The 139,758-nt window shown below is 46.1% G+C and overlaps 1 protein-coding gene across 1 annotated transcript; it reads left to right on the top strand.

Annotated features, from left to right (window-relative positions):
• Nucleotides 1-87,301: 87,301 nt before the first annotated feature.
• LOC142588611 (cytochrome P450 2C31-like) lies at nucleotides 87,302-138,791 on the top strand. Its single transcript, XM_075700447.1, has 5 exons — nucleotides 87,302-87,500; nucleotides 92,207-92,322; nucleotides 93,446-93,704; nucleotides 128,795-128,985; nucleotides 138,585-138,791. Exons 1-5 carry the CDS (start codon nucleotides 87,337-87,339, stop codon nucleotides 138,773-138,775), a joined length of 921 nt encoding a protein of 306 aa, XP_075556562.1. The 5' UTR covers nucleotides 87,302-87,336; the 3' UTR covers nucleotides 138,776-138,791.
• Nucleotides 138,792-139,758: the final 967 nt, after the last annotated feature.

Below are 139,758 nucleotides of genomic sequence, written 5' to 3'. Positions count from 1 at the left end.
ATCTGTATTGCTCCTGCACCGGAAACCGTGCTTGTGTGTCGCTATATTAGTGAAATGCTGGGACATTTAGAGTAACGGCCAGAAGAGGCAGACCAACTTCGTGGAAAAAAAGAAAGAAGATCGACAGGGAGAGCTTTGAAGACTGTCACTTCTCAATATTGTTAGAGGTTGTTTATAATAAACGGAACATTATACTTTAACGCCGCCGCTGAGTTTCGGAATATGTGGATGTTGTTCACGACCGTCCGACGAGATGACGCCCTCGATAGGCAATGCCAGTAGTACTAATACACTGCCATCGACCTTCCAAAACAGGTGAACACACCTAATTCGGCATTCCTAGCTTGTTGCGAGCATTTTTTGCTCACGTGTTCTAATAAATGTTTCTTGTATAAAATAATTTATGCACACACACACACACACACACACACACACACACACACACACATATATATATATATGTGTGTGTGTGTGTGTGTGTGTGTATGTGTGTGTGTGCGTATGTGTGCGTGTGTGTGTATAAATTACACACACACACACACACACAGATCTGCAGCGGTGGCGCAGAGGTAGAGCATCCGCCTCGCGTGCAAGAGCACCGTGGTTGGAATCCCGGTGCTGCGCAATTTTCCACCGGATTAAAAAAATATACACGTGTTGATAAAATTGCACAAACAGGCCTCGAGTGCGGCCTCATCCCGGTGACCAAAACCGGTAACGCACTCCACCTTGGTGGAGGATTGGCCACCTTGGTGCAGTACTTGTCCACAATCTCCCATATGAACACAACAATCAAACCCCGGCCCTCTGGACCCAGCAGCTGCGAAGCAACTGACCACGGCGGCGGTAAGACCTGCAACGCAGCAGAGGGTGCTAAGAATCCCTGGATACGGACAGGCCGCCATTGGAATCTGAACCTGGCAACGTGTAACGCTAGAATGTTATCTAGTGAGGTGAGGCTAGCAGTGCTATTGGAGGAATTAGAGGGCAGTAAATGCGATATAATAGGGCTCAGTGAAGTTAGGAGGAGAAATGAAGAATATACAGTGCTAAAACAAGGGCACGTCCTGTGCTACCGGGGCTTAGTGGAAAGGCGACAACTGGGAGTCGGATTCCTGATTAATAAGAATAGTAACGTACAGGAATTCTATAGCATTAACGAAACGGTGGAAGGTCTTGTTGTGAAACTTAATAAGAGGTACAAATTGAAGGTCGTACAGGTCTACGCCCCTACATCCAGTCCTGATGACCAGGAAGTCTAAACTTCTATGAAGACGCGGAAACGGCGATGGGTAAGGTCAAAACAAAATACATTGTGCTGATGGGCGACTTCAATGTCAAGGTAGGCAAGAAGCAGGCTGGAGACAAGGCAGTGGGGGAATATGGAATAGGCACTAGGAATAGCAGGGGAGAGTTATTAGTAGACTTTGCAGAACAGAATAAAAATGCGGATAATGAATACCTTCTTCCGCAAGCAAGATAGCCTAAAGTGGACGTGGAGGAGCCCGAATGACGAGACTAGAAATGAAATGGACGCTATAATCTGCGCTAACCCTGGCTTCATACAAGATGTGGACATGCTCGGCAAGGTGCGCTGCAGTGACCATAGGATGGTAAGAACTCGAATTAACATAGACTTGAGGAGGGAACAGAAGAAACTGGTACATAAGTAGCCAAACAATGAGTTAGTGGTAAGAGGGAAAATAGAGGAATTCCGGATCAAGCTACAGAACAGGTATACGGCTTTAACTCAGGCAGAGGACCTTAGTGTTGAAGCAATGAACGTCAATCTTATGGGCATCATTAAGGAGGTTGCAATAGAATTCGGTGGTAGCTCCGTTAGACAGGATACCAGTAAGCTATCGCAGGAGACGAAAGATCTGATCAAGAAGCGCCAATGTATGAAAGCCTCTAACCCTACAGCTAAAATAGAACTGGCAGAACATTCCAAGGTAATCAACAAGCGTAAGACAGCTGACATAAGCAAGTATAATATGGATAGAATTGAACATGCTCTCAGGAACGGAGGAAGCCTAACAGCAGTCAAGAAGAAACTAGGAATGGGCGAGAATCAGATGTATGCGTTAAGAGACTAATCAGGCAGTATCATTGCTAATATGGATGAGATAGTTCAAGTGGCTGAGGATTTCTATATAGACTTATACAGTACCAGTGGCACCCACGACGATAATAGAAGAGAGAATAGTTCAGAGGAATTTGAAATCCCACAAGTAATGCCGGAAGAAGTAAACAAAGCTATGCAAAGGGGGAAGGCAGCTGGGGAGGGTCAGATAACAGCAGATTTCTTGAAGGATGGTGGGCAGATTGTTCTAGAAAAACTGTCCACCCTGTACACGCAATGCCTCATGACTTCGAGCGTACCGGAATCTTGGAAAAACACTCAGATCATCATAATCCATAAGAAAGGGGACGCCAAAGACTTGAAAAATTATAGACCGATCAGCTTACTGTCCGTTGCCTACAGAGTATTTACTAAGGTAATTGCAAATAGAATCAGGAACACCTTAGACTACCGTCAATCAAAGGACCAGGCAGGATTCCGTAAAGGTTACTCAACAATAGACCATATTCACACTATCAATCAGGTGAAAGAGAAATGTGCGGAATATAATCAACCCTTTTATATAGCTTTCACTGATTACGAGAAAGCGTTTGATTCAGTCGAAACCATCGTCATGGAGTCATGGAGGCATTGCGGAATCAGGGTGCAGACGAGCCCTAAGTAAAAATACTGAAAGATATCTTTAGCGGCTCCACAGCCACCGTAGTCATCCATAATAAAACCACAAAACTTCCATAAAGAAAGGCGTCCGGCAGCGAGATGCGATCTCTCCAATGCTATTCACAGCGTGTTTCCCGGAGGTATTCAGAGACCTGGATTGGGAAGAATTGAGGATAAGAGTTAATGAAGAATACCTTAATAACTTGAGATTCGCTGATGATGTTGTCTTGCTTAGTAACTCAGGGGACCAACTGCAATGCATGCTCACTCACCTGGAGAGGCAAAGCCGGAGGGTGGGTCTAAAAATTAATCTGCAGAAAACTAAAGTAATGTAAAACTAAAGTAACAGACTCGGAAGACAACAGCAGTTTACGATAGGTAGCGAGGCACTGGAAGTGGTAAGGGAATACCTTTACTTAGGACAGGTAGTGACTGCGGATCCAGATAATGAGACTGAAATAATCAGAAGAATAAGAATGGGCTGGGGTGCATTTGGCAGGCATTCTCAGATCATGAACAGCAGGTTGCCATTATCCCTCAAGAAAAAAGTATATAACTGTGTCTTAACGGTACTCACGTACGGGGCAGAAACCTGGAGGCTTACGAAAATGGTTCTACTTGAATTCAGGATGACGCAACGAGCTATGGAAAGAAGAATCATGGGTGTAACATTAAGGAATAAGAAAAGAACAGATTGGGTGAGGGAACAAACGCGAGGTAATGATATCTTTGTTGAAATTAAGAAAAAGAAATGGGCAAGGGTAAGACATGTAATGAGGAGGGAAGAACCGATGGTCATTAAGGGTTATGGACTGGATTCGAAGGGAAGGGAAGCGTAGCATGGGGCGGCAGAAAGTTAGGTGTGAGGATCAGATTAAGCAGGTTGCAGGGACAACATGGCCACAATTAGTACATGACCGGGGTTGTTGGAGAAGCATGGGAGAGGCGTTTGCCCTGCAGTGGGTGTAACCAGGCTGATGATGATGATGATGATGATGATGATCATGATCATGATGTGCAAAAAATGCTCGCAACTGAGATTTCGACATGTTTTGCGTTTCTTTGTATTTCTTCAGAATTAAAGGAAGATTGTGTTGTAGCATTTTTAGATTGTAAGCTGCGCGAAAACTTGGCAGAAACCGCATATCGGTGCTGCGTGTAGCTTACACAGGGCTCTGTACACATAAACTCACCGTTGTATCTAAGAACTACCTACATATTTTATTTGAATAATAGACACCAGAACACGATTGTCATACATGATTTTCATGCGAATTATGCTGAATGGTTGAAAAGTGTTCACACTAGATGAGTATACTCAAGGTTCTCAATCAGTCGTATAACTTGTTTTGCAATATTTTAACTTCTGTATGTTCGTTTTAGTTGTTAGCCAGGCCAAACAACCATAAATAACTCGAGAAACGAACAGTGCATAATATGTTTTAATTTTAATATTTAAAGGAAGCGCACGACACCGCGCATCGCACCACTGAGGGAGGCAAGATGTTTACATAGGCTGAATATGTGCGAGTCCCATGTGAGATTCGAAGATAGTGTTACGCCGAGTAAAGTGTCCTCCTCAACCATTTTAATGTCAACATTTGCACATCTAACGACGTGCTCTAACCTCATAGTCTTGTTTCTGCCTTGAAAAAAAAAACATGGTTTTTGTTTTTGAGTGAATAATTTCAAGCGAGTTTCATGAAGACCAAGGGATAAGCTTGTTAAGTATAATAATACAGTGAACTGCCAGTTTGGTCCAGTCAGGAATAAAAAGACACACCATGAAATTGTCTGCTTATATAATGATCCTTACTGTCGAATCAATGTAAATATGCTATTTATGTAAAGCATGAACAGAAGGGGTCCGAATACGCTTCCATGCGGTACGCCTGTCGTTATTGTTAGTAAGGATGATGTGTGCGTTCCCATGCATACATACTGGCTTCTCTTGGAAATGTAAGATCTAGTTAAAGATAAAGGTTTACCGCGTATTCCACAGATCGATAACTTCTGTTCTAAAATTTTGTGGTCAAGTCAATAAAACTTCTTTCTAAAGTCTATGAACAAGGCTAGAGTTATCAGTATTTCTATGTTGATTAGCACACGTTCCTTTAATTATAATAATGCTGATTCCATTGACCGTCCCTTACAAAAACAATGTGGTGATTCTGAAAAAAATATATATCCTCTGAAAAAATTTCTTGAGCGAATTATGCAAGATTTTCTCAAAGGCTTCAGCAAAGATAGCTATTGTCTATATCGGTCGGTAATTTTAGGCACAATTTTGTCTCCGCCTTTATACACAACGGACACCCTTGATCTTTTCGTTAAATCTGAGAGTTCGCCTAATTCTATCGACAAATTAGATATGTGTGCAATTACGGGCACTATGCATTCAAGGATTGTTTTGATTGGCCTAATTTGGAGGTGGTCGATATCTTGTGCACTCGTATTCTTTAGAGACTTTAAAGTCCTATATATTTCAACTTCGTCTGTGGGATGAAGGAACATGCTTTCGGAGCAGATATTGGCCAACTCATCGCCGAGGAGGGCGCTTGTAGCAGGTGTGTTATTGACAATGAAATGCTTATTAAAAGACTCTACCACTGCCTCACCAGTGTCCACTCTGTTCTTGTGTGTCATTTCTTCTTGATACGCATTTTTTTCTTTCATGGTCTAAAACTTCATTTACTACTTTCCATGCTACAGAGGAGTCCTTGTTCAAAATGTTGACAAAAATATATTCCTGATAAGTTGCTTTAGCTCGCCGTAGTTCTGAATTGAGGTTATTTCTAAGTTCGTTAACATTCTTCAGCGCAGTAGGACAACTTGTCTATAAGAAAGTGCGAAAAAGCCTATTTTTGCGATTTAAATCCCTTTCGCGGAAAACTTTTACCCCCGGGTTCGTTATCTTCCTGGGTGGTCTAAAAGTATTAAATGAAAAATGCGTCACGTAAATATTCGTACATGTCTCCAAAAATTTCAAATATGAGCCATGACATGTCTTTTATCTTATACGCAAGATAAATCTTGTAAAGAGAAATTTGAAGGCCTCTTAGGCTTCATTAGAGTCACATTTAAGAGTAACTGAATCGCACTGACCATTCCCCAAAGCATAATCACTCTTAGAAATTGGACACTGCTGGCTCATTTTCCATGCTATTGTACCAGCGTCACAAATTGTAATTTCGCAATCTGCAGTTAGCAAGTGCAGAGCAGACGAAGTTGACATCTTTACTCGAGAAGGTGCTTTGATTATAGTGACAAAGCCTGATGCAAGTAGCCGCATAGTAAGGTTACGTACACAGGCGATGTCATCAAGAAGATTTATGTTGAAGTCCCCACCACAAATTACTGTAATATTTTTCCATCCAGCCTATTCCAAAAATGCTTGAAAATAATTCATATAAACGTTAGGTTGCTCTTTGGAGGGCGATACACGAAGGTAACTAGCTCAGAGATATTTTGTACACATAAACATAAGTAGTCATTGGTAATTACCGAGTATTGTGGTAGGATTTCGTAGTTTTTCGTAGTTCGTAGTCAAAACACCGACGCCATTTGCACGCCGATGTGTGTTTCATAAAGAAATTTTTGTAGCCTCCAAGACACAAAGTACCTCAAACTTCATTATACGCCGTCTTTGTCATCAGAACTATGTGAAATTTGAAACAGAATTCGCTTTGTATTTAATAGGGTCGTGTCTCCGTTGGGCCGATAGTACATTAATATGTAACACAGAGTTTAAGGACTTACAGCAAAACGTAACCAGATTATGTAAAAAGAAACTTGGTTTTTCACCGACATTACAAAAAGCCAACACTGTTTAAATGATCTCTTCAAGGTCGTCCTCGCAAGCAATTTTTACGGCATCAGAAGTGTCTGGCGAAGATTTTTCCATTGACGTCCGAAACCGACTTCCAGTAGCTGTCATGTTTCCTCTTTAAAGCCATGCCAAGCAAGTTCTTTAGAGGCGGGCAGATGTGTTGGTTTACGTGTAGCGATGCTGTGTTATCTAACCCAACTTCAGAATTAGAAATCAGAGCCTTCCTTGCCTTCTTTATTATCGCTTTTCGTTTTGTACAGGATTTGAGTTGAACAATTATGTTCGTTTCCTGAGTCTTACGAGTCGGGACATGATGACAGCACTAAATATCAGATCCAGTTATCGGTTCACCAACAGCGTTGGCTATTTTGGGAACAGTGTCACTGACATTCTTTATGTCTTCTCTCAACGCACCCTTTATTTTTAGGCTAGAATTCCTTGAATGATACAACACTTCTCCCAAGTTCTTTATTTCGGGTTTCAACAATGCGCATCTTTCCTGCAGTCATTTATTCTATTTCTGTAATGCGGCATTTTTAGAAATTTGGCCTCAAGATTCTTCCGCAAGCTATCTAATGACTCGTGTGCAAAATCAAGGCTCTTTTTGATGCTTTGGTACTGATTTTTCAGATCATGTATTTCAGCTCTGAGCTTTACTTCAGTGCCTTCACTTAATGTCCTAATTTTTTGCCTCAAATCATCTTTAAGCAGATGCATTTCTGCATTCACCTTCTTGTCGAGCTTTGCCAATTCCTTACCCATCTCACTAGGCACCCACAGAAATGGTAGGTAAATGGCGCAGAAATTTTTTGTACCGGTCTCACAAGCAGAAACAATTGATCAACATTTCGCAGCAGCAACGGTAAACAAAAGCAAGCAAAAAAATATCGTACAGACGCTCAGGCAGTAACCTGCAGAAAAAGGCAGAGATGCGGTAAGTTTGCTGCTTGCAGTAAGCTGTCGCTGCCACGAAGTGAGCATTCCGGCGCTGAAGAGCTCCTTAGCTTGCGTACGTGACATCAGGGCCCATGCTCCAAACAGTCACTAGCTGCTGATGGCACCCCATTTCAACGCTCGTACAGGCCCGTGTACGCAGTCAGATTGGGAGATGGGTGCGTAGTGCAGAGAGTCACGAAAGCGACTTGCACCAAAAAAGGCAGAGACGCGCTAAGTTGCTGCTTCGAGTTAGGCGTCACTGCCGCCAAGAAATGTGCTCCAAGGGTTCACTTAGAGTTGGCTTTCAGGCGGCCTAGCTGGAACAGTGGGCCTTCAGTCCGTGTACCTGTGACGCAGTGAGAAGCAAGATACAAGGAGCTAGTCTAGGTATAGAATACTTTTTAGTTGTGTCAGAGTTGTAGGCAGTTTCTATCCTGGCCTGTTAGCAACGCCGAATGTGAATTGCTTTTTTTCACAGTCCCACCTGGCCAGCGTGCGTCTATCTTCAGGAAGGCTAAGCAGATAGATCAGGGCGTTATTCTTAGCTCCCGGTCACCGCACCCTCGTCAAGATAACGGCATTGGAAGTGTCACACATATTAAGGCGTAAACCTTTAGTGGTTCATGAGTGTCCGTGCACAGTCCGTGGTGGACGCAGGAAAGCGGTGATCAATCACAGCCGGTCACAGCTGTCACAGCGCATAATGGATGATCCTAGGTGAACAATGATTGATCAAAGTTACAGGTGGCCTTTGGGAAACAATCGGTGATCCATCAAACTTGACAGGTGGTTCCGAGTGAACAATGGGTAATCCATCAAAGTTTCCAGGTGGCCACATATTCAAAATTTGTTAGCGAGGCAGCAGCTGGATAGCGGATAAGAAAGAAGCAATAAAAAAATAAAATAAATGAGGAAACAAATAAACAAACATAAGAAATATATATAGCCGGGTCCGTCGGTTGCCTCCGAAGAGCGCGCGCACTGCGCTTGCATCCCATGTTCACAGCAATGGCGGCGTCCGTACGCAGAACAGTTCAGACAACAGCAACATAGGCAGCCATGGATAGATTTTCACCTATCGCAGTTTAGCTCAACAAAGTGCCCATAGATTTTTTTTTCATATTTCTGCGATAAATAGGACTGATGGAATGATATTTGACACCGCAAGAGACGCTCCGGTAAAAGTATGGTCAGCCAGGTCCGCAAGGCTGATCCTGCATGTAGCAATATCATCACCACAACCGCTACTGTTCTACAAAGTGACTAAATATTGTCACGTGGTCGTGACGCCAAAGAACACAGTAGCAATACTGTGAAAGGCAAAACTAGCTTTTATTAGGCGAACCTGTGCCCACAAAACAGGCTACACTTAAAGCACAGCGACAGCGGCGAACACAGTCGGCGATCGCCGAAAATCAGATCAGCGGGTCAAGTGCGTCGGCTTTTATACAGCAGTCGTCGAATGTTCCAGACTAATCGTTCGGACCCGCGTGCCTTCCTACAAAGTGCTACACCATTCGCGTCACGCGATGAAATCAGATAACACAAGGTTCGGCGACAACAGACAGCCGGGTAGAAGCCTCGATAACTTTCCAGAAACTTCGGATACATGCAGGCGCGTCCCGCGCTGTGCGATTACATTTGTTAGGCGGCGAAATGGGGTCGCCAGATAAAGATAAGTACACGTATCAATACCCCCCTCTTAAAAAGCATCGACCCGATGCTGCATACAAATGAAAGTAATAAAGAAAAACACCCGTAGCAAAGAAAACAAAACTAACGAAGTTCGTCAGTGTCCGTAAACGGTTTCAGACGCACCACGTGGACCACTTGAGATCGTGTGCGGCGCCGCTGTTAATGCGAAATTCCGTCTGGCACGACCTCATAGTCCAGTGCGCCAATACGTCGAATGACCTTGTAGGGTCCAAAATAGCGGCGCAATAGTTTTTCACTCAGTCCTCGTCGGCGTATCGCTGTCCAAACCCAAACACGGTCGCCGGGCTTGTATTCGACGAAGCGTCGTCGGAGTTGTAGTGTCGGCTGTCGGTCCTCTGTTGGTTCTTGATCCGTAGGCGGGCGAGCTGTCGGGCTTTTTCGGCGTGCTGGAGATAGCTAGCGACGTCAACATTCTCTTCGTCAGTGACGTGGGGCAGCATGGCGTCGAGCGTCGTCGTCGGGTTCCTGCCGTAAACCAGCTTAAATGGCGTAATCTGTGTTGTTTCTTGCACCGCTGTGTTGTAAGCGAAGGTTACATACGGCAGGACCGCATCCCACGTCTTCTGCTCGACGTCGACGTACATTGCTAGCATGTCGGCGAGGGCCTTGTTCAGGCGCTCCGTGGGACCATTCGTCTGCGGATGGAAGGCAGTTGTCCTCCTGTGACTTGTCTGGCTGTACTGCAGAATGGCTTGGGTGAGCTCTGCTCTAAAAGCCGTTCCTCTGTCGGTGATGAGGAATTCTGGGGCACCATGTCGCCGCAGGATGTTCTCGACGAGAAAGTTCGCCACTTCGGCTGCGCTGCCTTTTGGTAGAGCTTTAGTTTCAGCAAAGCGGGTGAGATAGACCGTCGCCACGACGATTCACTTATTCCCAGATGTTGACATCGGAAACAGCCCCAACAAATCCATCCCAATCTGCTGGAATGGTCAGCGAGGAGGTTCGATCGGCTGTAGTAATCCTGCTGGCCTTGTCGGTGGTGTCTTGCGTCGTTGACAGTCTCGGCATGTCTTGACGTAGCGGGCGACGTCGGCGGTCAGACGCAGCCATTAATACCTTTCCTGTATTCTCGACAGCGTCCGGGAGAATCCGAGGTGCCCAGCGGTTGCATCGTCGTGTAGGGCGTGCAGTATTTCTAGACGCAGCGCTGACGGTACAACAAGAAGGTAGCTGGCGCGGACTGGTGAGAAGTTCTTCACGAGAAGGTTGTTTTGTAGCGTGAACGAAGACAACCCGCGCTTAAATGCCCTAGGGACAACGCCGGTGTTCCCTTCCAAATACTCGACGAGGCCTTTTAGCTCCGCGTCTGCTCGTTGCTGTTTAGTTTAGTCTTCCGCGCTTATTATCACAAGGAAGGCGTCGTAATCCTCATCGTCTTGCGGCAGGGGATCGATGCGGGCGCGCGATCGGCAGTCGGCGTCGGAGTGTTTTTTTCCGGACTTGTATATTACCGTGACGTCATATTCTTGCAGTCTGAGGCTTCACCGCGCCAGCCGTCCTGAAGGGTCCTTTAAGTTCCTAGCCAACACAACGCGTGATGGTCACTGACGACTTTGAATGGCCTCCCATAGAGGTAAGGGCGGAATTCAGGTGTAGCCTAAATGATGGCGAGGCATTCCTTTTCAGTCGTAGAATAATTGCTTTCCGCTTTTAACAGCGACCGGCTAGCTTACAATATCACCCGTTCAAGTCCTTCTTTCCTCTGGACTAGGACGGCACCGAGGCCTAGGCTAGTGGCGTCAGTGTGGATTTCGGTATCGGCGTCCTCGTCGAAGTGTGCAAGTACCGTCGGCCACTGCATGCGTCGTTTGAGTTCTTGAAATGCCTTGGCCCGCGGCGTTTCCCACTTGAACTCGACATCACATTTGGTTAGATGTGTTAGCGGCTCTGCGATGCGTGAAAAGTCCTTGACAAAGCGCCTATACTAGGTACACATGCCAAGGAATCTGGCGGAGTGGTCGAGCGCTCTCTTTGGTTATTATGCGATGCTTTGTAACTGGTGTTTGTAGAATCCTCGATGACGTCGAAAAGCAGTCTTTGTATCGTCGGAGAAGACTTCTGATCTGTTGCTGTTTACTCATAGGAAGACTTGAATTCACGTCGAAACCTGGTTCGGGGAGTATGCTCATCGGGGTAGATGCGGCTGAATTCGAGAGGACAAAGGCATCCGAGAGGACAAAGGAATCCGAGAGGACAAAAGACAAAGGACAAAGTCCCGCGCTGTGCGATTACATATGTTAGGCGGCGAAACGTGGTCGCCCGATAAACATAAGTGCACAAGTCAATATCGTTATTAAGGCGACATTCCTCATTGGCTCATACACCCGATGGCCTTAAAGGAAGCGCTTCGCCCGGTCCAATGGTACAAAATGCATCATCATCACCAGTGGCTGATGCTCATAAGCCATGGCTGAGAGAGCAAAAAATGCGATGGCTTACACCTCTCGTATTGCACAGGCGACAAGCACTCAGCATACTGAGGCTTAAAGTACAAACGAGTGGTACGAAAAAAAAAAGCCCCGTCAGTTTCTCAATGCCTCATACCCCCATAAGCAATGGCTTGTACCACCGTAAGCATGCAGAAATTGCAATGGCTCATGCCCCCGTAAGACCGGCTGCAAGCACTCAGCAAAGTGAAGTGAACAGTGCATACATTAATTGAAATCACCAACACGATGCACTGAACAGCATACGTTACAAAACCTTGACGATGGGATGCAACGTAAAGTCGAAGAGAAGCGTCGTTGGCGCGAGTCTGACCCCGCTAAACGCGCGCACGAAACCGCAGCCGGCGAAGCCGAACTGTGAAAGCAGCAATGCGACGATGCGAGACGGCGCATTGCCAAGTGTGCAGCAGGCTTTGGCCTTCGCGCGTAAAAGAAGTATAAAATGCTGTGGAAATTTGTCGATGCCAACTGGGGACAGTAAAAAAAAACTGCGTAATAAACAGTTCACACGGCCTCGAAGTCAATGCCACAAGCTTGCATATGCTCATCGGTATGGCATGTGATTGCTGTGTACACGACGGCAGGTGCGCTTCAAATACCGCGCACAGGCTCAATATCCGCTCCCTCCGCACGGCGAACGCTGCCTATGAGGTGCCAGTTGACGACGTCGCCGAGCGCTAAAGACGGCAATACGAGCGCTCCCTTTGCATTGTATCCCTATAAAAGGAACCCTGAAAGAAAAATGCAGAAAGAACACGTGGCTACCAACGCTCCCAAAATTACAACAGAACATTTCGCTACGTCACATCCACACGTTCAAGTTTCCCTGCCTCTCACACTTTGAGGTCATGTCATTGTGCACAAATTGCTGGCTTCTCCTCAGCTGAACTACACGAGCATACCTCCCGCGAAGCGAAGGGGTCGTTTTGCAGTTTTTTTGACCAAATTGTTTCAAGTTGTTTATCTTGCTACACCAGCGCACTTTGTTCAGAGCCGTCACTGCGCATAGAATACGAGAACAAAGTGAGGCTGGTGGTACGCAAGGCTCGGCAGACACAATTCTGAAATCATGGAAATGCGGCCTCGCAGTATGAATCTAGCTGCGGCTAAAGAGCAACAATGCGCTAATATATCGGACGAATTTTGAATCTTGTATAACCCCATCGGAATGTTTTATGTGCACTACAGGACGAAGGCACCCAGTGATTTCTAATTACACTTGACCTGCGCTAGCTTATTCCATGTCGTGCCTGCAGATTTCCTTGTTTGGTCACCCTACCTAATTTCCTGCCGTATTCAACAAAGTTTCGTTTCCCATAGCACTGATTCTCTATTTCAGACAGACCAACGCTTTATGTTTCGCTAGGATTACCTCCAAATTGCGTTGCCTGCCTCTCTCTTAACCTTATTCCTAACATTTTTTTTCGTCCTGTTGCTTTCTCGCACTATCCTTAACAGGTTTTGAAGCTTCTTTCTTAACTCCCAATCTCTACCCCGTACATTATTAATGGTAGCTTGTAATCATTCTACACTTTCCTTTTCAACGACAGCGGTGAGATACCGTTCATGATTTAGTAATGCCTGCCCTGTAGACTCCGACCTATTTTCATTCTTCTGTAAATTTCCTCCTCGTGAGCAGGGCCCCCTATGTGCAGTTGACATACATCAACGTATTCCTGCGCAGATTCTAGAGGCTGACTACCTATCATGAATTCTCGTTCGACAGATAGGCTATTCAATATTGCCTTTTTGTTGTGGATAATAATATTCACGCTACTCTTACTCTGCCTCGGCTAAAGCCCTCAATCAGGTGTTGCAATCTGTACCCAATGCTGCGGAATAGGACAATGTCATCGGCAAGCAGAATGTTGTTTAGATATCAGTCATTTATCCTCTCTCTAAATTATTCTCAGTCTAACAACTCGAATACCTCTACGAACGCAGTGAACATCATTTCGGAGTTTGTTTCTCCTTGCCTGACACCTCTGTGATAAGCACTTTTTACTTTTCTTGTGGATAATTAAATCTTGTAAAGCCGGCGCTATCCCTGACGCAGAGTGGAAGCGAGTCTGGGGAGTTGAGGACATGTGCGCTGTGTCTGACCTTATCTCTAACAGTTCCACATAAATTAGAAAATTCTTGAGCTGTCAGCCGAACGTTGTAACACCAAGGTCTTTTTATATATTTATTCGTGTTACGCCTGAAGGCCCTGACGGCCAGGGTATTAGATAAAGGGCGAAGAGTGAATTTCATTCAGTCCTTACAGTACAACCCTACGATAAGCACCTACACCGTTAAAAACACACTAATGGCGTAGCTCCGTCCAAACACACCCAATAAAGTGATGAAACAGTGCGCCGTCGGGAGAGCACAATGGAGAGTCTAATTCGATTGACGTAAATGCTGATATTTCTGATACGAAGCGTTTTAGTGAAACGGTCAGCCTAGTGCACGCGCTGCATAGTTCACTTCGCGGTACCAGGTCACTTTGGCCGGCTTTTTCATGCCGCGTAGCTTCTAGCACACTTCTAGAATTCTCGGAAGTTTAAATATATCGGGAACTTTTGCCTATCATTTGCGCATAGCCCGCAGCGCGCGACGATCTGCCTGCCCTAAGTGTAAACACCATGGCTAAATGTAGGACAACACAGCCCTTGCCGACCACAATGATGGTCGCCAAGGGCTCTGCATACGCTGAATCTGCATTGAGGGTGATCTTGCTTTTCTTCGATTTCTTCGTGCATTATTCCAGAGGTGATAAATCGGCCTCAATTTCTGTACTAAGTGGTAATGGGACTCCGACAGCGAAAGTCTGTGTATCGAAGGCTGAAATATGTTCACGACAGTATGAATATGGAGTGCGTCGGAGGTATTGCCGCGCGACTGGCCACTCGAGGCACTTTGCGTGTATTCGCGGGCCTCTTTCACGCTCCGAAAAACTTTTATGTAGCACGTATTGAGCAGCAGAAAGCCGTATTGGGAATTTCTCAAGTTCTCTACAATTTTGTCATTGACACTTTTCAATATAATTATAATATTTTAGAAGTTGAATAATAATTAGGCCGAAGGTATGAAGCTACCTGAATATAGCCAAGCCACGGCAAATAACAAGAGCTTGGTTTTGTCCAGCTTCGTATGACTCCCCTATTTTCAACCTCCGGTAGAAGTTAGCTGCAACACCCTGTATGCTGGGTAAATTGCAGGCCTCATAAAGTTGTCATCTATGCCACCTGCAATAACCTTAGCGGTTTCTGCTGAGCCACCTTATGTAACTACGTTAAGACAGCCGCCATTTCCAGCACTTTTGTGGTTGTCATACGTCTTTCACAAAATATGTTGTTAATATTCTTTTTTGCATTCTTCAGGTCGACGTCACAGGGTTTATGTGCGTCTCATACTTGACAAAAAATTCCGGGTAACGTGATTGCACAAAAACGTGATGTAACGTGTTTTTTACTTCAATTTGTCGATGGCCTGCAGAATTTATTCGAGGCTGAGGGTACTTCTTGCACTTATTGTTGTATACCTGCTGTAGTAAAAATGCATTGCACTATTTTTTCTCCTCAGTAAAATAAGAATTAGGACATAAGTCGCATCAGCATTGCTTTGGTTCTTCATCTTCTTCCAGTCACTATCCCTTACATTACCAAGAAATATTTTTCTTGACGCATCATCCATACGTTGTTAAAATAGTGCTTGTTGTGGGGAGTGGGCTCCAAGCAGGTGATACAAAATATTCGATAATGATCGCTTATATTGTACGTAAATCATCTTTATCGTGTCATTACTAGGCTCCACGATTTAAAACGAAAATACACACAGTTGTCGACAGTAATGATATGCACAGATAAATCATATTAACCGCAAACAGCATGCAATTCTCCATTTCTCCATGTGGCACTGCAGTCTCCACAATGATTTCCGCGGAGAACGTATTACTAATTCTAACTCGGAATGTCCAATTTGATATGTAGCTCTTGTCTTTGCTGAACATTTGAAGTTTGAAGTTTGAAGTTTGAAGTTTATTTTCCTTTCTTCATTACAGAAAGAGGAACCAAGAGCTAAAGGCCATTCGGCCTGACAGGGGCTCTTGCTCCTAAGTGCGTTCGGCTTACATGATGAACCGATGTACAAACAAAAAAAGCAAATATAACAGGAAAACAAGCAAGTACGATGTACAACAAACAAATAAACAAGATAATGTGTACATTATACAGTGACTATGTGTAAAAGACATTTTATGCTTCAGTTTTTGTTTGTGCAATCACATTTCCGCGCATATTAAGGAATACATATATAGTGCATTATTAAAAAAAGAAAAAAAAATTTAGTGCGAGAGCAATTTATGTGTAATTAATTTGATAGTGTATGAGTAGGTTTTTTATACTTTGCTTAAAATTAGGTGCACAGAAATCAATTTTTTGTTCAACAATGTTTAGAAGCCTAGGTATTTGATAGTTTATATCCTGACGTCCGTAGTTAGTACGCGTGAATGGTATTTTCTTGATTTCATAACGTAATGGGTATCGAAAAGAAGTGGGTGTGCTGTCAACATGGAGCCTGTGTTTTTTTATATGTAAGAGTAATCTATAATAAAATACTTGATTTGCTCGGATCATTAAATGTTTGTCGAAGAGATTGTGTGTGGGTAAGTCACGCGGCCTACCATGGTAGTTTTCAAAAATTCGGAGTACTCGTTTTTGCATGTTTAATAACTTATCATAGTTTTTTGTTGTAGTTGTTCCCCAGATCAAGACACAATAAGATAGCTTCGAGAAAAAAAGGGCGAAGTATATTGATTTCTTTAGCCATAAAGGAATTAAATCACCTATTTTGTACATACAGCCTACTACTTTGCTAAGATCATTGCAGAGCTTATTGACATGATTATTCCAGGAGAGGTTTTCTTGGAACCATACCCCCAAAAACTTTTGCGTTGTTACTTGTTCTAGCCTCCTTGCTTGAAATAGAACAGTTATATTAACAGGCAATGGCTTGTTTATCGGTCTAAATATCATATATTTGGTTTTATTGACATTCAATTGTAGTTTGTTGATGTACAGCCATTCAGATAATAAATTTAAATAATCATTTATTTCTTTTTGTATGCATTGCAAGGAAGAATTTGCAAAGAAAAGATTAGTATCGTCTGCGTACATGATGATATTAGGTGAGGAAGAAATGTTAGGAAGGTCATTGATATATAGATTAAATAATATAGGACCAAGTGCCCTTATAGGATTTTGCCCTTATAACCATGGGAGACAAATCTTGCTGAATTCCATAGCGCAATTTATTGTAAAAAGTCTTTTCTAGGTTTACAGACACCACGTGGTAAATGTGTTTGTCTAGAAATGTATCTAATTTTCATCTGATCAAGGATGAGGTGGTATGTTGTTGACCTATCTTCCCTGTAGTTACACTGCTACGAGCCTAATTTATTGATGCGTAAGCATTATTAGGGTACATCACGCACTTTCTGCGCGCTCTTAAAAATTATGGGGTTTTACGTGCCAAACGGATAACTGGCTTCAGGTTACAGTAAACACAGGTGAAAATATTGGCGTATGCCGATGACATCGCCATATTCTGTTCAAATATAAATAGTATTTGTGAGGCCGTGGCAGTAGTTGAATCCTCCTGCAAGTGCAACGGGGCGCAAATAAACTGGGAGAAGAGTTATGGGTTTTGGCATGGCGAATGAGAAGAAACGCCAGACTGCTTCGCTCGACTTCGGTCGTCAACCACTGCGGCAACCTACCTAGGCGTGCCTCTCGACTCTTACCGCGACCCTGAGCCATACTGGAATGAACAAGTGGCGAGAGCAAAGGAAAAAGGCTAACGAGTGGCAGGGGCGACAGCTGTCAATGTTCTCGCGCGCCACGCTCTGTAACATATTTCTTACGTCCAAGACATGGTATGTCATGAATGTACTGTGTGCTTCGCGGATCAACATCCAAAAAATCCACCGTATCTTCACCGTTTTCATATGGGCATCGACTTGGTAAAGGACCAGCCGCACAAACGTGTTCTTGCCAGTAAATAAATGGGGCCTTGGGTTGGCACATTTATTTGTGCGACAAGTTGCGTCGCGCTTTATGTACCTTCTTGATCAGAATGATGCATTTCTTCGCAAAGTCATGCAAGTGCTTTTATGTCGTCACCTTCCAGGATTTGTTGTATGCTCGTGTGAAGCAACGCATGGTTCTGTTAAAGGTTACCTGCGAGAAGTCGTGCTTGGGTACAGAATGTTGCGCGTGCGGTTTTAAGTGCAGTATCTCGCCAATATTACTAGGAAAAAACTGTATAAGGACCGAATTGACACTATGCTCCCTGTACCGATTTGCCGTATGTCAAACCGTGGAGGCCCCGGAGACGTCCTCAAAAGGGTTAAAAGAATGTCAGTAAACCCATCGGGAAAAAATTTTTTTTCTTGAAACTACAAACTAACACATTATCAGTTAAAACATGGATGCATAACAGGGGTATTTTTGTCACGTGGTCCATTAACTGTTTCTTATGCAAGAAACCTGAAACGATAGAGTATGCGTTTCTAGATTGCTGGGATCCCATCTTTTTCTGGGATGTGTTACAAAGGACTTTAAAGAAAGAGTTACCTTTAAATCCCCATGGAATAAGATTCTTACTAGTAGAAATTGAGGCTTTTCCGTATGACGTTGCAATGCTACTCAGCCTCCACAGTTTGTGGAAAGCTAGAACGCAGTTCGACAATGCTGATGTCAATTCGCGACCTACACGTGATCACTTCATTCAATCTGCAGTACGGTTCAGGGATGTCCATCGGGCACTCCCTGAACAGCCAACATGGATTGACATGCTAGATAAACTTGCAGCATTGAAAAAATTTTAATATGTCGTGCCACCAAAATCCTTGTTTGCATGTTTTCTTTTTTGTGTATTTTTGTGTATGTCAAATCCGGCAATAAAAAAAGAAACTCGTGGCTGAACGGTAGTGCCTCCGTCTTACACTCCGGAGATTCTGGTTCGATTCCCACCCAGCCTATCTTGCAAGTTCTTTTTTATTTGTGAAGTGCGTCCTGGGATTTATCGCTCACGGCGAACGCTGCCGAGGCCAACACCGACGACAACAGCTTTTCTGCGACACGAGCTCATTAACGCTAGCGCGTTAAAATATGGCGATCGAGCTGGTGCCTTATCTGCTGCGCCTCGGCCGAAATAACACGTCACGTTTCGTGTCAGTCAGAAACAATCGGTGATAGCTGTTGTCGTAGCGTAGATAAAGTGCACGGATGTTTTCTTTTTTTACATAATCTATGCCCACAACAACAACTTGAAAACGTCGGTGCAAAGCTTTAAAGGTGCGTCTTGTTTCGTCTCAGTCACCATGTGTTTCTGTAATGTTCAGAAGGTAAACATGGTCCTTGCCTTGAGATCAGCAAATGGCAAGAAGAGGAAGGCCGCAAATCTATGTATCCCTCACAGAAGTGTCGCGGTAGACCAATCGCATCGACTATCATCAGAAATTTTGAAAACCTAAGACAAACCGGCAGCTTCAAGGAACAACGGCGGAGGACTCCATCTTTGAGTCCTAGGTAACGAACGGATGTTCTAGCATTGATGGCCTCAAACACTCATGCTAGCGTGCGAGGACGCGGCCGCCCAGGTACCAATTTCCAAGTCATCAGGTTGGATGATTTTAAATAATGGCCTGTCACCCGCACTGTCTAACCAGCACCAATTCTTAGAAGGGACCTGTAGAATCGTCTAGACTTCTCGAATCCAGTCCTCACAAAACCCGACGAGCCACCGGACTTTTTGAGCACCATCAACTGCACAGATGAAGCGAATTTTCGCCAGAACGCCTAGGTAAATTAGCATAATGCACACTATTGGAGGGACTCCAATCACCACTGGAGTCGGCGCATTACCAGTGGTGGCTCGATGTGTGGTTCGAATAGTACGCCGGTGTTATAATCGGCTCGATAATCTTCGATCACACACTCACCGGACAGCGTTACGTGAAATAAATCCTTCAAGTAGTGGATGAGTTTCTCAGCGAAGTCCCGCTGCCACGTCTTCCACTTCTGTGGTATCAGCAAGATTGGGCGCCAGCACTCGACAGCAGCCGAGGACGAAACTTTCTAGTTGCGACTTTTCATGCGCAATATATTCGAAGGAGCGCGCCTGCAAATTGGCCAGCTAGGTCACCTAACCTCTCTCCGTTCGATTTCTTTCTTTGGGGTTCTGTGAATGATCATGCTTACATGATCGAGACGGATGTCAGCTTAGTTCAAGGCAAGGATAACGGATGTCTGCTATCGAATTTCGGCGTCGGTCATCAAGAGAGCCACTAAAGCTGTGATAAAACGGACAGAATCCTGCATAGCTGTAAAAGGCAACCTATTCGAACACGTCCTTTAGGTTGGTGTTCAACGGAGCTTATGGATTCATTGATAATAAGTGCACGCTGAAATCGGATCGGTTTTGTTTGTTTGTTCTTTCTTTTTGTGTGCAGACATCTTGATTGCCAATTCGGCTCATTTGGAAGTGGTGTATTTACTTTTTCGAATGCATCGGTTTTCCCTTTTTTCTACACCTTAGTTGCTTCCCGTTCTGTTTATTTTACTTCTATATTTTGGCACGAACATGTTTCTTTTTCGGCACGCATGCACTTTCATGAAAAATAAAACAGGCACCTTAATTTGGCTTCGGACCGAAGCAAGTTTCTGGCACAGAATATATCTTAGCCAACACTCTTTCGATGCGGTGCGAGCAATGCACGGATTTTGAAACATTCCATGCCTCTTCCATTGCTTTCCGAATTTCGTCGGTGTTCAGAGCGGCTCTTCAGCAGCGTTATCTAGGGGTTTTTGTTATCAATGTGATGAGCGGGCCTTGAGAGACGGAAAATGAGTGTGAAGTAGAAATGGCGGAAAGAATAGCTGCGAAGCCGCGAAACCTGCTGTTGGTGCTCTTTCCGTACCATCATCAAGGTGATACGCTCTCTCTTCGGGTTTGCGACAGGCAATGAAGTTGCTTCCAGTGGGCTTATTTTAGCGCGCTGCTTTATGATGATGGTGGGAGTACACTCACGTGGTATTTTCATATCTCGTAAGGTTTTTTGGGCAGTTATGAAGAAATTGTAGGCAATTAGTACGTCGCTCAAAACTCCGCATATAGAAGTTATTGTGAGGTATCTACATATGCCTCATTGCCACTTTGGAACTTAGGACAGTACTCATCGACTTAGACACTTATTTGCATTTACTGAATTAAATCTCAAATAACGAAAAATTACTGGCGACTAATCCACTGTACTGGAAGTAATGTGCACTAGGTTTTCTTCGAATAACCCAAGTCTTGGTGCTTGATAACTTGGGAACACTGCCTAATTGACTCAGTAACCGAAATAAGGCCAAGCTGGATTCACTCGAAATCAGAATCAACAGCAGTCATGCGCAGAAGCGCTTATAATCGGACTCACACAAAAAAAAGAGAGAGAGGCTGCGGTTTTGCCGGAAAGGCGAATTATTAGTGATAATGATAAGGAAAGGCGAAATATTAGTGATAGCCAAGTACGCGACAATTACCCGAAGGAAGATGACACCACTGAGAGGATTCAGGCTGTGAAAGAGAACTCTCTCCTACTACGAGCTGTTGTATATACTCATATAACGGCGTCACTTCAGCGCTCAATTCTACGATGTCACACGAAGTCACACGAATTTATATATATATATATATATATATATATATATATATATATATATATATATATATATATATATATATATATATATATATCGGCCCCAGCTTCCCACCCCACCCCCGGACAAATGAAAACTCTCCGCCTATGAACTGATACCTCAGAAAAGTACCCGCATTCCCTTCTCCGACAAGCGATGTATCACAGCATCTCACTATTGATCTCAATGGAGAACCGCTGTTCTGTAAACGCTGAAAATATATATTGTTCATTTTTGTGTTAATAATATACAAGAGTGAATTGATTGCCCTTCTTTGCGGTAAAAAAAAGGAATTGTTTCTCTAGCAAAGTAAAACATCAGTGCCTGGTTGCCGCGGCTCACATGATTATTTTCGGAGCAGCCAAAGAAAATGAAAAAAAATATCTGAAGAGATCATAATCTTCGCATATATTTCGCTTTCACTCGTAGTGAAACAAAATGTGCACTTTGATAGAACAGGATAAACGTACACCCACTGCAAGACTCATTCCAAACAATTAAGGCAGATGTATAGTTGCTTTAACAAACGTTAGCTTTAAAGCACAAATATTAAATTGCGTTGTGCTACTGTTGCACCACAAGCATGCATGACTGATAATGTCAGGATTTCTGGTTCTTCACTTTCAAAAGTTCCACGATATTTTTCTAATTGCTTGGTGCCCCCTTGAGCATAGGTGAGTCTTCATTGTCTGTTGTAGCTGACATGGTCAGCCATAGCTTTTTCTGTCTCTACACAACTTCCAAGTATTAGAAAACGTTCTCAAAGGGCTGCAGTGAGTGGGTTTGTGATCCCTCTGCCGCTTTGTAGCTCAATACACTGTCTAGTAGTCTAACAACTGACGATGATGAACAAGCTTTTTTTTTTACAGAGCCACTGTCACATCTTCTCGCAAGCCCCTCTTCCCTTGTGCAGGTTAGTAATAAATGACTCAATGTTTCTTTTTTGTCATAGTTGATTGACAGTTAAACTTTGCTTTTTCAAGTACGACATTAGCACAGAAAACAAAGTGCTCGTAAAACTTGTCCGTTGAAATGCTCTAGATGCTCTAGAATGTGCCCAGGAGTTTCAAAGATACGAAAACATTTGCCTTTTCCCCCATGTCTTAGATCAGAAATGCGGAATTCTCTTCGGCTTCTCTGTAGGTAAAGACCAGAGACCAGTTGACAGCAATCCCAATTGGCAACGCACTGTTACTATATTGTGCATTGAACTGTTTCTACTTGCTATGGTTGCGAAACTGCAGCTTTCCCGGCAATTCAGTGGCAAACATGTGAAGAAACTATCTCTGGTAATGCATTAGTGCCGATTTTGGTTCGGAAAGAGAGCATTGTTTCTCATTGAGCGGGGCATACTGCTGTTACTTATACTTTTGCAGGCTCGTTGTTTTCACTTACGAGACCAAATGGCGACTGCCCCCATGTCGCGTAACTCATGTAGCCAAGCGATCATCTTTAATCGACATTTATCGCGGTTCGACAATTGCTATGGCGTCAGCCAGTAGCTCAATAGCGCCACTCCTGACTGCTAGTAAACCTGTTATTGTGTAGGTAAACTCCGGAGACTAGTTCTCAGCCCTAATATTGCAAAACTTTACAAACTGGACTGTTTATGTGTTGTTAGTGGCTCTCATTCATTGTTCTGCTCTCATGTTCTCATGTAGCAGCCTGAACCAGGGTCACTACCTCCTTGTTAAAATTATGAAACTACCCAAAATGTGCTCAGAGCTCTGAATTCCAACTTCTTATTAGTAAAAGCGTTTCTCTGAAAGTGCTCTCCCCTATGTGCATTCGAAAGAATCTTCTCACTGACTTACCATAGTGCACAGTATCGTCGACTCAGGAAAGTAACCGCAGAAAGCATCCCTGGTTGATTTCGCAAAATTTTATTGAGGCTTCTTAGATGGCCTTGCAACAATGTGCAAGAATCGGGGCATGAATTGAGTGACATGGCTTTTCACGGTGCTTTCTTATATTGTACACCGCGCTAGTAGAAAATCTCCTAGGGAAAATTGCCTTTGTGGAAGCCAAGCCAGGATTTTCGGAAAGAAACTTTGAATGTGAGAGAACGGGGAAAATAGAGCACAGGAAAGGTAGGGAGGTTAACCAAACGCACATCCCATTTGCTTCCATGAACTGAGGGAAGGGGGTATGGGGATGAAGAGAGAGAGAGAGAGAGGAGAGAGAGAGAGCACAGCTTCACGCACAGTAGAAGGTCCGCATTGCATCTACACACGGTTTCCAAGACGAGGTATTTCAAGAGCGCTTTCGTGCCCTTTCGTGCCACCGATGCGAAGGGCCATGGTCCAAGGATCTTCACTACGGAAAATAGCCTAGAGTCCAGCTGGTTCAGTGCTGTCCAAATAACTACGCGCTCGACGTCGTCTTGAGTACAGACACATAGGTTGTGTTCAATCGTTTCTGTGGTTCCGAAAGAGTTGCACATGGGTGTATCCCACATTCGTATGAGGAACGGGAAGGCCTTCGTTAATGCCACTCCGAGCCAGAGGCGGCACAATACTGTTGTCTCAGAGCGGGAAATTTTTGATGGCACTTGTGGCTTAAAGGATGGGTCAACTTTGAGTGAAAACACTAATTTTATTGTTTCCTCCTTCCTTGAAATAACTGTTGTATTAGCAAAGCGTATCATTAAAGTATAGTTGCGTGTCAGCGAACGACTTCTTTGGTTTGTAATAAAATGTTGCAGAAGAGTGTTTTGCACCTCTGATGTGTGCGTGACAGAAGGGTTCAATACGACAGTTTATCTCTATACCATGATTGCAGTGGGATAGCTAAGGTAGCATCTCACATGCAGCGTTTAACCCTTCTACTGTACTGAAAAGACAAAATGAAGAAATGCATATCTTCTTTGAAGCATATTTGCGGTCGTATACAATGACCAAACTTGGCAACATACCTAGCAAGTTTACCTGAGTTTACCTCCCTGATCAATCTTGACCTCCCCCCTTTCATAGCAGGAAGCCAAAATTGCAGAGTGTTATCCCTCTCCTATGCATCGCAAATCATTGTAATCATGCATCAAACACTACAAGTCATGTGTGAAGTGAATGTGTAGTCACTATGCTGGAATAATGCTGTATCCCTCCTCTCATGCGTTTTTCTTTCGAAACCCTGCGTGCATGTGTGTTCACTGGAATAAAATCTTGATCAAACATGTTTCTAAAGTGTACAATGTGCTAAGATACATTGCGAGTCATTTGTGAGATTGTACCAACGGGTTGCTCTTTGCTAATCTGCTCTCAAATTGCCAGCAATGGCACTACAGTCCTGCACTCTGAATTCACAGTACACAAGCCAGTTTCTATTGCATGATACTTGCTATTGGTGACTCCTTACTCCTAGATTGCCACGGGTATTGAGCAGTGGAAAGCTTGACCTGGTGCAATTAATGTCGCTTGCTGACCTTTAGCACAACAGCCATTTACTGTCTTGGACAGCCTCACACTGTCAAAACAAGTCATATCCAAGCATTCAGACGCAACAGCTTCAAAACAAAATATGGTAATTATCCATACGAAAGGCTTGCGCAATGAGATAGGACCTTTGCGAAAGAAAACTTTGCATTGCTATCACTCAAGAATCTTTGACGTTGCGTTTGACCGAGTCCTTTCTTGACAAGATACCAACCTGCTTGTTACTTGACATTAACAAATTTTATTGTTTTCTTTGATATCTGAAAAAGAAAAATGTCATTGCTAAAATGCAGCCGCTCTGATTTATGCGGATCACGCATACATTACGAATCAATCAAGAACAGGCAGCTACATTATAAGTTAGCTAACTGTATCGCACCATTTCTTTAATGACTAGTTCTTTTCATGTACATGCCTTTCTCTCTGCTAAAAAACGTTTCTCTGATCCCTGTGCACTACAGTAGCGTCGACGAGAATGGACTACTGGGCCAGGTGGAAGAGGCTTATGTTTTGCAGTACGAAAATATGACCGTGTCACCACTGGCTTTTCTAATAGTACTCATTTTTTACATCGTAAATTGAGCATTGCGCTTGATGGCACACTAAGAAAATGCAAGCATAGTCCTGCTCGTTAGAACAACGCTCTGCAACCTACTCTTGGATCAACCAATTTTCATTTTCCGCTCTTCGGCATCTACTTACAATGAAACGGAGCTTATTTCAGCATGTCTTGAGAATTAGGAGCAAATTAAGGACTGCTTCCCACAAAGTACACAGTTTTTTTCTTAGGTAGTTGAGTGATATCCGAGTTCTAAGACTAAGTTCAGAGACTATGTTATTATCAATTGGATAACCTCTCCAATTGATTTGTTTTGTCCGGTGATTTCTATCTGGTCTTCCATTTCATGGACACTTTTTGTATGATTTGAGATCTAGTAGGTATTCCCCCAGCCTTTATATTTGATGGAGGGGTGTGGGGTTTTTATATGCATATAATGATGGTGAATGCTTTAAAACAGCTTCTCTTTAATGCTTATGTATATTGAGGCGAAATCACATAGCAAGCGAAATTAAATATAAGACCGGCAAATGGAGGCCACATGTGAGCTCCTGAGATAATAATAAAAGCGAGAACCATGGCCCATTGAGGTTTGTAGTTCTAATAAGAACATGTTGCTTACACATAGTACGCGGGCGAATTCTCACTTCCCTTCACTGCAGTGCACTGCATGCTACCCCGCGGAGGCCTCAGGTGAGCACCCGAGATAATAATAAAGGCAAGAAGTGTGGCACAGTGAGCTTTGCAGTTTTCAAAAGAACATCTTGCTTACACTTCTTGGGCGGGCAAATTCTCCTTTCGCTTTTCTATAATGCATCCTCTACAAATGTAATTTTCTGCAATGTCCTTATGGTCCAGTTGGCTACCAGGGAAGTCCACATGCCGCTACGCACCGCTTGTTTGGTGAAAACCGTGCCTTCTTCGAAGACAGCCATGCTGGCCGGCAAGTGAGCCCATGTAGTCTACGGTCCCGTTCTCCACCTCCAGTGCGTTTTTCCTCGCTGAGCAGCTTTACTGACGTCACCAGAGGTCGCTTTCCCAGCCCTCGACGGGGAAATTGAAAGCAGCGACCTCTGGGGAAAAAGTTGTCAGTCCTCAATTTGGCGAAAATCCCACACTGTTGCCGAAAGAAGACGATGCCGACAAAACTTTGACTGTCGTCCTCGCTGTAACGATTGACGGGCACGATGTCAGGGTCTTAGTCAACACCGACGCGGACTTTTCTTTAAAGCGTGACCCGCTGGCATACACACTCAAAAAAGTCAGAAAGAAATGGGTGGGCCCTTGCATTCAAAATGCTGGAGGCCAGATAATGACACTGTGATGTTATTGGGGCCGGATCACTCCAGAAAAAGGGAGAAGCAGCACGCGAAAGCACAAACACACATCGGACTTGTATTGACGTACACGACACAGATAACGGCACACACACGTGACAATGTCTCATAGGCGACATGCACTATCTCTATGGATGGGTGGATTATGATTGGCCTACAGTTCCGGCGGAAGCGTGTGTCGCCTTGTCTGAGACCTCGTGGAACTGATGCTGGCCAGCGGGGTCGGACAGCCGTGTCGGCCGGCGGGTCGGACAGCCGTGTTGGCCGGCGGGTCGGACAGCCGTGTAGGACGGCCGGGACGGACGGCTGGGTCGGACAGCCGGGTTGGACGGCCGGGTCGGACAGCCGTGTAGGACGGCCGGGACGGACGGCTGGGTCGGACAGCCGGGTTGGACGGCCGGGTCGGACCGCCTCGCGGGGCTCAGGTAGCCGGCTGCAGTCACCGGGTCGCGTCCACAGCTGGCGGGATAGCCCTGTGGCCGCTCACCCGAACGTTCGACCGCCCCGGTTCAGGACCGCCAGCCCTCCTGGACCAGTGCCCAGCGGAAGAGCGGGGCGAGGTAACCTTCCAGCGGGCGACAGTGTTGCTTCGGGTGTGGCGTATTGGCGCGGGCGGCGATAGCTCCTCTGGGCCAGACGCCCAGCGAGGAAGCTGTTTTCTGTCGACCGCCGAACCTCGCGCACTGCTCACGCCACGGGCCACACACTCTCGCGCCACGCTTTTCGAAGCGCCACTGCCGACGCTCCCAAATCGATATCGATGATGATGATGATGATAATGATGATGATGGCTCTCTTGCGGGTATTTGCACAGAGTCGCTGTCATTTTCGCCACCGCACGGCGCACTGTCTTCGTATGTTTATACTTTCCACTCCCGCGTACCATATATTATGACAGACACCTACAGGCAAGAACATTTACGTTCGCGAACGTAGCTTTCGTCGTCACATTTGTGATTCTACCAGAGTGCTGCAAATCACACATATTAGGAATGGATTTCTTATGGGAATACGCTACCGTTGTCAACATACGCGACGGCGTGGTAAAATTTTCCCCTGAAAAAGACACGACCCATGGCACAGAGCTCCAACGCCAAGCCTTGCGTGTTCTCGACGACGACGTGTGCATTCCGCGGCTGCCATGCAGACTTGTCTCCGTCAGTTGCGGCGCACAGTATAAAGGAGTCGCACACGCTATAGTTGCTCAGTGGCTGTGGTGTTGGGCTGTTGAGCACGAGGTCGCGGGATTGAATCGCGGCCACGGCGGCCGCGTTCTGATGGGGGCAACATCACAAGTGCACGTCAAAGAACCCCAGGATGGTCGAAATTTCCGGAGTCCTCCACTATGGCGTGCATCATAATCAGAAAGTCGTTTTGGCACGTAAAAGCCCCCAAATTTTTTTAAAAGACGCAGTAGCGGTACAAGTGACTGCCCTTGTATTCCGCCAAAGTGCTGCCATCGCCAGTGGCATCGTCAGCTTAGTCGACGGGCGTGAGGAGGTGCTCTCGACAAATTTTACAAACGAACGTCGGCACATCAGTAAATGCACCACTGTCGCACACCTAGATGAGACTGACCGCGCTCAAGACTGTTTTGCATTGCAAGAAGAATCCAACGCTCGTACAACACCATGTGCACCCACTGTTGACGTTGGTCCGGGCTTAACGCCAAAACAACGACGAGGCCTTATGGAACTGCTCGAAGAGTTGGAATGCTGCTCATCTACGTTGCGCGTAGGAGAAACGCCGCTGACGAAGCACCGGAGCATCACGGAGGAGACAGCAAGACCCATTCGACAAAACCCGTATCATGTGGCTCAGAAAGAGCGAGAGGTAACACAGCAACAGGTCGCGAAAATGCTGCAGGATGATGTAATACAGCCATCAAAGAGCGCCTTGGCATCAGCTGTAGTGCATGTAAAAAAGAAAGATGGTACATTGAGGTTCTGTATCGATTATCGCAAGTTGAATCACGTTACAAACAAAGATGTTTATCCGTTGCCATGGATCGATGACTCTTCGGACAGGCATGCACGTTACTTCTCCTCTATGGACCTTAAGAGTGGACACTGGCAAATAGAGGTAGATGAGCGCGATCGGGAGAAGACTGCTTCTGTGACGCCTGATGGGTTTACGAATTGAAGGTTCTGCCTTTCGGCTTATGCTCGGCCCTAGCCGCGTTTCAAAGGCTCATGTACACTGCCCTATCCAGACTAAAGTGGAAGACTTGCCTGATGTACCTTGTCGATGTAATAGTTTTTTCTGCCTCTTTTGAAGAACACCTAAACGGCCGCTGTCAGTTCTCCAAGCCATGCCGTCCAAGGGGCTTACACTGAGACCAAAAACATGTCACTGGATTTGAAGAACTTCAATTCCTAGGTCATGTCGTCCGTCAAGGCGGTGTTAGGCTTTACCCGGATAAAATTGCAGCCGTCGGAAAGTTCCCGCGGCCAACAGATAAGAAGTCTCACGTATTACTGGCCATTTATCGCGAATTTGGCGCACCTTGCCTCTCCACTCATCCGCCTCACAAGGAAAGACGTTGCGTTTGTATGGCGAGAGGAGCAAGAAGACGCATTCAACGTTTTACGGCAACGTCTACAAACTCCACCAGTGCTCGCTCACTTTGACGAGCATGCATCAAAAGCGCTCCACACAGATTCAAGCAACGTGAGCCTTGGCGCTGTTCTTGTTCAGTGACAAGACGGTGCCGAGAAAGTTGTTGCCTATGCAAGCAGAACAATGTGACGTGCGGAATCCAACTGCTCAACTACGGAGAAGGAATGCCTGGCTGTCGCATGGGCAGTCGCGAGGTTTCGCCCGTACTTATACGGCCACGCTTTTCAAGTCGTAAGTGACCACCGTTGTTGGTTGACCAAGATGGAAGATCCTTCTGGACGTTTGGCACGCTGCCGCTTACAGCTTCAAGAACATGACATGACAATATTCTACAAGTCGGGAAGGCAGCACGTAGATACCGACTGCCTCTCGAGATCACCGATGCGCACCGCATAGCGCTGACGAGGATGAATACGGAGGCTTCTCGGTAGTTGTTGATGCGGCCGCATCTCTCGGCAACGAAAAGACGTACGGGAGCTCAACTCACTCATACAATTCTTGAAAGGGTGAGCTACGAATGTGTCGAGATTATTTTCAAGGAGTCTACCTTCATTCTGCTTGCAGTATGGCATTCTCTACAGGAAGAACTTCTCTTCAACAGGGAAGAGCTATCTGCTCGCAGTTCCCTAAAATATCCGCCATGAAATCTTACAAGCCTGCCATGATGAAGGCACCTCGAGACACCTTGTTTATACGCGAACATTGGCACGAATAAACGAAAGGTACTACTGGCCAAGGCTCGCCGCAGACGTGAAACATTACGGTCGAACTTGCCTTAAGTGCCAACGACGCAAAGTACCACTGACTAAACCTGCTGGCCCCTAGCAGCCCGTTGCCGTACCGGAAATGCCGTTTACTCAAATAAGAATAGATCTTCTTGGTCCTTTTCGAATAGCTAACTGTGGCAGCCAATGGGTCATAGCCGCGAAGGACTACCTCGCCCGTTCGCGGAGACCCAAGCGATTTCGAACTGCAGTTCTGCTGAAGCGGCACAGTTCTTTATCGAGAAGATTGTCCTAAGATACGGTGCCCCGGTGGTCGTCTTCACCGAAAAAGGAACTGCATTCACAGCTGAACTTTTGCGAATTGTGCTCACACTCAGTGGTACAGCGCATAGGAAGATGACAGCCTATCATCCACAAACGAATGGGCTCACAGAACGCCTCGATAGGACTATCGCAGACATGCTTTGCATGTACACCGATGCGGAACACGAGAATTGGGACAAAATATTGCCGTACGTCACATTCGCATATAATAAGGCACGCCCGAAAATAACCAAATTAACGCCGTTTGCTTTATTCATGATTGATAATTACTAAGATGCTTGTTGCTATGCTGTCTGATGAATACTATGATTCGCACGAAGATGCCGCAGAATTCACTGAGCACGCCGAGAAAGCACGACAGCTTGCGCGCGTCATAATAACTACACAGCAACAACGTGACGGCCGATGATATTATCTCTATGACCACTTCGTCACTTATACACCGGGGGAAAGAGTCTGGGTTTGGTATCAGGTATGACGCCGAGGCCTCTCTGAGAAACTTCTACGCCGATACTTCGGACCATACAACCTTCTGCGCCGTATTAGCGACGTGAATTGCGAGGTTGTGAGAGACGGTTCATGCAGGTCCAAACGCCGTCAACAGGTGCTTCAGATCGTGTACGTGGCGCGCATGAAGCCATATCTGTCTGAATGATGTGGGCACCTACAAGCTGTTTATCGAGTCTAGCGACTACCATTTGATGAGCATCGGGACGATGCTCGCTCTGGTGGGAGGGTAATGCCCCGTAACTATTTGTGCCAGCTACGTCCTCACGGTGACAAAGACGACGACCGGGCCGCTCAAGAGTACGAGCGCGATAAAGAGAAGAAAAATACGTTCTTTTGTGCTGACCCGCCTCCTGCACGTCCTTTTAGAGTACAACGCGTTATAGCGACATGCCGCAATAAAGCCCCGGTGCTTTGTGACCTGCGATAGTATTTTATTTATGTTGCATTCACGACTTGCACAGTTTGCTTCTATGGAGTGCAACATATTCACAATATTGCAGACAACTGATAGTTTGGCAAGAAAGAGTCCTTAGATACTTGTAAAACTGCAGGCGTAGTCTTCATGATTTGGGAACGCATACGCATGCTTTATTAATTAGGCTCTTAATTAATTAAAAAGCCAACCACATATAGTATTAAAGGTAAATACACCATACAAACACTAAGAAATGTGTACATCAAAATCATCATAATGAAAATCTCTTTGTCACTTAAGAAAAAAAAACGAGGGAAATTCTAAATACTAGAACAACTTATGGCAGACTGCATTTGAAGCACCAGGTTCCTCAATTAATAAATCGCCAAAATTTACGTGACTACTCGAAATTAACTAAGAAATATATGAAAATGCACATTATAGACCATGCACTGCAATATAGATGACATATATATATATATATATATATATATATATATATATATATATATATATATATATATATATATATATATATTAGCCTTTTTAACACATTCCTACGGTTGTTTTGGAATTTAATGGTGCAATTCATTTATGTTTGCCCTGTAAATTAATACTCTGTCACGGGAAATCATAACTACAGATTGGTATTAAGCCTGTAATGTTACCATATAAAGTACGTCTTCCTTTTATATCTCAGGCTACTAATCTGTTGAAATTGATTTCGGTAAAACGTTTAGCTGCTTCATACGGCACATGTAACATATAATATGTGTATAGCTGCGCACCATTGCTGAATGCCAAAAAAAGTGGTAGACCTTCGTTAGGCTTTTGTAACCTTTTCGGTAGGAAGGAGAAGTGATTTTTTTATAGAACAGTTCTAGTTTTGCCACTGCTTTTTTCCTTTCTCTCCTTGAATTCATGACAGCTGCAGCTCTCTGCTTGCGGCAATGGATGAAGAGAACTCCGAAGCCCTTTTTGCGCAGCCGTCAGGTCGGATTGCGTAAAGGAAAGCAGGAAGCGTGTCGAGCAATATAGACAGCGACACCGCTGAGTTATGCTGGGATCTAGCTTGCGCCCCACATAAGCCCGAGATGGTGTTCATCCAGTCTCGTAGCGGTACTTTCCGACCTCCCATTGAACTGCGCATAGGTGACAACATTATACCACAGGTAGAGCGCGCCCGCATCCTTGGCTTCTCTGTTAATTATGACGGCCGTGCGTAACATTCCGTAATACCGTATCGATATTACTCTTCAAGACTAACCAGATTTTGGGCATCATGCGCATTGTCTCCGGTCAGCGGTTTGGTCTACGCGAACGCAACTTGCTTCGGCTGGTGGACGCGTGCATCATCAGTAGAGTGAGCTATCATACACCCTCCCACTAGCTAACGCAGAATATAAGGGGACCTGATTGCCATGCTGTGAAAGGCAACTAAAATTGTGCACGTCATCCCGCAATCTACAGCTGTACACCTCCTCCTCGCACCGGCTACCCATAAGTCGCTTGAGCTGCTTTTTGGAATCAAAATGGGACAGCTAGGGTCAGCGGCTTTTGCTAACGCCCAAAGAGAGGCGACTGCTCGGCCGGTTCAATCATCCCATGCCAAACGATCTGATGGGAGGAATCGACCTCACGCCCCCGGCGCGCCAACTTCGCATACATCCGGTCTCACGCGATATGCACCCTGTGCTTGACATTGGCGTTTTAAGGCACGAGTAGGTTATCTCTGCCACCTGTTAGAGAATGTGGCAGATGAGCGCACCCTCTCCACTGATGCGGGGCATACTCCAAATGGTGTATCTCAAGTCGTTCTGGAAGTGAAGACCCTCATCATGGCAGGCTCACTCCAAAGCTCCTCTGCGGGGTGCGTGGAAATGCTCGGGGTCACTCTGGCTATCCAACACGCATGCCGAATTGAAGGCGACACACATATTGTCACCGATTCACAGTAGGCATGCCGTGCTTCATGTGCGACCAGAGTCTTCCAGATTCTATCGTGAGTATCCTTTGTGATTTGTTCTGCGTGCCTGGCCCCGCACTACATGCGCCTGGTCTGGACGCTTGGTCACGCCTGAGTGCCGGTCAACAACCGCGTTCACGTGGCTGCACGCGAGCTTATCGCCCGAGTGGCTCGGCGGCGTGGAGCTGGAACCCCAGAACAGGTGCCATTATTTTCAACTCATACATGTATCTAATACTGTTTTTGATTGCGCGAACAGGGGCACTTCTAACTGCGCTCAACGTGATCTTGCTTGTTCCGGCGCCTTCCAGTGGTCGGGCCGGGGTGGGCGTACGGTAATTCATTGGTCGAGGAGAAGCACTTTTTCGACCCTGAGAGCAGCCGGGAGCAGTTCTCGGTGCTTCGTCGCCAGCGGTGGACTAACAGAGTGTAAGGTGGAAGTCACATGACCTTTCTTCCGTCACTTCTGGTTTACCCCTGGGGATGCGAAGACGAAATGGTGGAAGGCAGCAACCGTTATGGTTTCCCTGCGCTGAAGACAGTAGCTAAGCGCCGCCGTCTGGACGAGAAATTGTTGCTGATTTTGGATGAATACAGCGGCACAGATTCAAGCACAAGCTTCTCTTCGGACAGCGGCAGCGACGACGACCATGATCTGGCATTGTGTGAGATTATGCTCGAGCAGCTGTTTAACCCTCCGAGAACCTACCAAAGGTAGGGTCGTATCGGAAAAGACGGTTGCCGCGTATTCTGATGAAAAGGTGAGTCACTGCATCCTATTTAAAATTCATAATCAATAACCGAAGTGCTTTTTTCTTGCCACGGTAGGTTGCAAATTCCTTTGCTGCTGAGTTCGCGAAATCGCCGCACTACCTTTTGAGGACTAATCACCGAAGCCTACCCTCCAAGTTGCCTGAAGAGCATGTGCTGTCGTTTCTGTGGCAAGATATTGCAATTATTTAGCAGTAAATACAAAGGCTGTGATGTAATATGAGTTTTAGCAGGGAAGAAATTTGGGCGTGTTGGTAGGATGCATTCAGACCGGGATACATAGCGCAAAAATTACACAGGGACAAGCAGAACACAGGACGAGCGCTAACTTTCAACAATTGATTTATTGCAGCTGGTGAGTATATATATACTCACTGGGACGTCACTACAATAAAACACACTGAAGGGAAGGGGGAAAAGACAGTCATGTGACGATTATGCCCAAAAATTCAAGCTCTTTCCTTGATAAAAATATAGGCGGCGTGCTAACGCACTCGTCACCTGCTCTGGCTATCTCAGCTGCTTCCACAATTTCCCTCGTAATCTTATTCTTGTGGCGATAGACAACAACAGTTCGTTCTAATAGCGGGAAGCATGAAGCCTTCGCGTCACATTTTCTACAATGGGCAGCCAGATGCCCATCTATTGGGATGCTCTCCTCTTTGTTACTATGCTCCGCCAAACGCACGTTTAAACATCGGCCCGTCTGGCCCACGTAGTACTTCCCACACGAGAGTGGGATCTTATACACAACAATTGCGAGTGCATGCAACAAAATGATCTTTGTGCGCGGTAGTGCAACCAGGCCTTGGTTTCCTCATGGGACAGCTCATCACACTCAACCTCAAGAGTTTGTTAGGTGCTGTAAACACAACGTTTACACCAGAACGTTGCCCGACCTTTTTTAGGTTGTGGGAAACCTTATGAAGGTAGGGAATTGCCGCCACTTTTCGTTTTTCCCTTTCTTGTTTCCTTCCTCTTACGTGGTCCGCTCTCTGCTCATCGCTCATGCGTGAAGTTAGTTTCTTTTGACGATGCAGGCCTTCAGCAACCGAGATAATGATATGTCTCGGATAGTCCGCTGCTTCCAGACGAGCCACCTGCCACCTAAGGCCTTCATCTAGCAAGTGAGCACATGACTTAGATAGAGCGCATGACAGGAAAGAACGTACGATGCTTCTTTTTATGAGTTTAGAGTGTGCAGAACTGTACCTTAAGGGCGGCTTATTAGCTCGGGGCTCATATACCCAACACACGTGTTCGGCTTTGAAATGCAAACGCAAGTCTAAAAACCTGATATTGCCCTGCGCTGGAAATTCAGTAGTGAACGTAAGTGGCCTATAATACTCATTGAATGAGGCAAGAATACAGCTAACAGCAGGGTTTGAACAGTTAAAACGGCAATCTACATAAGAACTTGCAGCCGGATCAAGTAGGGATCTATCTAAAAATACCAAAAAATCATCTACATATCTAAAAACCTTCACAACGCCCAAATCACCCACCCGCACAGCAAAAGCTTTGTCACAACGAGCTAAAAACAGGTCACTTAAAATGGGCGCTATGCAAGAGCCTATGCAAACACCCTGCTTTTGCAGGTAAATGTTATTGTCAAATTGAACAAAAGTGGACCTCAAATAAAATGATAAAAGCTCTAAAAACCTTGCCACACTAACACCACAAGCGTTAGAAAAAAGGACAGCGTCGTGCTCATCTATTGCCGCCTCAACACTGCACAGCAAACCCTCATGTGGCAATGAATAAAACAAATCTTTTATGTCCACAGAAAATGCAGTTAAACACTCGCCGTCAGCTCCATTTAAGAAGTTGATCACAGCTGAAGAATCTTTGGTAAGAAACAGATCCGCCACGTTGAGGAGTCTCAGGCTACTTTGCAGGAATTCTGCGTTATTAGCCCTCGTCCTGTGTTCTGCTTGTCCCTGTGTAATTCTTGCGCTATGTATCCCGGTCTGAATGTAATATGAGTGCTTGGAGAAATCTCAAGAGAATGAAAGTCACGGCACATCAAAAAAGATGCGGCGCTTGCATTTGATTGCACTAATAACCTGCCTCCAGGTTTACAAACCAATTGTTCGCTAAATGCTTACGCTGCCTGGAAATTACTTTTACATGCCACTGATCTTACGTTAGTACAAGGCTCAATTATAATCGCTTTCTTACCCCCTGCGAATTTCAGTTTGTGTGATCACACTCAATTCTGTTTGCACATGTTTTTTCGTTCAGTTCTAGCGTGCGCTGTTTTAGTACATTCTAGGGTAAAATACTGCATGGTTGAACCAAAGGAAAGATGAACACATGTGAAGCTTGTTTAGACAGCTGGGCAGTGTAGATTTTTCGATAGCTCACTGGAATGCTTGATGGTAGCATAAAATGCTAGTTGAACCATTTTGAATCATTACAGAATTATCGCATTTTTTGCAGGTATGTGGCCAAGAATACTGCATACGGGTTGTTGCAGACCGGTCTGAGGTAGGGCAAACTACGCACCACAGGATGATGTACCGCGTCATCGATTTCCTTCTCGACATTGCCCCCGCATTGTGACGTTCCCAGATGACTTGGGAAAAACTAGCCAATAAGTTTGAGCAGGTGAAAACAGCCTATTTTCAAATCCTACTAATAATAGGTTACATCAAAACAGCATGTCAGTCACTTGCCATCTGTATGACTCTTCAAAGCTGTGTTTTTCTTCCCGAAATTCGTATATATTCTGGTAAACATGGCATATACAAGGACACTCTTGGAGTTCGTTTATTAGAGTACGGTTATGACAACGAGTGATTTATCATATATGCTGGAAGCTGTATGGCGATGTTGAAGAGCTCGCAAAACCATTGTTTTGAGTTAATTATATTCAAAGAGTTGTAAGTTCTTCACACTAGGCCACAGTAAAGTTTGCAGAATATATTTGATGCTCAATCTCTGAGCTACTACGCGTAAGGATTATAGCTAAAGCTGTCGAACCTTTTCACACGCCTTATTGTGCACATAACGATGTCAATGAATATTCGTTAGTGCAGTAAAAAACCAACAGCCGAGGAAAGCGTACGAAAATAAGCTGTGTTTTAAGCTTGAAGAATCTAAGCACGACGTCACTTGCTACTTTGTTAGATCATTTTGCACTTTCTGTGAGCATTTCTAGCATTCTTTTTCCGCCTTTTATATATCAGGTTTTACAGTCACCATTGGCTGTATTGACGGGAGCTATATGCCGGTTAGGTGCGCTGCTGATAAAGTGCAGTCAGTGTATGTAAACAGGCACCACTACCCATCCTTGAGGCTTCAGGGAATATATGATAACCGGAAGAGGTTCCCTGATACCAGCACTTGTGCACCTAGTAAAATTCACGACTCCAAGATCTCCTGGCTTTCAACCATTTCGAAACCACTGCTTCAACACTGCGCTGTAAAAACCATGTTCTTGGGGATGCAGCGTACCTATCTCGCGAGTTTCTGAAGAGTCGCCTTCAAGACTATGGAAGCCTCCGTGCCTCTGACGAGGCATTTAACACCAAAGTTTAATCTAGCCCAGTGCTAATTGAAAATACATTTGCAGAGATAAAAGATAGGTTTCGGCAGCTACAGCGTTTGGACCTCACGACAAAGACAACGTGAAAAAAAATATTCTTGCATGTTCTGTCCACTACAATATCTGCATTGACATCATAATCATCATCAGCAGCAGCAGCATGGTTGCTCCCACTGCCGGGCAAAGGGCTCTCCCATACTTCTGCGGCTACCCCGGTCATGTACTAATTGTGACCACGTTGTTCCTGAAAATTTCTTAATCTCATCCGCCCACCTAACTTTCTGCCATCCACTGCTACGCTTCCCTTCCATTGGAATCCAGTTCGTAACCCTTAATGAGCATCGGTTATCTTCCCTCCTCATTACATTTCCGGCCCCTGCCCATTTCTTTTTCTTGATTTCAACTAAGATGTCATTAACTCGCGTTTGTTCCCTCACCCAATCTACTCTTTTCTCACCCCTTAACGTTTCACCTATGATTCTTCTTTCCATAGCTCGTTGCGCCGCCCTCAATTTAAGTAGAAACCATATTGTAAGCCTCCAGGTTTCTGCCACGTACGTGAGTACTGGTAAGACACAGCTATTATACACTTTTCTCTTGAGGGATAATGGCAACCGGCTGTTCATGATCTGAGAATGCCTGCCACACGCACCCCAGCCCATTCATATTCTTCTGCTTATTTCAGTCTCCCGATCCGGGTTCGCGGTCACTACCTGTCCTAAGTAGATGTATTCCCTTACCACTTTGAGTGCCTTACTACCTGTCGTAAACTACTGTTCTCTTTCGAGACTGTTAAACGTTACTAATGTTTTCTGCAGATTAATTTTTAGAACCACCCTTCTGCGTTGCCTCTCCATGTCAGTGAGCATGCATTGCAATTGGTCCCCTGTGTTACTAAGCAAGGCAATATTATCAGCGAATCGCTAGTTACTAAGGTATTCTCCATTAACATTTATCCCCAATTCTTCCCAATCTAGGTCTCTGAATACCTCCTGTAAACATTCTGTGAATAGCATTGGAGAGATCGTATCTCCCTGCCAGACGCCTTTCTTTATTAGGATTTTGTTGCTTTCCTTATGGAGCACTACCGTGGCTGTGGAGCTGCTATAGATATCTTTCAGTATTTTTACATACGGCTCGTCTACACCCTGATTCCGTAATGCCTCCATGACAGCTCAGGTTTCGACTGAATCGAACGCTTCCTCGTAATCAATGAAAGCTATATATAAGTTTTGTTTATATTCCGCACATTTCTATATCAACTGATTGAAAGTGTGAATATGGTTTATTGTTGAGTAGCCTTTATGGAATCCTGCCTGGTCCTTTGGTGGACAGAAGTCTAAGGTGTTCCTGATTCTATTTGCGATTACCTTAGTAAATACTTTGTAGGCAACAGAGTAAGCTGATCGGTCTATAATTTTTCAAATTTTTGACGTCCCCTTTCTTTTGGATTGGGATTAAGTTTGCAACGACAATGGTGACTCAACTGATAGTCCAGGTCTGTACATGCGTCGGAGCTCTCAGGCTAACAATGATCAGAACCCTGCTGCTACCGCAGTCCGCAGTAGAAGATCTAGAGAAGAGAGCCTCTTAAGGACACTTGCACAAGGTAAACGAGAAAAAGCTAAGTCCAAGATGATGCTAAAATGAAGGCAGCCACGAAATCTGTCATAATACAAGCACAAAGCACAGTGCTCAAAGATGAAATGTAAGCTAGAACCAACACTTAACCAGAACCTGTTTTTGGCCATGTAACGGAAGATTTCTGTGGTGTATGAAATAAACAGGCATGTAAAACATGTTCACCCAAAGTGCACTACATTGCTTGAACCCCAGGGTCTCACGGATAAGCTAAAGTTAATCGTCGTGCATCTCGCGGAGCTGCTGGTGTTTGTGAATGCGCTCAGCTTGGCGCTCGGCCCGCTTTTTTTTCCTTTTCGCTTTCCGGCTCTTCACAGCGTGCCGCTCGCTTTGCAATAACAGTCCGCGTTTGGTAAAAAAATATTACATCTGCTGCATGTGGCTAGTCCCAGCGCGCACATCCCTTTTCTTGACCTCTGCTGGAACATTCGTGCATTCCCCACTGTCTGAACCGTTTGCCAGAGCACTGGAGCTTTCAGGTGAAGTTGTGAAGCTTGATGAAGTTGCCTTGCAAGTCACTCCAAAAGGGCCTCCCCTTTGGACTTCAGGCTCCAGACTGTCATCATTGCTTTCAATTTCTCTCATTTCATCGTCAAATTGGACAGGGAAAGTGCGGAGCACCTAATCTTTTATTATCACATGCCTTTTTCTTCTTCCCCCTTGCCAGTTTCATGAGATTTTCACATTGCTGTGGCGTTTTGTTGCATCCAAACAAATCAGGCAGATCCTGGGAGACCTGTTTAAAAAGCATGTTCTTTTCCTTAAAGTTCATGAAAGGGCTAACCTGAGGAAAGTACTTGTGACAATAAGTTAACAACAGTTTAGTTTATCCTGGTGTCCCCTCAGGAGCTGAAATATAAATAAGGCAACCGTTTACTAAAAGTTTAACATAAGTCGGGCACTGCAGCGGGTAGAAGCTCACCTGCGCCACCTCTTTTCACTTTGGGCGCTGGGTCCACTACCGTCTTGCCGGCGTTCGACACAGTGGTGGTCCCTGTACGTGAAAAATAATTTGTGGCGGTCAAAACTCTGCTGAGTTGCCTATTCCGTGCGACGTAGCAGCCACAGATGCTGCTGTAACTAAACCGCGAATAGACATCTCTTTTATTACAAAAGTCACCGCCCGAATACTTCTTAGAGATGGTTAGCCAGCGAAGCTGAAAGGGGTGGCCCCCGTGGTTTATCACAGGGTTAAAGACAGTTCAGTAAACGACCGCTTGGCCGGCTGCCGGATCATCGGTACGCAGTTGCTGCTTGCGCTCGGCTGCACGAGCCTGTTGTTGCGCTTGGGCTGCAGCATCAGCATGGCGTAGACGAGCTCGATCCCCGTTCCGCTCGCTTAGTTGTTGATTGAAGGCTGCCTTCTCCTCAGGAGAACACATGACGCGTGGCCGACACATTTCGGAGCCGGGGTGAAACTGCTGCATGAGTGCTCGGCTACGACACAGAGCAAAGACGTCAATTCTGGCGCAGCCAATTGGGCGCCTCTCTTTCTCTTTTTTTTCTCACATGCGCGTGGCGTTACTTCGGAGTTTTCGCCGTACAGGCCAAAAACGGATGAACTAACGAATTGGCTAGCCATATCAAGTTTCTGTGTTAAAGAGAAATCCCAATCTGAAATAATTTTTATGTCTTACATAAATATAGTTCTTATTGACTAGTCTATCGTGTATATTTTCTTATATTTATAGTATGTTTCAAACAAAAGGCACTTCCAACCTCTTGTTATGAGTTGAAGGCAAGATGGCTTGTTTGCCGTGGTTAAACATTGGTAGAATTTCACTGGACGATTAAGGTCAAAGGTTTGTGGTCTGCCCTTTTGTTGAACTCTCAACCCTCCACAAAGTGTCTGAAGTGGCGTACAACCATGTACATTCCAAGGAGTTTTGCGAATGTTCTGTGGAGGGTCTCTGGGGATGACAGCCTTCGAGAAAAGAAGGCAAGGGGCTGCCAGACATTATCCACGAACTGGCGAAGCACCACTCCCACTGAAGTATCGGACGCATCGGTGATCAGGCAAAGTGGGGCTCCTGGTCTCGGATGGACGAAAAGGGTTGCCTGACACAGCTTGGTCGTGGTGGTATGAAAAGCTGATAGTGCTTCTGTGAATTAGGTTTGTTCAGTTGTTTTGGAGCATGTCCATTAGGTGCCGGAGAAAAGCGTTGCAGTGAGGGATTAGGGGTTGTTGAATTTCACGAGGCCAAGAAACTCGCACAGTTTGTGGACGGAAGGTGACTCTGGAAAGTCTTGTATGTTTTGAACTATAACTGCAACGAACGGATGCCATCTTTGTCGACACGGTGACCAATGAACTCCAGCTCGAGCGTACCGAATTCGCACTTCGCCCTAATGATGAGGCCGTATTCGGCAAGGCACTGAAAAAGTTCGCCCATATGTTGGATGTGTCGTTCTCCGTCGCGACTAAAGACAATCAAATTGTCAATGTACACGAAACAGAAAGCCAATTTACTTGTCACGGTGTCGATGAATCGTTGAAGAGTTTGTGCAGCATTGCGAAGACCTAAAGGCGTGCACACATACTCGAAGAGACCAATTCGTGTAATGATGGCTGTTTTGGTAATATCCGCTGGTTCCACAGGACTTTGATGGTAAGCCTTCAACAGGTTTATCTTGGAGAATATTGTCGCTCCGCAATCTGCAATGTGCGGAAGTTCATTGTGCATGTGCAGTGTTGAGCATACGGTAATCTGCGTACGGCCGGCAGTATCCAGGAGACGCCTTGGGTAGCATAGGCAGCGAAGATGCGTAAGGGCTTGAACAAGGCCACACGATCCTCAGTTTAAGCACGTGTTCAAATTCGCTTTGCGACCTTACATCAATCAGGTGGTAAACGACGAGCTCGAGCGTGGATGGGTGAACCCGCGGTAATTATATGGTGAGTCACGTCTTGTTTGGCCAGTAAGAGGAAGTTGGCGAGTAGAAAAAGAAAGATGGGAATCGCTCAAGCACTTTTATGTAAACTGACTTCGCTAATGCACTACTGAACGCCAGAAGTGGCACTCGTGAGGCTATACCAAGCACAGAAAGCTGTGTCCTAGCATCAAGGAGGAGTTTGCGATGCATCTCAACTGCGAGGATGTAGTGGCCCAGGACATCCGCACCCAAGACGGCGCACGCAACATCAGCAATTAGAAAAATTCATTGGAAGAAACTCCAGAGGCGGATGTCGAGGGACCGTCCTTGTTCTCCATAGGTGGCCAGAGGGGCCTTAACTGGCAGCTTGCAGGCTTGATTCGACTTGCCGGGGATTGCGAATCATAGCTGAGGCTGGGATGACGCTGTACTTCGCCCCAGCATCCACGAAGAAACTCAGGCCTCTGGTTTTGTCAGTCACCAAGAATAAGCGGCTTTCTTCAGCACTCGTACCAGTCGGCGCTTCTAGTTACGCTGCGGGGAGTTCCCTGAAAACTCTAGGGTGCCGTGTATTTTGGCGCTGCGTTACCGAACGTACGAAGGTACCAGCATGCGCCTTGCCGCAATGAGGACGGCGAGTGCATACACGATAAAGAAAGCCCGCGTGATGAAGATCGCTGGAGTCGAGAAGATAGAGGGGTAATTAGGTCTGACAGTGTGCAGTTCTCCTCACGGAATTCATCGCGCAGGCTTTGCAGGGAGGGCGATGGTGGCAGAATAGATGCGCCTGAACGTACCACAAGTGAAACCGCGGCACTGATGTATCGATGACGTAGTCGGCAAGTTGAGCTAGCTGGGACAGGGGCAAAGTGCTAGTGGTCGGCCGAACCATCTGGACGGAGCTGGGCAAACCATGTACGAGCGATTCTCAAAGAAAATCTTGATCGAAGGTGGTTGCCTTGTCTCCAAGGAGCTGTTAAAAACGACAAAAGAGCTGCAAAGATTTGCAATCCCTGAGCTCTTCAGTTTGAAAAAACTGCTGTAGCCATCGCTGAGCGGAAATTGTCGTGCGTTTGACGAGTTCGCTCCTGAGGATGTCGAATGGATCTGTCGCCGGGGTTTGAGAGATGAGGTCGCGAAGCTTGCTGGCGATCTCGGGCGTCAGCTGGTATACGAGATGGTCGAATTTTGAGTCTGCGACCTGACTCGCGTGAATGCGAGCTGGCTGGTTACTTGAGCGATCCAGAGTTGGGGATACGCTGGTCTGTACTGGGCTAAGATGAGCGAAAGAGAACCCACGTCGCACTATAGTGCAGGGGTTGTTCGATCGCTGTGATCTGTGGCAGTGGTTCTGCGCTGACCATTGGTAGCGTCGTGATTGTCGTCACCAATATCCGCTGTCCGTGGTCACCAATCTTGTGGCATGTAAATTCAGAAATGACTATGAGCCACAATAAACAGAAGCATAGTTTTGCTGTGTAGAAGGCCTCAGCTGACGGTCATTCCTCGATGGATAAATCTGCCGGGCCTCACGCCGGCCGCGCGTGATCCGAGCTACGCGTCCGCTTCGCTTCCTAGGCAATGGCCTGTTCCTAGCCAGCCGCCGTTCTCCTCATCTTCCTCGACGTCGATGCTGCTACAAATATTACTAATAAGCGTTTTTGCGTAGTGTTTGTACTCGCAGTTGTGTTTGCACATCTGACGTACCCGATATAAACGACCAAGGTGGTGGCATAGGTGACTTGTCAACCCGACCAGTGAGGCACTTTCGCTGACGCAGTCAGTCGCACGCTACACAGCGCCTTTCCTGGTAATCGCGTGTAAGCAACGAAACATACCTCAACACACCGCTTTCTTGATTTGCTCCTGACAGATCAATTCCTATCAGCCTACGAACAGCTGCGCATAATTACTGGAACCCATGGAGGCTATTCCTGTTGGCAGGAGCGAGAAAACCAGACACGCAAACCAGAAAGCCAGAAGAGGAGAAGCGGCAAGCGACAGTAATACTTTAGGCAGCGCGTTTTTAATAATTACGAAAAAGAAATGGTTAAAACGGGAAGTGTTATTAACTTGTGTTTGGTTTTATTCTACGTAGTCTACAAATGTTGACATTCGAGTACTACACCCATGAGCGTAGTAACACAATTAATGAGCTTATGCTTACTGGAATTAACACGGCGATTAAAACTACATGATTCGTATGTTTGTCTAATATTTTGTTATTGCTATCAGTGTTTACTGTTTCGGACGAAGCTGCGTCCACTTTGCTTGCGCCTGCGACGATTCGAACAGCGAAGACTGCATTGGCTTGGCCGGCAAGGGTGCAGCATGGATGCCGAAAGTCCTCCTTCCTGTCTGGTGGTGGAGTGTTTTGAAAGAGTGCACGAGAAGTTTTCTTCGGAGAAGAAATTTGCATCGCAGAGTAGTTTGTTTTCAAATATGGTAAAATTAATTATGTTTTTCTTGGCATCTAATAATAGCATTGTCGCAATGACAAATACATGACAAACAAGCAGCAAATCGGTTCAAAAGGCTTCACAAAGGATTTCTTTTTTAGTGAAATTTCGAAGTACGGTATGAAAAAGCAAGATAAAGTGACTTTTGGTAAAAATAAATGAAACACATAGGGGGGTAGTTTGCAGCGTTCGGCTTGGCTCTCGTGAAGATCCCCGAGCCTAACGAGACAGACTGACCAGATATAACGACACCACAAAGATGTACCAACAAGCTGAACAACCATTCCCACCAGCACACAAAGACCTAATAGGGGCACAAGCTGTGGCCCTACGCCAACTACAAACGAATACCTTCCCGAGCGCGTTTGACTTCTAACGGATATTCGTCGAAGTACACAAAGAAGACACATGTAAGATATGCAAGGAGAATGCAGTTACAGTCGAACACATGTTATGGGAATGTAAAGCCCAACAAAAAAACGAGTTAAATTCATGGTCCCTATAGGTGAGCTGGGCCGCCGCTCTGCGCAATTCCGACCATGGAGGCCAACTGTGTGCTGTCCAGCAGGCCCGTCAGTTGGCGCTGAGACAGCATCTCGACGTACTGACGTCGGATTACTGAGGGCGTGTCGACAATAACCTGCAGGACAATTCAATAATATTATTACCAAGCAAGGGGGTAGGATAACCCAGTTTAATGAATATGAATGGATTACCGCAATAAAGTAACATGCTTTTAATCCTTCAAATCGGAAGTTCACGCCACAGCAGCACATCAAATGTTCCTCATATTTAGGTGACGCCCGGCATGTGCATACAAAAGGCGCAGTCGATTATTTTTTTGTAATGTCACAGTAACAGCTTACTTAAAATTTAGTTTCATTTGCCATGGGCAATCCTGATCACAGAACAAACAAGAAATTTAATACAGCAATTACTGGTCGTGAGCATTAGTGACATTTGATTACCGAATCTAGTCATCTGCGTATATATGGATTCATTCATCAAACCATGTTATCTATTATCTTAATGATGTCATTTGTATGTATAAGAAACAAAAGTTGCCCCATAGGCAGCCTTGGGCTACACCTGACATCACTATAATGGCTGACGACTGAGAGGGATCATGTTAACTAATTGATATTTTAATTGTAAATAGACTGATATCCACCTATGTGTAGGTGTATCGTGATTGCCAGTAAATAATTCTGCGAGTTTGATAATGAGCTCGGCGTAACAAATTATATCGAATACTTTCGTATAGTCGATGCTAATATTGTTAGTTTGAGCACTTCATTTCAGGGGTGACCAATGGCATTACTCATTTCTGTTAGTAAAATCAGAGTAGAAATACAAATCGAAAAATTTTTAATTCCTTTGCTATGAAGTTCTTAGCAGACATGTAGGAGATGATGTGCTTGTTAATTTTGTCTTCAGATACATTATAACCTAGGCCACCTATCGTGATGTCCCTCATAACTTCATCACCTACTGTACCGTATCTGGATTTTCAACCCCACATTTCAACTCAACAGCTGCCTAAACAATTGTCTGTGCTGAAAATAGCGGAATTCCAATTAATGAAGCGATTCGATTATCAATGTAAATATTTCGAGGAAACAGGAAGTCGGGACCCATCCGGTGACGGTCCTTATTTCAACATTACCAAGAGCGAGGTCTCACAATATGGCTTAAAATCGAAGCTTAAATCTGTTGATTGGTGTTATTGTGTTCAGGGACGGCTGCATGGCCAAAAACATTTATCACAGCTCCACCGTGATCGTTTCTAAAACGCAGACCTTTGCTAATCTTGCTGGCAGAATCGCTGCATTTTTGTTCGTGTGCCGCCTTTGTAACATCGTACGTTTCAGGATATGTGAGTCATCCTGATATGATGAAGGCAACAGAGAAAATTTTCATTGACGCGAACACGAATATCCATAATTGGTCGCACTGGCGCCTCATCCGGTACTCTGTTGAAACGTACTCTGTTGAAACATACGTAAAAGCTTAAAAACCATTTGAGTACCATCGAACGGCTGCGTTTGAACAATAAATAAAATTAACTATGTTAGAAGTTATTTGTCGTTGCGCGCTATATGCTACAGCTGTGCTCAGCGCCTACAAGCAGGTAAATTCTCCTTCTGGATGTGAGACATATTGTGTACAAAACGAGAAACAGAGGTTGGACTGCATTTAACAGCAGATCTATTGGTTGGTCGAACAAGTGTGAGAAAGTATGCAGTAAATACCTATTTTTTCATGATTTCAGCATTAACGATTTCAACAATGAAGGTGTCGTTTCTAACTCCGCTGTACTGCCGCCAACGAGCTACATGAAGTGCGTCGTAATTAACTTGAGTGCATTTCCTTGAACCTTTGTGCCGGCGGTTCTTTCTTGCCATACCGCAGGAAGAACGGCTATTTTAAGTTCAATGAGAATATTTTGATAATGCAGTGGTATCGTGCATATAAAAGAGTTAGAACTGATTTTAAGAAGCTGCAATGACCACGAGGCCGGAACATTGGAGGAAGTTATTTTGCAAAAAGGGACTAAAGCCCTAGCGAATAAATCTCTCGATTTCTCGCAGTGGTCCATGAAATAAATAGGCACGCAAGTTGTCAGCTTATGCTTGGCGTACTGATGATAACACAGTGGTTACTTAAGTATAGCGTTTCATTTCCCCAAATGTTTGTGGAAATGGGCCGCCTTATGAGTATGTAAACAAATGTAATATTTCGGTTTAAGTGCCGATTTAGAAAGTGCACATACCTGTATGAAACGCGCTTCTCCGGCTACACTCTACCGGTGCCGAGGCCGTATTATAAATATATATAAAGTGATCACGTGAGAGCAAATTCTCTGTCTACTGGCATGAATTATAACGCTGTTAAAAATTATGTTACTGCATGCATCGTAGAAACACTTTGTGAGGTGTCCCAGTTGCTTGATTTTGCTGTATGCCCTTCTTGCAATACCTTCATTCCAAAGTACAAGAAAAGTTGACTTCTGATGCTGATTATTCAGAGAAACTCTTTCCCGCGTTATCCAAGGCGTTCAAAATTTGTACAGATCACATGTTCAGTTACAATCAATGGCATGGAAACATTGTGCGGCTAACTGGCTATCATGAATATTTTGCAGTTCTACTGAAGTACTAACGTGTCCCTGAAAGAAGACGAAATTTGTTTATGATGCAAGAATGCGTATGTCACCAACGGCAATATCGATTGTGATGCACATAACAAAGATCAATACTTAGGAAAACTCTAAGACTTTACATCCCTGATTTATGACCAAAATGAAACAAAAAAAGTAAAAGGCTAATTTGCTACGAAAGTATAAGTATATATAAGCAGCTACACGTCATTTGTGGCCATGAACACATAGTCAGAAATGGAATATCTGTATTGATGTTTCGTAGTAAATACTGAGAAGTAATTAGCGAAGAAAGAAAACATTTTATGGCAGTTTCAAGAGATTAGGTCAGCTCGCATGAGCCTCCAAATAGAGCCTCACACACACACACACACACACACATACGAGGTGCGACACAAAAGAAACGAGACTAAGTGTGTAGCTTGAAAAAAGAGTTGAGTTGGCAACAACTGTTTTGCTGACGTAATCCCACACACTTCCTCTATTCATGCGTCCAGTTTCAACGGAACCGATCACGCCAGTTGGGAGTGCTGCGTCATTGAGTGAACATGTGCAGCTGCATTCTGCCGGCAAAATGTCTGATGTAAAAACCGAACAGCGAATCAGCATCAAGTTTCTTGTGAAACTTAAGAAATCAGCTACGGAAATATTTACATAATAACCGAAGCTTATGGAGATGTAACTTTGTGTCGTGCACGTGTATTTGAATGGCATAAGCGGTTTTCAGAGGGAAGGGATAGTGTGCAAGATGATGAACGGTGCTGGGCGCCCAAGGTCAGTGATTACAGACCAACACATTGCCAAAGTTCGTGATGTGATCAGTGGTGACCGAAGATCAAGTGTTCGTGCAGTGGCGGAGTTGGTTCTCATGGATAAGGAAGCTGCTCGACGCATTTTACGGATGAATTACACATGAGGAATATTTGTGCGAAGGTTCTTCCAAAAGTTCTGTCCATTGACCAAAAACAGTGCCGTAAAGACGTGTGTGTGGACGTGTTAGAACGCAGTGCAAACGAGACAAATTTGTTGGAATCTGTATTAACATGTGATGAGACATGTATTTTCAACTATGACCCAGAAAGTAAGCACCAGTCAATGCAGTGGGAGTCTCCGGGATCCCCAAGACCCAAAAAGCATGCATGTCAAAATCAAAATTCAAGCCAATGTTAATTGTCTTCTTCGACATTATTGGAATTGCAATGGTTGAGTGGGTTCCCAGTGGTCAGGTTGTTAATCAACACTACTACATCGAAGTACTAAAAGTAATTCGTGAAAAAATTAGGAAAAAAAGGGTCAAAGTTGTCGAGTGATAGAGGGCTGTTGCACCAAGACAAAGCACCCGCTCACACGGCCCCATCTGTCAAGCAGTTTCTGACCAGCAAAAACATTACTGTCATGGGGCATCCTCCTAATTCACCTTATTTGGCTATATGCGACTTTGGTTTACTTCCTAAAATTAAATCTTGCTTAAAGGGAAGTCATTTTACCTTATTTGAAGAGGTTCAGGCAAAAACGGAGAATCTCCTGAAGGGCCTTCCAAAAACCTCATTCCAGAACTGTTACCTGCAATGGCAGCACCAAATGCAGAAGTGTGTGAATGCTGAGGGTGACTAATTAGAAGGTGATAATGTCACATAGAATTTATTTAGTAAGTACAATCAGTTATTGGACCAGTCTCGTTTTTTTTTGTGTCACACCTCGTACAACTAATTTTGACGCACCAATAGCAGAATACGTCTGATCCACGTCCCTCTCTCCTGCTTTTAAACACTTAGGAGGATACAGCATACAGGAAACCATCATGACTATGCAAAGCCTGAGGAAATTGGCACTGAATAGTATTTCGCTGAAATAAAAAGAAAAAGAAAGATAGTATCACATCAAAGAAAAAGAAACGCAAAGTCAAACTGATTAGAGGAGAGCTTACTGGCGATAACTCTTCGGTGAAGAGCTGCACTTCTCTGCTACGGTTAGCCAGCGTTTCTATTAAACTGTCAATCGCCCTTTGGACTTCGACATCTAAGTCATAGCGAAATCCTGCAGGAGGGATGCATTTTCACCCTTGAGTTAGGTGACCGGTAACCAAGGCACAATTGTATCACTGGTTCATTAGCGAGAAGCACACGCTGTCATAGCACCTCGTCGAGGGACACTCCATAGATTGCGTTTTGTTGTTTTAAATCGGCGCATCAACACTGTGCAAGCAGACTCGGACCGGTTGCAGCAGTGATGAGTACTCCGATCTGCACTGCTTGCGCCGACTGAGGCACGATGGACAACAGTGCACACAGAATGAGCGCATGCGCGAGAGAAGCATGCGTTTAGCTGTTGAATGTGTATTTAGTTGTATATTAGTTACGTATAATAATGGTACAGAAATAAAAAGCTACGAAATACGTCGAATGCGCTCTCATAGACCCTGTTGCTTGTAAAAAAGCTGAACGGAGTCGTCGCAATCAGCTATAGCAACACCCTAATATTCGTCCCTACCAGCCCACACTAAACTAAAGACGCCACAGCAAATTCAGAGGCATTCTAGGGAATGAGGAATTCTAAAATTTAGCATTGTGCAAATCTGATCCCTTTGACCGTCCCTAGTGCTCGTCATGGAAACACTTACAATCAGCTGTTAGAAAAAAGTTACGCATCATATTATATTCACAAGGTAACTAAGTTTTTACGTGCATGCCAAGCAACCTAGTGTAAGTTCTGGATTGCGCCACTTATAGCAAGCAAAACCTTTGCGAAACTGCACAAAAGACTCATAAAAGACACAACAGCCTAGAGCAGGTAGGAATTACAGTTTACCAAAAGTAGTAGGCAATCAGATTAATGAAGACGGTCACAACTTCGATGAGGCAACACTTATTTACCCCAAATTTTCGTTCAGCACATGATTGGAAATACGCTGAGTAATATGTCCTACGCAAGTTGAAATGCTCACACCCTCTCCGGATAGATTTTGCAGGCGACAACGTATAATCGTTAACAGCTGTGCCATAACTGCGTTTTTTATATTTTAAACAGAAGCACGTCATGGAACAAGCTAATCTCGATTCTAATTATTTTCCAACACAAATCCTACTATTCAACAATTCGTAGTTGGCTAGATTTTTCCCGCCACCGGTATCCTGCCCCCGCCACTATGTTTATATTTTCTACTTCTTTCAACGCTTTTGCATGTATATTTCATTAACGGCTGATTATACTAAGTTCGTTTCATCAGAACTTTCGCCCCCCACCACCCCGTTGTTTTTATGCAAAAAAAATATATCCTGCTTAGAATGTCGCTTTCAATTCAATTATATGATCCCACGCGCCAAAACCCCGATCTGCTTAAGAGGCACGCCGCAGTGGAGGACTCCAGAAATTTGGACAACCTGGAGTTCTTTAACGTGCACCTTAATCTAAGCACATGGGCGTTTCAGCCCTCCACCCCCATCGAAACGCGGTCGCCGTGGCCGCTAGTCGATCACACGATCTTATGCTTAGCAGCCCAACACCATAGCCTCGAAGCAACCTTAGCGGTAGTGTCGCTTTCTCGGAGTACTTAAGGGTGCGTCTGGGCACCTGGTCTTTTTTAGCGCCTGTGGACATTTGTCTGAAAACATCGACTACGCTAATGTCATTTAGCTGAAGCTGAACGCCCAGTTATGGAGATCCCCCGTATCCCGTCCATTGCTGTACTTTATGTCACAAGCTTTTATAACTTCCAATATTAGTCGCCGTAGCATTATAAGTTGCTGCAATGATATCAAAATGAGCGCTGTAACTGCTTAGTGCATGGTCAATGCTTATCTACATTCAGGAACACTATCCTCTCGTTGAGAGCAAGCCGCCTAGGTGGGCTTGCTCGCTGTACGGGGAATAAGTGCGCTGTCTGGCTGCCCTGAGAACGCCTATGCCAGTCAATTCTCGCTGTTAGCAGCATTTCTTTCGTACAAATGATGTTGAGAATGGAGTTTGGAGGGGAGATCCTTGAAACATGTACCGCATGTTACATCGCCGCATGCTGCCCTACACTTTCATCAGCGAGGCGTAGGCCTAAGCTTTATCTCTGTATACTTTCAGGCGTCCATGACAGCAGTATGTTTTGCTCGCACCAGCGTGTCAGTGTGCTGGCAACCATCACGGAGGTGTCACTACGCAAGCCTGGTGCTTCGCAACATAATGACACCTCACGTTTCAGTGACGGCATGAGGATCCAGCAATACCAAGAGTTGATAGCGATGGCCAATACGGCTTGTGACACCGTGAAGGGATGTACAAATGGCATAGTTCTAATAAATATAATAAACTAGCTTGACCAATAGACGTATCAATTTATTAGGCTTATGTGGTACTCAATTAAATTAAGAGCATTTATTCGCGCGGTTTTAGGCTACGTGCCCGAACCACGATCTAATGATGAGGCGCGCAGTAGTCAGTGGCACAGCATAATTTAAAATCACATGGGCTTCTTCAACTTCATCAAACACATGGCACACGGGCGTTGTTTGCATTTCGCTACCATGGCAATGTCATGGTAGCGTCACACATCAGACAAAAAGGATGGAATTGGGTGTATTCGGGGTATTTTAGAAATTTCGTTTATATATAAACGCGTCTGCTACGATAAAATACCGGGACTGCTATTTCAGATATGTCGCAATAATTAGCAAATATCTCTGGCTGGATGCAATGTTTTCACCAAAGCCGAATAGGTATGCCTTTTGGTAATAAATGGCAAATGCGATGTACATGTGAACATCCTCTAAAATCGTCCGTAAATCAGCAACCACTTTTTCACCAGCTGCCCTCCTGCAGCACTCTCATTAAAATAGTGCTGTAGGAGGGCGCTGACTTGTACTAATAAAATGAATGTCGGCAAAAGCGCATCCTGTATCATCCACCAAAAATATTTACAGCAGGCACGGTGTACCTGCCGTGGCGCATTATCATCCTTGATAGTTCGGAGGCCGCAAGCATCCCTTTCCGGCTGAGTGCTTTCCACAGTGTAAGTGATACGGCCGCAATTAGGCTTTTCAATATATATAGTGAAATTGGTGTGAAATTACTGACTGACTAACAATTGACCATTACGCAGTATTCACCACTGATTAATATGCATATGAAGATTTGGATTCTCTATTTTGGGAACGCACTTGGAATGACAACATAGATTAAGCCCATTACCAAGTGCAACAGAGAAATTACAAAATCAGCATCAGCCTACTCTAAAAAACGCAGTCCCGGCTTATCACCTGAGTATCTCATTCGCACTTGGTTTTCAAGAATACCTGCTAAGAAGCCAGACGCTATCTTGTCGTACAATTAGTGGAGTAAATAATTGTATTGTACCCTTGGGCAGGACGAATTACTATGTTGATTTCAGAAAACCTTAGAGCCACAAAAGCTGCAAGAACGTAAAGTGTGCCTGTTTTTTTTTATGCTTAGCGCCAAGAAACGTGGCGACATCGAAACGGTTTACCAAAGAGAAAGCGGGCGAGGCGATGAAGTAGTGGTACAGATCTAACATGCAGGTTCCACAACAAAATATAGCGCCGACTAGCTCGAGGTAGGCACGGGGAATCGTAGAAGAGTTGGTTGAAAGTACAGAAACGGGGAGAAATAAATGTGCTTAGTACTGCAATCAACATAGCGACGCAACATATTGCCGCCGTCCAAACGAGTAATATAGCACCTGTGCACTGCAGCGGCGTTCCTCTTCCACGCTTCCCTAAAAACACTCAGCGCCATCTAGCGGAGCCGCTGCGAGGCCTGCATGCCGTCTGCAAAGTGCAAGGCGCGCACGTGGCTGGCGACGCTGGGGCGCAAGTCATGCGGCATCCGGGCTTTTCCAGTCGCATTTTGGAAACGCCTGGCCATCTGGTGGCGCTGCCGTGAAGTCTGCGCGTGGCGTCCGAAACACGAAGCATGGCGCGGGCTGAGATTTGCTCCCTTGTTTGCCCCACACTCAGCGGCCCCCATTACTCACAGAGCATAGTTGGCGGTATGTTCATTGAAAAGCGGCAATTACCGAGTACATTTATGGGACAAGTCACTAAAGCGATGGCGTGAAAGGCGCTCACCGAAAAACGGCACACACGCAGCGCATTTGTAGCACAGCCCGCTACAGCCTGGACTTGCGGTTCTTGAGGAAAATTTGGCACGTGGGTTGCATTGCACCCTTGTCCTCACATAATTTTAAATATTATTTTTCGTCGTTGCAGAGTGGCTCATCCTGAGTGGCACATACCTTGTTAGCCTAGGTGCCATCACAGCCGTTAATTGAAAAGTGGCATACACCTAAGCACATACACCATCACCCAAGTAGGCATCATATACGTTTTCTGAAGGTCATCATAGTCTGGCACATAATCATTCCTCTAAGTCCGCGTCAAAGAAATTAACTGAACGGTGGTACTTACCGAGTTGCCCATCTCAATTGAGCCATGTCCGCGTGAAAGAGCTTCGTTGAAGAACTGCAAATATTGCCACATCCAGTATTCGACAAGCAGATGTAATGCGCGCTCTATGGCTGTCAATTCCTCAATAAACTTATAGAGACATAGAGACTTGACGGCGGGTTCCTCACAAGACCAGCAAACAGCTGGTCCTTTACACCGCGCATGAGTTTTCTTTTTTCTTTTTGCCTTCGACATACTGGGGCCTGCACGTCGAAAAACACCAACTGTGTACTCGAAAATGTGGCGATCGTTTCGTTCGGCTTTTGATGCCGTGTTTTGAGAACACGCTGTGCGTGGTTACGCCTGTCGGTGCTCCCGAATGTATCGAGGAACTAACGGCGCAACTCAACCCATCTTCGCCACTTTCCCGCTCGACTTATGAACCACGTGTCGGCTCCATATTTAAGAGAAAACTACACGTGAGATATCTTCTCTTAAGCGTGTCACTCAATATACTTGGGTACGCGCATGTACTCCTCGAGCCAGTCTTCTGCCTTCTTGTACACAGCGAAAGTTTTACACCCAAATGTGTGCAAAAAGGGTCTGTTCACATTTATAAAGCCTAACTTTTCCCCTGTTATACACGTTTGCCATTATATGGAAGTACTACGCCTTTTCAGTAGGCTGCTTACATCGTTAGCAGACTCCATTTGGAACAAACGATAGCTCAGGAATAACTTTACTAAAATGCTGGGAACCGACAGTTTAACGTGTCGTGACATTGTGAAGGATGTTTGCTTATGATTAAGAAGGGTGTGACAGACACACACCTACAAGGCGGTCATCTTAAGCTTAAAATTTTAAGTTTTATGGAAACATTAAAAACAATTATTGCACACTATTTTTCTCAGAAGGAGGCGGACATTAGTTACACGAGAAATCGGAACACAGATTCTACTAATTAACGGAAATTGCCAACTATATTTTAATTAAATACATTAGAGCCCATATTGGAATTTACGAATTGTAGTCGGTGAAATTGGATACTGTATCCCCTTGTAGTGAATGTTCAGAATGCCGCCAGTTTGTAGAAGTACGACATCAAACCTGCCCTATAAATGCACTGTTCCACTTACTTTTTTAAGGAAAGGCTCTTTTAGACACCGTACCACAAAAGTAACTGGAACTAGCATGTATATCTTTCCATAATTTAGATTATAATATCTGGAAACTTGTGTCTTCCTGCAAATTCATTTGAAATGGATACCCTTTGCAAGTTCGCCGATTACAATTCTTAATCCAGGATTGGAGATTTCTGAGGTAGTTGCTTCATTGCATCAACGGAAGTAATAGCGCTCGATTGACAAGGACAAAAAAGACGACAGGACGTGTGCTATCAACGGAATTTTATTTCAGAAAAGCAGGCATCCACGCACTTCTTTTAGTGGCGGAAAATGCGCTGAAAAGCAAAGGTAAACGGGTGGTAAGCGCTAGCGCAGCCACAACAGGAGAAAAAAGGTGGTTGTACCATAGAAGCATGGGATATCGCGCGGTATAAAGAAGGTGGTACGAATAGTGGAAGTGGGCGCCTTATTTTAAGCTCGACAAAAGCGATGAAGCACATGTCAGGCCACTGATCCGTTGAGAAAGACACGCCGACGATGCGCGAAGAAACACCGGCCGCCGTTTGTGCACTGCGCGCAAGGTGCCGTATATCGCTCCCCTTTCTCGTGCGGCAAGGTGTACGGCTGACAGGCAGAGGGGGCGGGAGGGGGAGCTCAGTGACAGGCTATTCAATTGATCTGAGTTCAAATTGGGCTCAGCTCCACCACCGGAGCAGCTGGTGCCACCTTCGGCGCGAGATGGTATGAGGGATCACGTGGACACAGCGGCCACGTCGACTGCTTGGGAAGCGCCGAAACGAGCTGTGAACAAAAGCTGAAGGCCCCGCTGCGCTCTGCTTTCAATTAAGTGGGGAAGCTTTCCTGATTTGGGTGACTGCTGAATAACGCTCTAAATTACTATAATAGGTAGTGGTTACCTTTGAAGGCCTCCAACACGGCAGGCTACTGTTCGGTGCCGCAGTAGCGGTCGTAAGCACGGGAGCGCAGTGTCAGCCACCACACGTACCCGCAGGACAAGAAGCTGTGTGAAGCTTGGACCGAGAAACTTAGAACCGGTGAGCAGTCATCGGTTACAAGTCGGCTGCGCAGAAAGCGCTTCCGCGAGGAAGATTTCTGCTATGAAGTCGGGGCTGCGATTTTCGGGGTGAGTAGCAGAAAACGCGCACTAAGACCCTCGCAGGCGCTCGCTGCCCGCCTAATGTTACGAAGCAATCGCGTCTATGGACATGTTGGTGCAGGACACTGACAAGTTCACTGGAATGGAAAGGAAACAGTAAGAAGCACATTAAAAAAGGCATGGCATATACTGATGTCTGTGTTGATGCAATAAATTATTGTATTGGTTTAGGAAAACGCAGCGGAGGGGAATTGCTCGTTGAGAAACCGATAAACATACAGTGTGGAGCAACTTGAGAAATGATATGGAAAGTCCAAGAATTTAGAAAGAAAAAAAAGTTGAATCGTCGCGAAGGAACATGAGAGTTCACCATCGGTGTCTGAGTCCCTAAAGTTGTAATCAAATTATTTTGCACACCTGTGATATTGTCTACGCAAGAATGGTTACTCGTGTACTATCAAATGCATATATTCCGTGGCCTCCCCTGCACTCGCGGGGTGGTGCGATAACGGGCTGGCAGTGAAGCAAAGCATTGTGCGCCGGCATGTATGCAGAAGCGCAGACAGCCGCAGCGAACCCATGTGAAACCTGCATTGAGGCTTCATTTTGTTATGATTTGTTTGCTTATACAGACAGCTTGCTATAAGCACACGCGTTACGTAGTCTGCCCTCAGCGATTTTCTACCTTTCGTTCAAGAAGCCGTTTCGGGGGACTCCATCGCGGCGAACGCGCGAAGTGGGCGTTGATTGTGCGTATTGAACGCCTGTTAACCATTCTGTGTTTCCTTCATATCCAAGATAAATATTTTCATTGCAAAAAACTTCCCTCGTTTCGAGTGTACCTAAAGAGTTGTCTAGGAGGACTCCCGCACGACGTTTTTTTTTTCGAGCGCCAGAAGCCAAACCTATTAGGAGGGCGCTGCGTTCTCCCTCATACTATGCATGCGAGGCGCTTCCAATAGATGGCGGCTCCGTAAGTCTTCGGCCCCAATATCTTGAAGCAGATCAAATGTAGAAATACACCTCAGATGAATGACACCAATGCCTATTGTCGCAGTCTTGAGTGACCACAATTTACAAAGCACGGCTCATATATACGAAGTATTATATATATATATATATATATATATATATATATATATATATATATATATATATATATATATATATATATATATATATATATATATATATATATATACCTGGTACAGGCGCTCTACACACATCTTGGCACCCTTCACAGTGGGTATTAAGTTATGAAGAATATTCTATGAATGTTTGAAGGGTGTAGGTGGCACCCTGTGGTTGGGTTCTTTTCACAACACCCTACAGTTTCTTTACACACATACCCTCGCTGTAGGCGGAATGCAAAAGACACCTTACAAAAATGGTTCTAATTCACAACCTTAGGGTGTCGTCCCGGCGACAAGCCTGTTGAGAAGCTTTCGGGTGCAAAAGCTTTTACTGTGTAGAGAAGACCGTGGAAACTCAAGAAAAATGGAGGAGTTAAGAGTCACTTGTGCAGGGCCTGAGCCTGTCACCACGAGTGTCAGTCAGCACTCGTGGTAACAGGCAGGCTTCCTGGCACGAGACCAAATTCACGGCTTAGGTCTACTAGGCAACTACTGGTGCATGAACATGCGCTACGACACGGAAATTGTCCTGGCCTGGATGTGGGCAATTGACAGGCACCCCAGACATTTATCCAGCACCTCCACTTGTGTGAAAGTGCACAAACAGCAAAAAATGGGAAAACAGGGTAGGACACTAGGCTCGCGGTAGGCGCATGGTAGGTAAAGTGAAAAATTATAAGGCAGGGACATCGGCTTCTATTCTCCACTGCGAAAGATCGTTGTCTTTCTCTACGTCCATCATATTTGATTTCTGTTGACAAATTGCATAAGGCGCAGCAGTTGCTTACCTCGATGAGATTGCGGAATTCTGCGAATATTTTGCACTGCAACAGGGAGAGCAAGACACTTGGGAGCCGTTACCTGTTCCTGATGTGCGCATCAGTTTATCGACAACGCAAAGGCAACGTCATCTGGACCTGCTCCACCAGTTTCACGATTACTTCACGTCGACATCCTGAGTGAATCAGACGCCACTGATGAAGCACCGAGCTACCATGGAGGAAACGGCGAGACCAGTCTGACTGAGCGTGTTTAGGATCATCAATGGTGCGGCGCACAACCGGAAATGATAATTGAATTTTGTTTCATATATCTAAAGTTACCGTTTAAATTCAAGAAAAATAACCTGCTAGAGATATTCTGCAGCACTCAGGTGAAAGTAGTGCTTTCAACTGCATTTTAAATAATAGAAAATCTATAACCGATTGCGAAAAAAGAAATAACAACAAGGAAATCGAAGCGTCTTCGAATTGCTGTCAAATCATTACGATCGTTTCCTCCTCATAGTAGCATCGCGCTTGAACAAAAACACACCAGCATTTCCTGCAAAATCGATGGGACCGTCCACATATTCTCCTTTGGTTTGTACGTTACAAATAATGCACTAAATGAAAAGAAGCAGTGTAATGTGCCCCGTGTTTTGATCTACAAAAGTCACAACTCTCGAAGCAGTTCGGAGCCATATCTGAAAATGCCTATGTCATAGATAATTGGATTCGAACAATCATTGTGCGTGGGGCCACCCCTGTCAACGACTGTAATTTCTTTTCCACCAACTTGTGTTTCTACCACTTCAGGTACAGTCGGTGACATTGCCACTATATTTGCTGTCTGACTAATGCCTGAATACTTACATCTTTGTGGTCTCCCCGTTGCTATAGGTTTTAGGCGGTTAAAGTCGCATGTAGGCTATAGTCGTGTGAATGTCGGTGCCTTTATGAACACCCAAACACAGGTGTTTAGATCAGAGCAACGATAACAAGTCATTGTTTCAAATAACATTACGTTTTGCGTCATTTCCACGTTGTTTATGTAACCTCGTATTTCTTTCATTGCTACTCAGTCACTGGCATTAGAATATTTATATCGATAAGCTTATTACGTATAGCCTTTTCATATACATTTTCTTATGCATGCAACATCCGCCATTGTCGTGTAGTGGCTTTGGTGTGGCCTTAATAAAAACAAGGGCGCGTGATCAAATCTCGGCTGCAGTGCCGCATTTCCATTCAAACTCAGATTTATTGGTTCCAAAAATGTAGTAACATCACTTATAGACAAGGTTTTGAATGTGAAAGAACTGTAAAAGAATCCTCGCTTTATATTACGACAAAGGTGGCAATATCTACACACAGCAAATGAACGTTATTATAAATTGCCACAGATAAATTAAACACATTATTGACATTTCATTCTACCACTGAATGATTGAATGAATGAATGAATGAATGAATGAATGAATGAATGAATGAATGAAATGTCAATAATGTGTTTAATTGATCTGTGGCAATTTATAATAACGTTCATTTGCTGTGTGTAGAGATTTTCTTTCTTCGAAAATAGTCCAATTACGGTTATTATAATTACACGAAGGTGTTTCGCCCTCGTCAGCAGCAGTCCCTGAGATAGTTATTCTGGCGGCAAGCTTCCCACGCTATGCGTGCCGCCCTCGCACCTGTTTAAGCTTTTCCTAGACGCTAGAGTTATACTAGGTCAGCGCAACCTTGAGCGATCGGAAAGCGCGTTTTCCCCTATTGGCCGGCGGAGAAGGGAGGCTTTGTTCCGGCCGCAGAGTCCTCCCCGTCTCAGTAAGGTGCCTGGTGGTGGTCTCACGAGGACGATGCCCTCTCGGTGAGCGCTTATTCCCCCTCATCTTTTAAGAGGTTCAATACTTACAAGCATTTGTCTCGCAAACCATATTTATTTCAAGGGATTTTTCCACGCCTCAATAATTTCTCTCGTCGTATTCGAGTGCTGATTGCCGTGTTATAGTTTGTTAACGAAACTTTCCCTCAAGTCTAAATATTTTAAGGCAGTTTTCCTAGTCTCTAAAGCCGCTCAAGTTCGCGCTTCTCCTCGGGCGGTCATTTTTCCAAGAAAGTATGCCTTCCAACAAAAAGCAACTATCGCGGACATCATCAGTCCCTTTCCACGTAAGTATGAGGCTCGGAGCAGTAGCTATCGCGCTTGAAAGTAACCTGGGGCCTGACGAACCAACCGACTGAGCTATCTTTCCGGGCAACATCCAAGGGTCACGAGTTCAAATCACCTCTTATGTGCCTTTGTTTCCCCCAAATTTTTTTCTTTTTAATGTCTTTTCCTTTATTTTATTGCTGTACGGGAACCTTCCTTCAAAAAAAATATATATTTATGGTCAATTATATATGGCCACACATGTGCAGGTCATAAATACCAGGTTCTCTAGCCGAGTGCCATCGGTGCGGTATAACCGAGCTCAGATTGGCCCACCTTGACTGATCAAATAGGGCACCACTGTAGGTGAAATGAGGCGCACAACTCCTGCGGGACCCGCCGTGGTTGCTCAATGGCAATGGTGTTAGACAACTGAGCACGAGGTCGCGGGATCGAATCCCGGCCACGGCGGCCGTATTTCGATGGGGGCGGAATGCGAAAACACCCGTGTACTTAGAATTAGGTGCACGTTAAAGAACCCCAGATGGTTGAAATTTCCGGAGTCCTCAACTACGGTGTGCCTCATAATCAGAAAGTGGTTTTGTCACGTAAAACCCCATAATTTAATTTTTAATTTAACTCATGCGGGGACGGTAGAGTATCCGCCTCCCGTGCAAGAGGACCGTGGTTCAAATCCCGGTGCCGCGCAATTCTCCACCGGAAAATACAAAAAATAACCGTATGTTCAGAAAATTGCACAAACAGGCCTGGAGTGCGGCCTGATCCCAGTGACCAGAACCGGTAACGCACTCTCTCACCAGAGCAGGATTGGCAACCCTGGTGCAGTACTTGGCCACAACCTCCTATATGAGTACAACAATCAAACCCCGGCCCTGAGACCCCAGCAGCCGCGAAACAACTGACCACGACGGCGGTAAGATCTGCGACGCTGCAGAGGGTGCTAAGAATACCTGGCTCCGGACAGGCCGCCTTTTGAATCTGAAGCTGGCAACGTTTAACGTTAGAACGTTATCTAGTGAGGCGAGTCTAGCAGTGTTATTGGAGGAATTAGAGGGTAGTAAATGGGATATAATAGGGCTCAGTGAGGTTAGGAGGACAAAAGAAGCATATACAGTGCTAAAAAGCGGGCACGTACTGTACTACCGGGGCTTAGCGGAGAGACGCGAACTAGGAGTCGCATTCCTGATTAATAAGGAAATAGCTGGTAACATACAGGAATTCTATAGCATTAACGAGAGGGTGGCAGGTCTTGTTGTGAAGCTTAATAAGAGGTACAAATTGAAGGTGGTACAAGTCTATGCCCCTACATGCAGTCATGATGACCAGGAAGTCGAAAGCTTTTATGAAGACGTGGAATCGGCGATGGGTAAAGTCAAAACAAAATACACTATACTGATGGGCGACTTCAATGCCAGGGTAGGCAAGAAGCAGGCTGGAGACAAGTCAGTGGGGGAATATGGCATAGGCTCTAGGAATAGCAGAGGAGAGTTATTAGTAGAGTTTGCAGAACAGAATATTATGCGGATAATGAATACCTTTTTCCGCAAGCGGGTTAGCCGAAAGTGGACGTGGAGGAGCCCGAATGGTCAGACTAGAAATGAAATGGACTTCATACTCTGCGCGAACCCTGGCATCATACAAGATGTAGACGTGCTCGGCAAGGTACGCTGCAGTGACCATAGGATGGTAAGAACTCGAATTAGCCTAGACTTGAGGAGAGAACGGAAGAAACTGGTACACAAGAAGCCAATCAATGAGTTAGCGGTAAGAGGGAAACTAGAGGAATTCCGCATCAAGCTACAGAACAGGTATTCGGCTTTAACTCAGGAAGAGGACCTTAGTGTTGAAGCAATGAATAACAATCTCATGGGCATCATTAAGGAGTGCGCAATAGAAGTCGGTGGTAACGGCGTTAGACAGGAAACCAGTAAGCTATCGCAGGAGATGAAAGATCTGATCAAGAAACGCCAATGTATGAAAGCCTCCAACCCTACAGCTAGAATAGAACTGGCAGAACTTTCTAAGTTAATCAACAAGCGTAAGACAGCGGACATCAGGAACTATAATATCGATAGAATTGAACAGGCTCTCAGGAACGGAGGAAGCCTAAAAACAGTGAAGAAGAAACTAGGAATAGGCAAGGATCAGATGTGTGCGTTAAGAGACAAAGCCGGCAATATCGTTACTAATATGGATGAGGTAGTTCAAGTGGCTGAGGAGTTCTATAGAGATTTATACAGTACCAGTGGCACCCACGACGATAGTGGAATAGAGAATAGCCTAGAGGGATTCGAAATCCCACAGGTAACGCCAGAAGAAGTAAAGAAAGCCTTAGGAGCTATTCAAAGGGGGAAGGCAGCTGGGGAGGATCAGGTAACAGCAGATTTGTTGAAGGATGGTGGTCAGATTGTTCTAGAGAAACTGGCCACCCTGTATACGCAATGCCTCATAACGTCGAGCGTACCGGAATCTTGGAAGAACGCTAACATAATCATAATCCATAAGAAAGGGGACGCCAAAGACTTGAAAAATATATAGACGGATCAGCTTACTGTCCGTTGCCTACAAAGTATTTACTAAGGCAATCGCAAATAGAATCAGGAACACCTTAGAGTTCTGTCAACCAAAGGACCAGGCAGGATTCCGTAAAGGCTACTCAACAATAGACCATATTCACACTATCAATCAAGTGATAGAGAAATGTGCAGAATATAACTAACCCTTATATATAGCTTTCATTGATTACGAGAAAGCGTTTGATTCAGTCGAAACCTCAGCAGTCATGGAGGCATTACGGAATCAGGGTGTAGATGAGCAATATGTGAAAATACTGGAAGATATGTATAGCGGCTCCACAGCCACCGTAATCCTCCACAAAGAAAGCAACAAAATCCCAATAAAAAAAGGCGTCAGACAGGGAGATACGATCTCTCCAATGCTATTCACAGCATGTTTACAGGAGGTATTCAGAGACCTGGAGTGGGGAGAATTGGGGATAAAAGTTGATGGAGAATACCTTAGCAACTTGCGATTCGCTGATGATATTGCCTTGCTTAGTAACTCAGGAGACCAATTGCAATGCATGCTCACTGACCTGGAGAGGCAAAGCAGAAGGGTGGGTCTGAAAATTAATCTGCAGAAAACTAAAGTAATATTTAACAGTCTCGGAAGAGAACAGCAGTTTACGATAGGTAGCGAGGCACTGGAAGTGGTAAGGGAATACATCTACTTAGGGCAGGTAGTGACCACGGATCCGGATCATGAGACTGAAATACCCAGAAGATTAACAATGGGCTGGGGTGCGTTTGGCACGCATTCTCAATTCATGAACAGCAGGTTGCCACTATCCCTCAAAAGGAAAGTGTATAACAGCTGTGTGTTACCAGTACTCACATATGGGGCGGAAACCTGGAGGCTTACGAAAAGGGTTCTGCTGAAATTGAGGAAGCCGCAACGAGCTATGGAAAGAAGAAAGATGGGTGTAACGTTAAGGGATAAGAGAAGAGCAAATTGGGTGAGGCAACAAACGCGGGTAAATGACATGTTAGTTGAAATCAAGAAAAAGAAATGGGCATGGGCAGGACACGTAATGATGAGGGAAGATAACCGATGGTCATTAAGGGTTACTGACTGGATTCCAAGGGAAGGGAAGCGTAGCAAGGGGCGGCAGAAAGTTAGGTGGGCGGATAACATTAAGACGTTTGCAGGGACAACATGGCCACAATTAGTACATGACCGGGGTAGTTGGAGAAGTATGGGAGAGGCCTTTGCCCTGCAGTGGGCGTAACTAGGCTGATGATGATGATGATGATGATGATGATGATGACATTTCATATCTAAGCAAGGAAAAAAGAAAGCACGGCATGAAAGACTGTAGAGAAAACGCTTGGATGAAAACAACGTGGATAAAAACAAAAAAGGGACATGTGAGAGTGAAGCCTAAGGTACACTTCCAGGATCGTAGTACTTTATCGCTGGAATTCATTGTTAAAATAATTTTTTATGACTTCAAGTGCAAGATTTTATAGTTGACGGTAATTAATTCGAAAGAGAAACTGCAGCGAATGCATATGCCTTTTTGGGGTAATTTACATGAACCATGGGTAATAGGACAGTGCTATGGACAAGAACGGCACCGAGAGCGGCGCTGCTGCGCCGGCGTTGAGAGCGCCGCATGGGAAGCAAAATTCTATTAGCGGGTGGTACCCCTCTCCCATCTCTCGTTCGCACCGCCTTGATTGCCTCCTGCACCGCGCGTGTTTGGGCACGTTTCGTGCCGCGGGCGGTGTGTGCTTGCGTGTGTGCGCGTGGACATTTCATTCGAAGGGCGATGTACAGTGTGTTTCACATTTAGGGGGAAACTCGGAGCGCATTGCATCACGATGCGGCGAGCGCTTGAGTCAGGCAGCGGCAGCAGCTCGCGCAGGTGCACGAGGGGCGGGATCTTGAACGGCGTCGTCTGCTACGGCGGCGCGCGCTGGCTGCATTGTTGGGAAACCGTCTACTGTCAGTTGCAGGGCGCCGATCTCATCGTTACCGCGTGAAATGAGCCGGTATTCTTTACTCAGAGTTGTCCGACGCCCACTGATACGCCTCCAAGGTAAGTTCATCGCTGCAGGGCAGTCATAGACGACGTACTCATTCCATACATTCTTGACGGCCTATTTCTGGAAGGCGACTATATATCCTAACGCGATAGGTCGCCGATCCACACTGCTCGTGTTGTGCAAGAACTGCTGGAAGAGCGCGCAGTCACTCTCTTGGAGTGGTCGCCTCAATCGCCGGGCGCCAACATCATTTAACATGTCTGGGGCTCGTTGAAAGTATCGCTGCCATACCATCCCCTCTATCAGTCGCCCGAGGATAGGCTTCGATCCACCATCGTCAGCGCCTGAGACGTGTTGCGAAAGAACACATCCCTGATCAAGTCATTCTACACTTCACTGCCTTCCAGGATGAGCGCTGCCATCGCTGCCGCTGGGGACATGACGAGATACTAACTGAAGTTCCGAGCGTGACGTGTCCGATTCCCCGCCGGCGGGCAGGGTCTGTCTGGTGTAGTCAATGATTGTAGAGAAAAATCACTTCCAGCTCATTGTCTTAACCTAAAGCATTCCTTTAATCGTATCCGATTGTTTTATCGCGTTCGACCCCCATAGTTATCATTGTTCAGTGCTTTGTTTTCCTTTCAAGTCAAACAAAGACTGAGCACGTTGCGCGCACATCTTGGTGCATCTTGTCGCTGCTTATTACGGTAGCACACACAGTGAAGAAATATACGTGCATGCGCTCAGTACCCCACCCTTTCGAAAGAAAAAACGAAGCATGCTGTCAAAAGAATTTGTGGAACTCCATTATCGCTAATGAAGGCTCAGACTTTGGCGCCCCACAACGTTTAGTAAAGAATATCAGCTCAGTTCCCGCAGTACCGATGAAATTGGTACACTGCCCCTCACGCTTCCCGACAATGCGGCCAGCGCGCGCCGCCGTAGCAGACGACGCAGATCACGACTCCGCCCCTCGAGCGTCTGCGCCTTCTCGAGCTGCTGCCGCCGGACGACTTCATTGCTTGCTGCATCGCGATGCAATACGTTCCGAGTTTTCCCCTAAGTGTGAAACAGACTGTAGACTCTTCTATTTCCCTTTAAGAAGATCGGCACGCTTGACGATTATTTTTATGGCTGTAATACGGCGAAAGGGCAGCGTCTGCTTAACCATGTAAGTGACGCTGAGCAGGTAATTGGAAACGACATCGTACGTGCCGGCGGAAAAATCGTCAGCACATACGATGCGGCACATGCATACGGCACATACGAGCTAAAGTCATTTTTGCAGTTTCTAACAATATGTTTGCTACAAATCTGTGTTGTCTCTGATGGCGACAACGGACTTCCATCGACACTGTGCGGAAATAAACAAAATATATCGCTGCATAGCATAAGTACGACATGCGAACACAACTTGAACTAGTACGTCCCCTACAATATGCAATAGAGACAGCAATGTAGACAGCTTGGCCATTTTTTAGCAGTGCTCAAGAGGCGGAAGTTGAAAGTATTAGTAATCATTCCTGCTTCAGCAATGCCGGCGCGACCAAGACGCGGGCGTGTATCGTCCAGTAACTCGATCGACCGGTGCAGTGGTGAAGCGGGAATGAACTCCGGTCATGTTCAATGCATCGTGCACACATTCAATTCCTCGGCACGCGTGAACTTCGGCCACTGCTAGCGCATACAACAAAAGCGGTTTCCATTCTTGAGCAGCGCACACACAAACGAAACACCGAGAAAGAAGACAGGGCAAGCGCTCGTCGAACAACTTGAAGTTTTTATATGAATAAAAGGATTATGTACCGAGTAATTCTTAAATTCATGTGGGTTACATATAAAAACCGTCATACACTCAGGAGTGATCAATGAACGAGCTCGCTTCGTTTGCCAGTTGTTTACTTCGCTCGGCGCACCACAGTAATCCATGTCTGTCATCTGCTTTTCTCGTACCATTTTCCTGTGAATCGGCAGAATTTCACTGGTGGCATCAACCCTTTCATGTTTACATTGCTGTCGTGACAGTTAACAACACAATAATAATTTCCGGTCATCCGAAGAGGCGCCGTCGAAAACAAGAGACGTTTCGCGCGCAGCGCGAACTGAACGCGGGCGCGATCGTGAAGGGAAGCGGCGGCGGAAACTTACACCCGTTGGAGGTGAAATCGTTCCGCCAGGGGAGAAACGAGCGCTGGCGTCTAGGATGAAACTTGGCGTGCGGTCGTCCATTAGTTGCAAATCTGGTTACATTTTAGTCTGCAAAAATACTACTGCAATTAACGGAAAGGTAAAGTTATTGAGAAGAATCTTGTTCTATAAGACGACTATATTAAACTGGAACAAATTGTTAACGGGCAAGATATAGTACAAGCGTAGAAAGAAAGATGCTTTGCATTGCACAGTATGAGAGCTGATATTGCGGGCTGACTGGATATTTTGCATTGATCATAAGTGACAAACGTACGTGTTGCCCGATGAAACAATAGCGTAATTAGATGTGACTAGGAATGAAAGCAAAATACAAAGCTAGCATGCTGTCGCAGAGCCTCACGAGAAAAAAAGGGGGCGAGCTTTGGTTAACCTGCGGATACCAAATGCAGTCTTCTGCGTGAGATTTTGGAAGTGACAGCGAAATGGAAGCTTACGGTCCAGATTTATGCCAAGAAAAGTAACTTCCTTGCAAGTGGGTATTGAATGAATTCCAATCTTTATTTCAAGAATAAAAGTAAAAGGCCACTGAGCACTTTTAAGCAACGTAACGTTAGTTTTTATACGCTTAAGAGCTAAGTCATTGTTGCTACAGCATTTGATATTGTAGCCTTCAACGTTGAAGTAAAACCAGTAACAGATGAATCAGATGAAGATATGGTTGTGTCGCCCGCGTATAAAGTGCAATGATCGTAGTTGTGGAAGTTAAGATAATAAGGAAGATCATTGATGCAGACCTAAAAGCAAAGCACCTAGAACTGAGTCGTCTGATACACCTTGGTTATTACATTTTGTTACGAGGAAATACTTGCAACGTAAACTGGGTACGGCCGGCCAAGTAATTAATATCTTATATTATATATTAGCACACGAGCAGTAGTACATAAGACTCAATTTTATTAACCAGGACATGATGGTTAACGTTGTCACAAGCTTTAGTGGTCTAAAAAATAGGTCCCAAATCGATACTTTTATTATGTATCAGAAACAGCCCAGCTACATTAGTGAAATTTGACGGCAGGAACCAAATTGGTTATTTTTGAGCTACTTCCGCTTTATTAGGTAGTTATTTGGACGTCTAAAAATAATTTCTCAATGAGCTTACTCTGGCAGAAAATAATTCCAATCGGTCAGTAGTTAGTAACTGTTTCTTTATCGCCCGTCTTTAAAAAAGACAGGAATAATCTTAGAATTTTCTTCTTTTAGTGTAGATAACATTACAAAGTGCGTCGGAAAGTAAATGTGCAAAGAATTTTAATTAAACGCTTTATGCAAATTTTATTAATGCTACGCCCTCTACGTTTAACATTATTAATCGTGGAAAACATTTCACTCGGTCTATCTGCAAACAGCAAGAATGATTGTGTCATTCGGCCTAATGCATTATACAAATGTGCATCAAGGTCGTTATTATAGTGAACGGAAGAAAAGTAAACCGAGGAAGCATTACCAATTTCGATGGGCTCAGAGAGAGTGATACTATTGTAATTTATTTTGGCAATGGAGGCATCAACAGATTACTTGTTAATAAATGTTTTCAGATGCTGCCGCCGCTTTTCCGGGTTATTCGTATTCTGCTGAAATATATTTTTGTAGTTCCTGTTTTTCCCGTGTTTAAGTGAAACGTTCAGTAACTTACACTACCTGTTATGTCACTTAGCCAGTCCAGTATCAGAAAGGCTGACATTTAACTTTTTGTGCATGCTTTCTATCTTCGCTGAACATTTTTAAAATGCCATTCATCACCCACGGGTTGTCCAGATGTTTATATTTTTTCCTACACTTTATAGTACCTCTGCTACTCTAGAGGGCCAACAAAAATAATGAGCACAATTTCTTTAGTGCTGCATCGTCTCTAGGCATCCCCATAACCACCAGTACTGAACGCCTATATCAAATGAGAGTACACAATTCATTGGAGGAGATTATTGAGACGCAGGAACCGGCCCATCTGTCTCAGGGGTCCTACTCTTCAGCGGGCAGAAGGACTCTGGCCATCCTGCGCCTTAGCCCAGTACTTGCTGAAGAGAGAAGACATCGAATCACTGACGAGCAAAAAAAGAAGAACCTACTTGCGCCAATCCCTCGCAATGTACACCCGTAGCAGAGTGGGGGAAGGCGTAAGGCCAGGGCGATTGCGATCCTGAAGATCAAGGACGAACTCCAATCGGTGTGCTTTGTGGATGTGGCTCAATATGGTCGCTAGTTTCACTTTGCCATAGTGACAATAGCTCACAGAGGCCATGCTGTTTCGGCAGTCTAGGTGGCTGGCACCATTTCTTCTAAAATGAAGCAGGTTTCTGTTGCTCTGGCCTTTTTACAACAGAACGCAAATTTACAAAGACTCTAGATCGGCAGTCAGGGCGTTCGCCTCGGGCTCCGTCGCGAAAGAGGGCCATAGTATTCTCAGGAACAGGGCGATGCTGACACGATTACTTGGTTTCCGGCACAGCTGGGCCTAAATCTGGACTCGCTGACCAATCTCAATGACATTGTCTACTCCCATGCGCGCGTACTAACTATTCGCGTGCGAGGAGGACCCTTGTCACAGTCCAATGTCCAAGAGATCCGGGGCAATCTATTCACCTTTAATGAATTCACAAAACATCTCTATCTGGAGAGAATAATCTTCCCTACACCTCATAAAAAGCTCACGAGACGTGAAGATATAACCCGTAGGATGCTTCAGACTAGCTCCTATCCTAGTCTGGCATGCATCCAAAGTTTATTCCCGGACGTTTTTAGCTCACACTGTCCTAGATGCGGAGGGACATGGAATTTATATCACACATCTGGCGATGTCCCTCGTTACTAGAAGATAATGACATCACTGACAAGAAGTGGAACTTGCCCATCAAGAGCTCGGAATACCTTCGTCAGCTTTCGGCTGTCCAGAGAGCCTGCGATGTGGCGGTTAAGTTAGTCCTAGCTCTCTCCGCAGCACATGCAGGGCATGGCTATGTTGCAACTTTGCATCCTGCATTAGCAAAATACGAGGAGAATCACGAGAGTTCAGTCTGTGCAATTACACATGTACACTGCAGAAAATTTGGTAAGGCAACAAACTCCTGAAAACAAAAATCTGAATTAATGTGACCAGGCACAATGCACAACTTAGGTAGCGGGGCAAGACAAGGGAAAGGTAGGAGAAATTTCTATTTTGCAAACTTATGATTTGCATGTTACCGTGAACACTAAACCACTATGTCATTGTGAATACAACACGGCACATTCAGCAGCAAAAGCAAATAAATATACAGTAGCCTTTTCACCATAGAAAATAATAGTGAGTAAAGTTTAAGGGCACTACCAACGAATCTCTCAACAGCAGACTTCTGTCCAGCAGCGTGTGAGTGAGCTTAATATAAAATTGATATTATGAAATGCAATATATCTGCGCATTACAGTTTATAAATACTGCTGCTCACAACCTTATGTGATATGGCACATTAAGACTGAGATACACAAGACATCAAAAAATAATTATTTTGACACAATAATATTACACAAGGAGACAAAAAGTACTGTTTTACAGAGAGTGCACACAAAATGAAAATGAGGGAAGCCACACTGGCATTTTCATTTGCCTGCAATTCATGCATCCAGCCCAGCGGTCTCCCACCCTCCAATGGAGTTTATTAGGCCTTTTCTGAATCCAAAAATTTATTGTATATTTCTTATTTACTAACTTAGTAAGAATTGGCATTTCGGCATACTTTGCTGGAAATTTAGCACGTGCTGTCAACTATTTTGCTTAGAGCACGCCCCCTTCTCTCAATAGGTTAGCTTGGCAATACGCTGACAAGAAGTGTTCCCATATGTAAACTTATGATCCTTCCACATGCTCCCAATTTCTACATCATGCTCTAAACTGCAATGTCCCTCCTACGCAGTTTATGTTGGTCTGCGACTATTTACAAGGTCCTTCTTTCTGTAGCCTCTGAACTAGGGCCTCAAATTTCTTCTCTCCTAAAACAATCATCATTACCGCCCAAAATATATTGCACGGTTACCTCTCACTTGGGGGGATTGTATATAAGTGTTCACATATTGAATGAACCGCAGAGCCACAACCATTTCTCATCCCGTGTTGTCAGTACCCGCATGAGTCGCAATGGTTGTAAATTGGCTCCCACCCTCTGTCGCTTAAAGTACATTTTGCCACGTGGAAATCGACCACAAGCATTGCATTTGATTGAATGAGAGTTCTCGTGCATGTTTCTTTTTCTCTGTGGATATTCAGCATATTCAGTGGATAAGCAATTACAGCTTTGATGATGCCAGCCCCTAATATATAGGCTGAGCCTTACAAACTGTGTCTGAGGATGCGCTTAGAAAGCAGATCAGTAGCTCAGTAAAGCTCTGAACAACTTAGGCAAGGTACGTGGAGGTTCGGGTTTGATAACTTCCAGCGAGAATTTGCCGCTATAAGTGCCTTCTTTATGGCTTCACCAAATAAATTCTACGTTGATACCGATGTACAGCAGAGGCTCCTTTAATAGCACCTCCCTGTTTGTTCAAGAGTGTATCCAAGCGGCTTCTTTAATTTCGCCACTTTTTGTTGTAATATTAAGGCACCAAAATACTCGTGTAGAATTGTGCAAGTTGCTCACGCGTTTTCATTCTTCTACTGCAGTTTGTCTTAGAAGTGTTTAATTGCTCGATATTACTGTGAGCACAAAATAAAATCATAATTAAATTGTAATTGAAAGTGCGTACTTTTTCTGAATGATACATTTCAGAGTGGCCGTCATGCCAGTAACATCAGAATCCTAGAAAAAATTGAGTCACTTAAGAATGCGAAAACTTCATCACTTCATGGATGCACACTTGCAATTATCACGTGACCGTGATATGCGAGTTTATACATTGTCACGTGTCCTTCACAATTCTAGCTTAATCTGGCGTATTCCACCTTGCTATAATTTGTACGAATCTTAATTCAATGTATTCCACCCTAATTCACATTATTTAGCATTATTAATCCATAATTGCTCATAACGTTTTTCCATTCACTACCTTCTGTATCACTACTGACTTCAAACAAGACGCTGATGACGTCACATTTTATTTATTTATTTATTCATTTATTATACATACTTTCAAGGCCTAGTAGGCAGAACAGGAAGAAGGGATGAAAATACTCTAGATTTGCAGTGCAGTGCAAGAATAGAAAATCAAACAATAAGACTGAAAGGCGATCGTGAATTAGTGGTGTCACAAATTGAGACTGTGGAGGCGGGAAGGCGGTTCTATACAGTGGCTCTTCTTGGCAAAAAGGAAGAATCGCACATCAATTTTGCGTTGATGGTCGATGCGAGACGAGATATAAGTTGGTGTGGTGAAAAGATTTTCGTTAAGAGAAGGGTTAAAGTAGCACATTCAATGAAAAAAATAGAAAATAAAGTAGCTGCGACGTAGCCAAAGATCAGGTAGACCTAGTCTTATTTTCATGGACGTGACGTTACAATGACATGAATAATTTGAGAGAATAAAACGGGCGGCGCGGTTCTGAATGCTTTCTGAATGCTTTCAAGGGAAATGGCAAGACTGGCATGGAGCAGGGTCCCATAAGAATTGTTGTGGAGACCGCCAGCTTTTCTACCTGAAAGGACAGAAAATGCGATTGCATTAAATATGCTATACATAAACACATTGCTGAATGCGCGGACATGCACACGTTACCAAGATTCCTCCATCAATGCCTTCAACACCCTTGACTCGTCGATTGAACACTCTTCCTTGAGCACAGTCGCACCTTATGTGTGATAGGTTGTTTTGGCCGAAAAGAGTGCTAAAAGGGTGTAGGTACGGGTGTAAATGCAGAAAGCACCCCTTTTAACATTCATAAGGGTGTTAAAATGTTTACTGTGTAACGCATGTAAGTTTCTTAATTATATCTTTTTGGCGCTCTTTGATTTGTTATCTCAAATTGCAATGAGCTCTTGCTGTGCATAATGATATTGAGCGTGAGACAGTGATACGTAAGACAGTGATACAAATGCAATGCGGTGAAATTCTGATTATTGTATGAAAGGCTCAGTTTCTGTACACAAGCAATAGCCGGAATTTTCATGCTCTTCATGAAACTGTATTTGGCATTAGCAAATAGAAGCGTAGTGCCTGTCTCTCACAACAGCCAAGTTTCTAACTTATGTGTGTTGAGCCCTTCTACCTATATCTTTTCTAGTTTGAGGTTTTGCTGGATCATAGCGCTCCGGATGATTATGTTGTCTTACGCTTTGAGGTCATAGTTCTCCATGCGGCATGAAACAACAAAGAATGACTCAATGTTTCCAGTTATCTAAGCTTGTTGCTGTCGTACAATTCATTGTCGTCTTGCGCGCGGTTATCCTTTGCCTTCTTTTACAGAGATCATAGTTTCAATTCAGCACTAAGTCTAGGCAACAAATTGTCTGTGCCCACGGTGTTGCTCATTGTGTGGCCTAGGGTATGAACCAAAGTTCCGCACGACGGATGAGAATCCTGTCTATCATATGAAGCAGTACGGCAAATACGGCGGCATAAAAAGAGAAATGGCAAAAGAAGTCACGCACCACCATTCATATGAAAATCATGTGGACAACTTGAACAACAGTGATGCTGTGAAATAAAATACACCTCACGAACGACGCTAGCGATTGTCGCAAGAGTCCACGCATACATATACACACAGACACAAACACGCACATAGATTTATATCTGTATAACCATATTGACGAGCATCACTGGAGACACTTTGCAGGTGCTAAAAAGCGCGCAGCATACCGCTCGTAAAGAGGCCACTAAATTTTCGTTTTTCATGCACGAAGCCAGTGACAGGCAACCGCCAATGGAAAGGACAGAAGACAAAGAAAAGCGACAGCAGATGAGCGCCGCGTCGTCTTATAATTGGCTTAAGATTCTTATTCTAGACCCCGGAGTAACATCGCTGCTGTGCTAAATGACGTCACTCGCGTATTTCAGTCGCTTCGTGCGATGTTCTTTGGACAGTTCACTCCTCTCGCTTAAGAAACCCTTCATAGGCGTTTGCGAATTCAGACAAGCGATGGAGCGAAAAGTATTAGGCCTAACACTAAGAGAGTGGAACAGGTCAATGCGGGTAAGAGGCCGAGCAGGTGTAGTCGAAGTTCAAATTAACAAGAAAAATAGCAGCTCGGCGTGCCGTGTGATCCATGGGGCAGGTAACCTGTGGTCCATGAGAAGTACAGAGTGAGTGCCAGGGGAGAGGATGCGCTGTCGAAGATGGCGGAACATTAGGCTGGTAAATAAATAAGGAAATTTGCAGGCATAACTTGCAGTCAGCTAGCTCAGGTCAGAGGTAATCATCGACAGGTGGGCAAGGCCTTCGTCCTCCAGTTATAAAAGTAGGCTGATGATGTCTTACAGCATCCAAAATTAGTGTGGAATTTTAGGGGCTGTTCCCCCTCCTGCCATCGTACTATACGTGCAGTGACTGCACTGAACAAAGTGTGTCAGAGTCGCATGATCGACGACTTGAACCGATTTGATCCGAAACCAGCTAGATTGTGAAACGGCTATGTGCTTGGTGTACGTTGCCATGCAGTATTCTGACGTGTGTATTCTCATGGGGCTGTTGAAATAATACAACGTTGTGCTGAGCACCGTGGTCACCTTGATTCTATGAGGTGGTACTTGGGCTATGACAGACAGAGTAGTCAGGGGTTCCAGGCTCTGACAACATCTCACTTAATACCCGTCTTCAAATTGATGTGTACGCTCTGTTGTGTATTGCGCCTGTGCGGGAATGCGGCCGCCTGAACCTACAAAAACAAACTCTTGACCTGGTGCGAGTCACCACCTTGTTTTATCTTCTGGGGAGAAGCGAAGAAGCAACGATGAAGGATGTCAAACTGTTATAGGAAGTGAAACCAAAGTATGCTGCCATAATTTGGGAGTGTCGGCAGCCACGGCTTATTTCTACATTTCATTTCTGCGGCTGCTTTCTAACCTCTTCGTGCCCTCAACAGTGATCCTATGCAAACTGCGCGCGTATTTCATCGTCGGTTGGTGGTCGCCGACATCGGTAACAAACACCTTTGGCGGTATCGGCTGCTGAGGAAGCTGATCCTGTGCCTGCGCGTGGCATTAGAACCGCACTTGCAACCAGGCGCAACGGGACAACATACCTTACAATGGCAATGTACGCATGCTCGGCCCCTCGCCCCGATGCCATACGAACTATATATTATACAGCTTTTTTTCATTTCCTTCATTAGTATAGAAATAAAAAGATTTTGTTGCATCGTGGTAAGGTGGTACTGGTGGTGGTGATGCAGACAGGTTGGGTTACCTTGGCAGATCTGGCCGGTAATGGCTCCGTATGAGCGTATCTTTCTGCTCCAAATATATCACCGTGTGTCCATCAGTGCTGTCTCGATCATAAATGTTGGAATTCGCAACGCTTCCGCTGCAGTTCCTTTGACGGCGGTGCGGTGAACGGGGGAGCGTGGTGGCGCTTGTCGGCGCTGTAGCAGACGCCCACAAATAGAAGCTGTTGGCTAAGGGTGCGCAGTGATTTTCCTTACGAATATAGGATCAACTACACATGCATGATGAGTCATCGCGCAAGCTGATGATCGCGCTTCTCTCACTTGTTGTCGTTCAATCGAGCTTTGCTTCCTCCTCGTTTTGATGCGACGGCGCACGATAAACACGCTGTCGCTCCCGTTCCGCACTTATCTCAACGTGAGAACTTTTACAGCTCAGCTGTTTATGTGGACCATCTGCCATCGTTGCTGGACTTGGCTAAAAAGGGAACACGTGATCTAGCGGGAGAGGAAAATCAAAGCTCCACAGGCGAAACAGGGTTGGAGTATCCACTTTCCCCCTGCGAAAATATCTTATACGCGAATCTTAACCGTTGTCACACAGTGCATTTTAGGCGATCGAGCCAGACGCACATTGTAGTACAAGGTGCACATGCTTGAATGCACTCGAAATGAGTGCAAGCGCACGCGGAAATTAACCCAGGGTGGCCGCAGAAGACGCAGGAACTAAGCGCGAGCAAGAACCCAGGCAACTGATCAGCCTGGTCGCTCTTCTAAGAATTGGCTTAGAAGAGGCACTTGCCGCTGGAACTGTTGCTGCCAGATTGCCGTTGTGTGCGTTGGGTGCTGCCGAGTTGCCGTTGGGGATGAAGTGCACCCATTGCGGTACCCGTGCTCTTATGAGCCCGATTCAACACTCATGCAGTGTACATTGGGTGCGCGTTACAGAACCCCCGGTTGCTAAAATTATTCAGGGGTTCCCGGAATATAAGCTACGAGACCAAAGGCATGACTCGTTATGATATCGCGGTTTTGTCATGTGAAACTCGGGAATTTAATTTTTTATGAAACAAAGTGTACCTTCGCAGTTCAGCCTACGCGAATGAAATATTTTATTTCTTATTTTCGTCTTCATCAGTCTGGAACAAGCATGCTTGAACGCTGCCTGCCAGGCTTTGCCAATAATTGTCAAGTGTACCTATGAGAGGACTGTCAAATATATCTGATATTTTCATGGAGCATAAATGCGTTATAATAAGCATTATATTCATTACCGTCATGATCATTATTATCCCAAGAGAGATTATGAAAGCGTAGCACGTGGTCGCGGCAGGCGTGCACAGCCGTGGCGGCCGCATCCAGACCAGCTGGAATGCGAAAGCGACCTCCACCTGAGGTTTCGTACGCGATCACAGGTGATCATATTTTTTGCAAATCCTCCAACCAGGCTGCCTGTCACAGTTTATGTGTTCTGTAATCAAAAGAAATAAATACACATTGAGTGACAAACGTCTAGCAAATCAATACCTCAATAAATAGTTCGATGGAAATACTTGAAAACCGCGATTCTCTGTCCTTTTTAAATCTATTTACCCAGCAGGCTTGAGAAAGACGACTACCATGCTACTAATCCTATGGACGTCGATATTGGCGGCTCTCTTCTGGGCAGCAATTCAATGCCTGGACGAGTTTCTCCTGCGGCGACGCGCTCCGCGAGGAACCAGGCTTCCGCCAATGCCACCTGCGAGTCCTCTGTGGGGGCATAATGAAGTATATAGCCTGGGCGTGCACCGCAGAACCGTCATGGAATGGTCAAAGAAGTACGGACCAGTCATCAGGTACGCATGACAAGGAGAAAAGGTTAAAAATGCAGGCGCTTGCGAAATTTTGCGGTTTTCAATAAAAGCAACTCAATTTTACATATACATTGTACTTGGTGCTCAGTGCAACACTGAGGTGGTTGATAAGAGAGATGCTTCATCTTTCAATAAATTTACTGAGCAGTTCGACAAGGATGTTGAGTTTTACATAGTACAGTAAGGCCAAAACATATATTTACGAAAAGCTGCTCGCGTCTGCTACTCCAATGTCACGGACTTAGACACGAAGAATGCCATTTCCCAAGTTCAAAATACTGCACTGAGAAGATGAACTACCGTTTTTACATTGGCGACTCATGAATCAAACGGTTGAAAAATCACGCAGTGTCTTCATAGAAAAGTGAAGAACGTGTGTTGTGTGTGTGCTCATAATGGGACCGGCGCACTACTATATATTTGTTTTAAACCTTTTTGAGATGGCATTCCTTGTTCGTGGCGTTCCATGTGCCTTTTCACTTTTTCATTCCCAAAGGTCATTTCTAAACCTACACAGGACGAGGCCCCACGTGCACACGATGACGTAACAGACGAAAAAGTGCAAGCGATAAATACTTTTTCAATATAGGGAAGCTTCTTCAAAGAAAAGCGCCTTTTGGAAATAAAACTGTAATATTTCTCTTAGAGAAGAGTCGAAACGTAAATATATTAAACATTTTCACGAAAACGATTTCGGGGCTTGAAGCTCAATACTTCGAAAACGGCAAGCATAATTTTTAGTAACAAAAAAGAACCTTTACTATTTGCTTACACCATTAAAAATGCTAATGTTAAGAAAACTAGGCAGGTGAAGTATTTGGGTGTTACACTCACAAGTAATTTAAGTTGGTAACCCCGTATAGATAATGTTTGCAGTAACGCACTGAAAAGCTGGCATTTTTAAAACGAAAACTACGTCATGCGTCACCTGCTGTAAAGTTAACAGCATACAAAGCTTTCATTAGGCCATAATTGGAATATGCGGACCCAATCTGCATTCCGTATCAGCAATATATATTTTTAAAAAATAGAAAGGGTGCAGAACCTTGCTTTGAAGTTCATCTATTCTACCTAATCGCGCCTCTCGAGCGTATCCGTTCTTCACAATAGAGCGAAGATGAAAAAACTCGATCATCGCAGAATGGTATCCAGATGAAAATTTATCTACAAGCTTTACCATGGTCCCTTTCATATACAGCGTAAACGTCATATAACCGCGCCGCCAATACGCTTTGCCCGTACACAACATAACAAAGCAGTTAGACAACCATTCAGTCACCTTAGCATGCATCAATATTCCCTGTTTCATCATGCTATTTGAATATGGAATAAATTACCACAAGAATTAGTTAGCACTAATACCACACAAAAGTTCGTTCATCTTGTGAATGGTTTTTCTTTTGATTAATAGCGCCATGCGTATAGGGAAAGAAATTAATTAATCATCGTCTGTGTTTTGTAATAAAATTAGGTGAAAATGCTGACTTGAGTGATCTGTTGTGTGTCCATGGTTTGTCAGTACTTTGTTGTTGAGTTGCCAACTACAACTGTTCCTATATCATATTTATTGTTGATAAGTCTAAATTGCAAAGGCTGATGTTCCTGTATATTATATCTTATATATGTTTATTATTGTTCTGTATTCTATTTTTTTTATTTACAGCCTCGTTTATTACTATTGATGTAACGACTCCTGCTTGCGCCCGAATAAGGCCTGCAGTACTTGTAAATAAAAATTAAAAAAAATTAGCCTAACACAGAAATATTGAAACTTGCAACTTTTTTCACAATGCAAAAAATAGAAAGAAAGAAAGTTGTTCTTTGACACACATTTACCAAATTTAAGATCAGTGCGTTACAAAGCGACAAAAATGTGAGATTTCATCTCATGGATTTCAGGTTAAGGAAGAACTTGAGGACCATCGTTCTGCTGAATGACTTCGAAAGCATAAAACAATTCTGCAACACGAAAGAATTGTTGTGCCGTTCCACGGTGTTCCCGTTATTTCGAGAAAGAAACCAAGGTAACTTGAAAGCCTTTCAGAAAACATATGTTCATGTGGTGTTCATGTTTCCGACATTTTATTGCGCTGGAACAGGGTTATCAGAAGTGATTACATTCTAACCACCATCAGTGAATCTTTTCCAGTGTACAATGATGTCCGTGCCCAAAATATTCATATTACGACTACCTTCCGTCATTTCACGCTACGTTATTCTGGCAGCTTTGCTGATTTTCTTACAACCCGTACTTCACTGCCATCGTCAAACGCGCTTCCGCTATGTTGGCATTGATTCTGTCATTGTAACTTAGCAATGTCTCTCTGTCACATGTACAACATGGCTGGCCCGTCTCCATTTATTCATCTTATTATCAAATATAATATCAGATACCGTTGTTCGCATTGTAATCATCACCGCTGTCTTCATGTCTGCTACCGTTACGTCTGACGTTTTTCGTTTATTCGCTCTTTGCGTGAGCTGTAACTACTCAAGCATTTTTGTGAACCTTCAAATTTGTGCCCATGATTTAGCATCAATACGATGCACTGACTGCAGATTTTGACGGATGGTGGTAAGCTACCGCTCATGAAGTGGTAACGCGAGCCCGTATACGCTTCACCCATCGTTATTTTCTGTAAATTTCCTTCTCTGGATCTGTGCCACTTGTTACTTTTTGAACTACAAACATCTTCTCTTGCGCAGATTTTAGAGGCGTAGTGCCAGTCGCGAATTCTCGTATCTGCCTAGCACGCTTTACCGTTGTCTTCTACAAGTTACCTTGAACCCTACTCTTACACTTTGTCGGAGAAGGACCCGGAACATTTCTTGTAAGCCATCTTTAGCATTTCTGGACAATACACCGCCTGACAACGTCTGATTGCTGAGATATTCGATTTGACAGAAAAAAGAAAAACAGTTATTTGTGATTCGACCCCTTTTCTGCATTAGCCCTCGGCTATTGGTAAAAAGTTTTCGTGCTGCACCCACTTCACCTGCCTGTCACGCGATGTCACCATCGTAATGAGTATGAATGAAGGTGTCTAAGCTTACACAAATGCCATTCTTTTATCAAACGAAGCCATAGAAAAAAAGTTGATTGTGCTTAGCAGTTTTACCACATTGATGTGGTTTATTGCTTAGTATCTCTTTCTCAAGCCAGCATGTTGACTGTTCTAAAATTTAGCAAGGTTCCTTGTAGATTATTTAGCAGTGTATTTTGTACGAAGCAAAAATCAGCCTTTCTAGCTTATCATTCTCAATTTCTTTAACGTATCCCCTTTAATCAAATGATATGAAGCACGCAATCTTAGGAGCCTTCTCCTATAGATGTCTTGTAAACCATTCTAACTATATTGTGATAACCCGGAACTTTACTCTCCGGTGGGCGACTGAGTCCAATTATGGTTACCTGGCTGCTTTTCTTTACACTCCGTACTTCTCTATCATCGTCGAATGTGCTTCCGTTATGTTGGCATTGATTCTGCCACTGTACCTGAGCAATGCCTGTTGTTCACATGTAGCAGAAGCGACAGACAGGCATTGTCTTCAGGCGCTGAATTCTTTACAGTTGAGTGAAAAATTCTTCTGTTGCGTTTGTTATACCATAAAAATTACTGATGACCTCACCCTGCATATTTTTCCTAGCACATATCTTGTTCTTTGTAATGCCAGCTGACGTTCTCCCTGATTTCACGTTGCACCATATTTCACTGCTTCTTCAATGTTTCTTCTATTATAGTTTTGATTGACGCTTCTTTTTCTTCTTGTTAATTCCCTTAGCAAGGTCCTTTAATTCTAACTAATATCTGGAGCTATATAATATCATGCTCTCTTGCTTTCAACGAGTCGTTTGTTACTTGCTGAGCTGGCCTAATAGTTACATTGGGAACTGACTACCGACTTCAATACAATCATTGTTGTCACTGTAACGCGACATATTTACACGAAGATAAATGAGTCCATACCGAGCTCAATAAAATAAGAACCCATGTGCCCGTAACGCTCCGCCTCTTGGCTGAATCGCCAACACAATAGCACATGCTTTTCTTCCCAACATTGGCGACCGGCGTAACTCAGAGCCGTCTTGGCGACTCAAAACGTAGTCGTATGAGTCAAGAGTATATGCGTCAAGCTCACCTCGAGCTTCATCGAAAGCAGGAATTAACCTTCGGGGACTTCGGAAACCTTGATTATATGTTTCGCGATCGATTAGATTGGCTGCTACTGATTGACTTCAGTGTTGCAATTCTCGCACGCGTAGCCACAGTTCGAAGAACTGGCTTTCTCCAGCTTGCCGCTCTAACTTTTGTGCATGGTCCTCTTTGGCAGTCTCACGCTCTTTTCCGCGGTGCTATCTTTCTCTGCTACGATCCTCGTCCGTGCATTGCTACAGTGCCTTGCCTTGTGAGTCTCAGCTATTTGCCGATGCCTGTCAGTTTTTCGGCATGCTTTCTCAACCACCGCACGTGAACAAAGTGATACTCTCAAAGGTGTTACGACTGTTTAGTTCTTTTGCGGAGGCCAGATGTTGTACGCTAATAATCTGGACCATCACGCTTGTGGACGTGAGGTGCGGCTAGGAAGGACTCGAAGACGATAGTCGGACAGGTTACACAAGCGGTCATACAGTTAACAACAATGCACTCTTACACAGCCACAAACTTAGCACAATTTAAGACACGCTTCTAATAATCCGGATCCTACGACGCGGCACCCTGCGGAGTTCACAATCCTCGCCCGCTAACGCGGGAAGTCCCGGCGTCGTGGCATACGGCCCGACCGAGTTCGCTCACGCGTCGTTGCTATCTTCGTTGGCAGGCCGTACGCTGCGGAGACGGCTTCAGTTGCGTATGCAGTGGAGGTGACACGGCGACAAGCCGCTGGGGTGATGGCTGAGCATCTCTGCCAGTGCCGGAACTCCGAGACCACAGGAGCCTTCAGAACACCAGAACCAGCCAGGGAAAGGACACGGCAAAAGCTTGGCTCGATGACACGTCACGAGGCTGCCAAGCAGTAGACCCCGGGTAGCCCTCTCGGAACTCGTTGCACGAACCTCCTCGGCTCGTTCGATCCGCCTTCGTGCCCACAGCTTCCCGCTTGCTCGTGTGTTTCGCTCCTTTTCACAGCTGTTCTAGGTCGTGCCTTCGCCGTCCAGCGCTTGGTGTCACGCGAGCGGAGGGAGGGGGGGAGCAGATTCGAGAGCTCACCGCTACAGGCTCGCCAAGGGTAGGAGTGGGGCCTCACCGGGATGAGAGCGCACCAATCACAGGGCGCACCAAGGGAAGGGGGCGGAAATATGTATAGGGGCCATGCGTTTCTCCGGCGTTCGCCCTTTCGCCCCACAAATTCCGCTCGGAGCGAGCGGCAGCGCCGAAAACACGCAAATCGCGAGTTCAGAGAGCGCGAAGCGCCAGCGAATGGAAGCTCCTACCGCTGACGCTCGATAACGGGAAGCGCTAGATAAGCGCCGGTGGAGGCAAGCTAACCACCCACTTCGATAGTCGAAGGCCGGGCAGAGACGCCGATGCAGAGAGAATCCTCCCACGGAAAGTGCCGATGGATGGTTCAAGAGAGAATGCCTCGAGTGCGAGTGCGGCCACAGCTGCAACATGTGTGGTAAACGTTGGTTTGATCACGACCTCACGCAACGTAATGAATATGCGCAATCCAGAAACGAAGCTCGAATCTCGCAAAACTACGACAACGGGATTAAGGACTTTTATGAAAATCGCGCTAAATACGAGTTCAAACTTGAGAAAACAACTACCAGCTCTACTGATCTGACCGCTTTCATTACGTGAAACTGGCTTTACTTTCTTTTTCCTATTCCACCGACCTCCGTGTCCTTGTATTTCCCGGGTCGTGCCGCATCTGACATCGCCGTATTTCACCGCACAGAAGAAAAAGGTCAGGAATCAATCTCTATTGTCGGACCACGGTGCGGTTAGAGTGACGAGACAGGGCGGATGACGGCTATGTGAACCACACCTAAGAAAAACTGCGGGAGGTTTTTTTTTATATTACGCATTGCATAGAAAACACGTGCTCATAAAGTAATAGGTTCTTTGATACATTACTACATCTATTTCGCTAGGATTCCACGCTATGACATTTTTACTATTTTCTAAAAAGAATACACAAGGTGTAAAGCAGGCGGGATTCAGCTGACTACCACGTAGCCATGTGGTCGGAAAGATCATCCAGCACAGCAGCGATAATGACGTTCTTTTTGTTAATAAAAAGTGTGTTTAGAACACTGTGGTTCAAAGATATATATATATATATATATATATATATATATATATATATATATATATATATAGACCTCTAGTTTAAACAGGAACATTGAACGTGAGACAGAACTGATGGGCACGCTGCGCAAATGCAGGAATCGTCAAAAAGGCAGGACGGAAATATACTTACGGAAAACTTGCTGGAGTGTACCCGTATTTATTACAGCAATAGTATTTAGCATGATAATAAAAAATCACCGTAGATTATAATATTTCCTGATACGGGATTTGAGCGCAGCACTACAGGGGCTTTCATTTCGCGATATGTTGGCGATATATAAGAGTGCGGCCATTCCGTTGCTAATCTAGATATTTCAAGAGGTAGCGGGCGGGTGACGGGTGGGGGCAATTCACAGCGGCCTCTGCCGACGACCTTCCCAGATGACTTGCTGTACTCTGGCGCCATGTGGTTGGCGATCGTTGCTCCGCTGCGCTTTTCTTCTCACGCTTTTGCCATACGCTCCTCCTCGGTTTTTCGCCTCATAGTTCCACTGCACTCTCATTTTCCATTTTCCTCCTCGCTCCTTTCATCGCCCCCTATGCTCGCCGCAGTATTGAGCACCTAGGAGCTGCGCTCTAAAATGCAATGCCATCAGATACTCCTGCCAATGTAACCCGGAGAAAATGAGGTAGTGCTTAACAAAAGTGCATGAGTTTGAAAGGTAGGTTAAGCGTAAACATTTCAACAGATAATTGCTCTTTTATAACGCCCGGATGCTTTCCGAACCTAGCTGGACAGGTCTAAGAAAATGCTGCGCTGAATCAGTATGAAATGTACTTGGTGCGCATCGCCAACCTGCACGACATCAGCAAAGTGTAACGTAGCTACATGAACGGCAAACTGCTGTGTTTGTCGCGCAGGTATTGGCCTGCTTAAGGGAAAACCATGGTCAGAAAACAGAAAATTCTGCATGAGCCTCCTTCGTGACCTGGGTTTTGCAAAGACAGCTACGGAAAACAGCATGATGGTGAGCAAGCAGTTTTATTGAAACACACAAAGGCGGAATATGTAAGTAACAAAATTATCAATTCTGCAACAATGAATTATTCAATTTAAGGCTTTCCCTGTTGCAGATGTTTGCGGAGTGGAATTGTGCTGTACAATGTGATGTTGCAGCAAAATCGCTACTAAGTTACCTTTGCTGACCAGTCAATTTTTCCAATTTTTGACACTTTTATTCAATAACTGCATAAATGCTGCGGTAATATAGAGTCCACTTAAATTATTCCCCATGATCGTTACAACGCGGTCTGTTGGTATTTATAATCAGTTACTTCTTAAATGGAAAACTAAATGTAAACATGTTAGGCGGTCAGTGGTATATATGCTCCAACTTTAGAAAGGTAGGTTTTAGTAATGAGAAAAACTGATCAGGTGCCGAATTATTGACAATACCTTCGACAAGATGAACAGTCGTGTTTCTTCCCATGGGTCTGGTCTCTGCTTTCACAGTAACTGCATCTGTATCGCAATGGTGGGTGGAAAAAACAAAATTCGGGAATCATGCGTCGCATTTCCCGTTATCGGTGACCTGTGATTTTATCACTAATTATCCATTATTTAAACGGTCAGGTGGAATTAGTCGTACCTCAAATACCAATAATCCAAATACATTTCGAATGCATTTTTTATCAGGCAAAGATAATAGCAGATGCTACCAGCAGGACACATGGCTTGTATATTGAATTTTTATTGTGTATTGTTGCCTCTGACTAAATATAAAAAAACGAACATGTTTCTTTACCTTAGATGGTTGTAATGAATACGAATTGCAATTACTGCATTTAAGTAAGCGAGCATTTCTATTCATTTCCATATGCATCCTAGCTTGTTTAATTTGCTATAACTTACTTCTGCTTGTGCGCATACCAAATTATCAACTACCCCATAAATGGATTGAAAGCGATAGCGGTAAGGACTCCGCGCCGTAGGAAATCCGGTATCAGTGTCCCGCACCCAGCGTCGACCGTCGTTTCGTCAACATTAATTTGAAACCTCGCCTACCCAACCACGCAGGCCCTCCATGTAGGTCAAGGAAGTTAATAAAGCATGTGGATTTCTCAAGTTGAAATACATCAGAAAAATTGTAAAGAGCGACTTACAAACAACCTACACATGCGATAGCGTCGGATTGCACTTTCAATGCAAAAGAAAACATAATTACGCGAAACTACATAATTACATTAAATAATTACATAATTACATAGTTACGCGAATGCTCAAAACACAATTTCCTTTTCCAGCGTTTCTACCATTCATGGAGCTGTGACGGCCTCCGAGATATGCGGGCGCGGGCGCGCACAACACTCACAGGCCATAACGCGGCACGCCCGTTTCCCTGCAACACCTGTAGATGGCGTTCGCCTCCGCGGCATCGCGGCCCACGCATGAGACCGTGTCTCTACCCGAAAGCTCGCCTTCGTATATTGCATTCGCCGCCAGAGTTTCTCGGTAAACATTACGGTTGCATGAGCTGCAGTTGTCATGAAGCGTGAGATGAAGTCAGGCATCTTTGAGTCATTCTCCACTTAATTGCGAAGCTTAGGCGTCATCCAAATCTTTAAATTGATAACTTCAACGAAATCTCACTCAAGGTAAATTCCTTACAAATGAGTAGAATATACCTGTTGACCTATTTTGTAATGGAAGCGTGGGTATGGCAATTGTGTAGTTTTCTGAGTAGCCGCGTTTACACAGCTCCTAAACCGACGACCGCCTGCATGTGGTGGTTGGGCGCTATGACAAAATTGCCGGCAAGTCGCCTATGCAAATATTAAGCGCGCTGCAGGCACCGGCGAATTCCGAACCGAGATTATGCGCATAAGTCCAGCATTTTAGGTGATGCTCCACTTCTCACAAATGCCGAAGGCGGCGCTTTGTTGAGGTTTGGTGTAAAAAAAGGTCTCTTTTTGCTAACTTTTCGGCACGCTGCTACCCCTATTCAAACGGTCAATTTTTTTCATAAACACTACTCCCTATCGATTCTGTCGTAAACTAGACTTTTGCGGAAATACGCATTTTGTTATAGTTTGCCGTTTCGAAAAATTGAACTGAAGATATTGTATCTGCACTTCTGTTTCCCTGGGTCGTCTTCTATAGCTGCAAAAGTTGACCACCCTGAAAACGTCTACATATATGACAACCTGATAAACCTCAAGTATTTTTTTACTGTGTCCCATAGTAGCAATATCAATAGTACATTTGTAGAGTAGTAGATCTGATGGTCATTTTTTAAATCATATTTACGCAATTCTTAGTGTCAATTTTGTCTATAAGAAGTAAACACCCGCACACAACGGCCGAGGTTTGCCGTTGTGTGCGCAACGGCCGAGATAGTTTGCGCAAGCGTTCGGAAGAATAGTATATTAACTTGAACGGAAGCCGGCAAACTTTCTAAAGTAGAATCATACTAGGGCAGTTTGCGCATAGGGTGCCTTAACTTGCCCTATAGTGCAAGAGTGGTTATATAAATTGACCCTGCGGGATGCGATAGCATTTGGCATTATCCACCTCGCATACCTGAACGTCCCCTCCCGCTCACTGCGTCGCATTTATGCAGGAGGAGTTCAACCATGTTGCGGCGGCCATTGGCAAAGCCGGAGGGAAACCGATGGACGTCCGTGGTTACCTGTTTACGAGCTCCTTGAATAACATCACATCTTTCATTTACGGTGGTCGCTTATCGCATGATCACCCCACCATGAAGGAACTGCACAGAACTATGTTGCAGCTGCATCGACTTCTGAAATCTGGGAGCATTTACGAGTTTTATAAGCCAACGGTGCGCCGGTTGATGTCCATGCTTCCTTTCACCAGACTGGGCAGAATGGCAAAAGGGCTGAAGAAACTGGATGACATTGCCGAGTAAGGATTACAGAACTTCATGTGCAAGAACTCTTGTACTTAGCGCAAATAGAGCATGTCCAGATGAAACTTCCCTGATTTCGAAATGAAAAAAAAAATCTGTGATACAATGACCCCTCCAGTTTCTGGAATCATTTTCATCAACTAAAAACTGTGCTGGTTTTCGTAGCAATTCACGTGAAAAATTTACGTGGACAGCAATGCGTGACTGTCTAAGTAAATTGGACTGCCTCTAGAGGTTTTGTCATTTTTGTAATTTATTCTGCGCATAAAACCGAACAAGAGGCCTGAAAATATATTCACTATTTTTTTTAACTTCTTTACAGGATGCATTACAGGATGTATTAGAGCTTTTTATTTCATTTTGAAATCACGGAGGTTTGCAGTGGACACCCTGTATACTCTAGAATTCTGCAAAAGCAATCAAGGAGCGGAATTAATTTCGTTTCCCTACCTCTTCCCGTAGCTTCAATACTAGTTAAAGAGGGAAGGTGTTTAAGGTCCGAAGTCGGCGCCCCTTGGTTGTCCGAGTGCACGGTGGCAGCGCGAAGGAAGAGCCGTTGTCCGGTAAAGAGACGCTTTATTCGAACGTCGAGGCCTCTGTCCGAGTCCAAGGCCGCACTCCGCTCTCGCCCACACAACCAAAACATGACTTTTCGAAGCCTAAGTTGCACAAAAGAGTCGCAAACCAGCAATTTACACATGCGAGTTCACATCATTGCAACCAATAGCACAGCAACCTTCGTGACGCACACGGCATTAATGAAAACAGTGGAACACTTTACAACATACCACTGGATAGGATAGCTCAAAGACACGTGTCATCTCCTATACCCTATGTTAGGCTCCGAGCATCAGCCCTTGATGTCCTCCCCTTTTCTTCTGTAATCCTGTAAGCTGCCGCCACTTCCCCCCGCCCCCCGAGAATGTTTCCATGAAACCACGGTTTATTGACTGCATGTCTGCCGGACAGCGGGCTGCCCTGCTAGTACTTAGAAAGCTTTGTTCCCTGTGCAGCCGTTGGCCGCTTCGCTTGAAATAGAAACACCTAAACTAGGACTCGATGGCGATCGCACACAAAAGGATCCATCGATCATAGCCGCCTAAGTAATGGTAAAGCTACCGCCGTTTAGCACAGGCAATCGCAGAAGGCTCACACGGATGCCAAACATTGACACTCAATTGAACCGGCTGGGCAGTGTCGCGTCGCCCAATTTCCGTGACCGAGACGGTCGACGGGGCATGTGGGAAGCGCGTGCGCATTAGCGGTGGCGGTGACCTCAAGCACCCCCTTCCTTTGCTTGTCTTTGAAGCGTATTGCTTCAAAGACCGTCTTTAGTGTCTGTAAGTGCTCCTCGAACGTGACGGAGAAAACAATCACGTCGTCGAGGTACACCAGACAGGTTTGCCATTTGAGGCCTGAGAGTACCGGGTCCATTAGTCGTTGAAACGTTGCCGGCGCAGAACACATACCGAAGGGGAGCACCTGGAATTCATAAAGTCCGTCGGGCGCCACAAAAGCGGTCTTCTCACGGTCTCTCTCATCAACTTCTATTTGCCAGTAGCCGCTTTTCAAGTCCATTGACGAAAAGTGATATGGCTTCCGTAGCCTGTCCAGTGAATCGTCGATACGCGGTAGCGGATAAACGTCTTTCTTCGCGATCTGCCTGTGTTTTCAATAGTCGAGGCAGAAGCGCCGGCTCTCGTCCTTCTTTTTCACTAATACGACAGAAGATGCCCAAGGACTCTTAGAGGGCCGAATAGCTCCGACCTCAAGCATGGTCTTCACTTGTGTTTGTATTGCCTCGCGCTCTTTAGGTGCTACACTATAAGGATTCTGCAGAATTGGTCTGGCATCGGCTTCAGTGACAACATGGTGCTTAGTGAGCGGCGTCTGGTTAACTCATTACGTGGATGAGAAGCAGCTCTTAAACTCATCGATGAGCTCAAGAAGGCTGTTGCGTTCCACGGGCGATAAGGTGGGACTTATGTCAACCACAGGGGCAGGCATAACCACGGTGGACGTCGCGTGCTCCACTGACAGGCAGTCCTGTATTGAAGTAAATTTGTCGAAGTAAGCAACAGCCGTGCCTTTAACAATGTGCCGACGTTCCCTGGTAAAATTCGTCAGCAGGAGTTCGTCGCGTACGTTAATTACGGCCCTGGTGATGGAAGCCCCTTGAGTCAGTACCAGTGCGTCGATGTGTTCAGCGACGCCAGTCCCGGTGTTCAAGTTGTCGCAGATTACATGTACGAGGGAACAGCTTCGCGGCGGAAGCGTGACGTCGTCGTCGGCGATACGTAAGCGGGGTCGCTGGTGTTCCGCGACGTCGACGTCGTCTGAGCTCGTAGAAAATGTGACGATGAGGTGACGGACATTAATCACTGCCCCGCACTCTCTCAAGAATTTCATCCCCAATATAAGTTCCTTACAACACTCAAAGAGAAGGACGAGGGTGGCGACAAAGGTTGCACTGACGATTACTCTCCTGGCTGTGCATTTTCCAATCGGCGTCATCAACTGGCCTCCGGCAGTTCTGATGTTGGGCCCGGTCCACTGCGTCTTCACTTTTCTCAGCCTATCGGCCAGCTTTTTACTTATTATCGAAAAATCCGAACCAGTGTCGACGAGAGCGGCCACTTGGTGGCGGTCAATGCAAACGACACGATCGGCGCTGACGGCGTCGGTTACAGGGGGTGTGGTTGGAGTCGTCGGAGTTGTAGAGTCGTCGATTGTCGGAGATGGGGGCTCTTGGATATCTAGCCGGTTTGCAACCTCACCCGCGGAGGTCGCTGCGTCTAGTTTCCACGGCGCGGGCTAGCGGACCTGCCCCTAGAGGCGTCAGAAAAATCGCGACGGGTCGGTGTGGTGTAACGGTGGGGTGTGGGGAGAAGGGGAAAGCGATCGAGGCGTTGTTTAACCTTCTGGCCGAAAGTTTGTAGAATTTCCGTCGCAGCTACGTGCAGCATCAGACACAGGGTAATTGCAGTTGGGAAATCTTGCATACCCAGTCGCGCGGTAATGGCACGCGCGGTAAACATGTCCTGCTTTGCCGCAATGAAAGCATAGCGGCCGGCGGTCAGCGGTGCGCCACAAATCGGTCTTTCGAAGCGGGTAGCCGTCAGGAGATTCGCTGTAGAAACAAGGCTCAGCGATCGACTGGCGGCGATACGCCATAGTTGGCGGCGGCTGTGACTGTCGAAAATAGGGCGTCGGGGGTGGTGGTGATGGCTGCGTCGTAGTGGTCGACGGTGTCAGCAGCATCGAAGTGGCGGGAGGTGGACGACAGGCAGCTTCCGCGTAGGTTAATCATCGCGGCACCGCATGCAAGTCGGGCGACGAAAAGGCCTCTCGAACTGCCTCCCGAACGATATCAGCGACAGAAGCCACCGCTGGTGCCATGGGAGAGATCCCGAGCTGCCGGATCTCCTGCCGCAAAATCTCTCGGATTACTTCACGCAGAGATGTGCTGCAGCTCTAAGGTAAATTGAAGCATTCATGGGCGAGCTCTTGCGGTCATATTGGCGGTACCGTTGCTGTAGCGCCCGTTCTATGGCGGTAGCCTCCTTGGAAAATTCGACCACTGTCGTCGGTGGGTTCCTCACGAGCCCGGCAAACAGTTCCTCCTTCACTCCGAGCGCAACTTCTTCGGCCATCTCAGTGTCTGCTCTGCGGAAAAGGCGGGCCATGTCTTCTGCAAACATGGCAACGCTCTCGTTTGGTTTTTGAATATCGGATTCGAGTAGGCGCTATGCATGGTCTCTTCTGGCGGTACTAGTGAACGTGTGTAGCAGCTGGGTGCGGACGGCATCCGATGTGGTCAAACTTCTCTCCCTGTTCACAAACCACGTCCGCGCACTGTCTTGAACCGCGAAATAGGTATTAGACAGCTTTTGCTGAGAGCCCCAGCCATTATAACTGGCGACACGCTAAAACTGGTCCAGTCAATCTTGGGCATCTTCAAAAGTGTCGCCATGGAAACTTTCTGGTATCTTAGGATTCTGCAGCGTCACCTGCGATGTTGTTGTAGTAGTCATGGCGGAAGTAGGTAGACGCGTTCCAGCAGAGTCCTGCAAAGGGTTGAACTCGGGCGTCAGGCCTAGCAGCCGGCGACTGTACCGGGGAACAGGAGTTTCGACAAACGAAGGTGATTTCGCTTTCGAGGTATGGCTCCGCGAAGGGGTGCCGAGCATGAGGCACTCCTACGCAGCACCTCCACCAGCGTCGCAGCCTAGTAGGAGACGAGAAAGCCGGCGTAGAGGACGTGTAAAAGCACTTTAATGAGAGCAGTCAACGCGACGTCGTTGTCGTCTCTGTTTTTCCACTCGCGCGCTACTTCAGCGTCGTTCTCATCGTTCGGCACATACCCGCGGCGACCATATAGGATGTGGCAATATCAATTGATGAGCACTTAATTCGCTGAATGAATACTAAGTCTTGCGTTTGTTCAATGTCCAGTTACCTAATAACGCTTTTGGATGCAGGAAATGTATTTGATGTATATTGCAGATTTGTCTATGCTCGTTTAACAAAATACAAGGTAATTACCACCTCCAATCTGCAGAGCAAGAAAATGAACTCTATGTGCAATTTTAAAAATAAGTATTCCAGAAATGTTTGTAATGAGAATTCTAAAGACATTTCAACAACTGAAGAGCACTCTAGCGCTACATCAATTGTGATCATATTTTTTTCCTTCTTCAAGGAAACAAGTGCAGGCGTACAAAGAGACCAACTGTGGAAACGAAACCAAAGATTTTATTCGCGGATATCTTCAAAAGATTGAGGATGACAAGAAGGAAACCAAGTCCCTGTTTACCGGTAATTCTTCCGTTTTCTTGGTCAACAGAGCTGTCGCATTGGCGCCACATAGCTGGTAAAATTCGTAGCCTCAACAGAGCTAAACATTGAACGAATAGATAAACAATCCGAATCACGAGGTAGGGGCCTTGAGTTCAAGTTTACTCTTTCGGAATTAGTATTCTGTGCTCTCTATGATACAAACATTAATTTACCTGTAGTGCCGGGTCCTTCGATGTCCTTACATATTAGCCCGGTCCACTGCGCGGTTTCAGCTTTTAGAATGGAATAGCTTATGGCACAGGAGCCACAGAAAATATGTTCTAGATGCATCAATATTTACATTTTGTAAGTGCAAGTAACTATTTTAGATTATCACCACCACAAATAATCATAGGAATTGTAGCAGGGGTTACCAAAACCGAAAAAAGAACGTCCAAGTATTAAGAAAAGCAGTCAGCGGCTCTTGCCTAAGTGATATATTCAATTTATCCTATTCAGTTATACATACTATTATTCCACATGAGGGAGATATGTGTTGAAACAATAGCGTGGTAATAGCAAGGTAATAAAAACACTATATTGTCAGGACTCTGAAATACGAAAGTAGACTTTCGATAATAATATGAACAATTAGAGTGCAAGATGTTATTAAACTATATAGTTCGGTATAAATTAGCAGCTCATCAACGGGAAACGGTATCCTATGGTGTCGAGTAGAGCTAAATAAGCGTCCATGTTTCTTTTGTCCAAGAAGAGCTTAGTCAATTCAACTCCACTTGCGGTGCTTAAAAAAACCTAATGTGTAGAAAAATTCGTAATTATGAAATGTTTTTGACTGGGTATACCGGTGTTTTGTGGAATGCACGAAATGATAATTGTAAATTAAAGCAAGAGAGGCAGGCTATCATTAAGCCAAATTTCTTCAATACTCATAATTTTGGACAGCTGGTGCACTGCGCAGCCGCAATACAGCTAAAACACTGAATGCAGGCCTGCGCAATTAAATATTCTATTGAACACTGTTATAGAAAATACAAAAATTACAGGCGCATTCAGACAGTGAGATAGTTTCTAAAGTCAATGCGGAAATATTTACAACAGGATGTGATGATGTTTCTGACAAGACTGTGCTTTTGTACAGACGAATGCCTGGTAGGCAACATTATCTCCTTCCTGTCAGCTGGAACCGCTACCACAGCTGGAACGGTTGGCTGGGGATTGTTTCATTTCTCACAAAATGTGGACACACTCCAAGCTCCTGTCCAGCGTGAAATAGACGATGCCGTGGGCCCGCGTCGACAGCCCACCTGGGAAGACAGGAAGAAAATGCCGTTCACTCTCGCCTGCGTCTGGGAACTCTTACGATGGGCGGCTATGGCGATTACCGGTGTGCCAAGAGAGTGAGTGTGCCTTGCCGAAGACAACTCGCCTAGTTTATTGCCCATGAAATATGAACTGCTGTGCATGCACTAGTCTGAAAAGAACGAGCGGTTACCTGAAGCAAAATATTTCGAATAGTTCACTGCTTATTAATTACCATCGATTATTTCCCGTCGCTATCATCTCATGCAACAACGAAGTGGGATGCCTCCAATGCCAATAGTGGATGTCCTCACTACGGCAGCACTGTCTTTTTTTTGGCACCGTAGCAACTGCTTTTCATGCTTTGCTGCATTAAAATGATGTGTGCTCGCTAGGTTGCAACTCCATCAGGAGAGTTAAGACTTCATCTTTGCTGTTCCCGCGAAAGCTTCACCTTTCGGCAAAAACTATTGTTTTTTTTCAAGAACAACCACAAAATTTGGTTGAGATACCAAGAAACTGTCGTGGAACCCCAGTATATGCTAGTAAATTCTAAAGCAACACTCAAATGATGCGTTTGCACAAGAAAGATCGATATTTTTCGAAAAAGTATAACTCGCATTGTTTATTGGCCTGTTTATTGAAATAACCTGAACACATTAATCGAGTATGCCGAAGTAAGATGCACACATTTCTACTTCAGAACGTTTGCAATAGCAGAATGTATGCTGGTCAAATCTTTCATTGTTCTTTCAACAAGAAAAGCCAGGATGTTTTACTTTGCGAGATGACTATAGGTTTTCAACATTCTCTGTCACAATTTTAACAGTTCATTCAGTCATGCAAAGCCATTTTTTGCGAAATTTATTCGTGTTTTGATCTAACTCTGTCAAAAACAAGTTAATTTGGGGTCATGGTCAACCTTTCCTGAACGTCAAATATGTGCCCCATGTTCAGTTCAGTGTCATGCTCGAGCATTCATGTTTGTTCACGATGTCGACAAAAACCGTCAAATTGCGCAGAAGTATGCCAAGACAACTTGAAGTGTATCGTCGCGTAGCGAAGTTTGAGCACTTCAAACAGCGATGACCTCGTGTAATCCAAAGTTGTTAATAACATCGTTTGTACCTGCATGTGTGGTAGTAGTTTTCTTAGTCAGGTTTTCTAATAAGATTTTGACAAAACACAGAATTAAGCAGCCTTAAATTTGGAAATTCAAGTCTTCAAAAGAAGTACGATAAGTTTACATGATGATGCATAACCAAAAAAACACCTCTTTAGCATCAGCTGTATAGCCGCCATTCAGCACTGACTACAAGTTATGCTTTTGTGTAAAGCAAAGTACACAGGTTTCTACAGCGCTTATTGCTATATAAACACAATAACTATTGACCCTAAACTATCCATACTGTGTTTTATTAGATATGGGAGATTTTTCCTACTTGCCTTTTAAAGACGAGGTTGAGATTTTCACTTCAAGTGCCACTGCCACGATGTTTGTGGTGAACGGACCGCAAAATAATAAATGTTTATTATGTGTTAAAATGGTTAATACGCGCATGTATGTTCCCATGGGGCCATCCTAGTCGCTGCGCTAAATACCACAATGTTGAGTTTTTTCTTTTTTTGACTCGCTGATAACCAATTGTAAAGGTTGCCTTGTGCTCTATAGGTGCGAAAGCGCCTATGTACTTAGATTTAGGTGCACGTTAAAGAACCGCAGGTGGCCCAACTATGGCGTGCCTCATAATCAAGTCGTGGTTGTGGCACGGAAAATTCCATATTTCAATTTGTGCTGCATTGGTATTCGTGTATTTATATCATTCAGTTCATAATTTTGTCGGTCACCAGCGACGCGGCGCACTTACTTGTGCAAAGAATTACACTTGCACACACGCACACATACACACACACACACACACACACACACACACACACACATATATATATATGTTTATGTTATGGATGCCAGATTTTGCCATGACTTCGTAAGGTAACGAGGCCTCTTTCTGGATTGTCACTTCGGATTGCAAGTGCTCCCCGAGTCGAACCAACGACAAGCTCTACAGTCGGTGTACTGATTCAAGTGGTTATGTATGTTATAGAATTTGTAGTGCTGTCATAGTGCTCCCACACAATTGTTATAAGATGGAATTTTTTCTCATTTCACAACGCTGTAATCAATTGCGCTCGCACTGAGGTTGAATTCACCCAGCTCAGAGACCTCACGTTCATTGACCCTCATTCTCCTGCTAAACTCGTCGTCAATGAAGACAGTGTTGGAACAGAAGGTCCACAAAGAAATGTCATTTATTAAATAGATGACTAAGTTGATCCCGCGGCTACCATCGTCGAGCCTATATGCTTGATAGCGCAAGTCCAGTTTCTTCTTCTTCTACCGCGGGGCTCTATGATTACTGTACACTGCATGGCTTCCCCCCTAGCCATGAAAGCACTGCCGTTGAGTGGTTTAAGTTGAGGATATCGCACTGCCAGAATGCAGATGAGCTGCCTTCGAGCGGTCGATGAAAATTGTCTCTTCGCGTCCGTTGAGAAGAAATGTGAAAAACTTGCCGTCACGCTCGAGGACTTTGAAGAGATTCGTCTTAGGGAGCTTGTAAAGGAGCGCGTGTAGCGTCGTGACGGATAAATACGTGGCTGTTATGAAATAAAGATGCGGTTATGTAAACATTTCTGCGATCGCTACAAGGCGGTGGTGGTATAACAGTGGTCATTATAATGCGAAGGCGGTCTGCGCAGGATTGCAGGTCAGCAGATTATGGTAACGAGGTGAAGAACTCACCGGGTACGCGAAGTATCATGCCGAAAACGAGTTCTGCTAAGGAACCCTCTGCACCTGCTTTCAGAGCTGTGCGAAGACCTAGTATAACCATAGGCAGGGGCTCTCTCCATGGAATCATGGAGTCATAGGCAGGAGGTGATGCTTTTTGCTGACGATGGAAGCATTCTACCATGCATTTCGCACTTGGGTGTTAAGTTATCGACACACCATGGCGAGCTGGCACTGTATGCATGCTGGAACCCAGTTAAGGATGTCAGCGTTCATACGCGGCCACAGATATGGGATACGGCCACAGTATAGTATAGAACCCTGGGAAGTACTCCAGGGTTCGATAAGGAGTAAATTGTGTCAAAAACTTGCTGCCGCAATTGTTGTGGAACGTACGGTCGAGGATGACCCGTAGGCATGTCGAATATCACTGTGACATTGCATCCAGACAGTAAAATATTCTTACGTGGTTAAAAGTAGAGGGAAGTATATTTATATGAAATTTACTATATCTGTAGCAGCCGTCAAGATGGTAGACAGCGAGTGAAATGCAGAGCGTCGTCTTCTTCCGACCAAGCTTAAAACGTCTTCTTTGTCAGCATGTCACATGACCCCCGGCGGCTGAAGCACTGGCTCGGGGCTGGTGAGGAGGCGGGCGAGTGATACGACTTAAGACGTGCGACATGGACCACGGCGGACCGATTCTGAGCCATGGTTGGTTCAAGAGGAGCGATGTCATACGTGACGTCAGTTACTTGATGCAAGACATGGTCAGGGCCAGAGTAGCGTGATAGTAACTTATCAGAGAGGCCAACGCGTCGCGACGGTGACCAAAGGATGACCAGGGCGCCCGGTGTGTAATGGACGTACGATGGCGGGCGTCGTATAAGTGGCGCTGATTGTCCTGCGATCCCACAAGTCGACGTCCGGCAATATGGCACGCTTCTTTTGCTTTGAGTATGGCTTCACGGGCGTACTCAGATGTGAAATTCATGCTAGCAGGCAGAACGTTGTCGAAAGTTAGCATAGGGCTGTGGCCAAATAACAGGAAGAATGGAGAGAAGCGTGCGTTACCATGGCGAGACGAATTATAGGCGAAAGTAACGAACGGCAACGCAACGTCCCAGTCGCGATGGTCAGCGGAGACTTACGTGGACCGCAGGTCAGTAAGGGTGCGATTAAGACGCTCATTTATACCATTCGCTTGTGAATAAGCAGTAGCAACTTTGTGTTTAGTCGCGCACGAGTGTAGAATGTCATTGACAACATTAGAACGAAAGTAGCGGCCTCGGTCGGTGAGGAGCTGTCGAGGGGCACAGTGGTGAAAGAAGACGTTCTCTAGTAGGAAGTAAACGACATCGGTTGGATAGCTTGTCGGAAGAGCCCATGTGATTGCATTTCGGGTGGCGTAGTCTATTGCTACAACAATACACTTGTTTCCCGAAGCATAGAAAAAGGCCTAAAAGATCAGCACCTACGTGGAACAATGGTGCGAATGGTACGTGAAGTGATTAAAGGTGGCCAGCAGGGAGTGTGGTCGGCTTTTTGCGTCGTTGACAAAGGTCACACGCAGCGATATCACGGTCGGCGTCACGGCATCGACCAGGTCATAAGAAGCGCCGACGAACGTGGTCATAAAGCCGTGACACGCCAACGTGACCAGCAGATGGTACATCATGAAGCTGGGTGAGAACAGCCTGACGCAGATGCTCAGGCACAACGAAGAGTCGGTCAGGGCCCTCCGGGCCATCCTGGAGCACCTTAGAGCGGTAAAATATTCCATTGTGAAGTTCAAACATGCGAAGGGAAGGATCGGACGTGTTTGAAATGAGCCGTTGAATGAGATCTTGTAAGGAGGCGCCCCGGCGTTGTTGAGGTCTAATATCGCAAAAAGCAGCCAGAGAGAGAAGGGGGACAAGGATGGCAGGTCTCAGAAACGTCAGGTGGGTCGACAGGATGGCGCGACAAGTAGTCCGCATCAAAATGTAGCCGGCTGGTCTTGTATAGAATTGAATAGTTGTATTCTTGAAGGCGCAGAGTCCAGCGGTCAAGGCGCCTTTAACGATCTTTGAGGGACGACATTCAACACAAAGCGTTGTGATCATTGATGACTGTGAATTGCCGGTCGTACAAATAGGGGCGGAATTGGCCCACTGCCCAAACGAGAGCCAGACGCTCGCGTTCACTGATAGAATACTTGCGCTAAGCAGACGGAGGCGGCTGGCACAGACAATAACACGTTCTCGCCCTTGTTGGTTCTGTGCCAAGATAGCTCCAATACCATGGCCACTAGCATCGGCACGGACTTCTGTTGGAGCTGACGCATCAAAGTGAAAGAGAATAGGTGGGGAGGTAAGCAGCCCAATCAGCTCGATGAAAGCACCAGCTTGCACAGGGCCGCAAACGAAGGCAGCGTCTTTCGTGAGGAGCTTATTAAGAGGGCGTGTAACGTCCGCAAAATTTCGGACAAACTGACGGAAGAAGGAGCAAAGGCCGGAGAAGCTGCGCACGTCCTTGGCACATGTAGGTACGGGGATGTCCTTCACTGCCCGTATTTTAGGCTGATCAGGGCGTACATTAATATAATCGACGACATGCCCGAGCACAGGAATCTCATGACGACCAAAGTGGTACTTGGACAAATTTAGTAGTAGCTGTGCCAGACGCAAAACAAATAGGATCGCCGATAGGCGCTCGAACTGCATCGCAGTAGTCGGAGGCAAAGACGATCACGTCGTCCAGGATGGAGAGGCAGATAGACCACTTGAAAGCGTACCGGAAGGCGTCCATCATTCGTTCAAATGTGGCGGGGGTTTACACAAACCGAACGGCATCACTTTGAGATGATAAACGCCATCTAAAGTAATAAAAGCCATCTTCTCGATGTCCATGTCATCGACGAACGCAATTCGCCAGTAGCCGGAGCAAAGGTCAATGGACGAAAAATATTGTGCTCCAAGCAGGAAATCCAGGGCATTGTCAATGAATGCGTGGTAGCGGATAGACGTCCCTCTTTGTTACATTGTTGAGGTGTGGATAACCTACGCAATATCGCCGACTTTTGTCCTTTTTAACTAGTACAACAGGGGGTGCCCATGGGCTGCAAGATGGTTCAATGATGTTACGAGAAAGCATCTTGACAACTTCGTGTTGGATGATGTGTCGCTCAGTAAGCGAGACGCGGTAAGGTCGCCGATGGATAGGGCTCGCATCACCCGTGTTTATTTGATGTATGACGACAGATGTTTTTCCTAGACGGCGCTAAGGTAGAATATATCCCAGTACGAGGCAAAGGGGCAGCGTAGTTATGGAGCATGCTGGGGCGGAAGGTCGGAAGCAATCATTTTCGTTAGGACATTCAATTCTGAAGCGGCAGGAGGAGAACCAAGAGTTGCACACGAGGAGCTGTCACATGTTGAAACCTAAATGTGGTAACCTCCAGCCGGCGTGATTTGTGCCAGGGATATTCCGTGCAGGAGTACTTGTGTACAAAGTCCATAGTTCACAATCGGCAGGCACGACGTGTTGTACAAAATGGTAATGGCGGTGTGAGGAAAAGCGATGTTATGCGAGAGCAGGGCATCCGGATTAGGGGATATGATGTAGTCACCATCTGGTACAGGTGAAACGGGTGAAACACCTATGCAGGTAACGGCACGATGAGGGAAGCGAATATGCCCTGTGGAACATAGCCGTATCGGAGCACTCTCGCGAGGGTGAATAGCAGCAGGTAAAGCGAGTTGCACAACACCAGAAGAACACCAGAAGATCAGAGCAGAAAGTACAGACAGAAAGTTAAGTTCCCGGATTAGGTCTTGAGAGAAGTGCTCTAGAACATAAAATAAAACAGAAGTGTGATATCCGGCGACACTCACACGAGTGGGACACATGCCAATAAGGGCGGGTGTTCCACCATCGGCGACTGGGACCACACGCGATGGAGCAGGAGTGAGGACTTTCTTGAGATGATTCCGAAGCTTAGCATTCATGACAGATACGTGCGCGTCAGTGTCAATCAGAGCTGTAACAGGTACAGCATCCACGTTCACTTTGAGGAGGTTACGATGTGTGGGCAAGGTCAGAAGAGGATTTTTGAGTCGGGTGGGTTTCACAGCACCACCTCCAGGTGCTGCACCCGTTAGTTTTCAGGGAGGGTTTGCCAGAAGGAGCTAGGGGACGGTGATCGACGAGATGGGGGCGATGGGAAAAGCGTCGACGTGGCGAAGGAGAGCAGCTAGAGCGGGTAGGCACAGAAGCGTCGCCAGAATTTACTGGCTCTCTTTGCGGAGGGAAGCGAGGAGCAGCATGAGGGTCGTGGAAATGGAGGTAGGGCCACGGGGTCGAATTCCACGAAGAGGGCCAGTGACGTGAAATCTGGCCGATACGGCCACAAGCAAGGCGCATAGGCCTGTCGCCTGGATTGCGCCATGTGGTGACACCGCGTAGGAGCATTTAAGCTGCGGTTACGCATGACAGTGCTGCAAGGCATGTAGTTAGGCCGATTAATTCAGCACACGTTGGTCAAGCCAACGTTGGCCAATTCCTGGCGCAGGACGGACTGGATCAATAAGATGGTCGCCTGGCAATTGTCTAGGCCATGGGTTGGAGTCATGAAAGGACATGCGGCTTCTGTTTCAGTATACAAAAAAAGGGGTGAGGCACGCGGACAGGACACAAGAGGCGTTCATGTTGTCCACTTCTCTTCTCTTGTGTCCTGTCTACACGCCTCAGCCCTCTTTTTGCATAATGAATCCTTACCAACTAGCTCCACTTTCTGTCTTATTTCACGACGGATTATATGTAGGATGTCATCAGAGCGACTGGGCGTAGGCAGACGGCGGAGGTCTTCGCAGGTTGACGTAGCAGCCGTGTTTGGAAGGCGGGGAAATGGGTGGGCAACGCGGAGGCTATTGGTTCCTTGAAACCGTCGGCGTTCGGTAGTAAAGGCTTCCACAGTAGAAGCTTTCTTGAACACAAGGAGGTGGAAGGCATCATCTGCTACGCCCTTAGTGACATGTGCGACTTTATCAGGTTCGAATATCTTCGGATCCACTTTGCGGCACAGAGCAAGCACGTCCTGGATGTACGGGAGGTAGGATTCAGTGCACGTCTCGACACTGGAAGCGAGGCCTTTTCGGGTGGTGTGCTGACGTCCAACAGGCTTACCAAATAAATCCTTGAGCTTCTGTTTACAAATGTCCCAGCAAGTATGTTCCTACTCGTGGATCTGAAACCAGAGGCGTGCCGTGCCCCCCCCCCCCACGATGCAAAATAACAAATTAACGAGCATATTCGACGGGTCCCAGTGATTGCAGGCGCTCACACGCACATATATTTGAAGCCAGTCTTCAACATCAGTGTCTTCGGTGCCAGAAAAGTATCCTGCGTTGCAGGGTTGTGCTAGAATTGCAATGTTGCAGGGTTGTGCTAGGTTGCCGACGTGCCCGAAACATCCTCGCCTTGAACTGGCATTGTAAATGCAGCCAAGGAGCATCCGCTGCCTGAATCCGTCTCGACAATGATCCCGCAACTCCCACCAAAAGTCTTACGGGGTTAAGAGTAGTCGGAAGTATATTTAAAGGATATTTACAATAATTGTAGCATCTCATATTATGGTAGACAGCGCGCGAAGTCCAGAGCATCGCCTTCTTCTGATCAAGCTTAAAAAGTCTTCTTCGTCAGCGCGTCACAGTATTTTCGAGGCACAGAGAATTGTTGGCAGTTCGGAGTGTTTGAAGTTCGCGGTCTGTGCATTGAACGTTAGCGAGCCGGACGATGTCAATGCCGGAACGATTTAGTTGGCTTGCATTTATATGAATCCGTGACAAAGCGCCAGCGATAGGATTATCGGCATCACTGATATGGCGAATATCAGTAGTGAATTCGGAGATATATGCAAGGTGGCGAATTTCGCAGGGAGTGTGTGAGGAACTGCATAAATGAGCGGTTTATGGTCGGTCAGAATAAAGAACTGACGCCCTTCAAAATTTTGACGGAAGTGCGGACTGCGAGGTAGAGTCCTAGCGATGTGCGCCTGAAAGTATTGTACCGGGTTTTGAGGGGTCAGCTTCCTTGAAAAGAAAGGTATTGGCTAGCATGTCTTGTAAACCAGTTGTTCAAACGCGGCCCCAAGGGCAATGTCAGAAACCTCTACCATAAGGGACATTGGAGCGTCTGGATGCGGGTGTGCTAGTAGAGTAGTGGTAGCAAGGACGTTCTTGGCAGAGATAAAATCAAATTCAGCTGCATTAGTCAACAATGTAGGCGTGCAAGCTTGTGGTGTACCAGAGAGTAGAATGTGCAGAGGCCGTAAAATTGAAGCACAACGAGGATGAACCGGTGATAGCAATTGCTGAGGCTAGAAATGCCCCTAATTGCTTCGTGGAAGACCGACGGGGGAAATCTTTAATGGCTTGGACACAAGATGGCACGGGTTGGACGCCACGCTCGTTTACTCGATGGCCCGAGAATTCGAGAGAAGCAACCACAAACTCACTCTTCGAAATGTTTACAACCAGCCCATATTACCGGAGGCGTTCAAACACCTTAGGTAGGCCAGATTCGCGTTCCACAGCAGAGCCACTGAATAAAATACTGTCTTATAAATATACGAAGCAACAGGTCAGGCAGCGGAGTTCTTGATCGACGACCAGCTGAAATGTTTGAGCGCCATTACGGAGGCAGTATGACATGCGCACGTATTAAAATATTGCTACGGAACAGCCGCCAACGTGTGGCTGCACTGAGGAGGATGAAGACGACGTGTGTGCCGCCTTGATATAGCGTCGCCATTTTGGCCTGCGTGTACTTCCCTTTAAATAAATTGCAAATAGTATTCGGCTTCAGCTTCACGTAACATTAATTTGGTCGAGGTGGACGTTCCCCGTACCCCTCATGGAGCTTCGCAGCGGTCGCAACGGTGACAATGCAACTTCGGCTCCTGCTGGCGGCCCTTCATCTACGCAAGCGTCTCCGCCTGCAGCCCCGACCTACGTCGCCATTTCCCCACCTCGGTATCCTGGTGTTTTCAAAGGAGTCGGCAGTCCTGATGTTGACGACTGGGTCTGCTTATACGAACGTGCCAGCACCAGTCACAGGTGGGATCCGAGTATTATGCTTGCCAACGTACTTTTATACCTCGACGGAGCTCCATTGGCGTGGTTCCAGACTCACGAAGAGGAGATCTCCAGCTGGGATCTCTTCAAAGACAAGCTACGCGACCTTTTTAGCAATCCGTTTGGTCGGCAAGTCAATGCCAAGAAAGCCATTGCCACACGTGCATAGACGGCCGACCGAGTCCTACTTGTACATTCTCGACGTCTTGGCCCTTTGTGCCAAGGCTGACCCGTACATGACTGAGGACGACAAGGTTAATCGCGTCCTCAAAGGCATTGCTGAAGACGCCTTCAATTTACTGGTGTTTACAAACATCACCAGCATCGATACCATCCTCAAGGAGTGCCGCCGCCTCGAGCGTGCTAAAAGCCGCCGGGTATCACAGGACATCACACGACTTCCCAACACAGCTGCTACGTCATCCTGTGACGACCTCTTCCACCAGCCGTCGCGATGTGACAACTTTGCCCGCATCATTCGTCGTGAGATCGAAGCGGCACAACCGGTGGCCCCTTCATTCCCGTTACCTGATCATTCTCCGGTGACAACCTCCTTGATCCAGACCGTCGTCCGTCAAGAGTTGTCAAACGTCGGCTTGCACTTTATTCGTTCCGTACGCTCGGAGCCTTTGTCTCAGCGCACGTCTACACCGCGCTTTTCTTACTCCTCTTATGGACAGCGCAACCCCTCCGAATGGCGAACCGTGGACGACAAGCCGATCTCTTTTAACTGCCGACGCATTGGACATGTCGTTCGCCACTGCCGCAGCCGCTGGACTTCTCCGACGCTCTATTATCCTGATTACCCCCTCGCCCCTCTAGCGCATCCTTTTCCTTCGCCACTTCTATGCCCGCTTCATCATCTGACCCTGCGACACCTTTGACACAACCCCGCTACTCCCGCTCGCCTTCTCCCTCCCGCCGCCAATCTCGCTCGTCCCCGTCACGCCGTGCTCCTTCTCCGACCTACTCGCCGCACCCCCGACCGCAAAACTAGACAGTGCAGCTTCTGGAGGTGAAGCTGCATTGACGACATTGGCACGAGATCCTCGCTTCACCTTACCCATGAACAAGAATCTTTTGGACGTTCTTGTCGACAATGCTCCTGTGTGCGCGTTGATTGACACTGGGGCGCATGTGTCCGTTATGAGTGCTGCTCTTCGCCTTTGGCTCAAGAAACTTCTGATACCAGCCCCGAACCGAGTTGTACAAGTAGCCGACAGAGCGACTGTGGCTATTGTTGTCCTGTGTTATGCCCGACTCACCATTGCTGAGAGACACACCGTAGTTCTCTTCACCGTCATCGAGCATTGTCCTCACGAACTCATTCTCGGTCTGGATTTTCTTGCCAATCATTCTGCCCTCATTGACTCTTCGGCCGGCTCACTTCAACTTGACTTGCCTCTTCTTGCCGACCCTGTGGAACCACCTCCAAGCCATTTGAGCTACATGTATTTTATTCGCCTACCGCCTCAGTCTGTGACACACGTCGAGTTGTTTTCCTCACCAGCTAAACCTGACGGCCAGTTCCGTGGGCACACGAATTCCAGCCGTTATGCTTACACATGGTGTTACCGTGCCGCACACTGTGCTGAAAATTACCGGCAACCGCACTTGCCTTCCACTTGTCAATTTCGCGCTAACCGCGCAGGTTCTGCCTCAGGGGATCTCCTTGGCTATAATTCGCGCTTTGCAGGATGATGAGGTCGAGCCATTCACAGCGGAAGATCGTTACAGCTCCGCCCATACCGTGACGTCATCGCTCGGTACTACCCGGTCTGGGCCTACCCTGTCATGCATGATAGAGAAAACGATGAGTGCAAACACTGTGGGGCGAGAGGGACCCTCGGTCACATAATCTGGGAATGCGCTAGCTCACCAGGCGCTAAAGTAAACATAAATTGTAGAGAGGCCTGGGAAGCCCTGCTGCGGAGCGAGGACCCTACTACACAGCAACGCGCCATCCGCCTGGCGGAAGAAGCCGCGAAGAGTCAAGGCCTCTTTGATTGCTTCTAATCGCGGAGGTTCCGGCCCCCGTCCCCAAGGCCTGTGTGCCGCGGACGGGGAGTAGGGGCCTCCTTATCCGGCGGTACAATAAAGTTGCTATCATCATCATCATCTGACGTCGACATTAAGAAGATGGTTTCCTCTGGCCTGACACCTGCTCAAGATGAAGCTCTTTGCCGCGTTCTTGAACGCTATCGCGACATTTTTGATTTTGACAATCGACCCTTAGGTCAAACGTCCATCGTGACCCATCGCATAAATACTGGCGATGTGAACCCTATACACCGACGTCCATAACGTGTTTCTGCGTCGGAACGAGATGTTATCCAACAGGATGTCAAACAGATGCTTGCAAAGGACATTATCAAGCCTTCCTGTAGTCCCTGGGCACCTCCCGTCGTACTTGTCTAAAAGAAGGATGGAACGTGGCGCTTTTGTGTGGATTATCGCCACCTGAACAAAATCACAAAAAAGGACGTGTACCCTTTGCCACATATTGCTGACGCTCTAGACTGCCTGTACGGTGCCACCTATTTTTCTTCTATCGACTTGCGGTCCGGCTACTGGTAGACATCCGTCGATGACATGGACCGAGAGAAAACTGCATTTGTTACCCCTGACGGCCTTTATCAGTTCAAGGTGATGCCCTTCCGTCTCTGTAACGCGCCCGCCACCTTCGAACGAATGATGGACACTTTGCTTCAGGGGTTCAAGTGGTCCACCTGTTTGTGCTATCTGGACGACGTCATCGTTTATTCGCCCACATTCGACGCGCATATAGACCGTCTTTCAGAGATTCTTGACGTGTTCCGCCGCGCCGGTCTCCAGTTGAACTCGTCAAAATGTCATTTCGCTCGCCACCAAATCGCCGTCCTTGGACACATCGTAAACGCGAGAGGCGTGCGACCCGATCCGGACAAAATTCGCGCCGTCACGAATTTTCCTGTTCCGAAGTCTACCAAGGACGTTCGTATTTTCGTAGGGCTGTGCTCTTATTTCCGACGCTTTGTGAAGGATTTTGCGACCATCGCACGTCGCCTTACCGACCTCTTCAAGAAAGACGGCCCTTTTTCTTGGAGTCCTGACCATGCCGCATCTTTTTCGCAGCTGACTACTCTCTTTACCACGCCTCCAATTTTGGCCCATTTTGACCCGTCTGCCTCAACGGAAGTTCGAACTGATGCCAGTGGTCACGGCATAGGAGCAGTGTTAGCACAGCGCCAGCGTGGACATGATCGCGTCATAGCATATGCCAGCCGACTTCGATCACCCGCCGAGCGCAATTATTCAATCACAGAGCGCGAGTGCCTCGCTCTTGTGTGGGCTGTTGGGAAATTTCATCCATACTTGTACGGACGCCCCTTCTGTGTCATCACTGATCACCACGCTCTCTGCTGGCTATCCTCGCTCAAGGACCCCACGGGACGACTCTCTCGCTGGGCGTTACGCCTGCAAGATAATATACCTTCTTCGTGGTATATAAGACGGGACGCTCGAACCAGGATGCCGAATGTTTGTACCGCTACCCCGTCGACGAACCGGCTGATGCGGACGCCATCACTTGCGTTTTCTCTGTATCCCAGTTGCTTCAAATCGGCAACGAGCAACGGCGCGGTCCTTCATTAGCAGCCCTCATCGCCCATCTGGAGTCAACTTCTGCCCACGCCTCTCTCCGGTTGTTTCTCCTTAAAGAGGGGGCCTTATACCGCCGCAGTTGTGATCCACACGGCCTTGACCTTCTGCTCGTCATTTCATCGCACCTGCGTTCGACTGTCTTCCAACAACTTCACGACGCTCCCTTGGCTGGACACTTGGGCGTCTCGCGCACATGCGACCGTGTACGCCGTCGATTCCTTTGGCCGGGTCTCGCCCGCTCCGTGCGGCGCTACCTTGCCGCTTGTGAGCCCTGTCAGCGCCGGAAGAAGCCCTCCATACCTCCAGCTGGATGTCTCCAGCCAATAGACATCCCACCCGAACCCTTTTTCCGTGTCGGTCTAGACCTTCTTGGACCATTTCCTCTCTCGGGCTCCGGAAATAAATGCGTCACCGTCGCTACCGATTTTGATACGCGGTACGCAATCGCCAGATCCCTCCCGACAAGTTGCGCTACTGACGTTGCTGACTTTCTGCTGTATGACATCATTTTAGTGCACGGTGCTCCCCGCCAATTACTCACTGACCGTGGCCGCAGCTTTCTGTCGGCCGTCGTCGAGGACATCCTCCGCTCCTGCTCGACAAAGCTCAAGTTCAGTAAGTCCTACCACCGACACAGCAACGACCTCACGGAGCGCCTCAACCGGACCATCACCGACATGCTTTCAAAGTACGTTGCGACCGACCACCACGACTGGGATCTTCACTTACCATATGTAACGTTCGCGTATAATTCATCGCTTCACGACACCGCCGGCTATTCACCATTCTATCTCCTATATGGCCGAGAACCCGTGTTGCCCTTGGACACTTTGCTGCCCTCAGCCACACGTTCCGCCACTGAATACGCCCGTGACGCGATCGCACACGCCGACCACGCGCGCCAGCTCGCCCGCACCCTTCTCGAGGCCTCACAGGAGCATGAGAGATGCCTCTATAATTGCCACCATCGGGACGTGCACTTTTCTCCGGGTTCTCTGGTGCTTCTCTGGTCACCCGTTCGACGTGTGGGCCTTTGCGAAAAGCTGCTGTCGCGCTACACTAGCCCTTACCGTGTGGTACGACAAGTGACCGATGTCACGTATGAAATCATCCCCGTCGATCTCTCAGCGTCATCATCAGCTGCAAGTGACATCGTTCACGTTGCAAGACTAAAACTATACCACACACGTTTCACCGCGGATGTTTAGATTAAGCACCGGGACGGTGCTTCTACACCGGAGGGTGATGCTACGGAACAGTTGCCACAGTGTGACTGCACTGAGAAGGACGAAGACGACGTGTGTGCCGGCTTGGTCTAGCGTCGCCATTTTGGCCTCCGTGAACTTCCTTGTAAAAAAATTGTAAATAGTATTCGGCTTCAGCTTCACGTAACAATATGGCAAAATGGGTAATGATTGCGGTTTAAGGAATGTTGGAAGGCTGTATAGGGATTTGATGGTAGGCTTTTGCTTGATCCATCTTGCTAAATATGTAGCACCCATGAAGCAAATCGGTGAAATCATGGATGCGAGGTATAGGGTACTTATGAAGACGCGTCACTTTGTTTAAGGCGCGGCAATCGCCACAGAGTCGCCACTCACCCGTCTTCTAAGGCACCATCCGTAAAGCAGATAACCAATGGCTAGCGGAAGCACAAACGAAGCCCAACTCAATGATGTGTTCCAATTGTTGCTTTGCAATTTGCAGCCGGTCTGGTGCTAAGCGGCCTGGTCGTACGTATACTGGTGCTTCTTTAGTCGCCGGGTGGTGCGTTTCGTGCCCTATAGCACAATCTGGCGAGGATGGCTTCAACAGCTCTGGAAATTCCAGCATAATGGCGCACCATGGTTTCGGTAACTGTGTGTGTACTTGTATGAGACGCAAAGGTGGTGCAGAGGTGGCGATACCTTCTACGGACAGGTTCGTTGAGGAATAAAGATGGTGACAGCTGGGAAGGTCGACGAGAAGGTTAAACTTCCACAGAAAATTAGAGCCGATTATTTGCCCGCGCACATCAGTGACATTAAATAGCCATCGAAAAGGGCGTTGCAGACCAAGGACAAGCGGGACAGATTCATTGCTGTACATTTTAATGTTGGAACCGTTGACGGCAGTGAGAAAAGACGTGTCATGGCGATGTGTTCTGCAGTCATGAGAAGTAGGGGGAATGCAACAAATTTCCGGACCACTGTCTACAAGATAGCTAACTTTCGTGACACGGTTGGTGACATAGAAGGGCCAGCTTGATATAAAGCCAGCCTAGCCGTCATGAGTGACTGGCCCAACCGTTACCCGGCAAGTTGGAAGGCGGACGGTACTGCCATGCGCTAGTGCCATATCTGGCGTGACAGCAACAAATAAATGGAGACGGATGGCGTGGCACGTTTTGATTGTGCGAGCGATGCCGCTGCTGATGGTTATTCGACCGAAAGCGTAAGGCAGCCACCTGGTTAGCTCCTTTATTGCGCAGCAAGGTGCATGCTTGAACTGTCGGGTTCTTCAAAGTGCTGCTGTACCTGGGGTTGTGTCGCAACGGGTGCATTACTACGGTAAACAGTTAATATCACAGGATGAAAAGAATCGATAATCTGGTCTGCCATCGTCGCCAAGCTCTCGACTTGAGGCACATAAAATTATGCCTACCTGGTTCGGTAGACGCTGTAACAAAAGCCCCCAAAAGATTTTAGAGTCTGTTGATGAAGGACTGGCTCCCAGGAGTTGTGTCATGCGGTGAAGCAGCTCAGTCGGTTTTTGTCACGAAGTTCCTCCAATGAGAGGAGCTGTTGAATCCATCGCGACTCAAATTCGGTGGTGCGCCCTAGCAACTACCTCTTAAAGGTAGCGTACTGATCGCCAGGCGGAGGAGCTAGCAAAATGTTGCGGACCAAAGCTGCAGTGGTCGGGTTAAGCGCACTGACGACGTTGTCGTATTTGGCCACCTGGCTCACTGACGGCGAAACTACGCCTCGATGTGGACTGGTGCTTCTTTAGTCGCAGTGTGGTGCGTGTCGTGCCCTATAGCACGATCTGGCGAGGGTGGCTTCAACAGCTCTGGAAATTCCAGCAGAATGGCGCACCAAGGTTTCGGTACCTGTGTGTGTACTTGTATGAGACGCAAAGGTGGTGCAGACGTGGCGATACCTTCTACGGACAGGTTCGTTGAGGAGTAAAGACGGTGACAGCTGTGAAGGTGGACGAGAAGGTTAAACTTCCACAGAAAATTAGCGCCGATTATTTGCCCGCGGACATCAGTGACGGTAAATAGCCATCGAAAAGGGTGTTGCAGACCAAGGTCAAGCGTGACAGATTCATTACCGTACGTTTTAATGTTGGAACCGTTGACGGCAGTGAGAAAAGACGTGTCCCATTTCTGTCCGAGGGCCATAAATCGGGAGTTTTCAGTGCGGCAACGGAAAACGTTCCGTTTTCTTCGAGACATTGTTGTTCGGTGGCTGGTTCCAGTGCGTCGAGATGTAATTTGGTAGACGTATACAGCTGTGATGAGGTATCACGTCCGTGGTCACCAACTTGTAGGAACAGAAGACCCGCAAAGAATTGCCATTTATTAAACAGATGACTACGTTGATGTCACGGCTACTATCGTCGTGCCTATATGCCTGATAGAGCTAGTCCAGTCTCTTCTTATTCCACCGTGAGGCTCTATGAGTTTGGTCCACTACAATACCAATATACTGCCGTGCTCGTCAGCACTTGTACATGCCTCATGTGGTGCTATCTAAGAAGGAACCGTCTTCTTCACGCTGTCCGACCTCTTCGTTGGCCGAAGAGCCCTTCCTCTGCCTTATGGTACTGCTGACCTCGCTGACGGTTTCCGCACAATTCCCGTTTATAACATGCTTTTATCCCTGGCCACATTACTTCGTCAAGAATGCCTTGGCCACATCAAGACCATCGATTCCATGCAGATTGTATCCGTCCCCGACGAGGCGCCCCATACGGCCATATTGGATCTGAGCGCCCTCTCTGCTCCTGATCCAACATCTACAGATGAGTTCAGCCCATTCATCGCCGAGCGTCTGAAACCTCGCAGCGATCCCAGCTTCTTACGATTCTGCAGCTCTCCCGAACTTCTTTCGACGTCACACGAGCATTCTTCGGCTACGCATAAACAGTCGAGCACCATCCACATCGACACTGGCTCCCACTCACCGCTGCGCCAACGTCCGTATCGCGTATCCGCTACGCAACGCCGCGTCATTGCCGACCAGGTCGGCAACATGCTCAGTCAAGACGCGATTAAACCTTCACAGAGCCCATGGGCTTCTCCAGTGGTACTTGTGACAAAGAAAGACGGTTCTATGCGCTTCTGTGTAGCTTTCCTGCGCTTAGAACAAGATCACATTGAAAGATGCTTACACATTGCCATTGCCACACATCGATGAGGCTCTCGACTACTTACAATGAGCCGAGTTCTTCTCATCATTGTATTTGCGCACAGGCTGCTGGCAGGTGCCGATAGTGGAGGCCGATCGCCTAAAAACAGGTTTTGTTACACCAGATGGCCTATATGAGTTCACCGTCATGCCTTTCGCCCTTTGCAACGCGCCTGCTATCTTCGAAAGAATGGTGGGTAACGTTTTTCGCGGCCTTAAATGGAAGACATGTCTATGTTACCTTGACGACATCGTGGTGTTCGTCCCTGATTTTGCGGCACATCTGCGTCGCCTTCACCATATGCTGAGTTCCTCATGCAACGCTGGTGTGCCACTTAATCTCAAGAAACGTCTCTTTGCCGCACGCAAGTTGAGGATGCTCGGCCACGTTGTGTCCAAGGATGGCATCCATCCGGGTCCGTAGAAATTGCAGACCGTCTCTGCGTTTCCTAAGCTCACTTCACTGTCGCAGTTTCATCGGCTTACGCTCTTATTTACAGTGCTTCGTTCAAAATTTTACATCGATACTATCACCTCTATCGCAGTTGCGTCGTGGCGCCAAAGACGTCTCATCGTGGTGCCCTGTCTGCGACCATGCATTAACCACCTTGCGCCATCTTCTCACGACGCCACCTATTCACCATTGCGATCCTCAACATCCCACTGAAGTACATACCGACGCAAGTGGTCTAGGCCTCGGTGCTTTTCTAGCACAGCGTCATTCTGATTAGGCAGAATACGCGTGGCTTATGGAAGGCGCACGCAGACCAAGGCGGAGGGCAATTACAGCGTCACGGAGAAGGAGTGCTTGGCCTTCGTCTGCGCGCTTTGGAAGTTTCGCCCTTGTATATGTGGCCGCTATTTTGACGTAGTGACCGACCACCATGCGCTGTGTTGGCTTTCAAATCGAAAAGACCCATCTGTCCGCCTCGCTCGCGGGGCGCTGCGAATTGAGGAGTATGACATACGCCTGGTGTATCGCTCCGGGCGGAAGCATTCCGACGCTGACGCTCTTCCCCACTCACTACTCTCCCTAGAGGCCACTCATGAGTCACCCTGTAAGTGCGCGTTGTCATCTCTTGACTCTGGTACTACTGCTTCCGAACAACACAATGTCCCCTGAATTGCATGCCTTTTCGACCTTCTCTCGGATACCTCAATAATTCCGGTCTCTCGGACACTTCGGCGCCAAGTTCCTCCTTTTGCGACCAGTGATCAGCTCCTGTGCCGGCGCTGCTATGCATGAGAAGTACCTACGTAGTTGCTGGGCATCCCGAGAGCCTCAAGATCAGAGATTTGTTCCTATTTTCACTTCGACGTACTGTGTGGCGACATCGGCGTTTTCAAGACGTATGAGTGCCTTCAGCAACTCTACTACTAGCGGGGGATGTACGCCTTCGTTCCGAGCTTCGTCGAAGTCTTGTCGGGAATGTCAGCAACGAAAATCTCCGCCGCACCTCCAGCCCGTGCATCCAATCCCTGCCATGCCCATCTAAATCTTTTAATCATATCGGTATCGATTGATATGGTCCACTTCCTTTGTCTACGTCCGGCAACGGGTGGGTTATAGCTACCACCGACCACTTAACCCGCTATGCAGGGACTACTGCCCTCCCAGCTGCTACAGCGCAGGAAATCGTCACTCTTATACTATGCCGTTTTGTGCTTCGTCATGGAGGTCTTTGTGAACTCCTCAGCAACCGAGGCCGCGCTAAATGGTTAAATGGTTAAAAAATTGCTTGCTGGATGCGCTATTGTTCGTTGTACATGCACCATCTATCATCCTCAAACCAATGGTGCCATCGATCACTTTAATTGCACTGTGGGTGACATGCTCGCTGTGTACCTCGCATCCGACCGCTCCAATCGGGACCTATGTTGAATTGCAATGGCGGAGTCGGAGTAAGTTTTTCTGCTCGTTTCGGAGCAAGGTTGTTCCAATGACAGAGTGAGGGCGGGAGTAAGGTGTTCCAATGAGAGAGTCGGAGTGGATTCAGAGCGGGAGTCACTCCGTGGAGCAGAAAAAGATGCTCCGCCAAAATCGGCGGAGTGGACCGGAACTCTGCATGACGTATTTCCTTTACCACGTTTGCCTGCTGGGAGGCGCCACCGGTCACGACTCGCTAGGAAGCAAAAGCTGCTGCACGCTTGGCGAGATATCCATTCCGCACTTTTAAAAAGGCAACAGGTGAACGGCGCTGAAGAGACAAGTAACCGGTGCGGCGGTGCTGGAAGCAAACAGCGGAAGGAAATGACAACGTGCAAGGTATCCTGGGTAACTCGGTGATAGAACTTCCGCTTCCGCCTTGCTCCGGCGGCGCAGGTTGTGTTCCACTCGCGGATCTGGAGACGTTGCTCTGCGCCAGAGTCGAGTGCTCGCTCGAGGAGTCCGTCGGCTGCTCCGACTCCGCCATTGGAATTCAACGCTAGTTATTCCGTTGGTCACCTACGTCTACAATACCGCAACGCAAGCCACTACCGGTTTCTGCCTCTTGTATCTTCTTTATGGCCATCATCCTGCGCATACAATCGACACCATTCTGCCCTGCCACCCAGATCCATCAAAATGCTTACCAATCGTGCACGCCACAAGAGAAGCTGAAGAATATCGTCAGTTGGCCGGCCATTTTACTTCAGACGATCATAATCGCCAAAAAGAAAACACAATGCTCGCGACTCGACTGCACCTTTCCTACCGGTAACCCTCATTTGTCTGTCCGTACCGACTCCCACACCAGGACTCGCTTCAAAACGTCATCCTGAATATGAGCGCATTCTGCAGCGAACTTTTCTCATCAACTACTTCATAGAGCCACTCACATCGCCTTCTGACATGCGTCGTCGTAACCACGAAATCTCCCGTCCAGCGGTTCAGGCCTCATCATGATTCTGCGGCCTCATATTCAGACTAAGTCGCCAGGATGGCTCCTTTTTCGGATGGGGCCACTGTAATGAAGAAGAACGCCCGGACGAAGGTAGCAGGATTTACTCGAGCTTAGAGACTGTGCTCAGTGAAGCGTTCACCCCGTGTTCGGCACCTCGTGTAATAAACCGCATTTGCAATATATATATCTATATATATATATATATATATATATATATATACATATATATATATATATAATGTAGTAGTGATGGTTAGAAATCAGCGAAGCTGCGAATGACGGAACTTACTTTTACAGGGCGAAGTTGTCCCCACAAAGACAAGTTGCACTCAAAGCTCAGTGATAGCGGCGCGCAAGATCGGCGATCGTCGAAATCTGATCTGCTGGCCAAGCGTGAGTCATATATTATGCATGAGTTATCGAAGGTTCCAGAATAACCGCTGGTGCCCCCGTGTTATGCAGAATGTTCAACGCACACAATTCGTGTCGCGCATGCATGCATTCAGGTCACACAAGGTTCGGTGACAATAGACAGTGGACACAACCATCGATAGCAGTCCAGAAACTCCGATACATGCCAGCGCGTGCTGCGCTAAGCGCTAATATATTTTAGACGGTGAAAACACGGTGGCTTGATAGACAAGTACACGTGTCAATGCCCCCCCCCCCCCTAAAGAGGATCGTCGCGGTGCTACTAATATGAATGCGAAAACAAAACAACACATAATAAAGAAAAAACAGCAATGATGAAATACCGAGAAACTGAGCCCTTCAATTTTTCACCGGGCGTAGAAAGGCAGAAAGCGCACCAGGTGAATGGCTTCAGGTGGTGCGGGGCGCCCCAGTGATCACGAAATGCCGTCCAGCGCGATCTCACAGTCCAGTGCACGAATTCATCCGATGATCTTGTAGGGTCCGGAATAGCGGTGTAACAGTTTCTCGGTAAGCCCTCGTCGGCGTATCGGAGTTCATACTCCAACACGGTCGTCACGCTGGTATTCTAAGTCCTCTCTTTGAAGATTGTAGTGTCGGCTGTCGGTCCTCTGCTGTTTCTTGATGCGCAGTCGACTGAGCTGTCGGGCTTCGGCGTGCTCGGGATAGGCGTCGACACCGATGTTTTCTTCGTCGGTGTCATGTGGCAGCATGGCGTCGGGAGTTCTCGTCGGTTTTCTGCCGTAAACCAGCTTGAACGGCGCGATCGTTGTTTGCTACACCACCATGCTGTAAGCGAAGGTTACGTACGCCAGGATAGCACCTCACACCTCGTGTTTGACGTCGACATCCGTTGCAAGCATGAATTCGATGGTCTTGTTCAGCGGCTCCGTAAAACCATTTGACTGCAGACGTAGGCAGTTGCCGTGTGGCTTGTCTGGCTGTATTGCAAAATGGTTTGAGTGAGCTCTGCAGTGAAGGCCGTTCCTCTGCCAGTGATGAGGACTTCTGGGGCACCATGTCACTGCAGCACTTGTGAATGAAGTTTTTAGTGACTTTGGCCGCACTGTCTTTAGGTAGAGCTTGCGTTTCGGCGCAGCGGATGAGGTAGCCGGGAGCCACGACGACCTAGTTCTTTCCAGATGTTGGCGTCGCAAAGGGACCAACATATCGATCCCTATGTCCTGAAACGGACCGCAAGGGTGCTCGATCGGCTGTAGTAATCCCGCCAGACTTGTCAGTGGGGTCCCCTCTCTGGCAGTCTCGAGATGCCTTGACGTAACGGGCGACGTCGGTGGTGAGCACTTCTCTGATATTCTTGTGAGCGTATGGCAAAAGTCCAGGGGCCCGGCTGTCTTATCATCGTACAGGGTGTGCAGTAGTTCTGACTGAATGTTGCGGGCAACACGGGAAAGTAGTTTGCATGGTCCGGCGAGACGTTCTATACGAGGACCTCGTTTCGTAAGAAAAACGAAAACAATCCGCGCGTAAATACTCTCGGGACATTGTAGTTCTCGTCTTGCAAGTTCTCAGCAAGGCTTTTGAGCTCCAGCTCCACTCGCTGATGTATGGCAATGTCGTCTGCGCTTATTGTACCTAAAATGGCGCTCTCTCCTTGGCGATCTTGGGGCGGCGGGTCCACCGAAGTGCGAGACAGGCAGTCGGAATTAGTGTTTTCATCCGCACTTGTAGATAACTTGATGTGATATTCCTGTAGTCTCAGGCTTTACGGTGCCAGACTTCGTAGAGGCGCCTTTGAATTCGCTGGCCAACACAACACATGGTGTTCGCTAACGACCTTGACCGACCTGCCATACAGGCAAGGGCGGAATTTGCTGTACGCCAAGTAATGGCGAGACATTCCATTTCGGTCGCAGAATGATTGCTGTCCGCTTTTGACACCGACCCGCTAGCGTAAGCTATGACCCGTTCAAGTCCGTGATGCCTCTCGGATCGGACGGCACCGAGGCCTAGACTGCTAGCGTCAGTGTGGATTTCTGTATGGGCATCCTTCTGCAAGTGCGCAAGTACCGGTGGCGATTGCATGCGTTGTTTGAGTTTTTGAAAAGCGCCTCTCTGCGGCGTTTTCCACTTCAACTCGACATCTCATTTAGTTAGATGGGTCAGCGACTCAACGATATGTCAAAAATCCTTGACAAAGCGCCTGTAGTAGGCACACATGCCAAGGAATCTCCAACTGACTTCTTGTCGATAGGCTGCTGGAACTTTGCGATGACAGCTGTCTTCTGTGGGTTGGGGTGGACTCCAGATTTCCTTTTGCGAAAATTTTCCGGCTTCAGAGTGAGCCCAACTACCCAACTAAAGCTAAGTAAGGGATAGCGGACCAATCGCAGACGCCGCATCACCCTCTTCATCCGGTTATAGATTTTCAGTGCGCTGGCTCGGCCCCATCGAATCCCTCTCCATTTAAGCCGTGCTCGTCGCCTCTTATCAGCCAATTAGATCAGACGAGCCGCTCAATGTAGGCAATGTTATTCGTTTTCAAAACAAACAAAAGTGACCTCCTATAAACGAGGAAAGCATTTGATTGGTCTCTATAAACAACCGTCCTTGTCACCGCCCGATGCTTCAGTTGGCGGGAGATTTTACGTCAGGAGATTGCAATAAAAACATATTGGAATAATTGTGCGTTATAGGCGCCTGGCCTACAACTCAATTCAGCCGATTAGCCGATATATACATATAATTCAGCCGATATATATATATATATATATATATATATATATATATATATATATATATATATATATATATTTGAACGAAAGGAAAGGAAACTGAGTGGCCCGATCTTTGTTAGTCCTATCATAAGAAACCATTAAAAATGACACCAATCACAGCACAGAGGCATGCATCTCCAATTCCTATTAATTATCGGAAGGGTAAATAAATGGAAATGAAAGTTTATGAAAAAGAACTGGGGGCCGGTGTGATTGGAATCCCAGTCTTCGAATTACTGTGCGATGCTTTTACCCATTGAACTTGGAGCTACAGTGGCGCCGTTTTCCAGTCACAGTCCGAAGAATTTGTTTCCCTACATTAACTAACCCTGGGAGTCTTTGCCAATGCCTCCACCAATGCCAATGCCCATTTCGTCACAGGCGCCACGTCTACGTGAACTTCTCGCTCGAAGGCAACTGCTCAATAAACCCACATATACCACCTGAAGTCACCAAAACTGCAGGACTCCAGACACTAACTATGTGATGAACATGGAGAAAGGAAACCGAGAGGCACGACCTTTATTAGTTATATAAAACATAAGAACAAACAATGACACCATGGATAGCTTCGGTGATGTTATCTAGACTACGTAATTGAATGAAAGAAAACAAAAAGTTGACAGTCACTTTGCCTTGCGCTAAACCGGAACAACACAAAAGCCTACATGCCACGATACATTCATTATATTACTTCACATTTTTTGGCTGACGCGTTGTTACTTCCTATTACTTATTTTCTCCTACCAAAGGTCACGAGTTCGGGTGCGTGTGTACATATGAATAATAATTACCTTTACTCTAAATAACTATAATTTAAGAACTGTGCCTTAAGCCCTCAAGAACCGGAAATGTCGCGGTTTCGCTTCGCACCAGACGCCATGCATTCGAGTGTCCTAATTAGGTAGGTCCTAATTAATTTGCCGTAGTTACGTTCGGCTATATAGCACCAATGGTGGTAGGTTCGACCTTCCCGATGTCAATCTGAATACAATTTGCATGATGATGATAATGAAAACGTTTTATTGGCAGAAAAAGGGTAGGAGAGTTAGGAGAAATGTGGCCAAATTCGTATTCCAGAATTCCGCTGGCTAAGGCCGTCACCCTGTCTCTTTCCACGAGTGCTTGCTAGTCCTCGAGGATTTAGCTGGGCAGGGCTGCCTCCCATCCTTCCCATCTTGGCTGTTGTACAGTGTCCAAAGTACTATTAGTCTGGCAGGCCCGTACCATATGCTACAAATCTGCTTTCTACCCACATAATTAACATTCGGCTGAAAAGGATTGTGGCTCGAAAGCATGTAGCTTGACTGGGTTAATAAGTGACATGGCTTGTAATCATCGTAAATGTCATTCTTCTGCTTTATCTAATCCCTTGGCCAGGCCCGGGTATTTTCGCCACAAAAGCTTAAGTACTATAATACATCTACATAAGTTACTAACGACAACCGGAAGTCGGAGTCTACGGATGGGGAGGTGGAAGGACCCTAGGGAGCAAAAGCTCGTGCGATAGCGCGTGCTGGCTCGTTTCCCTCTACACCTTCATGCCTTGGCACCCAAAGCAGCACTTCGCTTGAAGTGAAGACCCCAGATTTTTTCAGGATCCTGCAAGCTAGCGGCGCAATTCGACTCCGCGTTTACTTGCTATTTGTAGTTTGTGAGTCCGTATTGATGTATTCGGAATTAGGATGTGAAGCTAGCATGGCTATGGCCACCTCTTCTAATTCTGCAATTTCCTCGTGCCGAACAGAAATTCCATTGGCCGTCTGCCCTTGACGCACCACCGATATTGTAGAGACTCCTCCTACCGTACTCGCAGCATCCGCGAAGAAGGCTCCCTCTAATTTAGAATAGATCCGGTTCATCTTCTTCGATCTTGCCCTATCCTTGCTTGCTGATCAGGGTGCATGCTTTTAGGAAGTAGCAGTGTCGCAAACTTGCTCCTCCACTCCTTCGGAATGTCTTGTCTTGTTGCTGTATATTAAAGACAGCTGATATTTTGGTCTTCCAGCACCTTTCGTCCTGTTTTTGTTCCTGCCAGTCTGCCACATTGACTTGATAGGTGGGCCTCAATTATCTCATCTGTTGTATTGTGCACCCCAAACTGCAACAAGCACTCTATACATATTTTCACCGACAGTCCGAGCGCCTTCCTATTGCTCTTCTAAGCGTTTAAATTTAAATCGCACCTGCTCAACCGAATGTACACGGCCACGTACACCATTCGGCTGAGTATAAAGACTTGGACCAACGGACGAGTGTCGTTCTCCTTCATCCCTATCGTCTTACTGGTAATACGAATGATCATTCGCATTACTTGTTCGCATGATGAACGGAGTTAAGTAAGCATTGCTGCGTTGACTCTATTGTTGTAAAGGAGCAGTCCTAGGATGCACAGTGTCTCCACGCGAGAGATCGCGGCGACGTGCACCGTAATTTTGACCGAGGCTTCATCTTGTCTGCGCTTGATTAGAATGCCAATTTCTCAAGAGAGCAGCGCAGTGCGCACTCCGGCATATTTTTGGACTGTCGAAGCAGGCTACTCTTCGTCACCCAGACCGTAATGTCATCTGCAATAGAGGGCGTGCCGAATCCCTCTATGCACTCGAGGTGCTGTGGTAAATTTATACGCGTAATATTGAAGAGCAGAAGCGAGAGGGCTGCTCCTTGTCGCGCACCCCTAGTATCCATAGGGATTGCTTTGAACATCTCCAATATTTACATGACCTGATCGGTCTTGTAGAAAGTCTCTGATGTATTCAAAATTCCTTCTTCCACACTACGTCTTCCTCTAGTTGACCAGGATCTTTGAGCTTTTGCTATTATCGAAACCGCCCTTGAGATCTAGGGCTACGATAGCTCTGCGTTGTGTTTGCTGGATATGTCAGTAACTTCTTTCCTCAGCTGTAGCAGTAGGTTTTGCGTGGATAGGCGCTCTCTAAACCAAGCATGGCGTGGGGCATTTAATTGTTTTGCTCCAAAAAAAGTGAAAGTATGGCATGCAGTGATTTTTTCATCAGCTATACTGCACATGAAATGAGCGAAATCCGATAGAAGTTATTAATATTTACATCTTAGCGCGGCTTAGGGATAAAGGTGACGTCTGCAGATTTTCACATCAGGGCCAAATTGGAAGCTGGCCAGCACACATCGATGTAATTCGTCAGGTGGCCTAGCTTCATTTTGTTTTTCTTGTCGAGCAAGTTGACCGGAATTTTGTCATGTCCTGGTGTCGTACCTATTCTCATGTTTAGTAGCCCCACCTGTACTTCTTCTACTTCACAGTGTCTGTGGAATTATGCATTATCCTTGCCTATCCTTGCCTTTATACTGCATCACAGGCTCGTCATTTTTGCTCGTACAGAGGTATTTGCTCGTCAGGCTTGGCACCAGCAGCTCATCCGTACCCTCATTTCCGTGGAGTGCTGGTTGACGTTCCGCTGCTGCTCTTTGGTCGCGTTGCAGGACAAGATCAGGCATTGCAGGAGTCTCCACGGGGACGTGAAGACAAGCCCGCCTCTCCTTGAGTTACACTTGATTAGCCAATTGTTCTTGGCCAAGGTACCCGCATCCGCTGCTTGTGTGATTTCAGAGATCTTGATTTTAAACTTTCGATGGTGTTTTTGTTTCTTCTGTCTTCTGGTAAGGCCTCTCCTGGAATGCCAGAGGTGAAGTAGGTGGTTCTCGACTGCCGGGACCTCCTCCGAGGTGTGCAGCCTTCTCGTGACTCTCTCTCTCTGGCAGCTACCAGCAACTCAGCCCGTTTCCTATATTCTTTGATAGGCGAGTTTAGTTGAAGATTCAAGACTCTTGAAAAAGTGACTAATCCACAAGGCGTGCTTCTCCCCTGTGTTTCCCATGCTTTTTTGTGGTCTAGGCGAATCAGGAGTGTGTAGTAATCAATGCCTCAGGCATAGTGCGTATTTTGGCACTCGAAATTTCTGACTCGCAATTTATGACTAGCGTTAAATCGGGGCATGTGGCCCTTCAAACGCTATTGCCTATTCTCGTAGGATGCTGCGGGTCCGTCAGAATAATACGAGCCATATCCGGTATTGCTGCTGCCAGTTTTTTACCTTTTACGTTATCGTTGTCGCAACACGAGAGAAAGTTGTGCGCATTTAAAATCCTCCAAATAGTGAGAGGCGCAGATTTTTCAGCCGGTACCGCTTTCCGAAACATTTTGTCAAAGACTGCTGTCATTCGTTTTGGACGGCTCTTTATAATGAATACGTACTCCCCTTTACTAGAACGAGTCTAAGGGAGAATACGAATGAACACACGTGGTATTTCCGTATTGAGTGCGAGGTGTATAGCCGTTTGAATATTTTTATTCGCAATCACTATTATATATACCAAAATAGTATTTCATACTTACATGCAGTACAACAGAACACTAGAGACTAGGCCCAAACATGATAAAACTCATTGCCTCAGTGCAGAACCAATACATACAAGCTGTCCTTCTTCTCAATAACGATAGCCGACAGGAATAAGTTACCTAACGATGTGGCCGCCATATCATCACCCGATGCATCTTTTTCAGCAATCACTTCTAGCCATGCGCTTTGTGTGCTCGGTGTTTCGGTGGCATGCTTTTGGTGGTTTATTTTCGGATTTAAATGCAGGGCGTTTGCGTCTTGGTTTGCTTGTTCCTGATTTGCTTCACAGTAACATTACCGTGTGCCCATGTGGTTCTCTGTTGTAGATGTTACTGTTGTTTTCTTGATGGACCATTAACATCTACACGTCATGTACCCACTCCTGCCTTGTCTACCAAAAGGCGGCCGGCAGTTTGAAGTTTGAAGTTTGAAGTTTGAAGTTTATTACAATTTTGACAATACAAGATTGTCATGGCGCCGGAGCAAAAGGCGTGACCATACACGCCTGACTAGGCCCCTGGCGCCACGAGCACAGCAGACAACAGTGCAAAAAATATATACATATATATACACACATAATATACATACTTATATATACGAATGTTACAATTATACATACAAGAAATCATTGCAACACAATCAGTGTAAATAATGAAAATGAAGAAATAAAGTGCGTACAGAAAGATACAGGAATGCCAAAAGGCCACATGGGAACAAAAAGTCTTGCAACGCATGAAATTGCATATCAGTCGAAAAAAACAGGAAATAAATTATAAAAAACAGGTGTCATTTGTTGGAAAAATACAGTTTTGATTTCTTTCTGAACATTGAAATGGTTGAGGAATCTTGCATGATATCAAATAAAGCATGCTCATAATTAAGTAAATTAGGAATCTGCCACTGTAAAAGCTGATTGCCGTAGTTTGTTCTAGTTTTTACCGTAATAAAATTCCTAGCTCTTAAGGTGTAGTTAGTTGTGGTATTAGTATATATAGAAAAAAAGTTCTCACGATTACTTATGAATTCTAAAAAAGCTTTTTCGGATAACTTTTGTTTATACAAACTAGCGACACTCAAAATACTGTCCTGGTGAAAGTACTCAGAGGTATGTTCGTACATCGATAGGTTATTAATAATACGAACACACTTCTTCTGCATTCGGAATAGAGTTTCCAAGTTAGCCTTAGAAGTGACGCCCCAGATAAGTAGACAATAGTGGAGTCTAGAATGGATAGTAGAAAAGTATAACTGACGTTTAAGTTTTAAAGGTAGCAGCGTGCGATGCTTATTGAGCATACCAATTAATTGTGCTATGCTACGTTTAATATAACTTACGTGATGCGTCCACCGTAGATTTTCATGGAAGAGTACACCCAAGAACTTGTACTGGGAAACCCTTTCAAGTGGTTGTGATTGAAATATTAAAGAAGATGCGAACTTAACTGGTTTGTTAATAGGAGTAAAAACAATATACTTTGTTTTTTTAACATTTAGGCTCAACTGATTAGCCGATAGCCACACTGAAAGGGAATTTAACCAGTTGTTAATAAGAGGAATTAGAGTAGAGATGTTATCAGAGGAGAAAAAAACGTTTGTATCGTCGGCATATAATACAATATCGGGTGTTCCTGGTATTGCCACGATATCATTGATATAAAGAAGGAAAATCGTAGGACCTATAATAGAACCTATATATATAGGTTCTATAGGTTCTATATATATAGGTTCTAGGAACCTATATATATAGACCTATATAGAATAATATTCTATTCTATTATAATAGAATATAATAGAATAGAATAGTATTGAATGAAATAAGAAAAGGAAAAATAAGCCGTAGTGTTTCGTGTACAAGTATGCAGGTCAAAGTGATAGTTGGTGTTTACTGTATGACCTGAATTTAGCTGCCACATTAAAGCCCTGTAACGCGATCACATCCGGCCTCTCATCTAGAGAGTCCACATACTGTTGAAGGTATTTCCGTTTAGGTTTAAAAAGCATGGAGTTCCATTGTAACACTGCCAAATTAGTTTGCGCAGCCATATTGAAAACTCGAAGAGGTCAGTCCTTGTTGTTTTATACATAAGTCAACACTGTCATCAGACGCAATCTGGCTGGTACCAATTTTGCCTATCAATCTGGCTGGTTTAGTGCGCGAGCATTTGGCGAATCCTTGTAACTTGCGGTTGATCCTAACTAGTAACCAAGGAGTTTTGAGAGGTGCGGCTCTAACATTTTACAAATTGTGCGCTCTGACATTCCTTTTAAGTTCTGCTAAATGTTTTCGCTTAGCGTCTCCAATTCTTTCTACGCTAGCATGTAGGCTTGGAAGCACGCGAGATTCCATTTTTTGCGATTTCCTCCTGGATTCGTTTTTCCATGCTATCCATCCGTGTACTTAATTTCGTTTTAATTGCGTCCCCGTTTGCGCGCCCCGTACAGTCCCCTCTCGAAAGTGCAGCCACCAACGCGGCGCCGCTGCCCGACAAGCCTCGCCCTATTTCAGACATGCTGGAGGGTGACTTAGTCGCACTACCTGACTACGGCGGGGGAGAGTTTTCCTCCTCAATTTCCTGCGCTGAGGCTATATCTGAAGCACTCTAGAGTTCCCTGGATCGTACGCTGCCGTTTTCTCTCTAAGTTTTTGCAGTTATAGTTTGAGCCTTCGTTCTCAGCTCTAAGTTTCTCATTAGACAACGTGGGGTGAGGAGAGGCAACCACAACTGGCTCGTTTTTTTTCCTGGTCTGCATTCTGAATTTAACCCATCGTGCTTGTCTTCTGGACGACCACGTTCCTTAGAGTCCCCGGTTAAGAGGAAGCTTTAGCTCGGGCCCAACTCCGACGCGGCCTATTCAAATACATGTAAAACGCAAAAACGTTTTTCTGAGATAACCCCTGCACCGATTTTGATGAAATTTGTTGCATTTGAAAGAGAAAGTTAAATTCTAGTGACTGCTGGAAGCGGAATTTCGATTTAAGGCTTAAATTTTCTTAGCACGATTTTCAAATATTTGACAGTTTGAAAAAAATAGAAGCACGAAGTTTACAAATTCATAGCTCTGCATCAAGAACTGATATCGCGGTTCTGTAAACGGCATCCATTAGATCATTGAAAGCGGACAAATTCAGTTTGTCATTTTACATCTTACGTGAATTTGTTACGTTGGTTACAACGGTTTTGCAAACGTTGTATGTCCCTATGATTAAATTTCTTTATATTCATGTGTAACATACCAATTTTGTCCGCTTTAGATGTACTATTAGATGCAATTCACAGAATTGTGATATCATGTTTCATTGCTGAGTTACAGAGTTGTAAACTTGATAGTTTCGTTTTCTGAAATTTTTCGATTTTTGCCAATTTTTAATAAAAAATTCACGACCTAACTCAAAAATTCGAAACCAACAGTCACTAGATTTTGAGTTTTTCTTGTGAATGCAACAAGCCTCGTCAAATGTGGTGCGGTGGTTGCTGAGAAAAACGAATTCTCCTTTTACATGTATTTAGATAGGAGCCCCCGAGCTAAAGCTTCCTCTTAAGGCTGTCGCATGCAGTCGAGGCGAGGGGGTTTTCAACCCCCTTACGAGCATGCAGGTCGTGGGCTTCACTACCTCGAGCGTTCCTGGAGTGATGTTGCTGATTGGCTTTTCCATTGGCGGGCTTCTGTCTGGCTCCAGTTCCACCACAACCTCTCGTGTAGAGTGCACTGGATGGTCCCCGCGGCACGATGGCCCCCGCAAATGAGGCACGAGGGTTGACACTCGTAGCCCTCTTCTACATTTGTCTCGCCACAAGCCTCGCATCGATAGGCCTGCGGATAAGGACAAACATCGGTGATATGGCCGATGGTGCGCCTGCAGCGAGAGGCCGGCGTCGTATTGCGGTAGAGGCGAACCGGCACAGCTTCTTCCCTGTATTAGCCGTTGGAAGGTACCTTGTGGCCCTCGAACGCAATCACTGCTACGTTGGTGTTTCCTAATTTTCCTACGCCTGCTACTGGAGCCTCTGGCGAGTAAATGACCTCAGTAATATCCGCTTCACCGGCTCTAGAGTTAACTTGAATAACATAACGGATTGTGCTCTCCGATGACTTGAGGGAGGCTTGAACTGCTCGGGCCTGTCCTCCGAGTTTTAGCTGTTAGATCGCAAGGATCTGGAGAATACGTTGGCCGTTCTTGATAAATATATTCTGATCACAGGCTGGCCAGATAGCGAACGCCTGAGACTCCCGTGGAATGCCAGCGGCAGCGTACGTGGGTTTTCCGATCTGGTTGCTCACCTTATATTCTGCGAGGTTGAGAGTTCTCTTTGGCTTCACGATGACCACACCGTCTTCCTCTCTTAATATGGGCATAACTTGTGGCTTCCAGCGTTTACTTTGAGGTTGCTTGTCAAGCACCGAAGTGGTGACGTTGTCGTCCTGCTGCCAACGTGGCTTCCTTGCTGTTCGGAAGCGCACCTCCAGGTTGCTCGCTCCCACTGTTCTTTCTCTGGATGGTATACTCCGTAGATTCATCAAAAAACTGGCGTCTGCGCGATCGAAAGCTCCATTTCTCGCATGTTGCTTGCGTCGTTGCCCCGTGCAACAGTCATGGCCGCCACGTCTCGTGCGCATCTGCGGCTGCCGAATCTGCGGCGTTCTCGTGGTCGAAGAATAAAGTCCCATAGACCTGCCAAAAATTGGCCAACTTGGATAATAATGGTTCTAACCGGTTCTTCGTAACCTCATGGATGTAGTAGAACTGGTTTCTCACGTCGAAAAACAAACTTTTAGCGACAGGACATCGATTAGACGTAGCCGACGTGAAACGCATCCGCTCTCGATGGCTTGCCCAAATTTCCTAGTGGGTTTGACTGTCGCCAAAGGTCGTGGGCTCGGCTCCGACAAAATCCAGTGGGTTCGAGTATCCTAATTAACTGTATCTTTCTTTAATTGGACCTTAATTCACCACACTCTAATTACTACCGAACTAGTGGGTTCGAATCTCGATATCCAAGATGTTAGGTGGAATCCAACTTAGAGAAGCGGGTTCGCGCATATGTCTTGTTGGCTCGTGTGCTCGAGTGACTTAATTATCATCGCCTTAGTTAGCACCACAGGTCGTAGGTTCTACTCTCGACCATAACGATGTCAACTGGAATCTAACTTGGATTTCCGGCTGGTTCGTCGATATCTCAAATTTTGTTTAACTTCCACCAAAGGTAGTGGGTTCGAGAGCCTCAATTGACTCTAAGTTAACTGCTACCTAATTCCGTCGCCCTAATTACCACCACAGGGCGTGCCGACACTTCTTCGCCTGGGCTTCTTATAAAGACAGGCGAAGAAGAAAGCCTTCTTCTTCGCTTCAGGCTTTCTTATAAATTGATGGCCTAATTCGCCCTAATAACCTCAAAGGCCGTGAGTTCGACTACTACCAAAGGTTGAGGGCTCGACTCATTACGAATTTTAGTGCTATAACTCAAGCCATGCAATTTCTTCCCCCAAGGGCGATCTAAGGCTTTCTCTTTAAGATATGGAACTTAAACCGGAAGAACAAATAACTGGCCGCAAGTGGAATACGTACCCACGTCATATTACGAGTGCGATGGTCTTAGATGATGGGCTACCACGGCGCCGTTTTCCTATCCGATCTCCGGGGCACTTACATGTGCTGTACGTGACAACACAGTCCCTTGAATTGTTCACCGGGGAAACCAGGCAAAACAGCCACATGCAGTTTATAACGTACAAAGATCGGGAGAAGGCTAGTATTCCATCACTATTTTAAAAGCACATAATCGTCCTTCGCACTTCAACCTTTATATATATATATATATATATATATATATATATATATATATATATATATATATATATATATATATATATATAAGGCATACAGAGTGTTGGGCTGCTGAGCACGAGGTCGCGGGATCGAATCCCGGCCACGGCGGCCGCATTTCGATGGGGGCGAAATGCGAAAACATCCGTGTACTTAGATTTAGGTGCACGTTAAAGAACCCCAGGTGGTCAAAATTTCCGGAGTCCTCCACTACGGCGTGCCTCATACATAATCAAAAAGTGGTTTTGGCACGTAAAACCCCAAATATTATTATAAGGCATACAGAATTTCTGGCGCTTCTAGTCACGTTAACCGTGGAGTTTCATACAAGAAACACCAGAGGGAACTATGGCGCTCGTCTCTACTGGAGTTGCAATCGGGTGGTGCAGCCAGCATGGGCGTTATGGGCAGTTAATGGATTTTCATAAATTTCGTCCTTCTCACTTCAAACGGTTCGGCGGCTTTGTAAATTAGTCATGTTAAAGAAAGTACCGGGTTTTAAATAATTAAATAAACAGTAAAATTGTCCGACACTAGTAATTAAAGACAGGACATCTAGCACAGAAACGCGACATTGTAACTACTTTGCCACGGACGCATGCATCTAGAAGCGTCATACAACGCCCTTACGATTTTCTTGCTGGCAAGCAAGCGTTTTGAGACGCTTGGCGCGTTTTAATTTCGCCACCTCGACAGGTTGAGCTGCGACAGTTGTGCGTGTTCACATGGTATTCTGCAGTTGGGAAAGCGTCAATGGATATGAAATTTAGGACACTGGAGAGATGTAAAGCCTAATAAGCAAAGCTATAAGTTTGAGCCTACCGCCACGAAGGTCAGATAAGACCGTGTATTTCTCATCACTCCCTATGTGGCTGAACGATCGCAGAGCCAGAGTGCCCTCTGGTAATTCTTGTATAAAAAACTGTTGCGTAAACAACTTCCTTGTTATCGTTAAAGTCTGTCTGATAAGTCTTCTCTTTTCTCACAGAGCCTCAGAAGACGTGGTGATTGGTGACTTCTTCATCCCTAAGGGAACAGTTGTTCTGCCTAACATTTCGGCAGTTCACAGCGACCCGAAATTGTGGAACAATCCAAATAACTTTGATCCGCACCGTTTCCTGACTGAAGATGGGACTATAATTCGAAACAAGCCGGGATATTTTATTGCATTTTCTATCGGTAAGATATTCTTGATATTTTGTAAAGTAAATGAATGCAGCTGACAGGAAGGAGTTTATCGTGAGGAAGCGAACACACAAGCAGTACAGAACACACAAACCAAGCAATAAGTGCCATGGTAGTCGGGCGCTTTTGTGTTTTCAGAGCAGATATCCTGGTATAGTACAGCATGTCCTAAGTTACCTACGATGCTGGTATTGAGAAGGGAGCGTTTATTTTGCAATATGCCTTCATCGCGTGCCCTTTGATTGTATAATTTAGAGATATTCTGCTGCCATTGCAAATATTCTAAGACAGACTTTGTGGAAATGCTGTCTCGGTAAAGGGATGGCGCAGCCAGCGATTAAGCAACAGCCTTGCCATATGCATCAAAATGCTAAATAGATTAAAATTCAACATCCATTAATAATATATGACTGCGACGAACAGTAGCGAGATATATTTAACAATGCAACATTGAACAATACGATGTGCAATGTTGGAGGAGAAAGCCTTTCAAAAAGGCCCGAAATTTACATTTCTTCAAAAACACGACCATGACACAGGGTTGGCTCGTTGCTATTTACCACGTCAGGAGCAGCCATTATGCAGTGTTGGCTATACCACTGACGGGTGAAGATGTTTTATGAATTAGAGGGTAGTTTGTCACCATCGGCCCGCATTACTGTATGCAGGTAGTGCCGTATATCACCCGAGCATCCAATTCTGGGGGGGGGGGTGCCATTCATAGCATGCAAAAAAGTGTCTGTACTAGCGTTCTGCACCTCGCATGCAATTACACTTTCAAACACAGGAGAACCAAAGCTTTATTGCAAAACAAAGCTTTCGATTGATCTCTGCAGGCACATACTCCTGTATACAAAGTAGGGAAAAGCATAGGAAGCATATATTTCGAGAAAATCACAGTGGGCAAGTAGATCTCAACGGAATGGTCAATTTGTACCTAGAAAGGACCTGTGGGCACGCTCTGCAGACACAGTACTCGGGGCTGAAGACAGCGCGCCAGCAAACATTCGGATCCATACTGTTTGTACAGTTTTTCAGAGCCATACAATTGGAAAGCGCTGCCAAGCACCAGCTGCAGTCACTCCGTAGGCTAGATAATCAAGGACCCCAGCAAGTAAACAAGGAGATTTGTTCAGAAAAATTGCCAACTCCTCGCAGCTGTCAAGTACACGAAATAGATGCACCCACACAACGTTTCGCATAAGTCAAGTGCAGAGCGAACGAGGCAAAAGATCCCAGTATAGATGCCAACTGATGCCACTAGTCGAAGTTTAGCGTTTACGAGGCCCTTTGGTGTCATTCAAATTTTCGTTTCACAACTTCCTTTTTTAGACTCTTTCACATGAAAGAGGAAGGTCATGTGCCTGAAAGTAAATATCTAAAAATATGTTATTTCAATAAATATCAACAGACTTCTCTTCCATAAATAGGTTAACATGACTCCTCCACTTGAACCTTGAAGCAGCACTAAAGCAGAATGAAAACAGGCTACACTATAAGCACATCGATAGCCGCGAACAGTCCGCAATCGTCCAAATCTCTTCTCCCGCGGAAGCGCTTAGACTTTTGTGACATGAGTCATCGAAAGTTACAGAGTAATCGCTGGTGTCCACGTGTCTTTCCGAAAATTCTACAAAATTCGCGTCGCGAATACAAGCTAGCAGATGACACAAAGTTCAGTGACAACAGAAAGCGGTGCAACCATCCATAAGATTCAAGAAATTTCCGATACATGCCGGCTCATCCTCCGCTGAGCGATAACATTTCACGGACGGTGAAACCCGGTCACACCATGAACACGTACCAATACCCTCTTAAATAGCACCGTTCCGATGCTAGAAACATAAAGGGAGAGCGAAAAGGAAAAGCACGCCTAATAAGAAAAAGTAATAAAAAAACAGTTCCAAAATTTGTGAGCGTTGGTAGAGCGGCTTGAGCCGCACAACATGGAATATTTCAGGTCGTGAGCGGCGCCGCCCTGATAGCGAAATGCCGTCTTCCGCAACCTTATAGTCCAGTGTGCCAAACGACAAATGATCTTGTACTGCCCAAAGCAGCGTCGCAGAAGTTTCTCACTAACACCCAGTTGATATATTGCGGTCCAAACGCAAACATGGTCGCCGGGCTGGTACTCCAGGTCTCGTTGTCTGCGACTGTAGTGCCACTTGTAGGTCCTCTGATGATTATTGATGTGCAGGTAGGTGAGCTACCAGGATTCTTCGGCGCGCTTGGGATAGACGGCGACGTCGAGATTCTCTGCGGGAGGGACGTGCGGCAGCATGGCGTCGAGAGTCGTTGTCGGTTTCCTTCTGTAAGCCAGCTTGAATAGCGTGATTTGCGTTGTTGCTTGTACGGCCGTGTTATCAGCGAAGGTTACATGCGAATGGATGGAATTCGAGGTGTTCTGCTCGACGTCGACGTACAGTGCCAATATACCGGCGAAAGTCTTGTTTGATCTCTCCGTAAAACCAGTAGCCTGCGGATGGTGGGCAGTTATCATAGTGTGGCTTGTGTGGCTGTATTGCAGAATGGCTTGCGTGAGCTTCACTGTAGAAGCCGTTCCTCAGTCGGTGGTGAACAATTTTGGGGCACCATGGCATAGCAGGATAATTTGGACGAACAATTTAGCTTCTTCAGCTGCACTAACTTTGGGCAGACCCTTCGTTTCGGGTACGGCGTAGCGGGTAAAGCAGTCAGCGGCCACGACGATCAACTCGTGTCCATGTGTTGCGTCGGAAACGGTTTCAATAAATCCATCCCGATCTGCTGAAACCGTTGGCAAGGAGTCTCTATCCACTGTAGTATAGCCGCTGTGCGCGTCCGTGGAGTCTTGCGTCGCTGGCAGTCACGGCACGTCTTGATGTAGCGGTCGACGTCGGCGGTCACGCACGGCGAGTAGTACTTGTATTCCTGCATGCGTGAGAAAAAAACTAAAAATGCCCAGGTGTCTGATCATCGTGCAGGGCGTGTAAGACTTCTAGCCGGAGTGCTGCTGGCACAATGAAAAGGTAGTTTACGCGGACTGGGGAGAGTGAGTGAGTGGGTGAAACAACTTCATTTGGTTCACAATAGACGAGAGGAAACTCAACATCACCTGGCTAGGCCCACTCTGGGACCATCATATGAAACCTGATACCCCTCTCATGAGCCCCCTGGACGGCTAGAGTTTGAGAGGTCTGGTCCTGAACCCAATAAGCTTCATTACTTCTTCTTGGGTGAAAGGGGGAGAGGCACAGGCGCAGCCTCACACGCCATGCTCGAAGTCCGCATAACCACCACACATTAGGGCAGCGCCAGCTTAGGAACCGTTCGGGGTACATTGTGTACCGCACTGCGGGGATTGGGTAAGTGCTTGTTTGCCGAAGTCTGAGAGTGAATCCCTGGGCCCCGCACAGCGAGGAGTGCGACAGAGGCAGGAGTCTTTTTGAGAGACAATTTTGTTTGCCGATCTCGTTGTACAAACAGAGAGGCTCGGGTCGCCCCGGAGAGGACGCGTTACCCGGCGAACGGTCAGTCGAACCTCGTGCAGCCGAGTGCGCCTCTTCGTTGGGGTGTACCGAGGCACCCTCAATGGTTCGAATGTGCGCAGGGAACCAGGCCAACGAGTGACGTTTCATGTATTTAGCCTTTCGGATGATACGTAGGGCCTGGGGAGCCACCATTCCCATCTGGAAGCACCTGAAACTGGCCTTGGAATCTGAATAAATCATTTTATGTACACTGTCCGTCAATGCAAGGGCAATAGCAACCTGCTCTGCAACGCTAGAGCTCGAAGTGCGGATGGTAGCGCAGCTGAGGCCTTTGGAATCACAGTCGATGACCAATGATGAGAAGGCTTCTTCTTGAACGTACGAAGGACTGGGTAGAAGTTTTCTTTTTCGCGGACGTCGTTGCACAAGCAAAACGTGTACAGTCCACTTCATAATGTCCTAGGGAAAACGTCGATCAGGCCTTACAATTACTCCGCAAGTCTTCGTAACATCGCGTCTGCTCGTTGCTGCTCGGCGAAGTCGTCTGAAGTTATTGTTCCTAGGAAGGCGTCACCATCCCATTCGCCATGCGGTGGCGGCTCAAAATACGCGCGACAGGCAGTAGGCGGTAGTACGCTTCCTGCCGGACTGACAATAGCGATGTCGAATTACTGGAGTCTCAGGCTCCATCGTGCAAGGTGACCTTAACGATTCTTCAAGTTTGCCAGTCGGCACAAGACGTGGCGCTCGCTTACCACTTTGAAGCACCTGCCTTATAGGCAAGGCCGAAATTTCGTCGTATTCATAATAATCGCAAGGCACTCTTTCTCAATCGAAGAATGATTCGCTTCCGCGCTCGATAGTAACCGGTCAACGTAAGCTAGAGAGAATGAACATTTTTATTAGGTAAATGCAGCTTTGGAGAGGCGTCCTCATTCCAGAATGCCTTGAGCTCGGGCCGCGTCCTGGGCCCTGGCAATCAGCCGTTGCTGATCCTCGAGGTCGGAGCTGGCCAAGGCTCTCTCCCAAAGCTCGTTAGTGGGGTAAGGGTTCGGAGGATTTAATGGTGCCGCTCTGCAACCCCCTACTATGTGCCTGAGGGACCCGGGCTCGGCGCAGAAGCGGCATTGCGGAGAGAATTTTGTAGGGTGTATGAGGTGATTTCTGGTTGGGTGGGGGTATGTATTAACCTGTAGAGCTCGGAGGAACCGCTCCTGCTCTCTAGGTAGTGACTTGTATGGGGGTGCATATGTTCTGCGCGTTAGCTTGTAGTGTTGTGTGATGTCTTGGTAATAGACTAGAGGGTGCATGCGCTCAGGTTCAGATTCCTCGGCGTCGGCTCGGTGGGTCAGATCTCGAGCCACGTGGTTGGCGACCTCGTTGCCAGGAATGCCTTCATGAGCTGGCGCCCAGATGATCCTGACTGATCTCGTTGGCGGCTTTTGATTGATGATCCGGAGCGTAGTGGTATGAATTCTCCCGCTAGCAAAGTTGCGGCACGCCTGTTGGGAGTCGGTAACTATGACTTCAACCTCTGTTTGGGAGAGCGCGAGGGCTATGGCCGCTTCCTCGGCTTGGAGGGGATTGTTTCGTGTGAGCTAACTGCTGCTCCGATGTTCTGTTTTGACGACTACGGTGGCTGTTGTGGCTGCGCGTCTAGAGTAAGAAGCCGCGTCCGTGTAGGCTGTAGAGGGTAAAGTTCCGTATGGCTTGTGTATGGCCAGGGCGCGGGCCTCCCTTTGCTCTGCGTGGTGCATTGGGTGCATATTGCGAGGTAGAGGACGTACTGTGATGTTTCTCCGGATGGCATGGGGTAAGCTCACAGTATGAGGCGGCGGATGGCTCAGAGGGGCAGAGAGCCCCAGGCGTAAGAGAACGGACCTCCCTGCTTCCGTAATCGCCAGCCTTGTTCGCTGACTGGATAAATGTGCCTCGATCAGCTCCTCGGCCGTGTTGTGCACACCTAGTCGTAGTAGGCGTTCTGTGGACGTACTGATTGGCAGGCCCATCGCCTGCTTATATGCCTTTCTGATCATTGTGTTGATTTTCTTGAGTTCCGTCTCGTTGAGTAGTGCGTATGGAATAGCGTAAGTTATTCGAGACACGACGAAGGCTTGGACAAGCCGAAGCGTGTCCGCCTCCCCCATGCCTCTTGTCTTGGTTGTTATTCGCCGGATCATGTGCGTAACTTGGGCTGTTGTATTCTTAAGCTTTTGAATTAATATTGTATTGGTGCGATCCGACTGGAAAACCATTCCCAATATATTTACGCTCTGAGAAGGAACGATGGTGTGTCCCTCCAGTTGTATGTTGATCGTGGGCGAGTCGGATGTGTGCTTCTTTCGCGGTGAGAGCAGGAGTAGCTCCGACTTTCGGGGGCGCAGCTGAGCCCGCATGACTTAGCATAGTCGCTCACCACGTCTGCAGCTTCCTGCAAGCGGTTCTCCATTTCCCCGATGGACCCTGTGGACGACCAGATGGTAATGTCGTCGGCATATAGGCCATGCCTGAACCCTGGGATGTTATCGAGGAGCGGCGGTAGGCCTATTAGGGCGATATTGAAAAGGAGAGGGGATAACACTGCGCCCTGTGGTGTGCCGCGCCCGTTCAGTAGGAAGGGGTTTGTGGCTTTGTCCCCGACCTTTAGGACGGGCACAAAGGACGTACTCCTATATCAACGTAAGCTATTCACGCTTGTTCACATCGGCGATTGACAGCGATCGTGCGACCAAGGTGGTCGCAAAGCGACCAGTCACAATGGTCGATTTTCTCGAAAAGCCACTATTCTGGGCCAGTCGCTCGCTCTTCGCTTCGTCCGTCGGACGACCGTGGTCGCAAAACCCATCAACCAATCAGCGACGCGCCGAAAGTTATGTTAGCATGTTTTTTTCTACTGGCGTCCCCCTGCTCCCACCAAATACAAAGTCCATACCACAATGACAGACTACAATAATGTGTTTACAAAGTCCACGCCACCATTTCAGACTACAGGAGCGTAATAGGTGTCTTGCCTCGTGATGTTGGGGCGCAGCAGTTCCAGCTCCGTGCTGAATGCACGCGGTAGATTACCAAGGAAACCGAACACCATCAAATCAAAGGCACAAAAATTCTGCGCCAATTCCCGTGCAAGGTGAGCCAGCAATTACGACTTACTCTGGATATCATCACGCGCAGGGAGTTCGAGGAGTTCGGCTTGCGTGGCCGGCCACTCATCGCGAACGGCAGCAAGGGCGCACACACTGGCGTCGCTTCTTTTCGGAGGCTTCCGGGGGTCCACTGCTGACACCACACGCGGCACAGCACATCAGCCCAGTGACAACGTCTGCCTGTTCGCCGGAATAAAAATCTATGGCTGTTCCCTGAACGCGAAACCAGCGAGGTGCGCGCGAACTGCGTCGATCCTTAGAGTTCTCGCTGAGAACGACAATTACCGACATTGCGACTTACAGTTTGCGCTTGCCCGGGCTTGCCGGTGTGAGCGTCGGTCGCGTTCAGTCCCCTTTTAGTCGGCAGTCGCAAATGCTCGCGCAACCTCCTCAAGTCCCCCGTCTAACTGAGCGTTTAAGCTTTCAAGTAATCTTCCTTTGAACTAGCACGGCACGGAGACCCATGAAACTTGCGTCGTTGTGTATTTCCGTCTCGGCGTCTTCGTCGAAGTGTGAGAGCACCGGCGATGACTGTAGCAGTCATTTTAGCTCTTTACTCACGTCATCTTGCCGTGTTTGCTATTTGAGGCCGATGTCGGCTTTCGTGAGCGGAGTTAATGGTTCTACAATGCTTGAGATGTCGCTTAAGAAACACCTGTAATGTGCCCATCAGCCAATTAATCCGCGTACGGCCTTTTTGTCGATGTGCAGCGGGAACTTAGCAATGGCAGCTGTCTTCCATGTGTCGGGACGGACTCCAGACTTGCTGGTGACATGGTCTGGCAAGGGAAGTTCTCCGTAAGCAAAACAACACTTTTGTGGCTTCAGGGTGAGTCCAGATGAATTGATCGCCTGTAGTACTGTCTGAAGCCGCCTAAGGTCATCATCGAAATTCGTGGCAAAGGCTACAACGTCATCCATGTAGACGAGATAAGTCTGCCACTTCAGTCCTGCCAAGACTGTGCCCATCACGGGCTGGAACTTTGCAGGCGCATAGCAAAACCCGAACGGCATCACCTTGAAACCGAAGAGGCCGTCTGGCATGATAAACGTGGCTTTCCCTCAATCCCTTTCGCCGACTTTATTTGGCCAGTAACCAGCATTGACATCCATTGACGAAAATACTTAGCATTGCAGAGTCGGTCAAATGTGTCGTCTATCCATGAGAAGGGGTATACTTCCTTCTTTGTTCGTTTGTTCAAGTGGTGATAATCGATGCAGAGGCGCTGAGTTCCATATTACTTCTTCATTAACACAACAGGAAACGCCAAAGGGCTTTTCCGTGGCTGGACGATGTGGTCGTGCAGCATCTCGTTCTCCCGTCGACACTCTGTAAGGGCTCCCGCGGAGTGGCCGAACACGTTCCTCCGTTTTTATGTTATGCTTCGCAACAGGTATTTGGCGAATCCTCGATGACGTCGAAAAACTGTCTTTGTATCTTCGGAGAAGACACTCGAGCTGTTGTTGCTTACTCATGAGGATATTTGGATTTATGTCGAAGGTTAGCTCGTAAGGTATTGTCGTCGAGGCAGATGCCGACGACAATACCTTCCGATCCTAGCGGACGAAGCTAGAAACAGAAAAACGCCAATGGCGATAGGTCGGGGAAGCGAGCGAAAGCTATCTTTTTAATATGCAAAATATTTTTTGCCGTTTCTCTTGCCTTTATAAATTTCGCGCTTGTTATTAGGCATACTCGTCAAGTTATTTCGCGGAGAATATTTTTCCCGAACTACAGGGTGGTTATTCGCCATGCCAAATTTGGCGATTTTCCATGCTCAGTAGAAAAGACTGGCAGCGTTATGTTGCGTCAAGTGCTGCAAAAGACGCCTTTCCAGATTCTCGCAACGTAGCAAAGCTGGTTTTCACGGTGCGAGGAAATTTCGCAACCACGTATGGGCATTTTAAAAAGGCAAGAAAGAAGAATTATTCATCACTTGAGACTGACGACTTATTCTTTGAGAAATATTTCCCGTACATTTGTCGTAACACGTCTTTATGGCTTAAAAATAAAAGATCAAATAAATGTATAAGTAATTTTTCTCATGTTCACTCTAGGACCCCGGCACCTCTACGTCAAAATGAGTTCACATATAAAGATTATTTCGCTTTAGATTTATTTATTTATTTATTTATTTATTTATTTATTTATTTATTTATTTATTTATTTATTTATTTATGCAATACTGCGGACAAGAAGTTGAAGCAGGGGGAGCAAAAAACAAAATATTATTTACAAAGAAGAACGAGATGAAATAAGGGTGTAACACGTTTTTCAGACAAATTGTTTGGTCATCAAGTAGACGACTAAGAAAAATTTTAACTTGATTCCAATGCAACCATAATTAATACACGCAATAACAAGATTATTTACACAAACGATATATAGCTCACGGGCACTGGGGTATGCTTCAGTTAGTTTATTTCAGTCATCTATTGTTTGTGGAAAAAAAGAGTATCGAAAAGTGTCAGTCCTTGCGAAAATTGGTGTTAGAGAATAAGAGTAGTGGTGTCGAGTGGGTCTGCTTATCAAGGGGGCTGCCTATTTCGCGGTGTCTAAGACTAGCCTATGATTAATTACGTTTGAAAGAAACTCAAGCGTTGAAGAAACTCAAACGCAAAGAAACTCAAATCACAGCTGTGGTGGCTATATAAGCGTTCTTAAGGATTGCTGATTCTAGTCATTGGCTTTTTAAGAATATATTTTGTTTAATTCTTCCGACAAAACAAACTAGAGCCGAGCAGACGCTATCAGAATCAGCCATGGTAGGGCGTGTTAGTCCAGAAACTTCAAGGTGGTATCGTTGCTCCTCTTTTTTTCTCGTATATATCGGTTGACTAAGCATCTTCTCACACTAAGAGGGTCATGTATTAACATTGTATTGGACAAATTCGCTAGTATAGTTCCAATTATTATACCATTCTCTATTTTTGTGATCTTGGTCTCTTGAATAACATTAGATCATGATGTACGCAGGCCGTCGAGCGTGCCCAGGAGAGACGTTCGCCACGATGGAGGTCTTCCTGCTGCTGACACTTCTTGTCCAAAAATACCGTATTATACCCGAATACCCAATAGACTACAATCGCGACTCCGCGGAGCTCCTTTGGAAACGCCTGGAGGATATGAAACTGCGGTTCCTGCCTCGAGAATTTCCCTCTTGCTAAAAACATTTATTATAAAGTGCAAATTGCTATAACGAAACCCATCTGTATATAACTGGCTCTTATAAATAGCCTGTTTCGACTATGTTGTTAAACGCAAAAGCATTCCGGTTTGATTGCACATGTTAGGGTGATTATTGTAGCACCATCTGCGGAAAATAAAGGAGCACTTCTGCTCTTGTTGAGCCCAATTTATATTCGCAACATTTTTTTTTGCTCGTGGTAAAAATAAACACGTGTTATATAATTTCTCAGTTCTTCTTGTTCTTGACTTGCGCTGGATTAAGATAACAGAGTAATGCCTGGTGGACCGCGTTAAGGCTCCGTTCACTGTAGAAAGCGGGGATGGTTTTGCGAACCAAAATGTGTTGGAAATGATAGTTCTGCTTTTTTTATTTGTCATTGTCATTTATCGTGGCAGGAACTAATAGTTCCACCACAAATTGGGCAAGTTTTGGCTTAGTAAGCAAGCAATGTTGTTTGCACTTCAGTTTGAATGTTGACTTTCGTATGGCCATTTCATGACTTCACTGAATATTTGACCCCAAGGGACTCGACAAAAGTTCTTTTCTACGTTTGCAACATTATTTAGCACATTCAGCATTGTGCCTCAGAAAGCGGCAGACAGCGCCTCCTTCTTGTATAGCGCTTCGCATTTAGAATAGAGGTCCAGAAAGGGTGCTGATAATGGGAAGTCCTCTGCAGGCAATAGTATATCGTGGAATGGGCTAGTTTGTCTTCCAGCTGTAATTGCCTTGTGACGAACACGAACACCACCACCTGAAGATGATGTGCACCACCACCACCAGCATCATGATCGCTTGACGCAAGATGACGCTGAAGTTACGGTTGAGAGCACTGCCCGCCGTAACTGCGTAGGCCGCCTCTTCCAGGCAATAAACCTCATCTTAATTGGTTGAGGTGGTGGCATCGACTGTCAAGCGTTCATCGTGTCACTCCGCACCCGTACGCTACGGCTCCACATG

This window comes from Dermacentor variabilis, chromosome 7, assembly GCF_050947875.1.
Source record: "Dermacentor variabilis isolate Ectoservices chromosome 7, ASM5094787v1, whole genome shotgun sequence".
Lineage (NCBI taxonomy): Eukaryota > Metazoa > Arthropoda > Arachnida > Ixodida > Ixodidae > Dermacentor > Dermacentor variabilis.
This window is presented reverse-complemented; position numbering and strand designations above follow the sequence as displayed.

Coding starts and splice junctions, on each gene's coding strand:
- LOC142588611 (XM_075700447.1), top strand. CDS start 87,337: ATGAAGGAACTGCACAGAACTATGTTGCAGCTGCATCGACTTCTGAAA. Junction 93,705..128,794: donor ATTACCGGTGTGCCAAGAGA/GTGAGTGTGCCT, acceptor CTTTTCTCACAG/AGCCTCAGAAGACGTGGTGA. Junction 128,986..138,584: donor TTTTATTGCATTTTCTATCG/GTAAGATATTCT, acceptor TGATGTACGCAG/GCCGTCGAGCGTGCCCAGGA.